Below are 120,481 nucleotides of genomic sequence, written 5' to 3' on the forward strand. Positions count from 1 at the left end.
TGAACGCTCTTTCAAAGCGATCGTGATTTTAAACAGCCCCGAGGTCGGGCTTTGATCGGGGCTGTGGAGAACAAAACGCTCCCCTCCGACCAAACGTTTCAAAATTACGCATTTTAACAGCTCACGGCTGCATTGGTTGCTGCAGACAACTAACGCTGGCAGGCAGCCAAGCCAAAAAAGAAGAAAGAAAAAAAAAAAAAAAAAAAAGAAGCTAACTTCCACAACATGCTAAGCCACACGGTACTTTGTCACAGACAAAATATTCACTGAATAACAATCATGAAAGCAAATTCACGATTTTAAGAACCTCTGAAAATTTCCAGCGTGGCTCACGGGCAAGGTCCCTCTTCGAGGCTTCCGGCTGCGTGGTGCTGAACCGTAAAACCCTGACTGGTAGAGAAGTCAGATCCCTACCTGCGAGGTGCAAAGCGTTCGGTAGCTCCTTCGGTATCTCGTGACAGAGGTGCGGATGCGAGGGTGGGTGCAGTGGGAGGCACATCCCCACCCCGGCAAGCCACGCCACCGAGGTTTCTGGCATTCCCACCTGTGCAAAGCCTCGACAGAGGGAAGGGGCTTCGAGCAAGCCCTTGGCTTGAATACGCCAGTGGTGAGTGAAACCCCAGGAAGCAAAATTTCCACTAGGAAGAAAAAAATTTGGTAAACACACTCCTGGGAGCACAGAGAGGAGACCAGCCACAGGTTGGAGTCAGGAGACAAGCATCAAGAAGCAAAGGCATGTAACAAATGTATTGAAAAAATATTTAGCCAACAAGCCCAGAAAACTGTGGTCCTTTAAGGTGGTAGGGTTTAAGATCTATCTGTCTGGTCTTTCAAGAAAGCCTTAAAAAGAAAAATTTGCCAACTGGAAAATAAATCCTTATGGATATGGATAAATCTGGATATAATACAGACATTTAAAGCATCACCAAAAATCAGGCTGATGAAATGTACAAATTTTAAATCGCTGTAGTTTAAATGGGGCATTTTCTTGAGTTGAGTGCAGAGCCATGAGACAGCCCTTACTAAAAGGAAGGGACAGAAGTTGTGCTGGAGGTTCAATGAAGCACATTGCCCACCTGACGTGGTCTTCAGGTCTAAAGCCCAGTCAGGAAAGTGAGCTGCAGAGAAATGCAAGACCCACACAGGGTTTGCTACCATTTTCTTGGGGTAGGACTCTGAGACCGTCACGTCATTTCTCCATGCAACTGAAGAGTGCCAGAACATCTCCCTTCCCTACCCCCAGTGACCTTCAGCCTTTCTGAGGTTATGCAGTAGTGCCGGTAAGGGAGACAACCCTGCAAAAACCCTTGTAGCCCATGAGAAATAACAACTAATTTATCTTGCAGCCTTGAACAAAATGTTACTTGCATGAACATAGTCCTCCATGGGGAAACTGCAAAGCAAAGCTGAGGATGCACCCGGAGATGTTGCTCTCTACTTATTGTTCAGCTCCCAAAGTGCTTCTTCTCTTTTCCCAGTTTCCCAACTCTTTGTGAAATCTTCTGCTACTTGGAGATCTCAGAATCACAGGATGGCTGAGGCTGGAAGGCACCTCTGGAGGCCATCTGGTCCAAGCCCTGCTCCAGCAGGGCCACCCAGAGCAGGCTGCCCAGGGCCATGTCCAGGCGGCTTTTGAAGATCTCCAAGGAGGCCCCACAGCCTCTCAGGACAACCTGTGCCAGGGCTCCTCACCCGCCCAGCACAGAAGTGCTGCCTGGTGCTCAGAGGGAGCCTCCTGGGTGCCAGTTGGTGCCCAGGGCCTCTTGTCCTGGCACCGGGCACCACCACAAAGAGCCTGGCTCTGTCCTCTCTGCAGCATCCCTTTAGGTGTTAATTATTAAAAATTATTATTGTTAATAATTAATATCAGTTACTATAATTAATAAAAAATCATTAATAAGAAGCCCCCTGAGCCTCTTCTTCTGCAGGCTGAACTGTCTCAGCCTTTCCCCGTGCCCCAGTCCCTTCATCGCCCTCACGGCCGTTTGCCAGACTCCCTCCAGTAGCTCCAGTCCTCTCCAGTACCGGGGAGCCCAGGGCTGGACACAGATGCACGGGAGCATTGTGTGCACGTGCAGGAGCAGCCTCTGGCTTGGAGCAGGGCAGGAGGCTGGGCTGGCAGCTCTCTGTGAAGTTACATCTCCCCAGCACTTTCTGTTACGTGACGTCTTTCAGTTCTTGCCCAGCAGGTACTGTTTGGGTTGGAGCTGTTGTGGAAACACTGCCTCAGGGCGAATGCTGCTGGAAAATTCCACCTAACAACAGATTAGCAATTTCTGACAGTAAAATTCACGAGAAACATTCTGTTTTCGTAGATGAAAACAATAATGCTGTGGGTGCCCTGCAGAGAGGCGCTGGCCCCCGAGGGATCACGCCTTGATGGGGCGGTGGGCGTATGAGGAGGCGGCCACCAGCGTGTCACGGCCTGCTCTGGGAAGAGCCGAGCACGGTGGCCCTGTCTTCAGGGGGCACAGAGAGCAGCAGCACCACGACGAAGCCACGTTAAGGTTGCATTTGGCGTCTTGCAAACGAGGAGAGGGCTGTACCACACGAGTTACAAAACGAGGCGTCCCGTCGGAATAAACTGTAGCGCAAGCTCGCGGTGACCCGGGCTGAATCGAGATGCCTTTTTGGCACCTCTGATGCCTCAAACACTCAGCCCGGGCTGAATCAGATGCACCTCTGATGCACAAACACTCAGCTCAGCACCTCTTGCACACCCGCGGCTCCTGCCCGGGCCGCGGCTGCACGTTACAAGCCTGCGGGCATACGCAGCGTGCGCAGCCCCTCGGTAAGAAAAAACAGATAAAAATAGGACCTCTGTTCTCCAAACCTGCCTTCTGATTGCCTTTTTTTTTTTTTTTTTTAACAAGTGTTTAAACATTGTTTTTAACCACAGAGATCAGATACTCAGACAACTTTCATCTCATTCCTGCAGAATCAAAATGGAGCTTCTCGGCAGCAGCGTGGCGGGGCACCGGTGATGTTCGCACTCAGCAGAGGAAGTTGCCTCGTAACGCGAATTTCCCTGGTATTTCTCCTGCCAGGGTGCCCAGCCCTGCATGGCCAGGCACTGCCCCAGCTCCTGCAGCATCCCCCTGCAGCTGGGTGGCCCGGACCATTGCCACCTGGAAGCCCAGCAGTCCCTGCAGCCCACCGAGATCCATGCTTGCCCCTTGGTCCTGACCATGAGGTCCTCAGAGCTGTGTGGATCTTCGCAGCCAAGGTCAGAGCAAGCCCCTGTCTTCTGAGACATCACCTCCAGACCAAACCAGGGCATTTCACTCAGAAACACAGTTCAACTGTATCATTACTCAGTGTTTTTCCCGATGCAGATTTAGGGCCAGATTAAGTTTCAAGTGCTCCAAAACCCCGGTAATTACTTTCTTGAGATTTTGGTCACCAACTGGCAAGAATCTCAGCACAGGTTTTGCTCTTTCTGCAGTTTCCATCACCTTGAGTTGAAGCCTCCCAGACATCATCCCCCCCTCCCCCCATAGCTGCTGCTATCAATGGGCAAGGCAAGCTGGCACTGAAGCCAGTTGTCCTCCTAATTTTGGTTCTGCTCCCCCACCAGGTGAACATCAGAGGACCGAGCTGTGGAAAATCCCTGCCTGTCGTGTTGAAACCGAAAGCACCTGGATCGGAGATTTTGCGTCTGAACCCGAAGCTTCCTGAAAATGTTTTGCACCTGAAGACAGAAACAGCAGCTGAAGCCAAAGGGGGGAGGAAGCCAGGAGAGGCGATGAGGCAATGGAAAGAAAGCGCAGAAGCTTCCTGCCGCCCCTGGCGCAGAGGGGATGCTGCCTCCTCCGCGTCACGGCGCCCGGCTCCAGATCACCTCTGGACCTGAGGCACCCCACTGGGGCTTGGGCAGCAGCCCAGATTTGGGTCTGGAGACCTTGCTTGGAGCAAGCCTGGTGCCAGCACGTTCAAGGCTCCTGGAGACCCTTCGCAAGCTTTCCCCATCGATCCTGTGGACCGTGGGCCTGGGGGAGCGAGACCCATCGGCCTGCAGGACGGGAGGGAAAGGCGACCATTGCAGAGCCTGTGGCAGCAGGGCACCAGGATGCGGCCTGTCCAGATAATGGTGCCTCTTCGTAGGCCAGCACGGTGGCTCTGGTGTAAGAAGTCACCGACTGACAGAGCCAAATTTGAGGGGAAGGAGCAGACCGGCTCCTAGGGGCTGAAGGACAGTGGCAGGCACGACGCTGGCCTGAAGGACCAGCCCCAGAGGAGCCACGGGTGGGGTCTTCTGCTGGGCAAGGCAAAGCCTGCGAGAAAAGGCCTCCAGAAACCAAAGGGGGCTGCAGAGAGTCCTGGAAATACCTGGGCCAGCTGGTGGCAGGGAGCGACATCCATGGCTTCGCAGGAAAGGGTGGGGAGGGTTTGTAGGTCTTTGTTTTTGGGTGGGGACAGAAATGGGCTGGAAGAGCATGGAGTAAAGAAGAGGGGTGGGGGAGCAGTTTCTCCAAGGTGCTGTGAAAACACAGGCCGCAGCAGAAAGGACGTGACCAGGGCGGAGCAGGAGCACCCTGAGGAGAGGCGGCCTGGTGCCAACATGGGTGCAGCAGCAGAAGACCTGAACCCAGGGAGGGTCCTGGCCCGAAAGGAGCCGTGGCTGCGGCGTGGCGGGGCTGTGCAACGGGTGGAGCTGGGTTGCACGCCCGTAGCGCAGCACCTGCTGCACGCAAGGCAGGAGCGTGTTTTGCACAGAAGAAGAACCCACTTCCTTTCTTCTGCCTTGCAAAAATAAAAATAAAATTAAATCGGGCAGAGAGCGCTTTGCTTCCCTCCCTCCTTATTTCCAAGCTGTTCCCAGGTGCGGCTGACACCCGGACCTGTGGGCTCCTTCGCCTCCCGCTGAGGCTGGCGCTGCCTCATGGGGCTCATCCCTCCTCTGGTCTCCCCGGCCCCACAGAGGCACCTTGGCCTCTACTCAGGGTTGAGACCCCCAGAGCCCCTCTACGTGGCCCTCCCTGGCACTGTGGTGCCTTCCCGTGCCCATGGTGATGGGACGGGACACGAAAGGACCTGGGGGTGAGGCTTTTGGGTTTTCCCTTTGAAACCCTCCTGCCATGAGCGCCAGGGAGGGAGGGAGGAAGGCCAGGAGCCTCTGGGATAAGGCAACCCCTCGCCCACCCTCCGTGCTGAAGTGACCACCACCCGGCTGTGAGCTGTGGGTGCCCGAGCCTTCACCTCATTTTGGCAAAGTGTGAGGTGAAGGACGGTCCTGAACCCACTCTCAGGTGTGTGCTCAGGATCAGGCCTTCCGCAGGGATAACCCCGTGCAATGTCATGTCCTCCGGGCACCATCGTGACGGAGCAGCTCGAGAACATCTGAGCCCTGCACAAGTTTGGGTGGCTTAACTATTGACAGGTGTGCACGTAGAAAATCCCCATCACGAAGGAATATTTTCTGTAATTTACTCAGCAGCTATTGTCCCATCAGCAGACCTCTCCCCTCAGGCAATATAAACCCCTGAGCAATAGAAGTGTCTCCATGAACAGATGATTGTGAGCAAATTTTCATTATTAGTCTTTAAGTTGTAGAAGTTCATGCCAATATCATTCACTGTGTAATTTCTGTACAAATGACTCACTGCACATGAGTACACAGATTAGTGCTGAGTTTAATGCCACTATGCTGAAAACGATTATAAATATTATGCAATTAAAGAATTGGTTGAGCTTTACTAGCATAAAGGGAAATTTAAGTTTAGCTTAACTGTAATCTTAACCTTGACATTTCTTAGCCTCAGTGTTTTCCAGTACTGCCCTAAAGGTCCCCTGCTGGGAATTTCCTAGCTTACTGGGAGTTTTTGGAAGGAGAAAAAAAAAAATAAAATAAAAAAAGAAAACAAGCGAGATCATCACCACCAAAAAGAAAAAAACCCCAACCACCGAGCAGAGTCTGAAATCCTCCTGGGATCTGAAAGCCCCCCGCGGCCTCCAGGAAACAGAGGCCGTGGGGAAGGCCGTCCTGCCAGCTGTGGGGCAGGCCGCGCTTCTGCGAACGTTTTGGGAAGTGCCAAAAGCTCGAGGAAAGTACTCAGCCCTGCCGCGGGGCGGGCTGGCTGCCCCCAGCAGCTCCCGGCAGCCTACACGTGAAGATGGGCTTCCAAGGAGGGCAAACTGTCCGACTCCACGGAGAATGGTCTGCACCTCACGGAGCAGCGCCCACCGGGCTCTCCATCCCTCCTCGGGCGGAGAGTTAATGGCACACGTGGGCTCTGTGTGGGTGTGATAAGCTGCACCAAGTGTTTTCCTGGACTTTTGGGAAAAAAGTGAAGCAACCCCATCAGGCTGCCCTGGCAGGGGGCTGAGCCCCAGGGCGATAGCGTGAAACAGGGTCGGAGCTGTTGTCTTTAATCTAGTGCATTTTGCATTCTCGTAGAAATTTTCAGAGTAAAACCCAAAGTCGGCTGAGATGTCAGGAGCGATTGCTGCGCAGGTACAGTCATTTGTCTTCCCCGGCGCTGCCACTACTGAGAACAACCCCACGGCTGACAAATGCCTCTCACACACCGAGAAAAGAGAAAGAAAAAAAAAAAAAAGCCCAGCGAGAACACACGTTTTTACTAAACCTAAGAGAGAGAAAAAAAAAAAAAAGCCCAAACCTCCCGGTGCTTTTATAACGTGAGCCAATACTGAGAGGCACTCAGACACACAGCCGGGAGCACGGCGCTGGAGGGTCCTACGCTGGGGCGGGAGGAAGAGGAGGAAGAAGAGGAGGAGGAGGAGGAGGAGGAGGAGAAAGGAGAAGAGGAGGAGGAAAAGGAAGGCAACCGCGAGGTGGGTGTGTGTCCGTGCGTCTGTCAGAGCGCCTGTGTCGGTGCGTCCGTGTGCACCTGAGCTGCCGGGGGCTGCGGGACCGCAGAGCGGGGAACAGCAGCGGGACACAAACCCACAGCCAGAGCGTGCGGTGAGGGGCGGCTGGCCAGGATGGATAGGGATGGACAGATAGACAGGATGGGGATGGACAGGACGGGGATGGACAGGATGGGATGGATGGGATGGGGATGGACAGGATGAGGATGAGGATGGGATGGGATGGACGGGATGGGGAGGGATAGGATGGAGGTGGATGGGATGATGGGATGGGTGGAGGGTGCTGGATGGGACAGGGCAGGCACAGAACCCACGTCCCAAAGCACATCGAGGAGCAGAGCACACAGATTTGGTAGTGGGATGCGTCCCACTCCCCTCTTTGAAGGGGCAGGAGGCATCACCAGCACAGGGAAAGCTGGGATTTTTCCTGTCTTTATTTTTTTTTTATTTTTGTTTCTGCCCTCCAGACCCCCTCCTGCCCCAGCCCCGCCTCTGTCTGGGCATTTTTTCATTGAATGTCCCCATTACCCCCGCAGTGATGAATAAATTATACCACTGCCACGAGATGAGTTTGGGACCTTGTTTGTGTGACACGCAATTATATCTCCCCCTCTCCTCCCCCCTCCCTCCACATCCTTTCTGGTATTGCTTGGATGTGCAAAAAAAAAAATAAAATAAAATAAAAATAAGAGGAGCTGGTGACAAGAACCAGAAAGAAGACAATGAGTCACAGCCTTTGTTTCGCCGCTCGCACCGAAATCACCAGAGATGCGTTTTTCCAAATGACTGGGGCTGAGCGCTGCCGGGGGGGCGGCAGGGAGCGGGAGGGGACAGGCCCTTGGCTTCCTGGTAAGAGCCAGCCCTGGGGGTGCCGGTCCCGCTTTCGCAGGCTGCGGGTTTCACCTCTCTTCTCATCCCAGGGGAGAGGAACTGGCTGGAAATGGCTGCTGTGGAGACTGCGTTCCCCCCTGCCAACCTCACCTCCGTCAACCAGAGCGGCTGCAACGTGCACAACCACCACTTCTCGGCCAAAGTCACCTTCTCCCTCTTCTACACCGCCCTGCTGGTGTTTGGCGCCTGCGGGAACATCCTGGCCCTCTGCATCACCTTCCAGCGCAGGAAGAAGAAGCTCAACTCCACCGACCTCTACCTGGTCAACCTGGCCCTGTCCGACGCCCTGTTCACACTGGCGCTGCCGGGCAGGATCGCCTACTACGTCCTGGAGTTTAACTGGCCCTTTGGGGACTGGTTCTGCCGGGCCACCGCCTTCATTTTCTACATGAACACCTACGTGGGCATCTACTTCATGACCTGCGTGAGCGTGGACCGCTACATCGCCGTGGTGCGCACCAGGCACCCCGGCAGGATCCGGAGGATGAGCCGTGCCAGGGCCATCTGCGTCCTCATCTGGTTCTTGGTGTTCCTGCAGACGGCGCCGCTGCTCCTGCGGCCCATGACGCGGAGGATGGGGGAGAAGCTGACGTGCATGGAGTACTTCAACTTCGAGGAGATCCCCAAGCTGCCCTACCTGCTGCTGGTGGCCTGCGTGCTCGGCTTCTTCCTGCCCGTGGGCATCATCTTGGTGTGCTACGTGCGGATCAACCTCAAGCTCTGCCAGACCGCCAAGGAGAACCCGCTGACGGTGAAGAATGGACACCACTGCCGGGCCTTCACCGTCATCCTGGTGGTGCTGCTGGCTGTCCTGCTCTGCTTCAGCCCCTACCATCTCAACATCGTCCAGTTCATGGTCAGGAAGATCCTCTACCAGCCGTCCTGCCGCGAGCAGCAAGCCTTCAAGATGTCCCTGCAAGTCACCGTGGCCTTCATGAACCTCAACTGCTGCATTGACCCCATCATCTACTTCTTCGCCTTCCGGGGCTACAAGCGGAGGCTGCTCCGCATCTTCAGGAACAGCGGCTCCATGGCCACCTCCTCCACTGTCAAGACCCCCTCCGAGAGCAACAGCAACAGCCAGCCCCAGGGCTCCAGCTCCGTCTAGTGGCACGACCCCTCCTTTTCTCTCCGGCCCACAGCGTAGGGACCATGCCCCACAGCAGGACCCGCTCTGGCAGAGCCCCACCGGCCATACTTCTGCTCTGTGGGGCACGGGGCCACCAACACCACCTGGAGACGCTCTCCTGGAGTAGAAGGGCCCGTCCTCACCTCAGCCCCAGAGCATGCAGCGCCCACAAGGGCTGGTGGAGGCCCTGGGGGTTTCCCAGAGCCACCCTCCCACATGTGTCCCGCACCCACTGCGGGGCCGGTGGCTGCGGGTAATGTGCCCGTCCCTGCTTTTCTGCGTCCCTTTGTGGTGGATGTGCTCCAGGAAGAAGCCCTGAGGGGCTCGCTGCTGTCCCCCGGCCCGCACGTTGCATGGGGCAGGCAGCAAGCCAGCAGGGGCCTGCTCCCCTCCATGGCCCCGGGGAGGAGGTGCAGGGTCCCTCGCAGCGCTCTCCAGGAAACCTTCACCCCCGTCCTCCCCGCTACCTGATGTGAGCGGGGGAAAGGGGCCTGGAGGTGGCCTCATGGGGCCTTCTCTTGAACCCAGGGCCTGGGGTGCGAGCCAGCACCCAGGCTTGTCCTAGTGCTGCTGGCGGCTCATGTGTGACCATCTCCAGAGCGAGCGGAGGAGGCCCAGGGAGTCTGGGTCCCGTCGACACCCCTGCGGCGGGGAGAAGTCGTCACGAGCCAGGAGCTCCTCGGATCCTCTCTGAAGTGGCTGGGCTGCGAGGCCTGGCACAGGTGATGCCTGCGTGTGCAGGACATCACGGTGCCTGGGGCGCCTGCCTTGTGCCGGAGGCTGGAAGGGACGGAGATGCGCGCGTAGGCTTGAAAAGGAGGAAAACCGGCTTTATTTTGCTTAACTTTCATGAACTGGCACTTTTGATTAATCTAAATCGTTCCTGAAGGTAATAATGTTTCTTTGTTGCTAGAAGGTCAATGACAGAGTCATGTGCAGCCCTTTACTGTTCAAGTGCACATGAATCAGCTTTCGGATGATGATGGCTTTACCCCCAGTGCGGGTACCTGCAGCACCCCGCAGGCTGGCTGAGAGGGACGCATAAAGTAACTGCGGTTGGAAAGTGTCTCCAGCGGGACCTTCCAGGTTGCCTGGGCCCCACTCAAAGCAGGTGGAACTGCAGTGCTGGCCTGAAGGGAGCCTGTGTCCTGTACGGCATGCCACAATGGACAAGGAAGAGCCGGCATGCAATAGTTTAGGAATATCAATGGTCTGAACACTGTAAAGGAGCCCGGCAAGGGTCACCAGTCCAACAGCCCGCGTGAAGCAGGACCACCACTAGCACGAGGTCAGTGGCCACGGCTTGGTCCAGCTTGGACCAAGATCCTCCAAGGAGGAGGCTCCCGCACCAAGGTGTTGGGTTCTTGTGCCGCACCCCCTCCGGATGGAAACACTCGTGGTGCTTGAACCTCCCCGTCTGCAGCTGGTGGCCGTCACCCCCTAACATCGTCCCCTGTCACCGAGGAGTGGTGCTGTGCGAGCGCAGTGGCCTCGCTCCTCTGGACGGACTTTGGAGGACACCAACCTGGGGACAGCAGGAGGACACACAAGGGACAAGGGAGCAGGCCAGAGCAGCCTGCCAAAAGGAGAGTTGTTTTAGGGATCCCCTGTCGCCTGAATCAGCTCGCCCGCCCGTGCGTGTTCCCCAGCTGCTGGTGTAGGAGTGTGAAAATGGGGCATTTCACTAAAACCATACGTTCATTGAAGAGAAACGGGCGCAACGTACATTCTCTACACTTCATTCATCGCCCGAGCTGAACTACTCGCAAAATGCTCGCTTCAATCATGCAATTGCACGGCAGCTGGCCCCTGGAGCCGTGCATGCTTCCTGCGGCTCGCTCCGCCTTGTGAGCGACCTCGATGAGAACATTTCTCATCCCTCCTCTTATCAGCTCCTATCGGTAACTGCACCGCCGCTGCTGTTGCTCCCTTCCTGACATTCTCCTCGGTGCAAACGCATCTGAAATCACCGCTGCGCTGCTGCCATCAGATGTGGGATTCCTGCAGAGGAACGCGAGCAGACACCCATGCAGGGGCGAGATAACATCTGGGGAGCGGCGACCGCAGCTGGCAGACAAGGAGCTGTTGTCTCTGCAGGGACGGGGACACCGCGGCCGCGCCCCGGCAGCGCATCCTCTGCAACGCTGGGGCTCGCCAAAAGAGGGAGAGCCGAGACCTTATCCGGGGCTGGCAAGATTAATATTTCTGTATTAATATTTTGAAGTCACCTGGAGCTGCCACTGCTCTTCTCAAGCCATGCAAGAGTCTGCTTAATATAATAAATACGGTGGTTGCGAAGGCTGAGGCAGCTGTGCAGCCTTCATCAGCGTCACCGATGGTTTTCCAAGCAAAGAGTTACTTTTGCGCCGTCTCGATCCAGCCTAGGCTGCCGACTTTTGACCTGAAGAGAGATGGGAAAATTGCTGGTTTTATCCCGAGGCAGTGAGCACACTTATTTTTTTTGCGGTCGCACGGCACTAGCGTATCTGCGTACAGCGTGCAGATTACAGACCTACGTGATGCAAAATGAAATTCCCTTCGCAAACCCACGCTGTGACCCTTGCAGTTCAAAACCCCTTGTGAGTCAAAATCCTCTAAGGCAGCACATTTCAGCCTTCTCCCGATTTCTGCAAAAGGGCGATTAGCTCAGGCAATTAAACGGCGTGCAGAAAGCACGTAGGGAAGGCCTGCCTGCAAAGCTGTACCTCCTGATGGGGATTTACCAGGTGGAGAGCCGCCTTTTCCCTTAGTGGTGGTTCCCAGCTCCACGCTTCCAGTCGGCACGAGCTCTCCACCCACCTCTCTCCCTTCTGTTTCGGCAGGAGGGCAGCGTGCTGCAGCCGTGCCCTTCCTGGTGCAGGTCTCCCTGCAGGGCCCTGGCGAGGTGCCACGCACGGACTGGGGCCATCGGGACTGGGGCCATCGGGACTGGGGTCGGCAGGACCAGCCATGCTTTGTAAGCCACCACCATCTGCCTCGTCGCCTGCTGCGGTGACACCAGGGTTTGCTTCACCACCGAGCATCTGGGATCGACTGCAGTTTTCTTTCCTGGTTATCTGCAGCACCTCATGCAAAAGTGAACAAATAAAGTGGAAGGTCTCCCCTATCAGACATCCCTGAAAAGAAATAGGAGTGGGTTTTCGGTGCGGGATTAGCCGCAGTATCGTGTATTTGCATTTTTCATGCAGAATCTCTGTGGATTCTTTCCGAACCGACCTCGGCGTGCTGTGACGTCCCTCCGCCCCTTGTCTCAGCAGGTCTCTTCTTCCTCCCCTGTGCACTCCGTTTTCTGTGCTTCTAAACTCATTGTCAATCTGCTCATGTTATCTGAGCTCTCTCCTTCCTCTCAGCTCCACCTCTTTGCTGATCTTAGATGCCATTTACGGTCTCTACTTATCTCTGTTAAAGAAGGCCAAATCCTGCTTTCAGTTCAGCCACGATCCCCGAATTCTTCACCCACTTTTGAAGCAGATATATTCCTGCTTTCTCCAACGCTGCCATTCAGGCTTGGCTACGGCCTCCTGCAAACATGCGCAAGCCTGGCTAACTTCCAGTTTCCTCTTGGAAAGTCTCCTTTGCGAACGCCAGTGGCTGGACGGCCACCTTGTGGAGACTGCCACCAGCTGCACCCCTTCTCCAGGTCGCCACCGCCTGCTTCGTGTCCTGCACTTGCACTGGAAGCTCTTGGTAGCGCGGAACCTCTTTGAATTTCAGTGAAAAGTTGCGTGTACTTCCTACGGCCAAAGCACCGTTTTGTAGTACGGGAGGAATGTAATCCTCCTGAAAGTTAAACCAAACACAGTATGCTTTGAATAAGCACATTTACATGTATAATAAAATAGGCATCTACGTGTGCATACAAACACATACAGCGTTTGCGTGTTCATGTGACCCTCCTAGTAAAATAGTATTTATACTCATTCATACAAAGTGCTTATTTCTGTGGCTGTCCAGTTAAAGAAAGCTAACCTCATTTAGGTTTTTTCTTCTGGAAGAACACATACGAGAAATTAAACACACTCATGTATCGAAGCAAGAAGTAGTTCCAATGAATACTGTGCATTTATTTACCTTCAAACAGATGCAGCTCCCCTACAACAGCCCAGTTGTGGTCCTGAGTGCTTTCAAATCTGGATGCCCTTGCAACTGCATACATACTCCAAATGTACGTGTTGAACGAGCTGGGAAACCTTGCACACAGACCTTTAATTTTCTTGAACAAACGCTTAGCTCCAGTTAAATTAGTCAAAGTGATAAATAAACGTTCTCTCTCACTCTCTGTATATATACATATACACACATACACCCACCCACGCGTATATATGCATAAACTCATATGCAGAAGAGCCAAAATTTTTGCCGTATGTCCAGTACCCTGCTGTATATTTTGCTTGCTTGGTTTTTAGTTTCAGACAAAAGTAACGAGACCTCTTCAGCACGCGTTCACAAGGGCAAGGGCAGGTGCTATCGATAGGACGGGGAGGTACATGGACCAACCCCGACGGTCCACTCGCTCATGATGTAAGTAGTATGTGACCTTTAACACGCGTTTTGGGACAGGAAAATGTGTTAGTTAGGTGCAGAGCCCAATCATTCTGCATCTCAGCAAAAAGTTAAGGCTTGAGAACCTGGCAGCTTATCAGGCAGATTTCCACAAATACAAAGCTCTCTGTGGGTGTATTTCAAAGTATCACAACCATCTAGGAAAGTCCCCAGTAAATTATTCCGATGTTGTCTCAAAAGATAACATTCCTAGCCTGTCAGAGAAAGCAGAAAAACAGCTGCTGTTACTTCAAAACACCACATCTTGGCTTTAATAAAACCAGTCCGAATTTCCTATGGACTTAAAATTCTCTCCATAGAAAAGTGTTTTGCATTCTCTCGCTGCCTATACATACATTTGCGTCACACATAAAAAAGGAATGAGACGTTTAAAGTTGTGCTGGGCACAGCACTGTGTAAGCTGGAAGGAGCACACTCCTCACGCTCACAGAAATGGTCCACGAAAGTTTCACAATCAAGTGGAAATCGAGTTCATCTCCAGCTCTGATGCACGAAGCTTTTTCTACATTCTTGTATGAAACAGGAACTCTGCTCAACTGCATCAGAGACCCCTCCTTTTACCACTTCTATTTTTTTTTTCTCCTTGGAAATCACAACCCTGGAAGTATTTTGAGCAAAATCTGTTCTCACAGATATTGAGGGGAGTTTTCAACCAACGTCACCGAGACCTGAATTTTACTCCTCATGTTTGACCATGTTTTGTGAATTGCTCAGCAAAAAGGGGCTTTCCACACAACCGTGACATGTGGATACCCTCTGCATAGGTAAGGGTAGGAAAGGCTTTACACTTGGAGAATATCCACCACCATGTCCTGGGTGCCTCTTTACATATTTTAAAGTTCCAAGGAAGAAATGCAATGTCTGAAAGGGCACGTGTCCTGTTTAACTTATCCTGGGGGCTAGATGGACCTGAATTTCCTACAGACAAAATTTCACTTCTGAGGCCTTTATTGCTACTTACAAAAAATACTTGTGGAGGAAGAATCTGTATGTTTCAAAATTAAAACATGTATTCGTTTTAAAATATTTAATGGATTTCCCTATACAAATTATTGTAGGTTTCTTAGAAGGTATTCTTACATTTGACCTTTCTAAGGTATCCACTTTCTAGCTATCTGGGTAGAGAGACGTGCCTACGCTACACACAAAAAGTGCCACTCAGCTTCACAAAAACAAAATCTTTCACTTAAAAAACAAACCCTGCCTAAAAAATGTGATCACAGCAGCAAGCCCAGCCCTGAGGCAGGTTGATTAAAGCCCTGGAAAACACACAGTAACTCCAAAAAACTTCTTAATTCCCCCACTGGAAAATACTGAAACATATGTAAATGACTTTGACATAATTACAGAAGAATGTCATGTATGTAAAGATGAATAAATTTGATGTCATTTCTGTATAAGCACTTGGATGCCTGAAGGACGTTTTTCAGTTTTATCAGTCAATTACAAAAATAAGAAAGGTATCTCCCTCTCTATAAATCTTGTCCTGTAGTTTCCCGTTATATTTTCCAGGCCAAGTAAGACTGCAGAGACCTGTGCTTTGGCGCACACATGTTAATTTGGATTTTCTGAACGCTCTTCTCTGTCCTCTATTCTTTCACCTCATTCCCATTTCAACTGCTATGGCCTTTCGTATGCTTCTGATGACCTATATCTTTTTTCTAAACAAATGCGTGTGTTAAATGTGCCTGTGCATACACAAATAGACATACGTACACACAATATACAAACAAAAGTACATATACTCCGACACATATTAAATGCTTGAGATGCACAGATAGATGGGTTTCACGGAGTTGCAGTTTAGAATCCAGTACCACTCCCGCCTCGTTTTATGAAGGTGTTCACCTCTCTCCAGCCCACCTCCTAAAACTCCTAAGCTGCTCAGACCGAGCACGTCTGAGAGTCTAGTCAAGTACGTTTAATTATGAATTTAAACTTCAAAATCAGTATTGTACTACTTTGGCATAATGTCCTGTCAACTCTCGTGTTGCTCTGAATCACTCTTAAGATTAGTATTCTCATCTGAGATCAACAGTAAGTTGCTCGAGAGAGTGAGGATTCAGCAAATGCAGGGTCGCCCACGTCTTTGAAAGTAGAAAACTAGAACTATATAGAAAAGATAGCTTTTTATATTTTCCCTTTAAGATAGCATGTAGCCAGCTCAAAAAAATGAAGCCGGCACAGAGGAGACTGAGCACACATCCATCGTTACAGAAGTTTGTCTGAATTATAAGTAGAAGTCATTCAAATCATTTCAGTTCTGACCTTATCGTACCATTCAATTCACTTTTATTGCTTCCAGTGAGTGTCCTCATGCCCTGTGTCCGAACAGCAATTTACTCAGTTTGTAAAATTTAAATTTACGGTGGTCACTTACCATAGCTTGCAGTATGCACATGAATGTTCTCATATCCTATCTGTGCATTATGTGCTGAATGACAACTTTTATTCAAAAAGGAATTCAGGAAATAAAATATTACAGGCATTAATAAAACTTTCTGAAGAATGACAAATAGTCCCATAACCCTTTACTGAACTCAAAATGAAGTGATCTTCAAACATCTTATTACTGCAGTCAAAAAACAAGTACTGTAAAATAACATGTAAGCTAGAGAAATTAGACCAGTAAATGAAGAAAATACAATTTTTCTTGACAGGTAGTAAATCTAGTTGTGGTGGTTGCTGGAGCTTCTTTTCCTAGTCATTAAGTCTGACAACATGTCTAACAATGATTTACAAGAAAAAAACACCTACTCCATTTTAAAAATAAATTTAGGTGGTATCCAGTAATAAGTAGAAACTAAAGTTATTTTGAAAAGGATAACCAGAACAGAAACCACCAATTGATTTGAAGGCTTGGGAACAGTTCACATCATTCATTAACACTGCTTTCAACCACCAGTCATGCAGAGCCAGTTTCTCCTTCCTGACACTGCTTGCAGAGACAACCTTCGTGAGTCTGTCCACCAGGTGGCTTTGATCCTCTTTCAGACACGTACAAACCCAACAAGTAGAGTTCCTTCACACAGAAAACCATCAGTGCTGCAGTAGAAAATTAGTGGCTACATTTAAGTCATTATTTGAAGCCCTCAAAGCTTCCAGAGCATCTCCCCTGGAAAATCCCATTTCCATAAGTCGTGCGACCTGTAAAAGAAATAACATAAAACCACTGAAAAAACAGAGTTTTGTTCATACTGCGTGTGCATTAGCTATGTAACAGTGTCAGGGATCACTTTTTTCCACTAATCAGTCTGTTCAAAGGCTTACATTCCTAAAGAATAAGCAAGCACAGATCTGCAACACCACAAAGACACATCTGGGACAGCATGCTTGAAGATATTGTCAGAGAAAGAGACGACTGCTTTATGATAGTTTATTAAAAAACTACCTTTTGCTGAAAATGTATTTTCCTAGCTGGTCTAGTTTTGAGAGAGGAGTGAAATGGAAAGGAAGCTTTGTTGCCTGGCTGGCATTTCTTGTATTTTGCATTTTGGTACCATACATGACAACTGCAATCTGATCTCAGGGCTCACTGCTCTGGAGGTGAACGGGCCCTCGAGAACCCAGCGCTGACCAAAATGTGGAATTTTCCAGCAGATGGGAAAACCTGTCTGTACATACTTTGCTGTACTTTCCTTGAAAAAAAAACTACTTCTCCAAAGGTCATAAAAAACAGCGCATAAAAACCAAGAACACATTCACTCTAGGTGGTTTTTACAATAAACCTGAAAGCTACCCCTAAAGCAGAGGCAATGCAATACTTAAATTGGTTTGGTAAAATTCATGGAAGGATTCTAAATATTTTCAAAACAGTGCACGTCATTGACATCTGATGGAAGTATTACCTGGAAATGGGCATATTAAGAGAGTGATTTGGGTAATCAGTAACCAGTTGATCATCCTTCTCTACAATACCATGAACGGACACCTAACATTTTCTCATAGTGTTGTAACAGATTTTATTATATGTGAATTTTATTATATGTGAATTATTATATGTGAAAAAAATGTGCATATAATCAAATTTAATCTAGGGTTATATTTCAGTTTAAACTGCATTAAAAATCTACAATTCTCCATTAGGTATAACTGAAAGTCACAACGTAACTAATTCACTTTTATATTTAATCACCCACAGAGGGGAAAAAAAGGCCGGGGGTGCAGCGTGCAGAACTAACCACGGCCGCTGGCAGCACGAAGCATTCTCCCTCCTGCCCTGTTATCGCGCTGGCCTGCGAGCAGACACCACAGCTCCCGAAAGTGGAAGCTGCGGGCTGTGAGCTGCTCCTCCGCGGGCGGGCTTGCACGGAGGGAGCGGGAGCGCGGCCGAGGCCCTTCGTGTCTCGGGAGAAGTCTTCCTGGGGCACACCAGCGACGTGCACCCAGCACTTCAAATGCCATTTAGAGGAAAGGTGCAGCTGAAGGTAACCTTCCCTTCCCCTAAGACAACCCCCACAACATTCAGTATTTTTAATCTCTTCTGCTTTGGTGGCTTGTTGAGAAATAGTTGCTAGGAAATGTTTGTAAACTGTTACCTTGGCTGTCAGAATATCAAACATGGTGCCCGTTTTGTACATTTCCCCCTTCTCCCCTTTACCACCCAGCATCAGTTTCTCACCTTCTTGTAGCGAGAGAAACAAGCTGTTACTTTCGACTCCTCTGCAATATCAAACTGGATTTCAGAACCGCTACCTTTCTAACGTGTCCTGTTTCAGATTTTTCGCCTAAGGCAATGGTCTTTATGAGAAAGAGGCCAAGCGATGGAAATAAAAGCTAACCACAGAAATACATTTCAGAAAGAAAAAAGAACTGGTAGTGGCCATGAATTCTAACTTTAACTTTCAATAAGTGGTGGATGGAGTTGCAATGTTCCCATTTACAGAAATATCCAGCGAGCACGACGAGGAATAAATTTTAACAACAAAAAGCTGTTTTTGTCTGAGTATATTTTAATCACAGGAACTGAATCCAGCTCCAGGAAGCTGAGCTGTATACTGGTAACGGTAATTTAAGGTACTAAAAAACCCACAAGACAAGCAGAGATTTTTTGTACCAAAAGTGTTGCTAACGCTTGCAAATTTGAATCTGAGGAACAGACACAAACCTTGCACTTTTGCCACCCAATTTAGAGTGTTATTAGAGCAGTCCCGAGAAATCAAAGGTGCCTAGATTTCTTTTTGCCTTGCAGGGCACAGCATTTCGAATGACAGCAGCCAGGTGATCTCTCTTCACTTTGATGCATTAGAAAATGCAAGTGTATATTGAAGTGCTTTCATAAATCTGAGCCTGGGTCAGTTTTTGGGTCAGAAGCCAGCACAAGTTAGACTAATAACTACATCATGAGTTCAAGCCCAACAATAACATTTTATATATACAGAATTTGTCAATCAAAAAAAAAAAAAATCAGCAGGAAAATTTTTTGGTCCATTTGATTCCTGGCACTGGCTTTCATGCTGGCCAAAACTAAGTTTTGGCTGGTCTCAGAAGGTGTTCTTTGGTGGTTTTTTTTTCTTTCCTTTTTTTTTTTTTTTTGTGTTGGCTGGTTCTTTTTTTTTTTTTTCCCTCCTCTTCTGATGTAGTCACCAATGAAGTTAACTTTGAACATAATCTAACATTGAATCAAAACTAGAATTGGATCATTGTAACAATTTCTCTCTGGAACAATGTCATTCTAAATTAACTAGAAATAACAGCATGGCACTAGCAAGTGTTGATCTCCTTAAAATGGGAAAAAGGGAAAGAAAAACTCACTCTTGAAAACCTATTCTTGTTCAAGAACAGCAGAGATGTTAGACTATAAAAAGGCCAATGTTGTTAACCGCAGACGGGCTAAAAACTGGAGAACTTGATCACACACAATAAATCCTGAACAGAGAAACAAGTCTAATATTCAGTTCTTCAATTTCCTAGTAAATCATCCTCTCTTCTGAGAAAACAAAACCAAGCCAATCCAAACCACACACCAAACCAAACCAAACCTATTGACAAAAGTCTAAATCTACACTAGGCAGAACACACACAGAACAGAGTACGTGAAATCTGTCAACCATATCGTGTACGGAAACATCGAAGTTTTACACCAAGCGTGTGCTGCAGTCCACAGGTGGCATAACCTTTTTTATTTCCAAACAGCTACATGACTGAATTGGAAAATTAAGCTGGAGACCTCAGTGAAGGAAAAGCTGTATGCCTACAGGGAAAATGGCGAAATCTATTTGTCGTCCATTCTTCCTTTTTTTTTGGAACATGTATTTTATCAGATTTAAATAGTCCCCACTAGTGAAACTGTCTAATCTTTAGATATAAAAGATGGAAAGTTGCAGATAAAAGCAGAAATTCCAAAGTTGATTTGCAACTCTAGTTTGAAAGGTGACAAGTCCCTGTATTGCGACTGTTATATTCTAGTTTGTGCTGCTGTAGACAGTGATTAAGAAATTGTGTCAACAGACAATAAAAAATCAGAGGTGATCCCTGACTGCTTTTTAATAAAATAATAATAATACAAAAAATTTACCTGCTCTTCAGAAACCTCGGTAGGTGGAGGTGTGTCTTGATCAGATGGACGATGATCTTGATAATTCGCATTCTGTCTATGACGTAAAGGAGGAAACAGTCTATTCCAGTTAATCATCCCACCCTGAAACCAGACACTGCCGTCAGTCTCTTTGCAAAGAACTAGATACTTTTAAACAAAAAGATCATAACGCCTCATGTAATTCAAAAGGCAAACATTTGCATAAAATGCTTATTTCAAACAACAAGGGCTGCTGTAGTCTTTTGTGAAGTCAACACTGGGCTGGTTACTGCTTTACTAGCTACTGGAAGTAGTCACTGTAAACTCAGGAAGAGTGCTAATAAAAGGAGGAAAGGATTGTCTGATTTCTTGCTAATAATTCATGTTTCACATCCATCGTGAACAATTTGGTTTACTTCAGCAATGGGTTTCTGAGGCCAAAGACCCTTCTCTCTTTGCCAAGAGGGATTTGCCTGGCAAGAGACGCAACAGAGGGTCCTCTGAGTGCTTTGCATGGGGAAAGGAGTGAAAGAAAGAAGTAGGGGGAAAGCAAAAATGCATTTCATCGCATCCACAAAACCACATCAGGAAACTCAGATCACATGCTGCTGATCACAAGCCCAACTTGCAGGCTACCTGTGATCGACTTTCCATGCCAGCGATCACTTCTGTGACATCAATACTACTGTTAGAGACTCTCAGTCTTCCCTAACTTCAGTGTATCAAACACCACTGCAGAATTTGGCCGTATTCCAGCGCCAAAACATTTTGTAACTACACGGTAATAACATAAATGCACAGCAGTAACGTAAATAGGGCATAAATCACAGAACTGAAACTTTCTTTTAGCAGCCAAGCTTAAAGCCCTGTAATGGTCAGATGTTTAGAACACGAAGTACAAGCTTTATCAATGTCCAGGAATATCCCATCTTCATTCTGTGAGCTTAAACAAACATCTTTGAAGGCATTTCCTATCACACCAGAACCTGCGAGTGGGGAAGAGCAGCAAACCCCATCTCTCTCTGTTCTCTACGATGCAGCTGGTGTTGTCCCTTTCCCTCCTCACCGGCTCCCTCTGTTACTATGGAGAAGATCCCCCTCCCTTTCTGTATATATAGGACATGGACTTCCTTCCTCTAGTTGCTCTATTTTAGTTCTGTACTGTCGTTTCTCAGAAGACCTTCCTCTTAAAAGAGTTTTTTTTCTTTTCTTCTCTCAGCGAGGGCTCTTCCTGCCTTTACGTACTCCTAGAGCATTAAATGCTCTCTGCTCGATCAGATCATCATCAGCAGCAGCAGCAAAACCTGATCCCAGACAAAAAAAAAAAAAATCATATTTAGGGTTCCTGCCCTTTCCTTTGCTTTCTTCTGTTCTCTCCCAAGGAGACCCAGCCAGCCCAGACACCACAGGGGGCAGTGCAATAGCACACTTGAAAAAGCATCTGGGGACTCGTTAGATTTGACCCACTCGCTTGTAAAATGTTCCAGTCCCTTATGTTACAGCACATTTTTCCCTGTGAAGATGTGCGATAGCTAGGAGTCATAACCAGCCTTCAATCCATAGTTTCCACTATTAGTGATTTGGAGATTAAAAAAATGATTACCCATCTACATTTCTACTTTGTATAACGTGTAACACATTTGCTTAAAAGTCACGAGGTTTTATCTTGAAGGATTTCACGCCTTGCGTTAGCCGAACAGCCACAGTAAAAAGGAGAATTATTTTGTAGTTTAAACCCAGAGAGGGATCTCAGACCTACTACTGACACTGATGCACTACTTCTCCGTGGTATTGGAAAATCACATGTCCTGTACTTCCCCATCTATAATTTCCCCTAGCTCAGAATTCTGATGAGTTTTAATTCATTAATTTTGAATTTCTGGAAGCCTACTAAGCTCTACAGTTAAGCAAGAACAATGAACTTAGGCTGCTTTGCCTGTGTTTCTTCTTTTGAAAGACCAGAAGGGGAGAAAATAATGCGTCCAAGGGTGATTCGAGCAAAATTGCTGAATTGAAAAATGCCAGCAGGACCATGGCACATTTTTTGTAGCACCAGAATTCACAGAGAATAATGCATATGAAATGTAAAATCTACAGTAAATGTATTAATTTATCAGTATGCCGGTGTATCTGAAGACTGAAATAAATGTGCCTTTCCAGTTGTGCTCTCAGCTTCACCACTGGGCTGCCTGTTCCAGTTGGGTTTTGCGTCCGCCCTGTCCCGAGCTGCTGACATGTAACAAAGAGACCTGTCTGCCTCTTTATCCTAAACTTACATTTTAAATTAGTGTGCACAAAATGCACTACCTGCAGTACAAAACCCAGATTCCCTAATAAGGTAACTACTTAGTTTTGAAGGTTTATAATGGAAAACTTGATAAACTGCAGATATGGACTGACGCATTAAGAACGGTTCCACGCCAAGCCTGCTAACCCTCTCCCGGAGATAACAAACAGACTAGACAGATAGGTCGACATGGCTGTGAAAACATCCTTTCCAGTTGTCCTCGGAATATTTCAAATACCTTTGGAAATTGTGACAAACACCAGCTCTTACCTATATTAATGACCCAAGAATATCCAAAATACAAGTACTGAAGGCTGAAAATCTTAATGCTTTGTGACCACTGATGTTCAGGATTAATTCCAACTTACTCTGGATGGTCTACTTCGCAACTGTGTATTCCCAGAGTGCATCTAAGCCACATGCATTAAGATTCTTGATCCTTAACTGCAGGGAAATTGTTTCCCCTCATAGGCTTACCTCTAAATACATGATGGACTTGTACAACGTAAAAGAGCAGAGATTCAGGGAACTGTAGCAGGAATTGGTACCACGGCCAAGAGTAAAGCTAAGAAAACATTAGGAAGCACTGCTACTGTCTCAGATCCGTAGAAAGTAGAGATCAAGGCTATGGATTTCCAGAGTGCATGGTGATTTTCAGATAACCTTAACTATCACAACAGAAATACAGTAAGATCTGAGTAAGATCTGTGATTTTTAATTTGACCCAAAGCGAGCATCAAAAAAATGTTTTAAATTAACTAGAACTCTCAAATTCCAGTTAAAAATGTGCAGAGATTTCCAGACCAATACTCTACCTTGCCTTACAGAAATTATTCTTCAGACCTCCCCGTCACAATTTTATGATAAATTCTGGAGTTTTTGACCACGCTAAGACACTTATTCTGAGAAACGTCAGGAAGATTTCACATGAAGATAACCAATCTGATGAATTTATTTAAGCAATGCTTCTAAAACACCTGAGAGTCCCTACTGGAGATCAGCAAACATGTATGCACTTTACACTAGACTTGAAAAAAGCCTCTAAAGCTACATCAGCCGTGAATCCTGGCATCAGTACCACACTGCGCAGATGACCTCACACGCACTTCCTCAGCCCCAACAGGCACCCTGTCTCAGGTAAGAGAGCTATCTGGAGCGGTCCCCCACTGAGGCAGGAAGAGGAGCTAATAATTAAGCAGCGAGGGTGATCAAGGACCCAGGATGTAAGCTCCTTTCCTGGGCTCTGTGACAAGTGTCTGTCAGTCTAATCCATTTAATGAAAGCCAGGCAGTTCCGTGATTCTGGTTTGTCTGTTTACTATGAAAAGAATTAAGTTGAATACTAAATAGTTGAGTGTTTAGTATTTAGCCCAGGTGACAACGTGCAAGCAGAGCAGCCAAGCAAGAAGAGCAGAGCAGGCCCAGGGACAGCAGCCACGGTCAGCCAGAAGTCAGGCCCGCCAGGCAAACCTGCAGCGATGAGGCAGGTCTAAAATCCAGCCTAAAAGTCAGATCAGTGGGGTCAGGACCCGGCGGGGAGATGCATGGCTTGGCACAGGTGTATCCACGCAGAAGCTCAGCAAAGACCAAGGGGAAGGACCTGACTTCAAAAGCAACTCCCAGTCGAGGCGGGCGAGGCCCCAACAAGGCTTCTCACAGACGCTTCTAACCACAGCTCTTTCTCACAAGTCTGCTCCAAGGGTAAGAGCTGTACCGTGTCAGAGCTGGCCCTCAGCACAGGCAGATGCAACCCCCTGGGGAGCCTGTCGGTGCACTGGGGGTCAGGATGTGATGATGCACCGGCTCCTTCCCCCATGCAGTGCTCCGGGCGGACAGGAACCACTCAGCACGCTACCCACACAAAGGTAAGGTTTCTTGTTGTCGTCTGCCTTCTTAGCCCGAATCTTCCGATGTCCAATTTTGTCAATGCTGTAGGATTCACTATAGCAGAAGGATATATATATATTTTTTGCATATTTAATTTTTCCTTTGTGTCATTTGTTCTGCAGGATGAGAGGCTCGAGGAGGCCTCTTCTCTTCTCCCGGTATTAAAACAGCACCAAGCTTACTGCCATCAAGAGGCAGAAGGTTCCCATCAGCTTGCATATGCTGCAGTCCCTGCAGTGATGCTATGAAGAATTTCTAGTCTCATTGTCAATCATCAAACTCAGTTTCGCGACATTAATCAGAAACGGCATTTCAGAAGTCCTGACTTCTGCTTCTCTACTAGAGAGAGACAACCACTGAAAAAATCACTCTACGAACCATCATTCATACAAATATTTTGTACAAGTTGGTGACTGGGCCCTTATTTCTGCCTGCAACAAAATCTTCCTTGTGTCATCACGGAAAACTCTTGACAAAAAGACTGCTCCGTTAATGAGCTGAAGAGAAGGTTGTTGGCCACACTTAAGGACAATCCTATAAGCCTTTCCCGCACCCTTCCTCCTAAGGTTGGATTTTTTAACTGAAGAAAACTGCAGCTTCTTTTGATGTTAGCAGTACAAAGAATGAGTGAATTGGTTGATGGCAAATTCTTTGTTACTGTCTGACTGGAGACAAACGTACCAAAGAGACAATTTTATCGATCTCTTGATAAATCCCTACTAGAAGGAGATGAGGAAAACACTGATGATATTGGAACTTCTGTTACAAGAAAATGACAAATCAGTCATTAGCTTCAGATGACCAAAGAATGAGATTTAGGAAAGGATTAGATTAAGGGAATGCAAAAATGGCAGCTCTCCCCCCCAGAAAATATTGTAAGGAAATACCATACTGATGAATTATTCTTGGATGGCTGCCACTGCTTTACGTACTGACGTTATGCCTTGTTAGGTCACATCCTTGATTTTTTTTTTAGTGGTGCCTAGGACAATGCTGTTTACAAGAAAGGAGGATACTCCTTTCCTTGTAAAGGAAGATATATTCATACCAGTCTAAGAACTAGCAAATGTCTTTGATTGTACAGCGTGCTGAAATCCGAGTTGCACCATTTTTTTCATGTGATCTCCTTACTCTCTTAGAAAAGGCAGCTCTCCCTGTTTCCCATATACATACCTGCCATGGCATACTCTGTAAAATACTTCTTAGCCAAAACTTGACAAATAAAAACGTATTATGGACAACTAACAAGCATCCACTGAAGTAGCTACCACATGCGTCTATTCCAATTAGAATTATTTCACCAGAATTGAAAGAAAATGCTTTATAAAAGTCCCCTTGAAAGTGATGCATGTGGTTAAGATATTTTGATAATGTTATCTCATGTATATGGTTAATGCCAACTCGCCATCTGTTTGCACAAACAGGAAACACCTCCTGATATCTGTCCTGTTCACCTTTTCTTAACACAACAACCACAGCGAAAGAAAAAAAAAAAAAAAAAAAAGGAAACTGCTTTGCATTTCATCTTTTAAAGTAACATTTTTAGAGTTTGCTACTCTGCATAGGCGCCATTACTTGGTACTTGGTATAAATGTTGTCTTCTTACATACAAAATTTCATTAAAAAATATATAATGTACTGAAAACAAAAAACTCTCATTTGCTTTTCAGATGTACTTTCTGTTACAATTATTGACTCCAATGTATGCGTACCAATTAAATAAAGAAAGAAAAAGTGTGGTTGTGAATGACACGCTGAGATCTGCTGCCTCAGTATCTGAACGTTGTGTAAGAAAGATTGGTGGCAAAGGTGACATTTCCAGTGGGCTTTGTCTAGCCCATCTCTTTTTCTGAGGTCAACACTCTTCTGGAGGATTATTTCATCTGTAACTTCTTTTTTTTTAAAGCTTTAATAACTTCCCTTTTAGAAAGGCGGTAGAAGTGTAACCATGTTAGTGTTGTGAGCATCACCCATAACGATGGGATGAATTTTTCACCGAGGAAAGTAGTCCAGCAGTTTCTAAACATATTTCACTTTTCTCTGGAAATTTATGCTGCAGACAAGTCTCTTAGGCCAAGAGGCTCTGTCTCCAACTCTTATTTGCTGCATCCTGAACTTTGATGTCTGCATTCTCCCAGAGGAGCTCGTGTGTCACAGAAGTTCACAAATCCACATGTGGGCTTTTCTGAAGCCCGATCAGCTACTTCCTTTGAAATCTAGGAGGAACACCTTAATCTGGCCCCTGAAGCTGCCTGAGAAACAATGGCAGGGACTTCAGCACAGGCATGATGTGCTGAAGTCGTAGTAGCAGAAGCCAGAAACGCCAAGTGGCAGGCACATCCGCACCTTGGGAGGCAAGGTGGGAATGGCTGCTTCTGCTGCTGCGTTCAAGGGAGGTGTAGAGAGTTTTGAACGCTTCCTAGTGTGCTCAAGCACGCACAGGCACTTGGCCTTGTAGACTGCTTGCCCTACACAACAGGAAGGGGTGCCGTGATATGACTCAGACACACAACTGGCTGGCAGTAAGTGAGAAGCTACGGAGGTGCTCCCAAACCCGCCGGTTAGCTCAGAACACTGAAAGGGGCAAGACTGCTCTGCGTTCAGCCCGTTACAGTGAGGTTAAATACCTATTCTGCACCAAACTGTGCATCACCGTAGCATTCACTTTTCAGTACTGCTGTGATGCAGCAGGTCAGCTGCAAAGCGATGGATCACCGTGGCAAGAAGAAAGAAAGATATTTCGTATCCACCACAGACTGAAAGCTGGCGTTTTTGAGAACTGATGTTACTCGTTCATCCAACATCAGGGAAGTGTTGAGCTGGATTCTCAGACTTCGTCTGCAGTAATAAATGGGAGTTTAGATCTTTTATTTTCTAGGCAGGAGAGACAAGGCTTCAGCCACCTTTTCAAAGCACTTCCATTTGCAGACTTTCTGGCTTCACTCTTGCTTGCTCGTGTCAGCTGCTCTTCATACAAACTGGTCACGGCTACACCGTGTCAGTCATAATCACCACCCAAATTTTACAGGGATGGGATGATTTGGAGCTGCTCTTACGTTGAGCATTCAACACTTGCTGAGTGAGATCACCAGGGTGTGGGGGTCCAGTGTGCCAAACAAATGCTGAAGGTAGGTCCACCAGTACGAATACCAAGTCTGGACTTAAGGAAACAACCTGTTACTCCATTTTAGACACTTCAGACAAAGCAGAAACAGTTCTAATCCTTCCTATAAGGCTGTCTGGATGCTAACTGGTGACATGTGAAGCATGATGATTAGATAGATAATCTCTCATACACTTCCTGTGCACAAGCCTTTTCAAACATGAATAAGTAGAGGTCAAAACAAAAGTGAGAAATCAGAGTTTCAAAATTGTTTTGATTTGAGAAGCTGAGCTAACAAACACTGGGCACAAAGAAAACTCAAAACCAAATTCTCCAATATACTTAGCATAAACAAATACTAGAGTACATAATGGGCCAGTCTGTGATTATGCAGGGGAAAAAAAAAAAAAAAAAGATTATCATCCCTTTTTGGGGAGCAAAGACTGAGGTTCTGTCTTAGGCTGCAAATAGGAAGGGCTTCCACTTGTTGACATCCCAACATCAACATTCAAGGTGGCACACTGGCAATACTGCTTGGCAAAACCTACGCACACTGTGCCTCTTAGGCTTCAACAAACAGTCGGTAACACGGGCCTACAGTTTCTACAAGCTGCTATCAGAGTTCCAATCAGAAAACCTGAACACAGATAAGGGTCACGTACTAGCTGAATGACATGCTTCTTGTCTATTACATGATATGAAAAATGACGCTAGGAAGAAGAAATGGTTTCCAAACAAGACTCTCTCAGTGCAGAGGAAGGATAACAGAAAAAGCTTTAGAATCTCAGCCCCAAAACTGGACGCCTTATGGCCCATGTTTGAAGATACAGATGAAAGGACAGTAATGGCTAAGAAGAAACTTGACTTCAGTGAACAGGCATAGATCAGGCAGTGAAGAATTAAATGCTCTTGAAATCCTTGGGGAGATCTGAATGCCAGGAGCTTTTTTAAGGGGGACTGTCTCAAATAAATTGTCAAGAGTACGAGTATAGAACAACACATAGGAGAGGAAACGTAATCTATTCCTCAAAAATTACTTCCTTTGAAATAAGCCATTACTTTTCTTTAGGAAGTTGTCCAACCATTGCTTCTGTAGGGAAATTGATTACAAATATTATAACAAATTTAGCCAGTATCTAAAGGCTACAGCTCAAATGACCAGTCAGAGAGAAAGAGAATTGTACAATTCCAGTCCAAGAAAAAAAATGATAGTTCAGTGTGTGAGCAGGGGTGCTACTGAGGACTAGGAGTCACAGACAGTTAGCCTTGTGACTGTGTCAACTGATTGTTAATGATGCATATTCAGCTTATTCTAGTAGAACTGTAGTTGCTGATTTCCATGAAAAAGATAGAAAAATAAAGTGGGTCTGTAGAAGAAATAGTCATAAACTCGTTACCTGGATAAGCACCCGGGAAATTCAACATTTTTAATGATCTCACATCTAGAATCCACAAATAAGTTACCCATAAATAAAAAAAAGGATATTTAGAAATACCCAAATAGTAGTGGTGTATCAACTGCTGCAACAGTGTTACTAAGTAATGAGTTAAATGCTCAGTTAAATTTAGCCACAATGGTTATTGCTGCAGCATATATGCTTCATTTATGGGCTGGAATAAACCCATAAATCACCTACTAGTTAAGAAAATTATTTAAAACATGATGTCAACTCTGTAGACACATATCTCTGGGATCTGAACTCAAGTAACATTTTTATCCTATGGGTACCCTACCTATAGTTGTCTTTTAAGTTTATGACAACATTGTAAAAGACAGTTTCTATTGAATTATGTCACAAAATCCCAGAGTAGTCATAGGTAACATACATTAGTTGGAATGAAAACCTAATTAGAGAAAAAGACTTTGCATACCACTGGGCTGAAAATCTCACCCATTTATTCAGGTGAACTGGTCTGGCAGATTCTTTCCTGAGAGCGATACATACATCTGTGGGCCAGTATGAGCAAGCTCTTTCCATCCAAAGTTTCGGCTGTGAGAGTGAGAATTTACAGGGACTTACCTGGCAGTGTGCAAAGGTCACAGAATGTCTCAAGAGGTCTCTTGAAACATTTTGGTACTCAAATTTCTGAAGTTATTTGAGGAGACTTCACCAAAATGGTATCTCTCAGCACCAGCGTGAAAACTAAAGAATAGAGTCAGATCTGGTTCTTACATTTCCCTGAGAAGGCAGAAATGGACTGTCTGTGAGCATATTTACTGAGGGATTGTTTTGAACATTCTGAATAAGGACAACATCCTTAGGAGCAATTCTTGTCCTAGGAGTCTTTGCTCCATCAAATTCTGTTTCCAAGGATGGAAGTTTACCACTTAAAATAACCAAAAGGTAAATCAGCAATACAGCCTCACAGTCCTTAGTTCACAAAATAAGAAAGTCGCACGTTTCTCAGGATATGAGACGCCCCGTAACAATAAAGACACTCAATGCATCTCCCCACAGATCATCTCTCCAGCATCCCAGGAGGAAGACATCTAGAGAACGAACAATTAGGGGAAGCCACATTGTTACAGAAGAAGTCTGGTCTTTGCAAGCAGAAGAATCTCACATAGAGATGCCATGTGATATGAATCAAAGGGCTCTCTGGTCTCACTGGAAAGTAGCAGCAGTTGGAACTGAGAAACAAAAAGGAGGAAAAAGAACAAAAAAAGCTTAAAAGTGGAGGAAGGGGCAGAAAAGATTTTCATATATGGCTGTAGGCTTATCACACAGCCTGGAGCACCCTGGGGAAGCTCTTTTTTTGAGCCAAGAAAGTTAAGAGAAACCAAGAAGCAGGCAACACTGTGTGTTTAACATGCTCAGCATGAACGAAGGAACAAACGTCCTATGGATACAGAAAGCATTTTTTCAAGGTGAAGGGACTAGGGTTCATTCCTCCCACCCTCCCCACACACAGAACGGGCACAGAGGTAAGCACTCAAAGAAGTGGCACTTAATTGCCAGCAGAAGGTGCTGAGCACTTTGCATCCCATACACCTGTCTTTAGCACCAACAGTGCTGCCAGTAACACCTAGGCACGGACTCCTCCCTCATCTATTTGCAGCCTGGTTATCTGCCAGCCTCCCTCCGAGTTTCTCAGTGGGAAGTGAAAGTCAAGCTGACTCCCTGCTAGCACACTGGTGCACAGATGCAGCAATTTCTTCCCCTTTCCCACCAGGCCTTTCATCTGGGTTACAGAAAGAAAAACTTCAGAAAAATGCTGGGAAATGAAACAGATTAAGAAATACAAAAGTCGGGAGAATTACAGGATTGTCTGACATTTGCTTAGATCTTGTGAAGCAGTTCTAACATACAAAACTACGTAAACACCTAATACCTGCTGTTTATTACATTATAGTTCAAATGCTTATTACAGCATTGGAAGGATAAAATAGTGCCAAAGACTTTGACTACATCCTGTCCTGAGCGAGGGAAAGGCGAGCGGCATCTACCCCTTCAAGATGCATCGCAAATGATGACCGATGGGCACGACATGATGGGTGAGAACTTCCTCCACAGCAAAGAAGAGTGTTGCAAAGGGGCAAACACAAAGTATGGGAAACGATGGAGATAAAGGGGAAGAGATGAAAATTTGGGAGGAACATGACATAGAGGGAAATGAAAATGTGAAAATGATAGGAAGGAAAGAAAGATATCAGGTTTACAGGAAAAAAAGGAAAACAAGAGGATAAATTATTTAAATGTGAAAAGAGAACTGATAAAAATGAGTGGGAAAGAAAGAATTAAGAAACTAAAGCTTAAAAAGGAGTAACAAAAGAGCAAGCTGGTATTTTTTGAGGTTATCAATACACATGGCACGCATTTTATTTCACTGCCTCAAAAGGTGGATGGAGGTAATGTTCAGTAATTCTCCATTTGTGACACATTCATCATTTCTCAGGATTATCCGTGGAAAGAAAAAAAGAACAGAAAGTTTTCAATATGCTCAAGCCCATCTGGTTAAGGACTGTATCCATAGCAACCAGAAAGCAAGAGAAAAATCAGTCATCGTGTAACCACACTCCCCTGAGAAACTAGCAACGTAAGATAAATTTTCAGTTTCTAACAACACATTCAGACACAGTACCGCTGCACATTTCTGGGCTAAACAAAATGAGGGACATCAAGTAATGAAGCCAGTGGTTTATGTTCAAGTTCTGCAACTCACTCAACCTGCTCCTCAAAGTTAAGAGTGCCTGGCAGCCCAGCAGTCACACACACATCTCTGCTTCAGACTCCTCCAGACCAGTACTTTTCTGCAAGAGAAAGACTAGGGGAGGTAAAGCCCAAAGAATTTGAGCTCTAAGAATTTGTGTTTGTTTTTTTTTTTTTTCCCCTGGTAGAAAACATCCAAAGCAAATTCTGGCTTGGATAAAAGAGCTCAGAGAACACTAGAAGAAAAAGAATTATTTACATTTTAATATCTTAGAGCTACAGTAAAAACAACTTATGAGAAAGTTTTTTTTTCCATTGTTTTCTCTGCCTTTTTTTTTAAGCTTTTCCTCTTTTTGTCTTGACTTGTCAGGCTCACGTTCTTCAGAACTTCTTCTAAAGACTCGAAGAGTAAGCTTAGGACAAAAAGTGTCTAAGAAAGCGCCCTCTTTAAGACCAGAAGAGAGTTTGCCCCATTCTGCAGGTCAACGGAGCACTGCTAAAACCACACATCACGTTCTTGTGTTCTTCCACATGCTACTGATATTCAGGGAAACTGATTTATTTCTTCTCAAACCAATAAATTGAAAAAGGAAAGGAAAGGGAAGAATGTGCAGAGTGCCTTCCCAAATGGCAGGTAGACAAAACAGTTGCATGATGGTGTGCAGTGGAAAGTTTAAGTCCCTTTCTTTTGCCAAACAAAACGGAAAGCAAGAGAGAAAATGTTAATTTAGCTCACCTATGCCATATTACCTCTGGACAGTATATTGAGATGCCAAAATATGCACAACATTGTCCTAAAATATAATCCAAAGCTGCATTTGATAACCTGACCAGTATACGTTACAGCTTTCATTATTTAACTCCCACAGAAACTGATCTGCACTCTTTACCAGCCTCACTCCCATGGGTAAAATTATCCTTTAAATCCCATCTGTACTGTGATCTGTTCAACTCCTCTGCCTTCAAATTATACCTGTCCAAGCCTCTAAAGACAAAAAAATGCACACAAGTACAACTATCTGCAAAATTATTCTCAAGTTTTCAACTGTTTTCGATTTTTTAAATATTATTTTGAGATTGAAGTTAACCCGTTTTTCATTTTTTGCCCCTACATCTCAACAGTTGTGAATGACACTTTTAATGATTTAGTTGATATCCAGTAAATTCTATGAGTCATAAGCCTGGTAAAAGCTTTCTTAACACATTTTTTCTGAAGAAACTTTCTGAAGTGTTCACACATCGAATCCATCGCTTTCTGCTCACTAGTTTCACTGTCTAGCACTATTGGAAAGCTGAACGCTATGCTAAAGTTAAAGGGCAATCATGAAGGTAACTTGAAAGAGTTTCAGCAGATTGTTAAGTTGAAGCAAGTCACTGCTGTTCAAAAAAAATCATTTATTTTATTTAAACCCATCCACCTTTTTAAAAAACTCTGAAGTCAAGTATGAAAAGACATTTTGCTACGTTCGCTGTTCATGACCCAAGGAAAGGAGACGATGAGAAGAAAATGTTATCAACTCAAAAAACATTTACCATTCTGATCTTATCTACTACTTTTTTGCAATTAAATTGTATTACAAAGATTGTCTTTAACAACTGGTAATTTCTTCCTCTTCTTATTTGAAGAAACTTAGCCGCCGTCATCACAGCAGCTTGTGGCCCAACAGACACTTTCAGTGTGTTTTCTAATACAACAGCGATATTCAAGAATTGAATAATTTCTAGCTCAGTTCTTCTGTTAAAACTGATTAATTTTCTAGTGTGAACAGAGAGAAGTAGATTAGAATCTTTCCACCCGAGGAACAATTTGACCAGATTTACGTGTTAAGAAATTATAGAAAACAGAATTCCAGGGACTGGAAACAAAGATTCATACTCCAGTTGTTGGCCAAAGATAAAGCTTTATGCCGTCACGCCTCTATTCCGTCAGTACTAATCATAACATGGCTGTATCTACTGGCACTGCATTACCACAAACATAATGAGGACTTTTGTATCAGTACAGAGCTGCATTTCGGGCAGAGGAAATTCAGTTAAGACCTCAAACTGTTAGGCTGTAACAAAATTAGGAGCAATGTATGCTCACATAGAGCAATGCAAGGCCCATGCTGTCTGCTAGGTTTGCTAAGAGTAGTACTGTAAACTTCTAAGGTATAGGAAAAAGTGAACTGAGCCACTCTCAGCGCTGTTTTGCTGCCCTACAACACAAAGTACGTGAACATCTGCATTTGTTGCCTTGACTAAAACAGAAAATAAAAAGGCTCTGCTATTCTATTAAGTAAGGAAACAAAACAAGAGCATTAACTGCAGCGAAGAGAAAGTCCCTGTGGTTGACCTCTGTAAGATAGTTAGAGAATTGAATTTCTGAACTTTCTTACAGAAGCAGGCTTTATTCCAAGTACACTTGCAGTTAAAGAAGTTATGCAGACAATTTTCAATCCCTCTGAACAGGATGCTAACAATACAAACTCAGAACAGTCAGAAGTGTTATGATTTCCTAACTTTCAACAATGGCTCTTCCTAAAGACCATGGAGAAGCAAGCACTTTACCATTCAGCATCATTTTTCATTTCAGCATCACAGAATGCCAGAGGTACTGATATCCTTACAGGACTGTCTGACATTTGCTAACATCTTGTGAAGCAGTTTTAACATATAAAACTATGTAAACACTTAAATGATCATTAGCAGTACGACAGTGTATGAAAGACCAATTGAGAAGAATATATCAAAAAGGAATCAAAAATATAAGAACATAATATATAAATATATAAATATATAAATATATAAATATATAAAATATAAGAACATTCAAAAATGAATGTTTCCCATTATGTTAACTTAAGATAATCCTTACAGAGTGTATGTATGTCAATACCTGCTGCTGCCTTTGCCGCCTCATTTGGGCAACCTGAGACATCATGATCTGACGATCCAGTAGCTCCATTCTCTGCTGCCTCTGGATGTCAACTGTTGCTCCCATTCCCACTCGAACCTCATTCGTTGGTTCCGCCGATGAGAAGATTGGTTCAAGAGTCCAGGAAAATAGCTTTGCTACCCAGCTGGGTACACAAAGTATTCGATGAACTTTTAATATACTGCTATTGTAGCAAATCCCAGAAATCTAAAAGCAAAAATGAAAAATAAAGCCTTTAAATACAGCAAGTTTACTTTGAATTTAGCTGCAGAGATCGCAGATGGTCTTTCTATTTTTTAAAGAACATTTTATTGTTTTCACCCAGAGCCCTCAGTCAAAAATCAAGAACAGGGGATTTCTTTACCTCCAACTTCCTCACCACTACAGACTATTACCTTTTAAAATCTGTGCACTGCATTGCCTGTGACTCAGAAAGTTGTTTGGGGTTTTTTGTTTGTTTCAGAATTGGAACCATAACTAAGCGACCATTTCTCAACCAGGTTAAGAAATTCAAATAAAATTTTGATTTCTAGTAAAGGCACTGGTCAGGATATGCCGCATGCTGACCTGACTAGATTAAGGTTCCCTTGAGGATGCTGAAGCATTGCAAACGTTCCTCAGCAAAAACCATCCCCCCTGAGGCTTCCACCCTCAAGTCTCACCTTCTAACAAAGACAAAAGCAAAACAGCTGAATTTAAGTTAAATCTAAGAGTATACACAGACATATTCCAACCTAACTGCTAGGAGAAAAAAAAACAAAACAGTTAATTAGAAAATGACATTGAAGAAAGACAGTCTTTGTGGTGCTCTTCTCCTGCCTGTAAGAAAAAAAAACACATTCCCTGTGTTCATACTTATGCACGCCTTGGGACTTGATTTCATTCCAGATTCAGAAGGAGCAAGAGAAATCCATGTGCCCCAGGATGATCTACAGTCATCACTCAAGCACCATTTTTAATCCCATCATGAAGCTCCTGAGCTCAAAGTGGTACAGCATAAAGGCCAAACTTCTTGTGCAAGCTGTCTTTCTGCTTTATGCTACGTTTCACTATTTGTGACTATTTATCAGCTGCTATGCCACAAAAATTATGCTACGACAGCAGAGTGAAATGAACAGGAAGAGACATGAACCCCCCAAAATACATAAATGAGACAGACCCAATTAATGCAGTTACTTGAAAAGCAATGTAGAACCTCTAAATCTGGGTTATTTATTTTTTTTGAGGATATGTACTTTTATCTCACTGATATTTGTATAAACATACAGAAGCATTTCATTGCTGTGTAAACAAATGGAGATGGTTTAGGAAAAGGTAATATTCTCTGATAGGGGGTTATTTTTCAGATTATTTACAAGTTTATTGTTAATTATCCACTGAGATGGTAACTTTTAGAGCAATACATGAGAGTTCTGCTTTGGGAAACACTCACTTTCTTTTTATTCTATCATCTTTTATGACTGGTCTTGGGGTTGTATATAGCATCAAAACCAGGCTACAGTTCTAAAATGAGAAAAAACAAGCATAGGCTATCCTTAACCCCTTAACTTCTTGTGTAGAAGGAGGTAAATGGGATGGGATAAGAGGAAGGCCACCATCTCTGGCATCTAAGTGAAGGTTGCCTTTAACAAAAATATTCTGTATTTGAAGAAATGTCCTGACAGGACTTCAGGAATGACAGGGCACTGGAACATAAGCTTCTTGATGACCTCAGAATTTCTTTGCTCAGCTCTAGTGAAAATGTTCCAGAGGACTGTAAGCCCATGACCAAATCTTGTGCATGTCAACTGGAAACTGAGACAGAAGTATACTCACCAAAGAATAAGTAAGTGGAGCAGTATTTGTATCATTTCTGTGATTTATCTACTCTTGGCATGTAGTACTTTATGTACCTACCCAGCAAGTCGGTGCCTCAGAAGCTAACCACCTCGTCCCAAGAGAGTTAGCACATACAGGCTCCTCACTTGAGAAAACCTAGATTGTACGGCTACCAGGAAAGTCACTTTTTGGGGAGTAAGAATTACTGAACCTGGCTGCAAATATTGTGTATAATTTAATCTCATGATTTCTTAGATGCAAAATGCACAAGCAGCACCACAATCTCCAAATGACCTTCCTTCCTCTAGCTCAGTATCATTAGGCTACAGAGCCAGGCTCCCGCTTTGGTCCCAGCAGTTTTGCATTCCTGGTTGCACATGTATAACCTTCTGGGAAAGGCAGGGGAGAGAAAGAGAGCTGCCACGCAAAGTACTTTGTCCAACATCACACCAGCTTTCTCTCACCTCTGCCAGATGTCCCTCCCAGCTACTGATCTCTGCCCACTCTTATCACTTACAGTCCATTGCTAAGGTCTGATGTTTTCAGGGCACAGTAAATCTTCAAAGAGTTCAGAAAGTCACAAGAACAAAACAAAGCAAGTGCTGATAGGAAAATCTGTATCTCCCTGAACGTATGACAAATCTTGACACGTGTCTGAACACGTTAACCACAAACAGAATTATTCTCGTATCAAACTCAAACAGCAAATAGGATAGCAGCAGCAGTGCCAGTACTTTGGGACTTGTTTGTCTCAGAAGGGGAAATGTACTGCAAACAGCAGCTAGCAGTTGTACCAGTAAAAGCTTTCTTGTATTTCTCTAAGTAGAGACAGATAGTCATTAGTCATTCAAGAGCATTTAATCAGAAGAAAAGGCTTTATAAGGCTAAAGTTTAGGGACACCCCTAAAATGGAGAAAGGTCAAACTGCAGCACTAAGCCTGCAAGCCACACACCCCTCCCTTCCCAGCTTTACTGAGCTCACTGGAGCACTATGGCTGGTCTCCAGCCAATGCACCTGCTGCAGAGGGCTGTCTTCTCTCCCTTTGCTGCTCCCCAGCAGCACGCTAACCTCTTGGCCCCTCCTTGAACTGCCTTAGACAGAAACTCATTGCATAACCCAAACGTGAACTTCTGTGCTCACGGAGTAGAAAGTCAAGAAGTCTGACAATATAATGTTCAGGGTAAAATCTGAGATAAAAAGCACCTGGTGAAGGAACAAGACTAATCTGTTTATCTGTATATCTTCTACAAATAGCTGCCAAGAAACTGACTGTGAGCTAATACTTCTGCAGAGCAATCACGTGAGACTGCAATTCTTCGTAAGTATAAACAGAAGGACGGACTCCGCTGTGAAAAGCACTATGTGCACGCAGTCTCAATCTGCCTTTTTACCTTCAGATTTGCTGTGATTTCAGCGTTGCTCCCTTCCTCTCTCCCTGGATTTACTATTCCAATTGTAAAGATATTAGACAGAAGTATGAGAAACTTTAAACTCTGTGCTCAGTGTTAACAAATTTTCAAGAAGTTTCATCTAGTGAGGAAGAGCTATCTATTTGCATATTTCCAATAAACCTAAAGAGGAGACTTTTATAGTTAAAATAGGTCTTATGATTCAGTCTGGTTTAGTGTCATATACCCATCTTAATGTCAAATATTTCCAAAGAACTTCCTCTTTAGCGGGTTCACATGCAGAACTTGTTGTGTGTCATTTAAGAAAAAAAAGTTTTGACGAAGTACACTTTTTACGCCATTTTTTTGGTCACGGATGTAGTGAATTTCTAGTGTTTAAGGTCTAGATAAGCCAACTTTGTTTATTCAGTGAAGATAAGAAGATCTCATTATATACTAACTCGAAAACTGGAAATGAGGTGAAAGGGCTACTTCCCACAAATAGATGAGATTCGGAGTGTTTTAGGCTCTAAAAATTCACCAAGGAAAGATACTGCAGTTAACTTCACATTGTTAAAATGGATAATTTTTGGCTGGCAACATGAAATGCATCTAAATTGTTTTCTGGTAGTCATACCGTCATAACCTACAATCTCATTCACCATATCGTATCAAGCAAAATCTAAGCAGAGGAAATGGACAAGTTGGAATATGTCTGGTGCATTGCAGAAAAAAAAAAAAGAGTGCTTATATTTTTTCATTTTCTTAACATCATGTCTTACTACTGGTCCTTCACACGAAATTCCCTAACCTCTTCCCACCCCTGTAAGAAAAGCCAACTTCCCCTCCCCTTCCCTCATGTCACTCCAAAGTTGTACACTTTTAAGAAAAAGGAAGTAGCCGTGGTTTCTCTTTTTTTTCAGGTAGACCAGATACAGAAGCTCTCCAATATTTTACATGACAAAGAGACATATGCTCCACTACTAACTGAGATATTTTAAATCTTTTATTTGATTAACACTAAAAAAGAAAATCAAACAAAGAAACCAATGTCAAAAGTTATGCTGAAAATTATTTTGCCTAATAGTGAGAACTTGACAGAATTAAATGTCAGCAAATGCTAAATTACTTTGGTCTGAATAATTTAAATAAATTCATCCTATGTATTCAAGATTTTTTTAAAAAATATTTTTTCAGGTAACAAATAAAAGGCAAATAACAGTATTCTCAAGGTGAAGTGACATTTTTACATCTATTTTATCTGCTTTATCCTTAGGACATTCCTAATTCTATCCAACTAGAATAAAACAAGGAATTAAAGTCCGTGTCAAGATTGTGTATTTACCATTGTCAGAGAAACACATCATTTACCAAACCAAGACAGATCGTGTGAAAACCACCCAACAATAAAACCACTGCACGTGTATTTTCAACTTGCAGTTATAACCTGCAATATAATTGTAATATAGTGGATTATTTTGTTTGAGGTTTCTCTGGGGAAATAGTCATTAAGAGTATAAACAACCCTTTGTGACAGTTAGCTTGACAGAAAAAAACTCTAATAATATACTATTTTTCTTCCATTTCCTTCCCAGTTGACTTGGGGCTTATATATTTCCTGAAGACCTTGACCTTTTTTTTTTCTTCAGTGTCCATCCAGGCTATCTCCATTGACCAAGTGTAATCATGATGAGATCTCAATCATTCTTTGTGTATGTGCAGGCACAGATGTAATGCCATTTCAGTACAGTATATCTATCATGCACTTGCATTTGTGACCTATGGGTAGGCTGCACTGGGTCACTGGTAGAGTTCTACAGACAACAGTCAGCATAGTGTTAACCAAACCTCTTTACCTAAAAGATCATGATTGGATTTATCTGCCTCAATGTAGACATCTACAGTTTAAAAGCCTACATATGAGCTAGTAGTTTAAAGTTGGTTTCATAGTCAACAAAGAGAAATAGGCATTGCTGAGATGTGACTCATTTTATGGCAGAAGTCTTCAAAGTACACACAGCTGAATTACTCTCACAGATTCCCTCTCTAATCAGTGAAGAAGTAGATGCTTCTAGGACACATCTCATCCTAATCTAACTGCAGCATTGTAGTCATAACGATGTAAATGGACACGCTAAGAAAGGGTGGTAGAAGCAATATGACTCTTATTGAACCAGCTGGCAAAATCAGACCAGATTTTGGACACACTAACTCTTCTTCAGATCTGAGAGAGAAATTGAAAACTTCAAAGTGAAATACAAACTAAAAGCTAAAATACATTTTTCTACGGGATCTCAGAAGTCACGGGTATAAAAGACACAGCATCTTATCAGATATCATTACCTTCTCCCCTCCTATTTCACGATTTTCTCCTTTCTTCCAGAACTGGAAATATCTGCATCCCCCTCTTCCACAAATAAATATGACCCCACTTCCACAAGAAGATCCCTTGTATGCCGGATGAATCAATTATTTTTCTTCTCAGATGCTTAAACTGACATAGGAGTAAATGTTTTCAGCTAGGTCTTTAAATGCAGCTGTCCAGATATGAGCAAGGTGTCTAAGCTCCCATGACAAAGGGGGTAAGTCAACACAGTGAACAGAATGTGGAGACATGCATCTCGAGGCCAGCCACCTACAGTCACTCAACTGAACGCTGACTGACCACTGCTCACATGCAGACAACTCAAGATAGTTTTGTGTGGGATTCAGCACATCTCCTAGCTTAGATAAGGATATTTGTACCGGTCTTAAACTTAGGACAGACAAAAAGACAATATTTCTTCCTCATTTCCTAATCTCTGTTACTCTACTGCTTTTCCATTTCTTATTTCAGGTTATGGACTTCACAACCTACGTGCTGAGCTTCCTGAACTGAATTGCCAGCAGGTCAAAGGAAGTGATCCTTCCTCTCTCTTCCGAGCTCTGGTAAGGCTGTATCTGGAATACTGTGCCCAGTTCTGCACTCCTCAGTACAAGAAAGATATGGACTGGCTGGAGGAAGTCCAGTGCAAATCAGGACAATGATTAGGGAACTGGAGCATCATTCACATGTGGAGAGGCTGAGATTGCTGGGCCAGTTTGTCTTGGAGAAGAGAAGACTTGGGATTTTATCAATGTAGACAAAAACTTGAAGATAAAAAACTTATTTTTTAATCAACAAGAAGGTTACAATATACTTATGAAACTATCTATAATTTGGAAAATTGACACAAAAGGGGGTGTCCTTAAAAGTCTCTCTGAAGGACATCCCCCTTTTATGTCAATTTTTCAAAACAGAAATGCGCTATTAAGTAGTCTATTGCCAGGTATTTGGATGAAAACAAACTCGTAATGAAAACAGCAATAGCAATAAAAGTCTTCTTCAAGTACTATTACTGTTACTATGAATATATTATATTTTACACGATATCAATATTCAAAACAGTAATGGATCATTTATCTATTTCTTAACATTGCTTCACATTTCATACTTCCAATACGTTTTGCCCTCACCATAGCCTTTCGTAATTCAAAACTTAGAAGAATGAATTAAAGCTGTGATTTCATTTATTATAAATAGTTAACTTTTATCTACCCTGAACTTAAATTCAAATACTGTTTGAATATAAATCAACAGCACAAAAACAATTAGTGCATGGCTTTCATAATTTTTACAATTATCCAAACTCAATCCTATTAGACTGACTCTTTTGTCTTACCAAAGCACTACTACAAGGCATGTTATTAGAAGTATCACAGAATCATAGAATATACTGAGTTGGAAGGGACCCACACGGATCATGCGGTCCGACTCCTGGCTCCACACAGGATCACCCAAATATCAGACCACGTATCTGAGAGAGTTTTCCAAACGTTTCTTGAACTCTGTCAGGCTTGGTGCCATCAACCTCTTCCCTGGGGAGCCTGTCCCAGTGCCCGACCACCCTCTGGGTGCAGAACCTTTCCCTAACACCCAGCCTGACCCTCCCCTGTCCCAGCTCCATGCTGTTCCCTCGGGTCCTGTCGCTGTCCCCAGAGAGCAGAGCTAGCGCCTGCCCCTCCGCTCCCCTCGTGAGGGAGCTGCAGGCCGCCATGAGGCCTCCCCTCGGCCTGCTCTGCTCGGGGCTGGACAACCCAAGGGACCTCAGCTGCTCCTCATACATCTTGCCCTCTAGACCCTTCACCATCTTTGCTGGCCCTCCTTTGGATGTTCTCTAATAGTTTTATGTCTTTCTTATATTGTGGTGCGCAAAACTGCACACGGTACTTGAAGTGAGGCCACACCAGCGCAGAGCATTGGCAATCACTTCCCTCAACCAGCTAGCAACGCCGTGCTTGATGCACCCCAGGATGTGGTTGGCCTTCATGGCTGCCAGGGCACAGTGCTAGCTCATACTCAACTTGCTCTTGACCAGGACCCCCAGATCCCTTTCCATGGGGCTGCTCTCTGGCCTCTTGTCCTGCAGTCTGTACATATACCCAGGCTTGGCCCATTCCAGATGTGGAATCTGGCACTTGCTCTTGTTAACTCCATTCAGTTGGTGATGCCCAGCTCTCCGATTTCTCAAGACCTCTCTGCAAGACCTCTCTGCCCTTGAGAGACTCAACAGCTCCTCCTAATTTATAGTGTTGTTTGCAAACTTAGTATATAGAATCCTGCATCCTGATCATTAACGAAAACATTAAAGAGAACTGGCCCTAAAATGGAGCCCTACAGAATCCCACTAGTAAGTGGCTGCCACCCTGATGTAACCCCATTTACTCTAATCCTTTGTGTCTGTTTGTTCAGGCTCAAATTTTTCACCAATCACATTATGTATTTGCCTAGCTGTATGCTGGACATTGTCCAGAAGGATACTGTGAGAAACAGTATCAAAAGCTTTGCTGAAATCCAAAAAGACTGTATAAACTGCCTTCCTTGGTCAACAGATGAGTAACCTTGTCATAAAAGGAAATTAAGTTCCTTAAAAAGGACTTGGAACAGGATGCCCAGGGAAGTAGCTGAGTCAATATCCCTGGAGGTATTCAAAAGATGTGTAGATGTGGTGCTTGGAGACATGGTCTAGACATAGACTTGGCAGGGCTAGGTTAAAGGTTGGACTCGACAATCTTAGGGGTCTTTTTCAACCCAAATGACTCTATGATTCTATGACTTTCCCCTCGTGAACCCACGTCAGCTATGACCAATGACTGTGTTGTCTTTCAAGTGTTTTTCACTAACTCCCACAGTAATCTTCTCCATGACTTTACCAGGCACTGCAGTGAGACTGACAGGCCTGTAATTACCAGGGTCTTTTTTCTTACCCTTCTTGAAAACTGGTACAAACGTTTGCCAGCCTGCAGTCAACTGGGACCTCTCCAGATTCCCAAGACTGTTGAAGCAGGTTTATCTTAATCACCATTTATAATCATGTAGTTACAAGGAATTCAAGGAAGACCATACTTTGACATACTTTCACACTGATTATAGATCTATGCAAGACTAAACGGGAAATACTTAACTGGAGGATGAAGAAGGTTATATGGCAAGATGTGAATTTTGGAGGTAACTGCTCACTACATTATCAGACCCTTCAAAGATACTGTTCAAGAAATCTGGCTTATATTTAATACTAATTTTAAGTATGTAGGAAGGATGATGTCTTAAGTGTGAATAATACACTGAGGGGCAATAGAGATCTTTCTGAAATCCCTTCAAAACATTTTTTAAAACAACGAACAGTTCAGTGAGGCTTGTTCAAAATCACTTAAAATGTGGAAGTGGAGGAGGAGAAGGAAGAGGAGGAGGAAGAAGAAAATCAATGATTCTTAGGTCTGATCAGATATTAATTGCATAATATTACTTTTAAGGCAAGGACTAAAAAAATTAAAGTCCAGTTTAAAATTTTGCCCAGTCCAATCACATCTTATCCTATAAAGGCCGATCTATCATTGACAGGAATTCACTATAGAAAAACATCCAAGCTGAACAACTAACAAACAGAAAGGGTGAATAAAGTTCGTAACAACCCGAATTGAAAACGATCCGAAGTGCACTCCTGAGCATTTAACAACGGATATCTGTAGTCTATGTAAAACCAAGTTAGCAAATTCAAAACTAACGACTACAACATCCAATAATGAGAACTAAAGTTAAAACTAAGCGTTCAGCAATATCTGAAATATTGATTCTCTACAGTTTTCCTATATCTAAAGTATGAAAAATCTTTTCATACAACCTGGGAAAAGTAAATGAGAGGGTGGTACAGAAACAATTCAGAAAGCTGTTCTATCTGGCTTAGTAAAATCTGCAAAGATTTTTTTTAGAAACTTCAGAATTTGTAAGGTTAACACTACTTAAATTTCCGAAGCTTTGAGCTGAACTCTAGATAAATTCAAAGCAGCTCCCAGAAGACCTGGGGGTATTCCAAATTTTGAACTTTATGCAGTGCACATCACCTTACAAACAAATAAACAAATGACTGTAGATAAGAAGAAAGAGGCAACAAGACTACAATTACAGAAATGGCCTGAAAGATATTTTTCCGTATGAAATACAGACGTACCAACACAGTTAGCAGAAACCTTGGCACGTGATCTGTACAGTGACAATGTTATATGAGTGGCTGTAGGGAACTACATGTCCCAGTGGTCATATCTCATAAGATGGTATCAGCCTGAATTTCCTTCTTGAAGCAGGTATACTGTAGGCTATAATTCAGTGAGCCTTGACATGTTCCTCAAACTTCACTCCTGAAAGAGTATTCCAATGAGAAGTCTAAGATAAGAACCCAAGAGCTTTTTTTTAAAGGAGAAAAGAGGGAGAAAAGATGGCTTGACGTGTATGTTTCCAACAAAACATTCAAGTGGATACTGTTTGTTAAGGTGTTCTGACTGTTTTAAAGAAAAAAAATTAGTAGGGAAACTGTTTCTGGGCTTTACTAAATTGAGTGATATGCATTACAAGGAAACACTTCTGTAAACAATTATTGAAAATTTCTGGCTTCAAGTCAAATGGAAGTAGGCTCCATCTGACTTTTGTGACACATCTGCACCTCTAATCTGAAGCTTCCTAATTTCATGGCACTGAAAAGATCTATCATAAGAAATAAATCTGGATTGTATGTGTCAAGTATGTTATATTCCAGGTAAAACAAATCACAAAAAAATAAATTAGTCTCATAAACAATAAGAAGACTAACATTACAGATGACTTATTACATCAGATCTGTGAATATTTACAGTATATTTCTAAACCTCTCTCTCCCTCTCCATCTCTCTCTCACAAATAAAGACCATGTATTTATGCAGTATGTTTTATACAACATACCAGCAACTGAAACTACTCGGCCCACAGGTACTCCAGCATCATCTGGAGGGTTAAAAATTGCATTTAAGAGTGTATTCCTATATTGAGTCAAAGTTGGTGACCTACAAAGATAGATCTTATGGCACAGACAGACACACCACAACTTTTGTATTCTGGTAAGAGAACACATGACGTTTAAAATTCCCTATCTCCAGACAGATTACATCAGTGCCTACCCATATAGTCATACATATGTGCAAACACATACGCACACTGAAACATTTTTGTACGTGATGAATCCCTCAAAACCACTGAAAACATGAACTCATGGAGTTCCTTTATACCCTGAGATTCACACAGAAGTCTAAAAGCATGAACAAGGATGAATACAGAAATTCCTCTCCAGTGCCCCGTCCTGTAACTGGAAAGTCAGGTCTCATTTAGTCTAAGAGTGTTCGTTGTGTGTTGAAATATGCAATGTGACAATTTCAATACACCTACAGTGGGAACATCCTGAAGAGAAAGTGGGAAACTGAAAACAATACAGAAATTGTTCAGGCACCGTCCATTTTAATACTCCAGATAAGCAGAAGTGCAGCAAAAGCTAAATTGCAGAACAGCACTGTGTACAGTCATATGAGTGTCTAAGTGATCTCTAGATCTAAAAATACAGTGAAGCATATAATAGGCAGTGAACTAGTGACTACCTATCACAGCTAGCTGACTTGGTAATCATATATTTGCTAAATCTGTTCTACAAAAACATGAAAATTTGATTCAACAAAGATATAGCATGTTAGACAATGAAAACAGCAGTAACAATTAAAAAAGTATGTAGTTTGTCGGAATGACTTAATATTGATTTGACAACCCATGCAATTCTGTAATTGTACACATACATATGTTATCAAGTATCTATACCTGTAGTGTTAAAAGGTTGCCCTACAAATTTTCATGTTTTTCTTCAGACTACTTAATGTACTGTGAAACTTTACTCCTTTATCCCTTTTCTCAAAAGACACCAAATTATCATTTCTAACAGAGGAGAAAATGAGACTTCCTATTCACAGAAGCATGATAGATATGCTGTGCAAAAATGGCTGAAATTCATATTGGACTCGATGATCTTGAACGTCTTTTCCAACCTAAATGATTCTATGATTCTATGAACTATTTTACAAATTGTAGCATGCATTACAAGAATGGCAGAATGTAGATATCTGTTTGTTGCAGAAAAAAAAAGACTGAAAAAAGTCTGATGATGACTTAATTCATCCTGACTGAAGCAATACGAAACATTAAATATCTTTTTTAAGCTTTCCTGTGACACACGGAAAGCTCAGTTTATTCCCATGGACTTATACCTATGTAAAACAGACTGTCAACCTGCAATTAAAAAACTATCATTTATGAAGAAGAAGGAAGCTGCATTATACACCTGAATAAAACTGTACATTAAAAAAAAGGGAATTAAAATAAGAACTGACATGAAAAATAATACTTGAGCATTTTTTTCAAAGTCTGTATAACCAAGTAAACATACAGTTCCTACCACCAGGAAAAAGGGGGGTTAAAATGCCTTTCCTTTCCTTTTCCTTTTATTTCCTTTCCTTTCCTTCCCTCCCTGATGAACACCTGTTCAAAAGGAAGGGCTATTAAAAGAGACAGAAGAGTAACAGGAAGGCTAGAGCGTTTGGAGGAAGTCACAGATCCTTAGTTAGGTTCAGAGGCTTGGGATGGTCTCCAGGAAAGAAATCCTGGTTTGTTAAATACTCTGTTTTCATCTATATTTATGGTAAGACCGAACTGCTGAGCAGGCTTCACTGTTTACTGCTCTGTCACTTGTGTTAGTTTTCCTGCTGGCTCACAGTATATTTGGAACATCCAGTGGAAATGGTAAGAGACCAACGCACTGAATTATAGCAGCAATATGTAATGGATCCACAGGCATTTCACTCCAAGTTTACCTAAATTCAAATTTTCAGATTCTAATAGCAAGGACAGAATTTAAGTTTTTCATGAGATAGCCTCAATATAATGATGAGCTAGTTTGGAAGACGTGGCACTTTCACTGTTTGAAAAGCAGACAGTATTTTCAGCCAATAAATCACTGTTCGAGCTCTTCATTTCTAAGTCTGCAAAATTTTAAAAGAAGTTTATTTGTATCTAACAATCTGGGAGAGGTAGTACAATCTTTTTTAGCACTACATACCCTAGCGCTGAGAACAGCGTCAGCAAGAAAGAAGACAGACCACACCGACTTTATTTAAATGATATGAAGAAAGTGATTTCAAAACTTTACTGCCTCTATCACGGTGTGAAACAGCTATACTACATGTGTCCTAGGAGAACAGCAAAACATGAAATCCTCTCAGCAAAAAGTTAAAAGCTGCTTTCTGGAATAAAAGCTTGAGGCTTGCTAAAACAGGATAAACAACTGGGTAAATAGAGTATGTAATAAAAGCAAACGGTATTGCAATTGGTATTTTTTTTACCATTTCCACAACAGCTTCATTTATAGTTGTAGCTTCAAAGCTATGTCCATGACAGTAAATTTAATTTTAGGGGTCATATAACGTTGGGAACCTGTAAATATTACCCAGCTCTTTTTCTATATGTCAGTTTATCACCAGCCAGTCAGGGCTTTACACCTTCCGAAGTTAAAAGACAAAAACTTTCTACTTACTGTTACAATGAAAAACATTACTCAGTAATTTCAGCTCTTTTTGAGTCCAAAGATACTGCACTGATTGTATATGTAACAAAGTGTTTTAAGCAACACAATTTTTAAAACAGTAAGACTTACCAATCCACTTAAGGCTAAAATCCAGATGTAGGAACCAGAGGTTAAGAGCTGGAAGGTAAGAGTAGCAATGTAAAATTTCAATTTTACATGGCTGTTGTTGTCTGAGCTAATATGTTGCAACATTGTATAGGCTATATACTTATCATGACAGTAGGAAAAGCCACAAATGTACTTCTGTGAAAATTCATTTTAACATTAACAAATATACATTCCAGAAGTAGCAGAAGTGGAAAAAACCACGGGGATCCAACATTTTTGCTTCTTCTACAGAACAATACATTTTATTTTCATATAGCATACTAAGTATAACAGGATGTCAGTTATAGGCTCCACAGAAAAACAAGTCTGAAAGACAGACAGAAGCAAAGGAAATGACTCAGCAGCAGCGGGAGAAGAGTTCCAAGTGGGGCAGTGCAAGTGAAGCTCTTAGACATGTAGCCACAGAGAGACTAAGCGTGAGCATCAAAATGAAAGAAATGAAGTTCTCACCGAGTGGCATATTTGCAGACATGAAATCAAAGAAATCAGTTGGAGTGAATTTAAAAAAAAAATCTAGATACACCAACAGGGTTGCCCATCTTTTCTAATAAACTGTAGGTGACTCATCACCTGGAGAAGGTTATCGTTAGCTGGGAAAACGGGCTAAAAATTAGGCTGATACTGGTTACTAAAATAGCTCTGTGAGATGCAGCCTGAATGATGAAAACACCTTCTCTCTAGGCTCTGACTTTGGAAAGACTGACTTGAGGTAAGGGTAGAGTTTACAAATGAGGGAAAGGCAAATGAGTTACTCTCAGCCTCTGTGTGACGGCAGCGACTGTTCTGTACGCAGGAGGGAAAGACCCCGTGAGATGCAGTGATTATTAACAGCGGTGATCTGTATCTGATCTTGTATGTATGAAAGCAAGAGGCAAGGGGCACAAAGGAAAAGAGCTCAGACAGTATCACTGGTGTCACTAGGACTAGAATAATAATGGTATTGATGATTTGGGGAGAGAGGAAACGGGATTGCTGAAGGATCAGGAAGAAAGGGTGCTGGAGCAGAAATTAAAGGAGTCCAAATGCTGAACAGCAACACGAACGAATGAAATGTTCAAGAGGAGCAGAAGCCACTGTTCTGAAACTGACCATTCATTCTAAAATACTCTGTACCACATCACATAATTAGGGTGCTTTCCACTGCTAGTTTTAGAGCTATATTTGAGTCTCTGGAATATATAAAAATGAGTACAATTTCTCATAAGTTCACACATCTCCTGTCATTTCTAGGCTGTTGTGTTTTTTCTTAAAAAAAGAAAACTCCTCTTTCTGTATCAGTTACCTCTCTTTTTCCATTCACATTTAACATAATACTATTTGAGAGTGCTGTGCTCTACATCACATTATTTTAAATAATCTGTCACATGGATAGAAATTAACAAATTTATATAAAAATGTAATTCAGCCAAATCCTTGGTTATTTACTGACTGTCTTACGATAGAAAAATACTGCATTCTAGCTTTGTTTGAGCTCTAACAGGCAAGTGGAAAATAAACAAAAACAAGAATACAAGCAAATTAGAAAGGTAAAAGATACATGTGTATTTGCAAAAGGTCTTGGCTCATTTTTTTAAGCGCCCCCCCCCCAGATTTACAGCGTTTTTATTTTATATTGTCCTATGCATGACATTCAGGAAAGAAGACAATAGAAGAAAATATAACATGCTCAACTCTTCAGTGTGTAGAAAGGCATACTAGAAACACATTTTTCAATATTTTAGTTCATGGGGAAGTCACTAGCTAAACATAGGTGGAATCATACATGTGGAAGCACCAAAATCATACAAAAACACTAACTGCTACATTATTAAATCACTCAAAGATGATCAAGCAAGTACATACCATACCTGTAAACCTAGTATATAGACCAATGTCTTGTTTGTGATAGAAAAGTGTCCTAGTACTTGTGTCACCTGCACTCTTGGAATGGAGCAATAAAACGGTACAAACAGAGCAAACACGGGACCCAAGCTGCAAAAAGAAAGATACAGATGGTTAGTAAGAATGATACTAGTAATAATGGTATATAACAATAAAAGGTTATTAATCCTGTCTATGTAGTCAAAACATAGTATTGCCTTGCTGGTCTTCCTAGCAAATCAATGATTTGATGACTTCTGGTGTTCAGGATAATAGATTCACTAGCAAATATTCAACTACTCTTCTTTGGCGAATATCCCTGCTAAGAATAAACAGATGACAAAAAGTATCTTATTTCCAAGTGTTTAGGACCGGAGGCAGCAAAGAAGGCAACATATTTACTCTACCAGCCAACTGTTTCTATAAAATACAGCCCACAAAAAGAACTCTTCCACACCAGAACAAAACATCTTTTATCCAGATAGAAAGATTATACGTCTCCCCAGAGGTCATGGAAATAACTTCACTTACGAAGCTAAGCTCCTATTATTCACCCAGGCTTAAGGTGTGACAGGATTAGACTGTAGTATTTAAGATGGGAATATTAACAGTTCTATTTAACTTCCATTTTGACAGTGACTCCCGTGACCATACAAACAAGTAACTTTTTTAGAGTGTTCACCTTAATCACAGCACAAGATGCCTACTAAGTTTCTAAACCCTATTTGGAAGCAGTTTCACCGAATTTGAGACTCAAGCATCTTCTACAATGACCAGATACCTAGACTGAACTTATGGACATAACCCAGTACATTTCATCCATATACCCCCACACAAAGCCTGTGTTCTTTATGATAAAATGCTTACGCTTCCAGGAAGCTAAACCATAGATTGAAAACACCAGGAGAGACCCCACTAGAACCAACTCCAAAGGCATGGCTTCGGAGTGATTCTGGAAGAAAACACTTTCTAGGGTGGAGATGGGGAGAAAAAAAAGGCCACTTCAGACAGACAGCAAAGGAAGATGCTTTGGAAGATGCTTTCAGATTCCAGTGAGGGGACTGCCACATCTGTACGTAAGCCATTAACACCACTGACTTCAGACTATGAAGAGACCCGCTGCCCCACCTCCACAAGAGCTTAGCCCTCTGCTGTCCTTCGACCCCTCTCCAGCCCAAAGCGCTGTTGGCACAGATTTGCTGGTGAACTGCTCTGCCTAGCTACTAAGCCACTCCTGAAGAAAAGGATCACGTCAAGTCGAGTTCCCCCCGCTTCCCTGCCACTTGAGCAACCGTGGCAATGTCAAAATGATAATTTTTGCACCTGGTGCAACTCGCCAGTGTGTGGCAGGGACCACAGCCACAGGTAGCTCCCAGGCATCGAGCTCCGGCCCACGGCTGGGGTGAGGATGTCTGCGAAGCGCACGCCCACCCCAGCTGGCCCCTCACTTCTTCTGACAGAAGTGGGATGTTCCAAAGGACAATTTTACACCACTTACCAGCTTATCGAAAGTTTCAAGAGTTACAGTTTCCACAGGCCTTTAAGAGAAAGGGATCTTATCATTCTCAATGCGATTTCTGCACACAGCATAAACCAGGACCTAAGTAACTTGAAGCGTTCACTTAAAAATACCTTTCCCTTCTAAAGGAGCTACTGGTAGGAGTAATGCTATGTGAAATGGTGGTCTGAATATTAAAATTCTCATTTCCTGAATAACTGCCAAATACAACACCCACAGCTATGAAGAAAACCTGATGATTAAGTACACAGTTCACATATTTTTACTCTTAATGAACAGTGGCTTAAGAACGCTTCATTATCATGTTGACTGTTATATTTGAAGTTCAGCTTGTTGAAAACCTCCCTCTCTGAGGGCTTAAATGTTGCTTAGTTGAAGGACATAAAAACATTTTAGTATCATCTGCTTCAGACAGGGTCAGGTGTACATAAATGTAGAGAGAACAACTCAGGAACTACTGAAAAATGTTCAATTTCACATACGATCTCCCCTACATAAACAGAAAACACCTGTATAACACACAGCACATTCTTAAAATAAACTGAAATTATTTAAGTTGTAGGAGTAGATAGGCACAGCTAAGCGACTGCCACACACAAAAATAATTCTTCGTCAGACTTGCTTCCACTGTAAACCATATTCACTGAAGCAAACCAAGGTTTATAAGCGAAGAGAGAAGGAAAACAAAGAAAAAAGACTGATCTTTTCCCCCTCTTGGAAAAGTTATTATAAATGATTTCTGTCTACAGAATGTGATTCTTTCTATCCTTACCAAGTGACTTGAGGGAGTACCAAAACTGCGGCACGCTTTTCAGGTTTTATTCCTCCTGTGATAAATAGTGACTCAGACACAGAGATTTTGCATGCAAGAGTGCACTCAATCATAGGTTGGGAAATTACAAAAAGGAACTTCCCATGACCATACGTGTGTTTTACAAAGAGGTTACAGAATGTTAAAAGGTGCCCTCAGTGTTAATATTCACCATTAACGTCAACAGAAAACACAGAAGGCACCATCCCAGATCGGGGTAGGGATCTGATTCCAAGTCCAGTGTCTGGCACTGCTCAGAACCTGAAAATCTAGAGGAGCTTGAGGAAATGTAGTAGTAGATTTTGTTCCTAAAACTGTAAGTCAGTAGACATCACAGACAAAGACGTAACATTTTATCTTTTTAGAAAGAGTTCATATCTACTATAAACAGGTATTAGACAAATACCCATTCAGGTATCCCACAGGGTACAGAGAGAGATGTCCAATGTTGCTGTTAGGTTGTTCTCATTATCATTGAAACGATACGGTGGTCAGGGTGGGTTCCTGATAACTAGAAAAATGCAAATGCCCCCGCCCTCTTCAAGGAGGGCAAGAAGATAATTCAGGCAGCTATGAGCCTCACCTCAGTCCCTTGGAAAGTTAAAGAACAAATCTCTTAGAAGCCAACTCCAGGCATATGAAGGGCAAGGTGACTGCTAAGCCAGTATTGATTTACCAAGGGCAATCCATGTCTGATCAATCTGATTGCTTTCTGTTGTGAGGTTGACAGGTTGGAGAAACAGGCTGACAGGAACCTTATGGAGTTCAAGAGAAACAACTGTGAAGTCTTCCACCAGGGTTGGAATAACCCTCTGCAACAGTATAAAATGGCTAGAAAACAGATTTGCAGAAAAGAAGCTGGAGAATCCTTATTAGTCAGCGGTTCCCCCCTTGCAGGGATGGCCTCGGGCTGTATTAGCAAGCATGTAGTCACCAGGCCAAGATAATAAGTTCAGTACTTCTGAGCCTGAACCTGAATCACTGTGTCCACTTTTGGGCTCCTCACTACAAGAAAGGCATTGATATACTGGAGTAAGTCCAGCTGAGGAAAATGATTGTCCAGTACTGTACCAGGTTGCCCAGAGCTAGAATCTCCAACCACAGAGATATTCAAGACTCAACTGGACACAGCCCTTTGTAACCTGTTCTAGTTAGACATGCTTTGAACATGGAGTTGAACTAAATGGCTCCCACAGGTCCAGTCAAGCCTAAACAACCCCATTATTCTGTGAATAACCAAAGCCTTGTTCCTGAAACTCTTGAACACTAGACAGATTTCTATTCCTGCATTTGACTGGACAGACACAAACATCCATTCATGATATATTTGGTTTACATGGCAAGATTTTGGTAGCATAGGGGCTGCAGCGATGGCTTTTGTGAAAAGAGATCAAGAGTTGCCCCCATGACGAAAAGCGCCAGTTCTAGTCAGCTCCACAACAGATCTTTTGCTGGAAAGCCGAGCCAATGAGTGACAATGGTTGCACCCCTGTGATAATACAATTTTAAAAGGCTAAAAAACACCTTGCAGCAGCTGTGAGTCAGAGGAATGAAGAAATGTGAGGGAAACAGCCCTGCAGCTCCCAAGGTGAGTGCAGAAGGAGAGCAGGGGGTGCTCCAGGCAGGCAGCAGCAGTTCCCCTGCGGCCTGAGGAGAGGCCCCTGGTGGAGCAGGCTGTCCCCCTGCAGCCCACGGGTCCCACACGGAGCAGATCTCCACGCTGCAGCCCGTGGAGGAGCCCCCGGTGGAGCAGGTGGATGTGGCCTGGAGGAGGCTGCGGCCCATGGAGAGCCCCCGCAGGAGCAGGCCCCGGGCCGGAGCTGCAGCCCGTGGAGAGGAGCCCACGCAGGAGCAGGGGGTCTGGGGGGAGCTGCCGCCCGCCCGTGGGGGACCCGTGCTGGAGCAGTTTGCTCCTGGGGGATGGACCCCGTGGTACGGAGCCGTGTGGGAGCAGTTCTTGAAGAGCTGCTGCCTGTGGGCAGCCCCCGCAGGCTCAGTTCGGGCAGGACGGCATCCCGTGGGGGGGACCCCACGTGGAGCAGGGGCAGGGAGGGACCGTGAAGGAGCAGCGGAGACGAAGTGTTAGGGACTGATGGCAGCCCCCATTCCCTGTTCCCCTGCGCTGCTTAGGGCAAGGAGGTAGGAGAGTCAGGAATGATGTTGAGACTGGGAAGAAAGCGATTGAGAGGAAGGTACTTTTAGTTTTGCTTTTATTTCTCACTATCCTAGAATAATTTTAATTGGTAATAATTTAATCTTTCCCAAGCTGATTCTGTTTCACCTGTGATGGTAAATGGTGAGCAATCTCTCTCTGTCCTCATCTCAATCCGCAACGTTTTCCATTTTATTTTCCCCACTGTCCTGCTGAGGAACTGGGGAGAGAGAGAGAGCAGCACGGTGGGCACCTGGTGACCAGCCATGGTTGACCCACCTCACATGCGCTGTAAATCAAAGGACTGGTACTTAGCTCTTTTCATTAAGTTAATTGTTTGGTAAGACACGGTCAGATTCGGCATCTAGTTTTATTGAAGGACTACTTCACTTCTCTCTTTCTCTTCACTTCTCCCTTTTCCTCCTCTCTTTGCCTTTCTCCTCATGCCTCAGCCCTTTGTTCCTCACACTGACAGGAACATCAGGAACAACATGGTAAATATCCTGCCAAGTGCCATGACTGGCTTCTGCTAGAAACTTGAGACGTTCACGTGCAAAGAAGGGACACAGACACATATGCTGACTAAACTCAGTTTATGCCTGCCTCATGTTTAGGAAGTTAATTTTAGTCATGTTGGTTAGAAAATAACATTTTCGAACAAAACAAAGAACTCTGAAACCCAAAAGATTAAATTCTGGAGTTTGAATGCTTTATATAGACACCATGTCCATCTCAAAGGCCTACTGTAATAGCAGGCCCTAGGACGATTATGTTCTCATTTTGAATAGCGTGTTAGATTTCAACATTCGAGGTGAAAAAATCACAGCAAAACAGAAGAGAACACTACATCCTATGAAGCAATGAGACTGGTTTTGCATGGAGGAAAAAAAAATTGAAGAAACAGTACCACTGAGAGAAAAAACAACTGTATAAGCCTCTGTAGAAACTACTGGCATAGAACAAAGAATCGAGGGCTAGCATTTCTCATGAGAGAAACAGGCTTTTCAGAGTTTAAAGGGGTGATTATTAAACGCAGATTAATATAAAACATTTCACGTTAGTAAATGTTTTGTGTGCACAAAGTATAGGAAACAATGGTTCTGAAACACACGAAAAGACGGGTAGCTAACTTAAATGTTACTTCTGCAAAAATATCTGCTGCTGTCAATGGAAGTTCTGTGGGATTAAAATTTGCAGAAATAACCTGTTATTTTATTCAGAATGACTCACTACATTTACTAACTGCGGTACTGTCTTTTTCTTTGCTTCACATCATTTAAGCTCTTTGTAAAAACATCAGCCCGACAAATTCACAACCACATATTTTTGTGGGACTGAAAATATCAGTTATAAAAGCAGCCGCACATAATACAAAGTGTGCTTTATCAGTAACTCAAGTTACCAAGTTTATTCAGCACCCTGCATTTCTACAGGCTGTCCAGATACTGCCAAATTATGCGTAAGGTGGCAGCCTTTATTCTGAAAATGTTAAGCAGTCTCAAAAAATATTCCTTAAAAGCAGGTAACTCCCTGAAATATGACAGCCCTTGACAGCTGCGATCCTCTAACTGATGGAGCCCAGGACTACAAGCAACCATCTACTGCACCCAACCTTTCTGCTAGACATGAGCAGGACACCCCAGTGCCTGAAGCTTCTTCACACCAGCAGAAACAGTAGGGTACGTTACCCAATATTCCTGTATTTAATTGCCAATATTTCACAGAAATACAGAAAAAAAAAAAAAGATGAAAAAAAAAAAAATAACAAGACAACCAAGTCACAACCCTTAGTGAAGCTGTGCATCTTGAGGAGAAAAGAAAGTTTCCTCCTCTCCATGGGCATCTCAGCAGAATCACTGCAACTTTGGGTTCACTAAAATATACGACCAACAGATCACTTTGCAGTCCCTTTGTGAAGATAAAAGTCAGACGTCTACTGCTCCTACAAAAAGCTTTAGTTTTTAATGCCAAGACTATCTAATGATTTATTCCATAAACTGCTCAGTTCCATTTTAAACCAGTGTCACTTTCTTTTCCCTCCCTTCCCATCAGCAAGATAATCCAGAACTTTCCTTTTCTGCAGGCTAGAATCTTTCTTCCAATTTTGCTTGCAATTTGTTTACCACTAACAAGATGCTAACATTGTTCTTTAGCTCCTTCTACAAAGATCAGTTAATCATATCGCCTCTCAACCTTTGTTTTGCAAAGCTTAAGATATCTGTTATTCTTTCACAAAACTGTTCTCTGTTGCCCTGTTCAGCTATCTGCTGGCTGACCTAGAGTACGTGATCACTTCTATACTACCAGCCTGCTACAATACAAAACTTAAAACTTCTTCAGTAAGGTATTCTCAATAGACAGCCCTTGTGCAAAGCAATTTTTGCAGACTACCAAAGACTTATACAGGCTACAGCACTATAAGGATAAAGAAAAAAAAATTGTCATGATCCTCGTCCTTTCTTTAATACACGGTTAGCACGCTGCCATTCCTGTGAAGGCCCAAACCAACCATTTTGGGGGGATACTGCTGATAGGTATAGGCATGGCTCACCAAACCCTGTACCCTAATCAAGAATAACATCACAGCAACAACTATTGTCCTTAATAATGTCAACTAGGTGTTACAGAGCTCGGTACCTGTGCTTACCCACTGACAACTGCTGCTCTGCATCCGCTGTCTGCAGAGGTGGTTCAAGTGATTGATGGTGACAGCTTACCAGGTAGCTCTGCTTTTTTTGACTGACAGCATTACCTACAGCCTGAGCTCAGCAAGAAAGAGGAGCCTGCACCTTTCTAAAAGGCGGGGTCTGCCAGTGAATCTCACATTGGACTAAGTCTGGGACAGAACTTGGAGGGAGGCAGAAGGCATGTGGAGGCATAAGAATACATTGAAGGGGTTCAGATGGGTATTTTGCTGAAGAAGAACAGTTGAACATATATTGAAAATTTTAGTGTCACAAGTTCATCTGGCTTGGGTGCTTAACTACATCTCATTTCTCCAGTTTAACCTAACACATTTTATTTGGCCTCTGGAGAGCAGACAGTAAGACCATGACTCACTGAGGAGTCATCACTTACTGTTCCTCAAACTCAAGTCACTTGAAAAATAACATTTGTCCACAAAAGGGCTGGGTTCAGCTACTCATTAGTTCAAGATACCTGAGTTCTGTCCCAGAGAAAAAAAACAAAAACAAAAAAAAGTTTTGGAAGGAAGCGCAGTTTTGCACAGAAGATAAGAAACTGAACTGGCTGAATTCATTTTCTGGTTGATCCATAAAAACCCTGCATAATTTCAGAAGTCACTTCTTACCTGGCGTAGTAGCTCTGTACATACAGAACTGTAAAGCTAAATTCAGTTGCTTTTACGAACTGCTCAAATAGAGTAGGGACTAAGCAAGCAGACAGAAAAATAAATTATCATTGGCATCATAACACAGTAGTCAAAATATTAACTGCACTGCTTTGATGTAACCATCTCTGAAAGTAACATATTAGTTTACTAATTTACATGTTACGCTCCTTGCATGCCAAAAGCAAAACATTAGAATTCTGCATCCCAAAGGTAAACACAAACAAATCACACTTTTTGACACATGCCACCTTTTTTGGGTTCGAATCTTCAAATTCTGGGGCAGGCAGATGTTGGAGAAACAGCAGCAGTGTAAGACAAAAACCAAATAGCTAGAAAGATAAACGGTGGAGAGGAATGCAATCTGTATCATTCAGATCAAGCAATTAACATCCTGTGAGGCTGGGCTGGATTGGTGGCTAATGTACAAGCGTAGCTCCAAGGGTACAATCCAGTAATGTATATTAATCAAAGAAAAGTAATATTTTATCAGATCAGAGCAGGAAATGCATTTTGGTATTATTTTCATAATGCTACAGCTATTTTGAAATGATCATTTCCTTTAATATGAAGTTGTGGTATTAATGTCAGCCCCCGAGCAAAGACTACTACCTGCCTTTGTATCTAGAAATTTCTCATTTCAACCACATATTTTTGCTGCTGGACAGGGAACCACACTGCAGTATGACTCTGTGTACATATGAAGCAAGTTCCCTCTGTAATTTCCGTTTAAAAAGTAGTTAAGTCTCATTACTTCATTTAAAGAGATTTTATTCTCTGATGAAGCTAAATAATTTTAAAATAATTTGACAACTACAGAGAAAAAAATCTACAATAAGTCCAGTAAGTTCTCTCAAATACCTTCTTAATATGGTGTTGGAGGATAAATGCACATAAAAAATGAAGAGCAGGAAATTCTACATCAGGCACTTCAGCTCCTTGCCATCTGAGGAGAACCACGCCGTGCCTGCAGTGGGAGCTTAGCACTGAAAATCGTGGTGTGGTGCCACCTAAAAGCTCCAAGTAAGCACAGAAGTAACTAGCAGGGCTCTGTTTCATTCTGCTACAGCAAGGACATTTCCTGTGAGACGAGATACGTTTAGTGAAGTTGAACTGTGTCACAAAATCTGCATTTACTTCAGGCTTCCTGACGAGGCAGACACGTCAGGCAAGGTCCTGTCCCTGCACACATCCTGCGTGGCAGTGTCACCAGAAGCTCGCCCTGTGAACACCGCCCGAGCTCTCCCAAGAAGCATCCCACCTCCGCACGCGTTGGACCCGCCAAGACCGGCATCGTCGTGCCTACTTGCTCATTTTTGAGAATCGGGCCACTTAAATGAGGCCACTTGAAAGATAAACTGCCTTTCGCAGTCATGAACGATCAGTATGAATTTGTGGGGAAAATCCCACGTAACACTCAGCCACCGCCTCTAACAGCAAATGGCAGGGTTTTCCATCTATCTCTGATCTCCATAACCTTTTCAGCAAACACACGGTTTCGCTGTCAGATCAAGGGTCCTTACCCAGAAACAAGGTTATTCCAGGTGCCTACAGGTTCCCTCGCAGCTTGACATCCCATTCCTTTCCTATTCCCACCTATACTTACCGACATCATTTTAGCACAATCCAACGTGTGTTCTAAAAGCTATTTACTTTAATGTGTATACCTTGTGTGTGTATTACTACAGTTTGTATCCTTGCTCAAAATGCAATAAGCTTACCAAGTTACACATCCTCACTAATCTCTAGAACCAGCCAGGCTCCTCAACTCCCTCACGATTTTTCAAAGGGCATTTCTGTAAAGCCTCATCATTACGATTCTAAAACACTGCTGGGAATGTACGCGGGCTGTTGAGACGCCTGTTTTTACACAGCGTATCAGCATGCCCCAAGCCTGAGGTTTTCTTGTGCTGTGTCAGATCTGATCAGTAAGAAGCGATTTTAAAGCATGTACCGATCATACTGCTCTTAGCTCCAAACTAAATTTTGGTGTTGTGGGTTACTGATTTTCCTTTTTTTTTTTTTTTTTTAATGCAGATGTAATATAAGCCACGTTTTTCACTCAGGATTTTTCGGTTGGTCAACAATTCGTCAAGAAAACCTCTGGGTAAAGTCCCTTCTATGAAAGTCGGTAACGCGTAGCTTGTGGTGGGGGAGGCATTTCGAATTACTCTCTTTGAACAGACTAATTGCAAAAGAATTAAAAATAGATGCTTTCACATCCCATAAAACTGTAGGCAGCAAATCAAGACCAGCATACAAACAAGGTTTTTTTTAAGCACATGAAAAAAAATCTACCCCTCCCACAAAAGAGACTCACGTAATCAGTCTTGAAAACAATGTGCAAGGGTAAACTTTCACAGTCAAGCCATCCTGCTAATGCCCTTAGCTGCTCAGAGGATCTAAGAAGCTACGGATATGTAAGTACAGACAAGAATAACTTTTTTTTTTCTTCACTGAACAGCAAACAATTCCAGAAAGATAATTTCTTTATTGCATTATTATGAATATGTTCATGTAGTAGGAGAGACAAGGCTTGTAGAATAAATTCTGTAACATTTTACATTGCCATATTAATATGCTACTTGTTATTTCTTATTTCTTATTAAAATGCCAGATGATCCACAACATCAACAAGTTATTTCAAATGTGTTCTTATATCACTGATTTCTTAAAATAACATTTCTAATAATTTTGATAATCAGAAATAAATGTTTGATATTGCATTATCTTAGCTTTTTCAGTAAAAGTAGTTTAAATGATACTAATGCAAAGTAACTACTGTTCAAGTATTAAGCGAAACACTGCAGTTCTTAAGTCATTCACTGAACCTTGCAAAATACTTTAATACTAGGAGAAAGCCTTAAAACAAATCTGTACTATGGCAGTGAATGCACAGCTTGCTCATTCATACGCGCTACTTGTCTTTATTCTCTGCTCAAGAGCTCCTCAGTCACTCTTCTCATGTCTGAATAGTGAAGCAGAATATTTTAGAAATCCTAAATTTTATGAGCTGATTCCTCTCTCACCTGACACGTTTCTTTCAAAGTTTTTAGAAAGCATTCTTTTCCTGAATTGCAATCACCAACTATATATCTCCCTATTACTGATCTTCATGCCACAAAGCTAAAGAAGTATTACAAGTGATACAATTTTTATACACCTTCCTATTAAACAGGATATATTTTTTATGTAATACTGGCAAAACAAGACAGACTGTTCAACAGGCAGCAACTCAACTATCATTTACAATAAAACAAAGAGGTGGCATGCATGCCCTTAGGCACAGAATATAAGAGGTCTGCCTAACATTTCCATGGCTCCTCCTGAATAGAGACAAGGGGACTGAAAGCTTACCAGGCAATTAGTCTTTAACAGCTCAAATCTTATCTCTGTGTTCAGAGATTGAGGAGTATGTACACGAATAACAAATTTAAACTAAAGTCATGAAGTTTTAATCTCTAAAATTAATTAAAGACCGTACCTGCACAGGTTCCATATGATCTGGCCAGAAAAAAAAATACAAGGTGTGCACTTTTTCTAGTTACTATGATACAAATTCCTTATTTGTATCTTTTTTGACCTTTCTTTCCGTCTACTTGCAGGAATGTAGCTGTGGCTAAGGTTTTTCTTTTGCTTATTTGCTATTTTTTAGGCTCTCTCTTTTTTACATTAAATAGACTTAAGCAAGTAAACTGAAGGGAGGTTAATCTTCTCATCATGAGCATGGCTCTTCACATTAGCATGCATCTTTGGAAAACATGATTTAGGTTGGATAATTCTCACACTTCCATAGCAGGGATCACATTGGGAAAGACAGATCCAACAGATAAGAGCTAGACACATACACGTCTTCCACTTTTCCTTTAACTAATTATGCAGCATTTCAACTCAACTTTACTTCCATTTCACTTACTTTACCGTAACTTTTATTATTTTAGGACACAAAATGCAATTGTCATGCAACTTTGTAAAAGAGTAGTAGATGAAAGCTGAACCATAAAGATCCCATACAGTCTGCATCTGCAAATTCTGTTAGAAACGTTTAAAGAATATTTTAATTCTTCATAGCCATCATTAAGAGAATTTAATTCGTGCGATGCACGATTTGGATTCTCAAATTTGGGTTTATACTACGGAAGAGTAAAAGCACTAGACTGGAAACTATCTCACCAAAATTAGCCATGGGTAGTGACCTGTGGATTCAGTCATCAGGCTTACTCGTTGCAATTTTGGACACAAAACTCAACAGCTCTGAAAACTGTAAATTAACATAATGAACTAAAAGAACGTGAGGGTTACAGCATTAGAAAGAAACAGGAAGCTTTAGGACACGCCTGTCTCTTGCCTCAGCTTTTATTAACCACGTGTAGTTCCCAAGCTGGTAATACATGTCTAGATATGTGCAGCTTTCTTAGGTATATGAACCTTTACATAATAACAAAGCACTCTAATATGCAACTTAGCAGGCACACTTAATGAACATAACTTAGTTGAAACAAACGCTTTTTCTCAAATACATAAAACTTACACTGCAGTCAAGACCACGTGTATGTTAAATTAGAATTTCAGCCAGTAAATATTACTGGTCAAAAGAAAATTAATTTTAGAGATTAAGGAAAACATTAAACCTATACTACCACAGCATTGCATAGTTCCCATCTTCCACTGTTTATAAATTCTCTAAGACTTAACAGCTTAGACCTATAGAGGACTACTCTCATTTGTACTCTTTATGCATACCTAAACAGTGTTATTCCCCGTTGCACTTTGTTAAAGCAACAATGTTCATCCATCTCGAAGTGACTAAATCCTACTATGTACCGAGCCAGGACAGAGCTTTCTAACGACTTGCCATGCCTTCCCGAGAATTTAATTGGTATCCCTCTTAAATTAGCTGCTGGACAGATGAACCAGGGACTCATCACAAAAAAAGAGAAAAAATTACAAAGAGAGAGACAGACGAATCACACATTAGATTACAATATGCAGTTGAAGTATTTTATATATTCTCTCTCCTGCTAAAAACAAACAAAAACAAACAAAAAACAGATGGTGTTCCTATACCGAAAGTAGGAGATGATAACAGGAGGAAAACTCATTTAGTTTACAGAGAGACAGCTTTGTATCACTGCTTGCACATAATTTCACAGAATCACAGAAGTGCAAAAGGCCGAGGTTGGCAGGGACCTCTGAAGATCATCTAGTCTGCCCCCCCTGCCGAGCAGGATCACCTAGAGCACATTGCACAGGATGGCATCGAGGAAGGTTTTGAATATCTCCAGAGAAGGAGACTCCACAACCTCTCTGGGCAACCTGTGCCAGTGCTCTGTCACCCTCACAGTAAAGAAGCGCCCTCTCATAACCAGAATGAACTTCCTGTGCTTCAGTTTGTGCCCGTTGCCTCTCGTCCTGTCGCTGGGCACCACTGAAAAGAGACCGGCTCCATCCTCTAGACACCCTCCCCTCAGATACTCATACACAAATTTACAATTTAAATTTATTATTTAAACCACATAATCTAAGTTTGTAACGCTACAATTGCTGGCTCATAGCTTAGGTTTATGCACTTTAATAGTTGAATACATGCAACACCGGTATCCTACGTGTAAAGGCCATCATACAGACACAGCTCAGAGAACCCGGGCTTTGGATTACATACTTCCAAACTGGAGCCACCATTTCCATTCATCCAATACCCTTCACAGTGGGAAGTCTACCCTGAGCTGGGCTCTTGTGTACTGTGCTACAGATGTAAAACAAGTAACTAATGCCAGTCAAACGTTTTCACAGAAAACCAAATTCCTAAAAGAACTTAATTTCCTTCTTTGATGAGATTACAAAACTGGCTGACAAAGGCACCTGCACAGATTTAACACATTTTAGATTTTATAAGCAGCTTGACCTGGTACTGTGATTTTTTTCTGAGTAGATACTATGGCTGTAAAACATCAGGCAACCACAGAGAACAGATTAAAAGCCAGCTAGCTAACAAATCTCATCAAGTAATTGGTTAAAGAAAAAAAAACACATTACTGAGTGAGTGTATGTCAACGTATTTCATCAACGATCAGAAAGCAAATACAGTGCTAAAACTTGAAAATGGCAAGAGACAGAACAATAAGGCACAAGCCACACTGGTTGTAAGCTGGGCATAATATTAACTTTAGACTCTCCCAGGCGTAAGGTCCTCCCAGGAAGAAGCAGAGAACCATGGCCACGCCCACAGACTGGAGATACCCTAGGACACAGTGATTTGGGGAAGCACTCCGGGATCACAGTGAGCTAACATCACAAGCTCCCAGTGCAATGCTATCCACCTCCGTCTGATTCCTAACCCACAGAGCAGAAAAAACAGGGACACGGTGGTGAGGACACCTTCAAGCATGCCAGCACCTGGAATCCCATCTCCCGTAGCGGACTGAACTGGAGTTAGAGCAGAAGTCACAGATTATTTTGCCTTACGGTGAGACATCTGAGACGCTCACCTTGAATTGCCAAAACAACAAGACCGTATAAACACCTCTGTGGGCAGACGGACTATTTGCTAAAGCAGTCTTTATTCTAAGAAGAAAGGCTCAACAAAAACAGCATCTGCAAATTGATTTTGGAGAAAAATAACAGACACCCACATTTTTGACAGGGAGGTTGACTAAACAATACTCCAATACAAAGGGCTAATTCTCCCTCTCAAGTTCTCCAAGTCAAGACCAAATACCCTTGTGGAAAATATGCTGTGAATCAAGACAGTGGAATCCATACACAAACAACTAAAATACTAACGTAACCTTGATTACATGGGAGGCCTCATTAAATGAGTAAGTGGTCTCTCTGCACTAGAACTTTATCAGTGTCATCGAGGACTTCATGTCTGCAAACTCAGAAAAAAGTAAAAACCTAAATAACCTTCTTTACAATACTCAAGACAGGAATTTTAAAAACTTCATGCCTTAAAATTTCTTACATACCTCTGCCAGAAAACTGTGGCAATGTTTTCTAAAATTACTAAATCGGTAAAGTAAATTAACAATTTATTTTTTTCCCTCCAAACATATACTTCAAAATAATATCATTAATAAACCCCATAGGCCACTGGAGAGGGGTATTTAATCCGTCAACAGAGAAGAGCAAACGCTCTGGTAGTGACTCCCAAGGTTAGTTTCAGCGGTGTGTCTGCATTCGTGACGGTGCACAGCCATGTCCTCATAAGGTTCTAGGGCACACAAATTAGGGCTGCTGTTGTTTTTTCAGATACGTTCTGCGGAGTATGGCATATGCTGTGTATGTATAGTAGACCGATCACTAAGGCTTGCTGCCAAGAAATAAATAGCAACCTGACACAAGGAATAGGGCTCGAAAACTATCTTGTTTTACTCAATAGTCTAGATGCCCTTTCAGGAAGAAATTACTATTTTAAAAGCAGCCTGGTTCAAGATTGACAAGAAAAGCTGAAATGCCTGCTGAGGTGAAACGGAGTTCATCCAACAACAACAGGAGCTCAGAAGTACAAAGAAGTTACCATAGCTCAGCTGATGTACATTAAATTGTGATATGGCAGCAACTTTATCATCTGTTTGAGCCCCAAGACAGATAGAGCATCTCAACTGTTTTTTTAAAAATACGAAATATATTCAGGAAACGTAGCAGCTAGACATCACAGTGACTGCTTGAAAATGCCCACACATAGCTATATACAAACTGAATACTAATACTAATCTAGAGTATTGTAAAACGTGTGCCCTACTTTAGCAGGCAAAATATTTTGGGGATAGCAGAGGATCAAAGGGAATCCCTGCCCGGGGCTGACTCCCACGGCAAGCCGAAGAGCCTGGTGATATCCTCTTCCAAGGAGCAACAACGTGCACGCTGACCTGGAAGTGCACGAGCTGCGGTTCTCTGGCTTTCTTCTCATCTGTTTGTGGCCAGTTTGTTCCACCGTGCAACTAGAGAACTTCTTTAGGAACCAGGAACGCACCTGTGCTTGCCTTGTGATAGAGTGGGGAAGGATGGGAAAAGGGAAAGAGCTGCTCAAGTTAGCCACTCCCGACGTGTGTCCATGCCAGCACCATGGATAGACACACGCTCTCTCCTGGCTGGACTCCTTTTTCAATATAGCTATGTTTTTACACAAGGGTGAACACCCTATTTTGAGTAACAACAATTTCTAGATGACTGTATTACGATGAAGTAGAAGATTCTATTTTACAGCACGAAGTAGATGACATTTTATGAAATTCTACTGATGTCAGAAAAAAAGTCAGTGAAATTATAGATATTTTCCTAAGTCATACGTAAATGTGTTCAAATAGTAGATATTCTACATTTTATGAACATTGATAGACAAATGAATGTATGTGACAACCTTACATATTATTTATGAACAAAAACTATCACATTACAGTGAACAGAAAATAAAATTATGCCATGAATATACTGTAGGTAGTCACTGCTATGGAACTGTTTATCATAAATCTTAGATAATTTTTCTTTGCATATGTTTAAGAAATGATTTTACCTAAATTTCAAGGAAGACATGGGTAGAAGATAGATGTCATGCTGCGAGTCTGAAGTCAGAAACATACAAATAAGAGAGACAGAACAAACCAAAATACCTCACCAACTCTTATCCAGATGCCTACAAAACCCCACATTTTCTGCAAAAAGCAGCCTGTTACACTTAAGTAAAATGAACCACGCTGCGTGCTTCTATATGGAAGACACATTCTTAGACATTCCAGACATTCTTAAATCTGTGCAACAGCTACAGAGCTGATTTTTACCAATTCAATTCCTGTATTCAAGCCACAGTGCTCCCAGATCAGATTTAACTTCCAACCCCGAATGCAGTCTTCACATCTTGACACATGCTACGTGCTTCCCTGGTATCTTTAAGAATCACAACACTGTACATTTATCAGTCGGAAATCACTCACCTGTCTTTCCTACAGCCTGTACAAGACTTGATATTGACTTGATAGCTAGTGTATAGACTTGATATAGTATTCGGATGCTAAATTTCTTCCTTAATCACATGTAATATAACTTACTCATGTATCTTCATATATGGAGTCTACAGTTAGGTAAAAATCAGGAATTTGAGATCCATTATCTGCAGGTTTAGTGTTTACAAGGAACCTTACATACCCCTGCTAACCTAGGCAGAAGTCTGATCAAACTGGATTATAATACATGTTGCAGGTAAATTAATTGTGAACAACCTGAAATAAATAGGACAACCTCATCAAAACATGAAAGAAGATACTAACCTTTCAATGCCTCCACAAGTTAACTAAAAGATAATTAATACTTTATAAAAGGTATAGTTTAAAACATGTAAAATGGAAAGTATTTTCTATAAAGACTTCTTTAAGGTACAGCAGGTTGCAGTTGTTTGCAAATATTGTGCATTGAAAGGCAGATCCTCGGAAATAACCTAGATGCTTTAATTAAAGATATCAGATGGATGTAAAAATCAGTTTACAACAGCTTTTATCTCCAGATATTCTGCATTAAAGCAGAAGCAATCTTGTTTTGACTACTACTTTAATCCATATAAGTGCAGATACACAGGCTGACAGTTTGTATGAGTCATCCAGATGGCAAAGATGTCTGATATCAAAACTAGCACTAATATTTAATATCTGCAGAAATATAGACACATCACAGTCATAAAGACACAAGCGGCCTGAAGATTTTGAAAAGGACCAATTAGAGTGATTGCTGAGAGCATCCCAGACTGTACATAAGAATAATTTCTTCTGTTTTGTTTTTTTTTTTTTTAAATATATGTAACTGCATAAATAGAGCACTGTATAATTACGAAGTGATGGTGCTTGCAGCAGTGATGTTGAAAGACTTTCACAAGAATATTCTCCTGGTGATCACCTTCTTACAAGAGTGTATGAACACATACACAGTGTGTGACTGCAATGTGCCTGGTTGGCTATTGGAAATTTTCCTACAGGTTTTCTGGAGAGCACAGGGAATAAAATCATCTCACTTCTTTTCACATGCAGTCTCTCCAGCAAGAACTGAAAGATACAACCGCTCTTCACAGTCAAAAGAGTGGGAAACACGTGGTGGTTTTACTCAGCTGGGCAGCTGAGCTCTATCTACCACAACCGCTCTCCAACTCCCCCTCCTCAAAGGGAAAGGAGGAGAAAAGATGATGAACAGGGCTCAACGGGAGAGATAAGAACAGAGAGATCACTCAACAATTATCGTCATGGACAAAACACACTCAGCATAGGGAGATTAATGTAATTTATGACCTATTACTAACAAGCCAGACAGGTGAGAAACAACAAAGCAAAACTACAAACACCTTCCTCACCATCCACCCTCTCCTTCCTCCTCCCCCCGAGTGGCGCAGGGGAACAGGGCATGGGGGCTGCGGTCAGTTCCTAATGCTTTATCCCCACCACTCCCTCACGGTCCCTCCCTGCCCCTGCTCCACGCGGGGTCCCCCCCACGGGATGCCGTCCTTCCCGAACTGAGCCTGCGGGGGCTGCCCACAGGCAGCAGCTCTTCAAGAACTGCTCCCACACGGCTCCGTACCACGGGGTCCATCCCCCAGGAGCAAACTGCTCCAGCACGGGTCCCCCACGGGCGGCAGCTCCCCCCAGACCCCTGCTCCTGCGTGGGCTCCTCTCCACGGGCTGCAGCTCCGGCCCGGGGCCTGCTCCTGCGGGGGCTCTCCATGGGCCGCAGCCTCCTCCAGGCCACCTCCACCTGCTCCACCGGGGGCTCCTCCACGGGCTGCAGCGTGGAGATCTGCTCCGTGTGGGACCCGTGGGCTGCAGGGGGACAGCCTGCTCCACCAGGGGCCTCTCCACAGGCCGCAGGGGAACTGCTGCTGCCTGCCTGGAGCACCTCCTGCCCTCCTGCTGCACTGACCTGGGGGGCTGCAGGGCTGTTCCTCACTCCTCGCTCTCCCAGCTGCTGTTGTGCAGCACTTTTTTTTTTTTTTTTCCTTTCTTAAATCTGCTCTCACAGAGGTGCAAACAACATCGCTTATTGGCTCAGCTCTGGGCAGTGCCGGGTCCCTTTGGAGCTGGCTGAAACTGGTCTGATCTGACAAGGGGCAGCTTCTGAATTCTTCTCACACAGGCCACTCCTGCAGCCCCCTGCTACCAAAACCTTGCCGTGTAAACCCAATGCAAAATGCCTTTTCTTTACGGACTCGCGGTGATCATATACTTAAGGAACAGTTTCAATGAGGAACAGCTAAGAAGGAAAACCATAAAAATGACAGATACTTTAAGGATGGTACTAATCTATAACAGAGAGTTCTCTCTGTGATTTGTTAGCTAAATTCTTCAGACTTTAGGGACTATTTTGCAGAACAGCTGCTTAAGGAGTACCATTAGATGCCCCATCCTTTCTGCCATTTATGCCTAGGGTGTGAAACTGTTAGGTGTAACAACACAACTGAAAATATTCTGCACTGGAAGCAACATCAGCAGGACAGGGTCCTTTCCATTTCTAAAATTCTGCTAACTCATTTTTTTATTTTAAGTCCCCCAAACCACTGCCACTTTGCATTTCTTCCATGTCATTTTTGACCATTCAGGTTAAACAATTTCCAAAATGCACTAAATCATAACACGTGAAATACTTTTGCTGCGATTTCTCTCTTTTGCAGCATGATTAATAAGAGACTGAAGTAGTAGTCTTATCAATTTATATATATAAACAATATTTGAATTAGACTGCAAAAGCCAATTCTTTGCAATAGCATTAAACAGGCTGAATTATTATGTCAGTATGGTAAGCAGGAATGCTGAAAAAAAAATATTTTCTCCAAACAAGTTAAACCATCACAAAGTGAATCCTTAGAAATAAAAACTACCTAAAAATTATCAGCAATACATTTCAAAGATTTTGTCTGCTTGACTGACCCTTGGGGACTTCATATGCTCATTTATCATGTGGTATCTTCAGACTCCCTTTTCCTCTCGGATTGCTATGAACAGCCGCCCACCTCCTGCCCATCTGCCTGTAAGCTTCACTTTCTAAGTATATGGCATCCCTGGTTTATTACTTTGCCCGTTGTCTCATTTTTTTCAGGAGAGAAGGCATTGAGATGGAAATAGAAAAGCCAGATAGAGCCATCTGTTTGTTTGTTTGTTTTTTTTGGAAAGAGGCTTGAAAGTCTTTCACCACAATGAAGTTTCATTTCAGTTTTTTACAATCTTGCTTTTTGCAATGTAGGTTGACCGTTGTTTTGCAGAAGAAGTTTATCTACACATATTACAAAATGTCCCCTTTTGTTTTTTCATGTTAGGTCTACTGAGCTTCCTGCAGAAACAGCGGTTGCAGAAATGGACACTTCCACAACTTCTCAGACAAACGGTTCTACCTGTGACTTATATGAACATAAAGATACAGCAAGGATACTCCTGTCGGTCTTCTACAGCCTCATCTTAATTTTCGGAGTGCTTGGAAACACAATCGCCCTCACAGTCATTTTCAAGAACAGAAAGAAGATCAATTCTACCACTCTCTATTCAACAAATCTCGTCTTCTCAGACCTATTGTTTTGTATCGCCTTGCCTACAAGGATAGCCTACTACGCCCTGGGTTTCCACTGGCCTTTTGGAGAAGCATTATGTCGAATAACTGCTCTCTTGTTTTACATCAACACTTACGCAGGTGTAAACTTCATGACGTTTCTGAGCATTGACAGGTTTTTTGCTGTCGTCCATCCCTTCCGATACAAGATCAGAAGGATTAAATACGCCAAGGGTATTTGTGTGTTTATCTGGTTTCTTGTATTCAGTCAGACTTTCCCGTTACTTATACAACCCATGACACATGAAGAAAATGAAAGGACTACATGTATGGAATACCCAAACTTTGAAAAAATAGCCCATCTACCATTTATACTTCTTGCTGCCTGTTTAGTAGGATACCTTATTCCCCTTGGAATTATACTATTTTGTTACTCTCAAATTAGCTGCAAGCTTTTTCAAACAGCCAAGGAAAATCCACTGACTGAAAAATCAGGGATAAACAAAAAAGCCATCAACACCATCATATTTGTAATTATAGTGTTCGTCATCTGCTTTACCCCTTATCATGTTGCAATCATACAACACATGATTAAGAAGCTTCAGAACCCACCCTTGTGCAGCGAAGAGCAAATTTTCCAGAAGTCACTCCATTATACTGTGTTTCTGATGAATTTTAATTGCTGCCTAGACCCTTTCATCTATTTCTTTGCATGCAAAGGATACAAAAGAACTGTATTGAAAATACTCAGACGACAAGTGAGCGTATCAATTTCAAGCGCTGTCAGGTCACACCATGAAGAAAGCTCACGGGATGTGGGAGAAACACAAATGATGGTACTTGCAAAATCCGCCAATGGGAAGTTACCTGAAAAATAAAGTCTGTAGTACACTGCAGTGAAGCAGGCTTAAAAATCCTGGGTTCACATAAAAATCTCTGTGTTCCCTGTACAGCAGCTTAAGGAATACTCCGTTTCTCAGACTGTCAGGAAATCAAGGAATGGTGTTAGACTGAAAAAGAATGATCACAGGACAGCAGGAAAACTCAAAGCTACAATTTCCTAGCTACGTCCTCTTGACTGATCTCATTACTTTTTCCAGGAAACGCACACCATTGTGAATGTCCAAATTCCATACTGCACATACGTACTCCTGGATGTTATTAAATCAAGCAAAGACTTGAGTCAGTTTAACTGTATGTCTGAGAAAGGATCAAACCAAAAATAGCTTACAATTTAGAGTGACTACAACTAGCACATCTGGAAATTGCAAGACTCCTAGCTGAGCTCCAATTAGAGCAATGGTTTTGTTATCTCAGTCACACAAGCAAAGGAATCAAACTTGTAGATAAAACGGACAACTTCTGTACAGTTTGACTATCTCTAGTGCTTAGTTCATAGTCCTTTGGAGGTAAAACTGTATTTTGTAGTACCTGGAGCATGTATGCCTTAATGGAAAATTCACAGAGATACTATTGTCAAATATAATAGATGAAAAGTTAATGAACTCTTTGGTTCTTCCCAATATTAGATATCTCCCATATGTTAAATCACTCATCTTTTCAAGGTGCATTATCTCTCAAACCCTTTTCCTGAAGGAAAACTTTCCTTTCCGGTGTGTATTACAGAGTTTCAAAGTTGTATATTAATTATTTATAAACACACAAGAAAGAAGTTGATGCTAGAGACTAAAATATGAAAACTACAGTGTTTCGGTTAAAAGAACATTGATACACGGTTCTTCAAAACTTCTGCTGAAGACAGACATGGACACAAGACAAACTGTTAACCTGAGATCAATAAATGGTAACAGCAGGAATGGCTGGGAAAGGATGAGCTTTCCCACCATGCCTTCACAGAGCACGTCCGGAATCCATTTGGGCACACTGAAATGGTGCCAGAGAAAAGACCAAATGAGTTAAACACGTCCTACTGGAATTGGCTGACTACCAATATACATCCAGGATGCAGGTTTTGGGTTCCTGCTGTCATGCCCTTCCGTAATGTGACAGTTTCCTTCCCTGCTTTATTCCTGGCCCACACGTCTTTTCTTTTGTCTTCTGTCTTATTAATATACCAACACAACTTGGTAATTGCACCATGTGATGAAAAAGGAAAAATAAAAAATGCCCGATAATTACTGGTAAAAGCTATGCCAGATGTCAGAATAAATGATATTTATTGCAGCTGTATCTCTCCAGCATTGAGATTGTACTGGAAAGTCATCAAAGTATATTACATTTGTCATCTCTGAAATTCCTTCCTTCCTTAGGTGTTGACCTCCACCTACCTGCAAACATGGAAGGGTCGAATCTGAACAGCAGTATGGAAATGTTATTAATAATTACTTTATAATGGGAGAGAAAGTGCAAAAGACCCTGTATTTCATACCACTTACATTGTCAAAATTGAGTTTCTAGTTACCAAAGACACTATGCAGCCACAGGAAAGCGGAGTAAGAAAATTTGTTTTCAACAGAAGTTCTGCTTAATTCTGTATGCTATAGCAGTTCTGTTCTTGTTGGCTTTTTTAATAAACTATTTGAAAATATTATTTAAGAATTTGTTGCTATAGGAGTAAATAAATGATAACCTGATAAAACCACAGGAAGACCACTCATGATTGCCTAGAAGTTGTAGAAATAAAATGTATATATTATTAACACCACACCATTACAAGCTCTTTTTAGTTTATTAATGTTTTGTTTTGTTGTGTTTTTGTTTTTGTTTTACTTTTGGTCTACATTTCATCTGTGATTATAAAACTTTAAAGGCAAGAAGTTATTTTTTTAATTTTTGTATGTAAAATATAACTGAAATACATATATCACACCACCCCATAATGCAAGTATTTATTCACTTTTAGGTGGAAATGCAGTGAAGGTCTATGCTGAAAATCTTAACTTGAGTTTCCCTGTCCCTGTTTTCTTATGTTAGTCATTCTGTTATTTTCACGTCTAGACTTTGAGAACGTTGATGTGATTTTGAAAACAAACAGTTAACTTCAAATCAAACTACTGCTTTTGCTGAAGTGTTTTGGTCCAGTTAGCTCCCAGTTTGAAAAAAAAAGCTTTTTTCTCCTTATTCTATTATTTCTCAGATACTGAACAAAACAATAAAATAAAGATCTTTAAAAGCTATGATAAGCTCAGCTTCCTGACCAGAGTCCTAAAGACAAAGACAGTGACGATTTATAGCTGTGGCAGCTGATGCCACTGCTTCCCCTCGCTGCTTGCCAGCGCTCGCAGCTCGTGCAAACTCCTATCAGTGAGGAGACTCTTTTATGCGTGCTTATCTGAAACTGCCAAAAGTAGTGGTGGTGGTTTCAGCTGGCCTGGGACACTGCTTAAAAATAGCTTAGAAAGCGTCTGTCTTAGCTCTTCTCCCAGTTGTGCTGTGGGGCTGGTAGCCATCACCAGAGAGGTGGTAACAACCTGCTGCATGGGAACAGGGGAGGCCAGTAATACTGGAAACCTAGAGCTCTTCCCAAACCAGTTTTGTTCAAGATACCTTTTTCCATTCATTCTGCAGGCATTCTTCCCCCAGCACTGTTTGTTTTGAATATTTTTACGACAGGAGTTACCCACGGTGGCACACCTCAGGTCCCTCTCTTACTGCATGCCACACACGCAAGAATAAAGGGGGTAAAGACGTATCTGGTATCTCTTCTCCTCTCTAACACTGAGTATATAACATATGCTGAGGAAGCAGTAGGCAAAACACATAAACAGAATCTGTTAAAATAAGGATTAAGTTTCCTGGCTTTCTCCTTTGAAAGAATATTAGTCATTAACACTGAAGACATTCACACCGGTAAATTCCTGGAGCAGGACCCTCAGAAATTTAATGAGGATTGCCAGGCAGCTCTTCCAAAGGTAACATCTTTTTGGTAAGCATACAACATTCAGTAAGTGTGACCACGTAGATACCCAAGAAATACTGTCTGCCGCTGCTCCTCTCTGAGTAGGTACTTCAAGCTACTTCTAAGTCCCTTGTTTGAGGTCTCATGGAACAACGTCTTACAGTAAATTAAAGTTCTTTATTAATGAGTCAGATATCTAAGTGCAAGACATTGTTAAAAGACTGAGCATCCCTTGGATCTTTGTACTTCCCATGAAGAGGGTGGAAAGACCTGATTCTGTAGGTCTGACAAGACAAGGGCATGCCATGCCATGCAACACGTGGCTGAAGCAGCATGAGCTTTGCAAGGGAAAATCAGAATCCATCATTGGTAAAAACTTTTGATGACCTTTTCCGTGTGACAGGCTGGGCCGTACAGATCTGGATCTCGCTCACCCTTTTCACAGATAAAGCAAGCAGCTGACAAGTAGGTTCATGTGGCTTACTCATTATGAGGACCTGACTGAAGTCATACAGGGTCTGTATTTGGAGGGTGAAGTCCAGTCAGGATCTTAAAAACTGTTCATGATAGAACGTGATAGAACAATGATAGAATACCTTTCAATTCAAGACTGAGGAGTGTATGGCTAGGGCTGCTGCTAAGAAGACTCTGATGAGACTATGTGAAAGGCCACATTTCTTTATTTCCAGTAGATAACCAAGGGTAAATAGAAGAGTTCATGATGGGGAAAACAACTTCAAAGAAATCACCATTTTACAAGCCTCTTCACTAAGTTAGACCAGGTAGAGTCCTCTTTGCTGTTTCTTACTGGAAAGATATGATTTCCTGGGACATCTGAAATCCAGGCAGTGAAGGGAAAACATTTTAGATTCAGGTGAAGATCAGCAGTCCTAACAGAAAGCAGAGGAGCATTCTGGGTTTCCAAACACAGAGATTCATCAGGTCGTGAAACCAAACCCACCAAAGCCAAGCCAAGCCTTTCTGTTGGTGTATTCAAAGCTCCTGGAAAGCTGACAGAAGAGACATAGTTATCTTCAAAGGGGTACTGCTTCCTTGTAGGACTGGGACGATCTCACATTATGCAGTTTGTTGATACACAACACAGTAATAGTATGGTCTGCAAAAATCTACGTGTAGTGATTAAACTGAAAAAGCAGGGGAAGGAAGGGGTAGGGTGTCCATTGCTCAGAGGTGTCCATTGCTCAGAGACTGGCTGGATATCAGTCTGCTTGGAGGAGGTGGTGAGCAACTGCTTTTGCATTGCACTTTTTTTTTCTCACCCATTAAACTGTCTTCATCTCCACCCATGAGTTTTCTCGCTTTTACTCTTCCTAGTCTCTTCACCATCCAGCTGGGGAGGAAGGAGTGAGCAAGCGGAAGCGTGGGTGTTGAGCTGCTGGCTAGTATCAGTCTATCGCATAGGTCTACCTGGAAGTTCTGCTCCAAGACATTAATACATAATCCATACTCGGTGTCCAGAGGCTAGTTCACGTGCTCACTAACCAAGAAGGGACACAGCTGAAATTATCCTGCATGTTCACACTCCTTCTGAACACCACTTCCACCAACTCATGGATTTGGTTATGAATCTGGGGAAAAACTGCCTCAAGCAAAAAGAGTCATGAACTGAGATAGAGTTTAATAGATGGGGGGGGGGGGAGTCAAAAAGCAATTCAAAACTAGTCACTCACTATCACCTGCCCAGAATTAACATCTGGTTTGTGAATAAAATGGAGCTAAACCTGCAAAACCCTCACCCTGAGTCTGGCAGAAGAGGTGCACGCTGCCATCTGCACAGTGCAGAGCAGGAGACTTTTCACCGGTAGACAATGACCAACTTACACAGATGCAATAAGGTTAATGGGAGCATGGAAGTGGTCCTGAGAGAAAAGACCCCTGGCTGCTGTAGAGCCTGTGTAAGTTTCAGGCACTGAGTGGGGACCATTTATGTACATACTTACCTTAAAGCCTGAAGAAATCAGGACTCTACAAGCTATCAGATCTATCTATGAAAAAAAAAAAAAGAAAAAAAAGGTATTTCTAAGAGCCCACTGCCAAATTAGAGGTGCTCTACTGTCAAGCCTAAGGCCTCTGCAAACATTACTAACGCTAAGAATTAATAGGCAAAACCTTAAACTTTTAATAGTCGTTACCCACATTGAACAAAAGGTATTCATGACTGTGAAGTGGAAGTAAGAAACGTGGTTTAGTTTTGTTTTATAGATTACTCAACTTTTTAATTCTAAAGGAAAAGTCTCAAGACCCATTTTAAAGTTAAATGCAGTAGCTGTGAAGTCTTTCTCCCTTCAGGTGCTCGGGACTGGCCTCCAAATCTAGCAGATCTCTGAGCCAAAAGCAGATTCTCAGGAGGTGGGTCCAGAACAACAGAAGGGTTTCAAGGGCTGGGAGGTAGCACTCTCAGCACTGGATTGTTTAACTACAGGCAAGTGACAGAAGTCATGGACTGTCGTGGATGAGAGAGATTTGACAGTCTCCCCAGCAAGATGACAAACTGAGGAAGTGCAGTAGATTACTACAGGAAGTCATACAGTAAAACTCTTGGCAATCTTTTGAAAATATTGCCCGGCTCCCTCAGACTACGGCACCCAAGTGGGAAGGCATGCACGCTTAGCTCAATGCCTACTGTCATGAAGGGTTTTTGTTGTTTGGAGTGGGAAGGACTTACAGGAGTGTAGCTGAGCCTGTACCAAACTGCAGAGGGTCCAAGTGTTTCTCCTACCGTAAGAGAAGTCTGGGACACAGGTAATAAAAAGTGGCCCTGAATTTTTGAAAAGGGTTGAAAATTTCATCTGTATGGGTGCCACCAACATCCTGCCCTTAAGGGGAGATAGCTGGGAGGCAGGCCTGAGGTATCTCCACTGCTGAAACCTCTCTCACATTTTATTTGGTAGAGAATGTGACAGACACAGAAATAAAAACGACGAATGATGGTGGGGGTCGAAGGGTACATCTTAACTGCCTCTGTCTAAGCCTGAAAAAGAAAGCTGTCCAGACATCTCCTGTTGCACACTGAAGAAGCATACATGACCAAGTGAAGGTTCATCACATGAAAAATCATGAAGCAGACATGCACTTTCAGCACAAGAACATTAAGTTTGTTAAATTACCTTTTCTTTAGCTAAGAAGGCAAAGCTACTACTTCTGCAAATACTCAGGTTCTCCCAGCCACCTTGGGCTAGAGGATATAGAAGCCTAACTGAAAGTCTGGAGATAAAGAACACAATCTCCTGTGGCTTGCAGTCCCAGAAGAAGAGAACAGGTATTGCTCCAGGCACCGCTGCCTCTCTCGTCAACCTCCATGCATGTGGTACAGAGCAGAAGAACTCAAGACAAAGCTCAACAGTTTGTGTCTTAGCAGTCTATTTCTATGCTGTTTCGATACACACGAGGTGAATGGACGCCAAATCACCTGATTCTTGGTATCATCTTGGTGAAGCAGTAGCCTGCAGGCTAAGGCTGTGCTGCAAAATGAACATAGTCAAGACGCAACCGTTCTCTAAAGAAAAACCAAGGAATTGCTGTTTGTGTAGTAAATGCTCACAGTTCCTCTTTCTCCTCCCCGCACCCAAACCCTTACCCCCCCAACACCCCAAATACTGTCTTGGCTTCCTGCAAGGTCTGACTTTGGACTTCCTGAAGTAGATGCCTTATCTTTGCATGCAACAATCCACAATCCAGTTTTCTTCCCTCAGTCTGTCTGGTCCTGTTTTCAACTCAAATAAAACATTAATGTCTGCAGCACCTTGCAGCAAGAAGCTCCACAATTTAACTCTACATGGTGTCTAGAGCCATTTCCTTTCGTTTGCGACACCTGCTAGTTTCATTTGAAGTCCCCTGCTTGCTGTGCTGGAAATAATTGAACACATTGCCTCCTGATTTACCCTGCCCACATCGCACATGATTTCACAGACGTGCATCAAATCCCCTTCCTTCAAGTCATCTAATCTCTTCTCCTATGAACTGGCAGCCCAAAGCTGTTGGTCATGTCATCCAAATTACAGAGAGAAGGAAAGTAGGCAAGCACACAGGAAGAAGGCAAATTCAGCTGTGTCAGAGCTGGGTGGCAGAAGAGAACAGGGTATCTCTACACACGGGGAGATCGACAGCGCGCTGACCTACTTTACTTAACACAGTAGCACGCAGGTGAGTTTCAGTACTCGGATCCTACCTCATGACTGCCAAATTTGGATCACTTCGCTCAAATGCATTAAATAAAGAAAAATAAGACCTCGAGTGGCCATAAAAATAGGCTCAAAGCAATCTCATGTAGATCAGCAAAGTCAAATGCATAGTCCTGCATCTGAGAGGGACTAACACCAGGCTACAGTGCAGGCTGGGCACTGACCGGATAGAGAGCAGCTTGGCAGAAAAGGTCTGGGGTCTTAGCGGACACTAAGTTCAAGAGCAGCCAGTAGAGTGACCTGCTGGCCAAACATGTACTGGATTGTGTTAGAAAGAATGTCAAGGGAAGTGACCCTTCCCCTCTATGCAGTACTCATGAGACCATACCTGGAGTCCAGCGTCCAATTTTAGGCTCCTCTGTAGAAGGACACTGACATGCTGGAACAAGTCCAGCAGAGGGCCACCAAAAACAATTGGGGGCTGCAGCGTGTGATACTTGAGAAGAGGATGAGAGAGCCAAGTTTGGTCAGTGTGGAGAGGGAAGACTGAGAGCAGATGCCCAGTGGGCATCTTCAGCTGCCTAATGAGGGTACAGCAAAGATGGAGACACACATCAATGGGCACAAGTTGCAGCAAGGAACCGTTAAACAGTAAGAAGCATTTTTTCACCATGATGTTGGTCATGAAAGGTTGCACAGAAAGGCTGTGCAATTTCTGTCTTTAACAGATATTCAACACCTGACTGGACGCAGTCCTGACTTAAATTTCTACTCCCAAGGTTGGACAAGACTATCTCCTGAAACTCCAATTTGCATCCTTCTATGACTGTAGTAAATTTGGTCAAAACTTTGATTAAGTCATGGAAGAAAGCAGCATGAAACTCACTGCCTTTGTGGTAAAATTAACAAACAATATAACCTAAAAATTTGTCTAGTATTGTACTCTACGCTTTTATGCTGTTTCTGGCTTTCTTCTGTAATACAGAAAGGTCAAGACATGGCCTAGATTTCTTTCCCAAAAGCTACATTCATTTTTTTCTCAGTGCAAAAATAAGAGTTTCTCCTCTTCCTCTTTTCTTTTCCTCAGTTGTGACAGATGTTGTGGAAAGGGCTAAACTAAAAAAGCAAGCTTTGCACCTGTTCTGAAGGCAACAACATTTGTGGTTATCCTATCCTCTCCAGAAAAATATACATACTCTTATAGCATGCACAGGGAGAATTATGTTCCTCACTCTAATAAGCTAGACGTAGCAGTTTCATCCTTCCTGTGGCATGTAACTTTCGAGGGAAGTTGTGGTTAGTAAGCAGAAGGCACTCTGATGCAGCCTACTTTAAATATAGAGATGCTGAAAATTGATTGTTCTTAACTTGCCAGCCTACAAATCAGCCAGATAATGTTTTAGCAGCAGCTGCTGCTACTAAGCAGTTAAGAACCTGATGAAACCTCCATACTGCAATTTCTAACTATGGAAAGCTACAGTAATTCTGTCTAGATGTAACAATAACATAGATCACAGTGTCCAGTCGGACAGGAAGAGAGGAGGCAGACTTGCCAACTGCACGCATGAGGCATTTTTAACAGAAAGACATTGAAATGAAAACTCCTGACAATTCATCAGACTGCAGAGGCAACTGTAGGACAAGTTCTGTTGGTTCTTTTTTGTCCTGAAAAAAAAAAAAAAGTACAGTGGAAGCTATTTGAAATAACCAAAATGCTCATCAAAATCTTATTCCTTCACTCAGCTGAGCACAAACCAACTAGTTTAAATGTGTCCGGGCTAGCTAATAAGAGAAATACACAGTAGTGTTAGTTATGCTAAAAGAGGGATACAGGGCAAAGTTTCAGGTTCATAATAATCTAGATAATCTACAGGATGTTGCCATTTTTTTATTATTTTTTTCCTGCTGTATTAAGAAACTATCACTTTAACTTCACAAGAGCTCTAAGTTGTAAATCCATTTAAAGCCTGAAGTGACACCATTTGTTTTAGCAGTGTTTTCTGGTAAAACAAACAGAAAGCTTGCTTTCTGCCTTTCCATCTACAATCATGTTTATAAGCCTCTGCTCTTTGTTCTTATAAATATATATGCTTTTTTGAAGTACTTCTCTGTTGTTATGTTTACACACTAAGGAGATGGTGCTTAGGGACACGGTTAAGTGGTGGCCTTGGTAGTTAGGTGGATGGTGGACTTGAAGATATTAAGGGTCTTTCCCAACCTAAATGACTATGTTTCTGTATCTCTGATACCTGACATCTCATTATCTCTCCTCTTGGCTTTGTTCTAGAGAACAAACAACGTGAATTATCAGACAGGATATCTAGCAAGAGATCCGTAAGAACACAATACATTGTATGTCACTAACAAAAACACGGCCTAGAAGAAAGTATCTCAGTTCTATGGAGAAAAAAAAACAAACAACATGCCATCTGAGTTTCTGGCATAATTGATGATGTTAGCATTAATTTCATTAAATGAAGGATCTTTCATCTTTAACTCCTCCTTAACCCACAAGCTAGAGCGGAAGCTTCGATACTGCCACTGGCAAGCTGAACTTGTGACCACAAACGCCAGGAATGGCTGCAAAATGGGCAGCTTTCAATTCTGGGCACAGCCAGGCCATCTCTTCACCCTCCTGCCTTGCTTTTCTGCTGCACCGTTGCAGCCATTCAGCTAGTACCCTCACCATGCCCTTGGCCATGAGCAGTCTCTGCTACAAAGGAGCGCCAGGAGGGCTGCCCACAGCTAGGCAAACCTCCGCTGCTAGACAGACCACCACACAGACAACCACAGACGGAAAGCCTAAGGTCAGGGAAATGTCTCCTGGTGTCCAGACTGATTTTACTGCCTCGATAAAAGGCCTCTATATGCTGCCTCCGGTCTTCTGCTGCATGTGTAAGCTGAATTTGGAGAAACTGATTCCCCTGGCTACAGCCCTGCATTCCTAGTAAAGCGGTTGCTGATGAGGAGGCACTTACCGTGCAGCTCAGCATCTCTACTGAGGCAGCCAAGCACCACCACCATCATATACTCCTTTGCAGTGCTTCTTGTGCTGCTGCTTGGAAATTGCTACTGAAGTTAAATGACTAATGATTCGAGTATTTTTGGAACAGGTATCAATAAAGAGTTAGTACCATCATGTATTTTGCACTGGCACAGGCTGCCCAGAGAAGCTGTGGATGCCCCATCCCTGGAGGTGCTCAAGGCCAGGCTGGATGGGGCTTTGGGCAACCTGGTCTGGTGGGAGGTGTCCCTGCCCATGGCAGGGGGTTGGGACTGGATAGTCTTTAAGGTCTCTTCTGACCCAAATTGTTTTGATTTTAAATACACATGAAGCCTCTTCACCATATAGCCTAAGACAAGGGCTTCGCAACTTGAAAAGAAAAAAAAAAAAAAAAAAAGAAAAAAAAGAAAAAGAAGAAAAAAAAAAAGAAAAAGGAGAGGAGAGGAATTCATATTTAAAATTTTAATCAGTCTTCCAAGACAGAGCAACTTTTACTAGCTAATTTATATCCTCTGTCAAAATAGGTATGATTAGCAGGGCAAAATGATGGACTCGAACTCTAAAATTACTTCTCAGAAATCTGTTTGTAATGCTCTTTCACAAGGTGTCACTTTCTAGTTACAAACAAAAACAGGAAACAAGTGTGCCTCAATGGCCACAGACACGCTTGGTGGAAGAAGTTTTTGCTACTCTCTCTTCACAGTTTTATCCAACTTTGTCAGTATCTAAAAAAAAAAAAAGGTCTACGTAAATAAGAACTATGATTTATGCTCCATCTAATCCAACTACTCAGAACAGGACTATCCCACGCAGAGGATGATGACAGCAGTTGCAAGGAGGGGGTGAGGAGAAATACCGGGATGTATCAGCCAGATGCACCAAAAATTGCAGAGCACCCAAAAAGTAAAAGTTAAGGTCTTAAGTGACCTTTGCTTAGAACAGCAACGCTTCTCTGATCTGTAAGGTACCAGAAAATGAGCAGCATCTTGAATCAAACTGCAGAAGTATCCTTACCAATAATGACTTGTTTATCTATTGCAGTATCCAGCAGTGGACGACTGTTTTTATAAAGAATTAGTGAACCACACAACCACCAATCCAGTGTCTGCCTCACACAGAGGCTACTTAATCTAGGTGTATCTGATCAATAGTGTAATTAATCAATGTATGTGTACTGAATGCATATTTAGTCAATGTATGTGTAGTCGATGCATATTTAATCGTAAGTGCATAATATTTATAATCATAAGTGTATAGTAACACATGAAATACCATACACAATTTGTTCTAAGACCGTAGCTTTATCAATGAGACAAGAATAACTGAGCATTTTGTCCTAGGGAATGTGACAAGCGAAGTCCTCGCTCAAGGCTTCACTGCTGTCAGTGACAGCTGAATCTGTGCCGTGAGAAAGACCCTGTGGAAATACCTGTGAGCTCAGAGCTGGTGAACCTCACCACAGACAGGATCTGCGCCACGTGCTGTGCCCTGACCAGAGGTCAGCCTCAGGCTCTATCAGCTCAAGGTTCCCAGCATCAGAAGAGACAAAAGGTTTCACAACTCGCTAACAGCTTTTCTGGGCTAGGAGTAAATCGTTACCTGCCTTGTAAGTGTTTGTGCCTTTCTTATAAGGACCCAGAAAGAACCAGCCTCTCCTCAGTGCAAAAACACCCTGTATTGCATTTATTGTTTTTCTAACCGCAACACCAGCAGGACAAGAGCTGAGTTGCAAATCCTTCTCTCTAAACAGAAAAGGTATTCTTTCAAATCAGAGAGACCAAAGGGACAAGGTTAAAAATTTAAATGAGTAAATTTTTGTTGTGAGTAGAATCAAAGTGGACAAGGGAGGTTCAGGCTGGAAATGAGGAGACATTTCTTCTCAGAAAGAGCAGTCAGGCACTGGGACGGGTTGCCCAGGGAGGTGGTGGCGTCACCGTCCCTGGGGGTGTTTAAGGAAAGGTTGGACGTGGTGCTTGGGGACATGGTTCGGTGGGTGACATTGGTGGTAGGCGGATGGTTGGACCAGATGAGCTTGGAGGGCTTTTCCAACCCTAATGGTTCTGTGATTCTGAGCTACACAAAAATTTGTAACAGAGATTCAAGCAGTGCTACCTCTGAGAGAAACTCGAAGGAAGCAGTGCTTGTAAGAAAACAAAAAAATAAAATAAAATATGAATTTAAAAAAAATACTCCCGTTTTTTAGGGTGATAAGGATGGTCAACATACACAAAAATATAGCAACCACTTAACACTACACGAACTTGGGAAAAATGGCTAAACGTTTTTAGTGACTCCTGTGCTCAATACATAAAAGCTTAAATACCAGTGTTAACAAAGCCAAAGATGCCTCAGAAGCTAATAAATTTATCTGTCGAAAACAAACTGGTGTAATAAAAATATCCCTTAATATAAAAATATAGATCTTACTTTTTGAATATTCTCATCTGTGCTTCCCCACAACACCTGGCCTTTGGTAACAGTACTGAGTAAATGAAATACTGTGGGCAACATCAACATTTGCTCTCCCCAGTTGGCTTCAATTTTAACTTTTTAAATATTTTGCAACAGGCATGAGTGAGGATTATCAACTGAGTGCTTAAAATCCTATTGAAAAGAACAAGTTTTCCACTCTTGATATCTACCTCCCTTCTAGAGAAACTGGCTACATGGAAAAACAATTTCTGACGGAATTTTTAAATTAATTTAGTGTTTAAAAAGTATATAATCGCAGACTGAAATATTGTCTGTTTTTACTTCACAAAGTTTTATATAACAGATAATAATCATCAATTTATCTTTCCTCTTCTCTCAATCTCACTTTAAAAAGTTCGAAGTGTTGGTACGAAGAAACCCTCTGCAGCAGCAGCCTTCCCACACAAAGCAAAAAAAAGGATCACAAATCAAACTGTATTACCATTTCTGTTTCCTCACACATCATAAGAATAAAGGGAATTGCCACACCAAAACACATTCCTCTCTAATCTGCCACCCCGACTGTGACAGACGAGTATTAAATCTTTCAGAGATGCAAGCAGTCTCTCAGCAACATGCCTGGTGCACAGGTCCTTTGTCACAGATATCGGCTCCTCTTTGAAACCACCCAGTACACAAATCCAATTACAACTCGTTTATCTTTAGAAAGGGTTAAGAGAGCAGGCAATGCTTAAGCCAGCTGGCCAAGCCCCACGTAACGTTTACTCCATATGCTGCTTACAGAAAACTGACTGCGGAGATTAATCCTGCGGCGGGGCAGGCCAGTTTCTCTTCCCTTAAAAACAACGCATTTCCAATCTGAACGATTACACTTATGTCACAGAGCTCTAACAACGGCATGGTTGGCACTTTCCACTGAGAAAAGTAACACGAAAATAAGCGTGGAAGTGGTGACATTCACTTCTGTGTCAGCTTGCAGTTACAAACGCCACTCTTGCATCTGCCTGCATCAGGGAAAGCGTTGCCAGCATCAGAAACAGGGTGGCCAGCAGGACTAGGGAAGTGATCGTCCCCTTGTAAGCAGCACTGGTGAGGCCAGACCTCGAGCGCTGTGTTCAGGTTTGGGCCCCTCACTACAGGAAGGCAGCGAGCTGCTCAAGCATGAGCAGAGAAGAGAGACGAGCTGGTGAGGGGACTAGAGAACAGGGCTTGTGGTAAGTGACCGAGAGAACTGGGGCTGCTTAGCCTGGAGAAGAGGAGGCCGAGGGGAGACCTCACGGCTCTCTACAACTACCTGAAAGGAGGCTGCACTGAGAAGACTGTCGGTCACCTTTCTTAGGTGAGAAGTGATAGGACACGAGGAACCAGCCTCAAGTTGTGCCAGGGAAGGGTTAGATTGGATATTTGGAAGAACTTCTTCTCAAAAAGGCCGGTTAGGCATTGGAAAAGGCTGCCCAGGGAAGGGGTGGAGTCCCCATCCCTGGAGGTATTTAAGAGACGCATGGACGTGGCACTGAGGGACATGGTTTAGTGGTGGGACTCTGTAGGTCAGGTTGACGGTAGGACCTGATGATGATAGAATGGCTCGGGTTGGAAGGGACCTTAAAGATCATCTAACTCCAACCCCCCTGCCATAGGTAGGGATGATCTTGAAGGTCTTTTCTGACCTAGATGATTCTATGAATTTGAAGGGGCAGCTCATCTCAGGGAAGCCCTTTCAGAAGTGTTACCACCTCAATACCAGATGCATTCAACAATTTGCAATACTTTTTGTCAAACTACCTCATATGGCTTCCTTTCTCTTAAGTGATGTTATAGAACTGTGTATTTTGTGTGCATCCACATGCATCAATCTGAGAAGAGCATATCAGACAGGACCTCACATTCCCAGCTGCAGCAATGAGATAGGTCTAACATCTCAGATGGCACAGCTTTGTATAGGGCAGAGATTTTGGCTGATAATGGCTTTTTGGTCTCTTCTCACACTTATTAAATACAGGGCTTGTAGTGACATAGGAGAAGCCTGTTGCATAGGTTATAGTGTTCTGCCACCCTCCTCTGGCAGAGGTTACTGCCTCTACAGGAACCCATGCTTTAACCACAAGCATCCTAGCAGTCACCCTTGAACCTTGTGGTACAGAGTCATGGAGGGAGAAGTCCCTCTTCTGCTTTCCAGCTACATGTTCCCATTGCTTTCCATGCCCTGGTGCTGGCATTCATCCACCCAGAAAGGGAAAGGCTCAGAAACTTCAGCCTGTGCAAAACGATCCCTACAAAAATTTAGAAATACACGTTTTTCTTTTAACATTATTTTATCTCCCTATAACCACTGCCTGTAGGAAGTCAGATGACTTGTGCTGCAAGTGGTAGATAGGAAAGTATAGGCTGAGGCTAAGGGCTTGCTCCGTAAGCAGCGGCGTACACGTGAAGCAGCTCACCCGTGCATTAAAACTGCACCTTCAGCAGGTGAAGCAAAGCCACAAGTGTTTTCTTGCCCATTCCTTTAGAAGGCTCTGGTAGAGGGGTGGAGAATACAGATAGGGAAATGGTATTTGCGTTTTGAACTAACACAGCTTTTTCCGTTAGCCGAACGCAAGTCATAGCCCTCAGTTCAGAGTCTGGGTGGCTCAAGTTCCCTTACACTGATAACGTATCACTTTGCATTTATAACTATATTTTTTTAAACCATTACTCTGTCCCTTCTGCCCCATGTATTAAGGTCTTCACAGTTCTCACAAGACTGTAAATATGCTAGGTCTCATTTTCTGATCCTGTCCCCTGACTCCAATTTCTTTTCACTATTACTACTGTACTGACCAGAAATCACTTTGATGGAGTTTGTTGGTACAGATTGCAGACCCAAGATTTTGGGGGGGATGTGATAAATCATTCATAGTCTGGAAGCACATAACTTAAGGACAAAGATTTTTAGCTTAAGAATACCAGCAAAGTGGATTCCTTTTTAAGCTAAAAAGCTTAAAAAAGCAAGGTGACTGTCTTTTCCTGTTGCTGGTTGAACATAGCGTGGAAGGAGTGAGGCACATCTTGTCTTTCCCATTTACCCATCTCACACTTCCAGCACAAACAAGGGGTTGTGAAACAGATGAGAAGATGGATGGAAGTACGCACAGAGACATTAGCAAGTAGTCCTTCCTTTCCTTTGAATGAATATTTGCATGAACATTCACTGGGATTAGTGCACTCACTCACCTCTCTTAGCTGCAGCCCAAAGAAGTTACTTGCAGAAGGAACATGGACTTCCCAGCACAAGAGAGCACAGCACCTATTGCCTCAGGCCTGCAGCTACTGTCTCAGGACTTTTATGTACACTAAGGTGCAAATAAAACTCCAGTTTTTATTTCCGGTGTGGAAACATTCCTTAATGATTCCACAGAGGACACTGAGACTCGTGTCTGGTGTTTACTCCTAGACACCTTGTCTTCTCATGGTCTGCTGTTCACTAGGACCGTCTGTCCAGCTCTGGGCACCCCAGTACAAGAGAGACCTGGACATACTGGGAAGAGTCCAACCAAACTGATCAAGAGACTGGGAGCAGCTCTCCTATGAAGAGAGGCTGAGAGAGCTGGGACTGCTCAGCCTGGAGAAGAGGAGGCTCAAGGGGGATCTCGTCAATGTCTGTAAATACCTGAAGAGAGGGTGAGATGAGGATGGAGCCAGGCTCTTTTTAGGGGTGCCCAGTGACAGGACCAGAGGCACTGGGCACAAACTGGCACCCAGGAGGCTCCCTCTGAGCACCAGGCAGCACTTCTGTGCTGGGCGGGTGTCAGAGCACTGGCACAGGTTGTCCTGAGAGGCTGTGGGGTCTCCTCCTTGGAGGCCTTCAAAAGCCACCTGGACATGGTCCTGGGCAGCCTGCTCTGTTGGCCATGCTGGAGCATGGCTTGGGCCTGGTGGCCTCCAGAGGGCCCTTCCAACCTCAGTCATCCTGTGGTGCTGTGAAATACAGTAGTTTAGATGAAATATCAAACTGAGGAAATATACAAGAAACATCAAGATTTTCTGACAATTGATACAGGAATTTGGGATACGTTCTGTGTAGAATGAAAATGAATTATGAATCTAAAGAACAGAGCCCAGTCTAGAAGTTGATGAAGACCTTGATGTTTATTTTGGTAAGATGACCTTCATGAGCCACTCTACTGAACCAAGAAGAGTGGACAACTTTTCTTCGTTTACGATAGACAGCTACTTCAAGAGGCCCTTGAGAAGCATATAACCTTAGAAGTGCAACCTTACACTGGGAACAGTCCAACTTATAATGGGGATTGGCTTTTATCTCTGTATCTAATGTATACATTTATGACATACTTTTGGACCATATGTTGTTTTGGACATTTGGTTTTATTTTAGTTGGTCCCACGTTGAGGCAGGAGTTGCACTCGATGATCCTTGTGGGTTCCTTCCAACTCAGGATATTCAGTGATTCTATGATTTCATCCTGCAGACTTTTGTCTTAGAGGAAATGCATTTTAATCAATAGTAATCCAGAACCCTATATTAAGTACCTGAATTCAAAGAGTAATGACTTCTCTTAGTTTCATCTGCAGTGTTTTCTTCGCTTTTCTTTTTTTAAAAGTATGCAAGTCCTACTTGTACAAAGCTCCCTTCTTTTTCTGCTGTAAAGGAACAGCAGAGAGAGGCCTAGGGGTTGCATCAGCCTCCCAAAACTACTTGCAGGGATAAGCTTGACAGCTGGGTGAGCTTGGGAGGGAAAGGTAAGGCACCAGAGGCAAATGAGAGCTTCGGCCTTCCCTACCAGCTCCTGATACCTGATCCCATACACCCAGCACATCACATAACTTACTACATTATATTCAGTACATTGTAATGGACATCGTAACACCTTCAAAGGCTAAGGACTAGCAAAAAGAGTTTTTAATGTTTATCTTATTCACAAAGTTTGGCTTGCTTCACAATACTTGAAAATACTTGTTTCCCACACTTTATTTGGTGGAGGAGGATAGGACATCTTTCACACCTTGTTTTGATCCCTGGCTTTAGCTCATCTTTTCTTTTTTTCCCCAACAACAACTCTATAGATATTCCAAGGCCCAAGGCAGGAAACTGTTTAGCTTGTTCATGACAAAACAGAAACAAAATAGAAAAGCTGCAGCAAAGAAGTGATTTCTTTGCAAAAATACTTCCCCATTAAGACCACCAAACAACCTTTTTTTTTTCCAACTACAGACCAAGGTGACTGAAGCAAAGTGATGACTAAACAAAATGGGTATATTCAGTAAGCATAAAACAAAAGCAAAGAGGAAATTTTAAAACGAAGTCACACCAAAAACTGTTATTTATACATAGTCTGCAAAGTCCTTTAACTCTGAAAAAAAAAACACATTCTAATTTCTTAATACTTTAGTGAAGCAAACACAGTAGTTTTCTAACTATATCTATGTACATTGTCTTGTCTCATGCCTATTGGTTTTTAAAGACTCAATCGTGTAATTGTGCCTTCTCAGAAAATCACTGAACTTAGTGAATCAACTTTTGTCCATTTCTTTAGCAAACCATTAAGATTTTCTTTAAACTATCTGTAACTGCAAGGCCTCCTTTGTGAAGTTACTCAATCACCCTGTCTGTCCTAAGACAAAAATGATATACTCTATTTTACAAAAACACCCAACAGACACAGTATCTCCTCATATGAATAACAACTCCAACTACATTTGTGTATTTGTCCGTCCTTCTTCCTTCCTTTTTTCCCCCTACCCCAATCAAAAAACGATTACCCTACAGATCTGAGGAGAGGGAAGATTCATAGACCCTCATTAGAAAGATGGCAGTTCATTCCGTGACAGTGAGGGATATTCTACCTGCTTTATTATAGGATACCAGATCCCTAAAAAAAAAGTTTCAGCAATCAATCCATGCTCATAGCAGAACTTCTATGAATATCATACAACTGATATTTTTAGGATGTAATGACTACTTCAAGACTCTGTTTTCCTTCAGATCAAGTAACATGGGGCACTACCATTAGTAAGTCATGTCACAAACAATAGCCAAAATCATCATTTGTTCAGAATTGTTTGGCACAGACATCTACAATTAGCTGCAGGATTTCCTTCTGAATTCCAAGGGGACTTCCACTTTCCTGTCTTCCTTTTCTGGGGTTGAACATGAGGAACAAACAAGGTGCTGCTACTTCCTGGAAGAGGAAGGGGTAAAATAAATAAATAAATAAATAAAAATAAAAAGAAGACCCACCCCCCTAAAACCAAACCAACAAAAAAAAAAAAAAAAAAAAAAAAACAAACAAACAAAAAAAATCCATTCCAGTAAGGACAGAGAGAAGAGATGATTTTCTTAGAGCTGACCATCCCCAGGCACTCTATAAATAACCTTCAAGGGTCTCTATTAAGCTAAAAAGGAGGCCTTCTACTCCCACCAGCAAGAAAGAAGGTATCATTCATTTTCACAAAATAATTTAAACTTTTAGAACAAAAACACCCACTCTTCCAGAAAAACAAAAGTGCTGCAGTAAGAAAGTTGTTGCTATTGCATCCAATTTTGATAGAGACATACCAGACAAACAAAATAAAATAAACCCAGGGAGCTGCTGGCTTTAAAAGCACAAGGTTGTTTCATTTTTAAATATTTATCCTTATGTTATACAGTAGCTCCAGAAGAATGACAGATATGTTTCAATTTCTTCTTCCTCCACTAGGTGTCTTCTGATTCTCCACTTTCCCACGATAAATTCAGACAATGCCCAGTAAGGACATATTCACCAATTCATTCTCAGAATTGTATTTTATTGTCCAAAAAAAAGAAATGCACGGAGACCTGTTGCAGGATGCAAAATGTAACTCTTTGAACAATACCAGAATTTGCAGTTCCACAGCTACAGGAATGATCTAAGCTTATATACCACAAAGTAACTCCCTTCCATGGGAGGGTCAAAATGGTTTTCAATCTTCATAACTGGTTTTCCTGTACAATTGGCTAAGTACTGGAGGTGTATAAAGGAATTATAAAGGAATTACTTAGTTATACCTGTTTTCTACTGTTCTAAAGATCTGTTGCTACACTAGCTGAAGATCCATAGATGGCAGCATTGATGCAGTAATTAAACTTCACCATATCGGTCAAAATGCCTTTCACATAACTATTTCTTACAGGAGGCTAAACCCCATTGCCAAATGCCAGAGATCTCAGCACCAGGCAATATAAGAATCAGGTCATGAACTCCCTGGCAGTAAAGAAAAGTCAGATTTGACATCACTACCAGAAGGTACTGTGCCAAGTGCTCATACAGTAATCATGATGCTTTAAACCCTTTCATCTTGGAAATGAACTACATCATCTAGACAGTAATGAGCACTGTGAGCTATGGGCAGCTGCTATATTTCTTATGGTTACCTACACACGCTGTCAAAGTAGAAAGAAGGCATACAGAGTTGTCCCCCACCCCTCTGCCTTTAATGCCCTTCCTTCCTCCAGTGCACCTCGTCCAAAAGAACCTTGCACTCCTGTTCCTGCTGCAGTGCAACACCACACACAGTACAGAGCTTAATTACAGGCAAATGAAAACAAACCTAGAATCTAAGAATAGTTGAGGCTGGAAGGCACCTCTGGAGGCCATCTGGTCCAACCCTGCTCCAGCAGGGCCACCCAGCGCAGGCTGCCCAGTCCCATGTCCACGCAGCTTTTGAAGATCTCCAAGGAGGAGACCCCACAGCCTCTCAGGACAACCTGTGCCAGTGCTCTGACACCCGCCCAGCACAGAAGTGCTGCCTGGTGCTCAGAGGGAGCCTCCTGGGTGCCAGTTGGTGCCCAGTGCCTCTGGTCCTGGCACTGGGCACCCCTGAAAAGAGCCTGGCTCCATCCTCATTTCACCCTCCCTTCAGGTATTTACAGACATTGACGAGATCCCCCCTGAGCCTCCTCTTCTCCAGGCTGAGCAGTCCCAGCTCTCTCAGCCTCTCCTCATAGGAAGATGCTCCAGTCCCTTCATCCCCTTGGTAGCCCTCCGTTGGACTCTTCCCAGTACGTCTAGGTCTCTCTCGTACTCAGAACTGGACACAACTCAGGATCTCCTACTTAACAATTTACCAGATGTTCTAGGACAAAAATAAAATGCATCACACCCAGTATGATTTGGACATATAGGATGGAAGGATTCAGAAAATAACAGCTACACAAGTCCAGGCTTAGCTTTACTGGCTCTTCCTGTCTTAATGTCATCTTTAACAATTAACTGAATGCTTACATTATTGAATTTCAAACCCATGTCCAGCCTTATTCTGCTAGGCTTCTTGTTGGGATAAATCTCAGGAGTTCCAGCACCTTCCTGTGAGAGAGATTTGCAGTTGAACGGTAGTTAGTAAGAAATTACAGAGTCCTCTGACAGGACCTGGCTCTGTACATACTTGGGATATGACAGATGTTATCCAAGCCTAAAGCATAAATGCATTTAAAAGAGCAGAAAAGAATGGCACGCTGGTAATCAGCCTTCACCGTGTATTTGTGTAGCACACCTCCACTGGTATTTTTCACACAGTATTAACACACGAACAAAATGATATGACGGAACAGCAGGTCTGCAAGTCAGGTGCAAAGTCAGTGACTTCTTGGAAATCATCTGCTAGCAGCCAGCTCTGCTGTCTTCCTTTGCCAGCTCCCAGCATCAGTTGGATCTGTCCCAGTGTCCAAGTCCTGTTCTGAGCATGTTCACACTCACCTTTTCCTCCATTTCCCTCTAAGAACAACGTTGCACAAACCTGCTTCGTGGAGCCCCACTGCTATGTGGCAGGAATTGAGCTGTTTTGCCCTGTCTGGACTATCAGCACCAGCCCCTTCACCCTCTTGAACACCTCCTCTCACGTCAGCTCCAACCCACCCACAGCAGCACACCAAGCTCCAAAACCTCAACGCGTTACCGTGCTCATTAATCTGTGCCAGAGACAGGTGGCACTGACAGAGGAAGACAGAAGTGACAGCAGACTGTCACTTCATGAAAGCAAGCTACCTGCCAGGGCTGGGCACCGTGGACGGGAATGCCTTACGGAGCAAGGTGCCCTTGAATTTAAAGGACAGTGCTCACCCTAATTCAGTAACTCGTGCAGCTCACTCTGACTTCTGGTACCCTGGATTAAATGCTTCACTGACATGCTAAACCATATGTAGCACTTTTAAATTATTTAATTTACAATTATACATACTCAGGGTAGTAACTGAGCAGAGGCTGTCTGAGCTCCTGAACTCCGGAGGAGTCAAAACGATTTTCCCTACTTCTGCACCAGCCTCCATAAAAAGTCTGAGCACAAGCAGCTCTCCACAAAGAAATTTCTCTTGAAGCATTAACTCTATGCCTGGGAGGCATATCAAGTTTCAACACAGTATTTCTACGCACCTGAGACTTTTAAGGGCAGTTTAAGAGTAAAAATATCACACCCCATATACTTAATCCAGAAAGAATATTTGAAAATGGTCTTATAGACAGTTCTGAACAGGAAGAACTAACTTACTGCAGAGCTCCTGACAATACATACAGATTTTCTGAAAAGCTGAATATTCGGGCAGATTTTAAATAACTACAAAATATTTGTCATGAGAAATCTGTAAAATTTGGAAAGAAAAAAAAAGCTGCTTACCATTGGAACAGAACATTAGTGGAAAGCAGAACACAAGACAACATTTTAAGAAATTTGCCAACAGCAATATGAATTCATCAACAAGCTTGGAGCTGCTTTGGTATTTGCCATGATGTAATATGTGACTACATACCTGGTGAGATTGCTGCTGTGTAACAAACTGCTAGTCTACTACTAGTCTGGTCTACTACTCTACCATCAGACATCTAAGAGACGCAAACTTTCATTTCAATACATTTTGGAAGCACTGCTTCTTTCAGAGGTTGACACTGCTGAATGGAGGAACTGCGGGTCTGATGCACTGTGTACTTTTAGGGTATTTAGAGACAGGGGATATGTCCTGGCTCTATGAAAAAAGAAAAAAAAAAAAAATCAAAAACCTTAGGAGAAATATGGAGAGACAATTTATAGATTTTTTAAAGGAAAAAATCAGGAACTCCAACTAAATACAGATGAAAAAGCAATATGCAACAGTAACCAGATTATGTCAGGTAGAGCTAACCAGGCTGCAGCCCTGTTCAGCTGCTCTGTTTCAGCTGCCCATCCCCATCGGCAATGCTGCACACAGCATTTATACTCACTCACAAGTTGCTGAATGAATGAGGAGGGATAGCTACGCCACGAACCAGCCTCAAAGTCACATGCATATGGCAAATCTGAAACACTTCCAACAAATATATGCATTTAGAGCCACTACAACTTTTAACCAGTAGCCTATTCCTTTGGTACAACCATGGTACAACACAATACAGGAATTAAAAGCGAGGCACAACTTCATCAAGGTAGAGAACAGTAACCCAAAATTGCATTTGTGAGCTCACCCACAACATCAAGCTGGTAAATGAACAAACTGGCACATGGGAGAGAGCTCCTTCCTGTACCACTGGCTGTGCAAGAAGCTTCAGTTCTTTCTTTTCAATGGGTCCAAAGGGTGCACAGTTCAGAAGGAAAAGGTGAACGGAAGCTTAAGCCTGCTCTTTACACCAGGCTGAAAAAGAGAGGATTTTTTCTGCCCCTTCAGGTACAGAACTTTTCTGTATCAGACAGATAAAGCTTACATTACGTGGTAAATGGACAGGCAACACACACTCTGCTATACCACGAGTAAAGCACCAAGAAAGAAAAACAAGCACTACATCACTCTTGTAAAAGCAACAGCATAAAGACAATGCCTTCAGCATTGCACTTTCACATCATTGCAAGTGATGAAGCCGATTTCTTTTACAGCTTACTACCTGTTAGTGAAGTCAGGGTAGCAGACCACATGTGCACCCTGCCTCATCCTCAGACATGAAATACGTTGGCTTGGCTTTTCTCCCTGAACTTCAGAACAAAACAAAACAAAACAACAACAACAAAAAAAAAAAAAAAACCAAACCCAACAACCCTGGATGGAACTGAGCATTTACTTCAGTAAAAACCGGAGCAGTGGAAGTACTTACCCTGCTGAGGGAAACCGGTGCAAGACACTCATCTCTAGCTGACAAAACAGAACAGAATGAGCAGAAAACAAAAACAGCAGCAGGTGCTTCCTACAACAGACACCAAGGCACCAGGGGAACGTAATGCAGCAGAGGGGCCAGCTACCTCCCTCAAACCACAGTCAGTGCAACTTTTCAGTCATGTGTTCCTGTCCCAGTGTTTACCCCCCTGCAGCTGCAGCCATCCGGAGCACCTAGGCGAGGACCAGCACGCACTTGCTGGTGCCGCGAGCAAACCGTGCCCAGCAGAGCTGCCCTTCCCTGCCCAGCGGAAGGACCTCAAGGCTGTCAGTACTCAGGCTGTGAAAAACCTGAGTGAAAGCTCAGGCTGTAGTTCACACGCTATGGCCTATCATCCGGGTGGCTGAAGTGCTAGTAAACTCAGCGTGGCTATTGGTAGTCACCTGTGGAAACTGCCATGTTACATCCAGGTGCCTTCACAAGGCACTGCCTCCACTGCAGGGAGCTAAGAAGTCAGAAGTCAGGCAACGCTCTTCAGATGAAATTAGACACAGCTGTAAAATGTCCTCCTTTCAACTCTCCCCCAAGAAAAGAGCAAGCCAAAAGGGACTTTACTACATACAGTTTTTCCAATCCCAGCCTCAACATCTGGCTAGTCTGATCCAAACCCGGAATTAACTTGGTACTCCCTCTTTAGCTCTGGGGGCTGCTGTCTCTCCATTTGCTTGTTCAGGTACATTCCTGGTGCAGCTCAGGTTGAAGGGACATCAGGAGTTCTGCAGATTAGTTATCAAAAAATAAAATGCTCTTGTCTGCAAGAGTTTAAAAGCCTAGTTATTTTCTTTCAGAAGCTACACACTCTTTTTTAAACCTTTTAAAAATATCTGTGTCACTGAATTTCAATGAACTTTCACTAAACTTGAAAACAGTATGAGTGACTCATCCTTCTGGAGCATGCTCCACAGTCGTTATGCTAATGATAAAGCCACTTAACAGTTTTCAACACTGTTTAGACCTTCAGATGTTCTCTGTCAAATATAGCTTTTTAAGATACTCCTTAATCCTAAAATATCAAGCAATACTGAATTATTTATATTTCTATAGGATGGACTGGGCAGGATTGCCCAGCCAGATGCTCGTTGAGAGGTCTTTGAAATGAACACAACAATAAAGTTTGGTATAGAATCATAAAATCGTAAGGGTTGGAAAAGACCTCCAAGATCATCTGGTCCAACCATCCCCCTACCACCAATGTCACCCACCAAATGATGTCCCTAAGCGCCACGTCCAACCTTTCCTTGAACACCCCCAGGGACGGTGACGCCACCACCTCCCTGGGCAACCCGTCCCAATGCCTGACTGCTCTTTCTGAGAAAAATGTCTCCTCATTTCCAACCTGAACCTCCCCTGGCGCAACTTGAGGCCATTCCCTCTAGTCCTATCACTGGTTACCTGTGAGAAGAGGCCGACCCCCAGCTCCCCACACCTTCCTTTCAGGTAGCTGCAGAGAGCAATGAGGTCTCCCCCGAGCCTCCTCTTCTCCAGACCAAACAACCCCAGTTCCCTCAGCCGCTCCTCACAGGACTTGTGCTCCAGGCCCTTCACCAGCTTTGTAGCCCTTCTCTGGACATGCTCCAGGGCCTCGATGTCCTTCTTGTAGTGAGGGGCCCAAAACTGAGCACAGCACTCGAGGTGCGGCCTCACCAGAGTTCATGTGAAAAGTAAAGTATCAGTTCACCTGAAAAGCAAAGTCCAATGTTTAAAGATATCACTAATCTACACAGTGAAAACTATACCAAATCCCACCCTGTGGCTAGTTCAGCTGTCACAATGATCTGTGCAAATATCAGTGCACTACCACAAGCCCATCCAACAGAGATAAGTTACATGACTCCAAGACAGAAGGTATTTTTCACAAAAGTTACTTTTAGCACTAGGTGAGGATCATCTGCCTACATCACTTTACAGTCAGTGAAGAGGATGCCCCCATAAACAAGCCTGATTCTGGCTACATCTGAGCTGCTGGACTTGGTTACTTCTGGCACCACGTGCACATCCTAGAAAATTCTTGACTGCATGTCAGGGGGAAACTGAAACATTACTGCCCCCTTTCTCAACACACATCTCTTTTCACTTCATCTGTGGGGGAAAATGGAGGCAACCAGAGGTAACAAGCTCAGTATAGCGTGCTTCAATGTCCTAAAGACTAACAGAGACTTGCTGCTACTGAGCACTCTACAAAAAGCCTGGAATATCTCCTTCTCTGAATGGTTGTTTAAAAGGTTGGGTCTTTTTTTTGAGTGGACAGAGAGAAAACATAGGAAATCAGTCCTCCTTAGCTATTCGCCATTGTGAATATTCCCATCCCATCACAAATGTCTATTGCAGTGACATAGTTTATTGATCTTATTCTATTTTAATAACAACTAAAAAACCTCTTAATACGGCATTTTTATGCAAAGCTGTTAAATAGGCATGTTCTTATTTCAGAGAGCAAATAAAATACAGAAACACTGCTGTTATGTTGGTAAAACACGGTCAATACAGATATAAACCAAGCTATGTATTCAAGTGAATCAAACTTCTCATTTCAGAAGTAGGGAGTTACTGTCACTTTCAGGCTGACTGCTGTTCAAGGCAATATAAATAAAATGGGGATTTCCACAAAGCGGACTGCAGCCTGCAGAGAATACTTTAACGTTGTGCATATTAGAAATTTTTACATTACCAAGATTCTATATATTATATTTATTATATTCTGATGCAGTTGCCTTTGTGTATAAGCATCAACCCAAAAATGCTTTTATTAACCACAAATAATTAAAAAATATTTTAAAAGGGTATGTAGTACAAATGTCTAATCTGACTACACTGGAAATACTATAAAAGGTACCAGAACTATTAGTTCACAAATACTGCAAGTTCATATGTATGTATATGAAATATTCACAAGCAACATTAATGTATGACCAATAAAAAAGCTCACAACTGGCTAGACTGCGTCACTGCTTCCTGCCTGCGAAGAGCTATTTTAGCATAGTGAAGCTGAGCACAGAAGAGGAAGTCTAAACCTTCTACAGATTCGGGGCTATGAAACGAGCATCTCTGAAGAAACTTTGTAGCGCACAAAAGGTAAGTAACAAACCATTATATTATACCAGTAAAGTAACTCGGATGTTTCTGTATGGTGCTAACATAGACTTCTTTCTTCAGAGGCTGAACACAGGCATAAATTCTAGGACTAATGAATAGAAATGTAAGTTGTTAATGCACTTAACACCTTTGAATTATCAGCAGCATTCTATAAATAACATTTAAAGCAAAATGAATGCATTTGCAGAAACAGTCCCATAAACACTGTTGTTCAGGATTTTTACAATAGATTAAAAATATTTAATAACTAAAAGCATTAATAAGTATATTATCAGTAAATAAAAATATTTGTTTTCATTAAACTAAAAATAATCATTTATTAAACTATGATCTTGTTGCTTGGTCTCTCTGTGATTCACTGAAGGCCACGTCCTCCTCATGGAAATGCGAGAAAGTGTAAGGGATAGACAGAGAAAATAAAAGGGGTTGGGAGGTTTGGACAAAGAGGTACACAGACGATCCTTTAAACAGAATCACTGTTCCCTAACTCGTAGTAAAAATCTAGAGGAAAAGAATTAATTCTGATTTTGTCCTGAAAGTTTGTGTTCTTGTACATAGCACCCATACGGGCTTTACAATTCGTGTTAGTCATTAAGGACCTCAGCCATAATTAAAAAATTAGAACAGGTTGACAAACCGTACAGACAGATGTCAGGTCAATCATTCAAAACTACCACAGACAGACACCTGGAAACCAGCGATTCCAGGGACTTCAGCAAGTGCTTTTATCAATAGAAGTAAGTGTTCCCATTATGAAATACAACATCTAGAGCAGAACTTTCCAACCAGAGGCACCTGAAGATCTACTTGGGCTGATCTGTGAGAGACATCAACCTGCAATCCATGCAAACAAGTACTAAAGGAGGAAAAAAACGAAACCCAAACCCAACTAGTTGCATTTGTATATAAATGCAGATAGCTAAGTATACACCTTTTTTTTTTCAAACGTCATTGTTTCTTACCTACATGTTTATTTTTATATTCTTAAAAAGTAAATTTTGCATAAAAACATATTGACAATGTTGATATGCACTTAAACCCACAATGTTTGGAAACACTAACTTCAAGAATTGAATAAAATTTAAAAATCTTGCTGTTACAATATGTCCATTCTTTGATATATCTCAAAACTGGCACAACCTTGAAATAACCTGCAAATAAGCCACAGGTTTTCCTGTTACAAGCTTGAGTCAGATTCAGCTTCCCCTCTTCCCATCAACATCAACCTGCAGGTTATTTCAGGAACAGGACCTGACTAGAAATGACTACAGTCACTGCAAGTCCAAAAGGGAGAAGAGCAAAACCAAAACCAAAACCCAAACCCATGTTACTTATTAACATTCATCTATAAAGAGTAAATTCTTCTGCCTATCCTGTACATCAGTACTTAGTTTACCTCCTAAGTCAGTCAGGATCTTGATATAGGTAGTAATGCACAATGTCATAAGCAACTATTAGCAAGAGAAATCACAAGGAGAAAAAGAGGATTCTGAGGATTTGCTGTTGTTGTTGTTTTTAAGTTTATGATTACTTTAACTATGCATATTTAAGATTTTTTTTTCACATTAAACATTACCAAAAGTATACTACATGCCATCACAAAGCCTTGCTGAAATAGTTGGGGCCATGCTGTTTTGAAATAAGATTTCTCAAGCATTTCCAACGATGCCAAACTCTTAAAATGCGTGGGATTTTTCCTAGCAATATGTGGACAATTTTATGTAACAGCAATAAAAGTGGGATGGTATGACAGATAATATTTCAACAGTGCTACAAGCATGTGCTACAAAAATTTTCTTTCAAGCATATGCAACCTACCCCAAGCAGGCTCTGGTTCAAACCACTGTAGAAGTTCCTATACCACTGTATAAAGCACCTGGTAGGCATTACAGTGAAAGCGTAGAATACTGGAGCTGTAAAAATGAGCTTCTGTTTTAATGAATTCTCCACTCTGGGGGGTAAAGCACACAGGAACCATGCATCATTCTTCTCTTGATGAAGTTTTGGTGCCTACGTGCTGCTGTAGGAGTTACGTAGCTGTTTGTCACAGGTAGGAAGATCGGACAAACAACAAACTCACTCTTTCCTTCTCCTCTCCAAAAAGTCACCACAGGGTTGGTTAAAGGGTCAAACAGGACAAACCCTCCCATGCAAATTCACAGAATGGTGATAAAACCGAGAGACAGGAAAATGGAGGAAGGGTGGGTTAACAACAGCACCCATGCAACCACCAAGTACATTCTGGCATCCTCAAATAGCTCGAGAGTAAACCAGGGAACAATCTCCTTCTGCCCTCAGAAGTTGAGCTTGCATAATGAAATTTCAGATTTCAAACTCCTAGCTGAAGGAAGCAACGCTGCTGTGCTCTGGGGCAGCTGGCTAATAGCTAGGTCAGCAAACAACTTTTCCCCAAAAGTGCTGTTCGCACAGGCTCTAGTTGGAGTCTGTGCTGCTTCCCATCTTTTTATTTTGTTTTAAATAGGAAGACTATAAACCTATTCATCTCTTTCATATGTCAGATGATTCACTCTGAAGCCCTGGGATTAAATACTTTATTCGAACCTACAGAGCTATTGAGATAGCTTTTTAATGGCTTTTATGAGCAACAGCATGCACCTATTCTTTTGGGATCTAAGTAGTTCCTACACAAATAAAATGCAAAGTAAAAATTTCATTTTGCATATCCAAATGTCACTACATGCCATGATCACTTACTTCTTCTCATAACTAGTCATTACTTTTTCAACAGTGACAACTTGAAAAAATATTCTCTTTAGAAAATAGCTCTCTTACTTCAATTACAGCTGTTTCTATCTAATTATCAGCTACTGAAGCACATTCAAAATAGTTGGGCAATCCTGACTTTCTCATTCCTCTGAAGTAATTCAACATATTTAATTAAAACTAGCTTATCCATACTATTCCTCACAAACCTGACAGTACACAAACTTTCTTCATGGCATGGTATGGATCTGTACTCATTATTAAACCCCATCCTACGAAAATCCTCATTTGTTTTTAAAGACAGTTTTTACTTGTCTGAGAATAATTTTTCCTACTTCATCTATTTTCAGGGTTCTTATGGGGTGCAACAACTATTCCTAAATTCAATTACAACATGATGCCTGGAAATCACCACCCTGAAGAATACAGGATTGCATCACTGGTCTTCTACAGCTTTATATTCGCAGTGGGATTGTTAGTGAATGCCACTGCACTATGGGTTTTCAGCTGCACTACCAAGAAGAGAACAACTATAACTGTATATATGATCAACGTGGCACTGCTTGACATAATTTTTATATTTTCCTTGCCTTTTCGGATAGTCTACCATGGGAAAGAAACATGGCCTTTTGGAGATGCATTCTGTCGGTTCATCAGCGCTTTGACTGTATTTTATCCAGCCATTGCTCTGTGGTTGCTTGCTTTTATAAGCGTAGACAGATTTATGGCTATTGTCCAGCCCAAGCACGTCAAGGAACTGAAAAATACAAAAAAAGCTCTGCTGGCTTGCACTGGAATCTGGATAATGACCCTTGCAACAACTTCCCCACTGCTGTTTCTACATTCTGATCCAGACAAAGCCTCGAATTCTACCACCTGCCTGAAAATGCTTGATATCATCCATTTAAGGGAAATAAATATGTTGAACTTTTCTCGATTGATATTTTTCTTTTTGATTCCCTTGGTTATCATGATGGGGTGCTACCTCGTCATTATTTACAATTTTATCCGTGGCAAGACTTCCAAACTGAAGCCTAAGGCCAAGGAGAGATCCATACGAATCATAGTTACTCTGATTGCTCAAGTACTCATCTGCTTTGTACCCTTCCACGTTTGCTTCGCCTTCATGATGTTGCAGAATGAAGATACAACTTACAATCCCTGGGCAGCCTTCACCACCTTCCTCATGAATCTCAGTACATGCTTGGACGTTATACTGTACTATATTGTTTCTAAACAGTTCCAGGCTAGAGTCATCAGTGTAATCCTTTATCGCAATTACCTTCGAAGCGTGCGCAGGAAGAGTTTTCGAACTGCAAGTGTAAGGTCACTCAGTAATGTGAACAGCGAAATGATATAAGAAGAGAAAAACTGGGGGAATTTTGTAATGTATACAAGTGATTCTTTTTCCAAATTCTAGCATTTTGGCTACACTGAAAAATGTTCTACAGCCAGAAATAACAGATGTTTGTGGCACTGTAACTATGAGAGAAGCAGAATTATAATGGCACCTCTTCATATTTGCTCAACAGCTTCTGTAAATCTGAAATGAATTAAAACCTAGTAGCTGTGTGAAACTGTCCACCACTTTTGTCATCCCAAAAAATTGTGAATATTGCCAGACAACAGAAAGTGACTATTAATGTAATGAAACACAGACAACACTGAAAAACTGTGATACAATGTATCCCAAATTAATTGTTATATTTGCACAGCCTAAAAATGACAGAACTATTGCATATCCCACACTCCTAAAATCAGCTTTATTCTGTCAAGATCAGTACGTCAGTATGATTAAAAGAGAATGAACACGTAGGAAACATTTATATTTCTTTCACCTAAAATTTTCTTTGACACAGATTTCTGGTAACCGACAGCAGCTCTGGCAGTCACAGGTAAAAGCACCATCAAAAAGTACGGTAGTTGAACTGTTCATTAGTTCCCTGCGGGTGTGATGTGCACATTTATTACACTCTGCTCTTGCACAAAGTATCTTTTTACACAGATGAAAATATTGAATTTGTCTAGACATACTAGCAGCTTACATCCCAGCTAAAAACCATCGAAGTAGCAAATACAGTGAATAACTGCAGTACTACTCAAGCTTTAGACTCCTTCTGAATACTCACATACTACAAGAAATGTATTTTTCTAATACCAAACATATGTTTTTTCTTCCTCATTAAATCAGCCTTTAGCTACTGTCAAGAGTCACACTGAAAAAGTAAAGATCAGAAAATCTAGTATAGTGTTTGGTATTAAAAATCTTGTCCCATGAGCTTTTATTACTACCTCAGAGTTTGCAACACATGGGAACTCAAGTCTTACGAGGCAGGCTCATCTTGCCTGTCAGAAACTTAACCACAAAGGCTCTGCAAGCTCTACAGTTCTACCATAGCACATACAGCTCCTATTATTAACTGCAGAAATGTCAAATATAGGTTACACAAAACTCAACTGCTAAATACCTTAAAGCTTTAAGAACTTCAGATGCAAACAGTAAATGAAATCATGTGCTCTAGCACTCAAGTTTTTGAAAGACACATATGAAATGCATATAATTGTATATGCAGTTAAAACTTAACATAAAGATACGAATTAGAGTTATTTTTTTTTTATTTAAGAAAGAAATCAGCACCAAACTGACTTCAGTTTTCAGGTTTCCCGAACAAAACAAAAATAACTGTGGCAATAATTTGTGCATTGTAAGCCACTTTCCAATCATGCTGACTGTAGATCTGGGCCTAACAGAATGGATACATCATCAGGTATTTTGAACAAGTTAACCCCAGATCACAACTACAAAACGAATGCTGGAAAATGTAGTAGTTATACCACAAACATTTAAACTGTAGTTGAAAAGAGGACTACATTTAGGTTACACGAAGAAAGTGTTTTAATTAAAATGTGCATCAAATATTCCCTTAAAACCATGCCTAAAATTACCAGCTCATTAGGAGTTACTTACAAACCAGAAGGCAAGCTGCTGATGGTGATGCCAAATACATACTGAGTAATTTCTACCAGGAGAAGATCAAACAAAGCTGAGAGCATCCAAGCACCCAGTAAAAAGGACTGGAAAGAAAAAGTTTGAATTTAATTAATTCAACAATTTAAAAATAAGAATTTAATATATCTCTTAATAAATAAGAAAAGCACTATACTAGTTCTATCAATACAAACATAATCTTTAGCAAAGCATATTTCCAGATCTATATGTTTAGGCACTGAAGAATAAAAAAGTTTGGTTCCAAAATCAAATTCTATGGGTCTGGTAACTTTCAACTGATACAGATGCAAACTTTACTTAGAATGAACCACTGATCTTAACATGTTACAAATATAAATTTTGACTTAAGGAAACCCAATTCACTTTAAAACCTTTTTGCATATATTTCCATATGGAATATTACTAATAAAAATTGCAATATTAATCCAATACAACAAGATTCTGAACAGTGCAGAAAACAATTTCTGTTAAAAAACAAAACAAAACTGGAACTTACTGAAAATTTTCTGCTGCCGTATCTTCTTTCAAAAATTCTAAAGTTGTAAATGAGCAGACTGCTGCAGAATGTGTCTTTCAGATCAAGACATATTGCTCTCCCACATACAAGTCTCCAAATCTAGAAGGTTAAAGATTGTCATGTTAAGTCTCTCTTTCCTCACAAAATTCTTTAAAAAGTTTGTGCTCAGAGTGAATATAATATTGAAGTCAAATAACAGAAATGTGGTACAGCATTTAAGGAGGAAAATAAGGGACTAGAATGTTACAGAGTTCAGAAAGTCTGTTTAAAAATAGAATGTTTTCAAGGAAGACGTCTACCTGCTAAAACAAATATACAATTTAAATCAACTCAAATTGTCCCTAGTTCACATGTACAAATAAAACAACCCTAGTAAATTGTAGAATTATAGAAAAAAATTTTGAAGTGACCTCCAAAGACCATCTAATCCAGTGTACTGCTCTCTCAGTAGGTCTAATTAGATCAGCTTGCTTGAGGCCACATCCAGTCAAGTCCTGAACATCTTCAAAGACTGAGGTTCCACAACCTCTCTTGGCAACCTGTTGAAGTACTTGTAAGATAGCAATAAGGTGTCTCCTCTTTGCCGCCTTCTCTCAAGGCTGGGCACACCCCGTTCTCTCAGTCTCTCCTTCTATGTCACATACTCCAACACTCTGTCTAGGTGGACACGCTCCAGTGCGTTCATGTTTCTTATACTGAGGATCCCAGAACTGGGCACTCGTGAGACCACACCTGGAGTACTCTGTCAGCTAGCAGGGAACGGTCACTTCCCTGCAATCCTGTGAAGGATTCACTCCCCACCACTGGGGTCACCCACTAACTTGCTGAGAGTGCTCTCCATCCCATTAGCCAGGTGGTATATGAAGACACTAAACAGTACCGATTCCAGTAGTGAACCTTGAGGGGCCCTCCCCTAATCCCTACCTGCTGGGTGACTTTGAACCGATGACCACAATACCATCTAGAGTTCCAGTCAGTTTTTCACCCACCTGGTCATCTAGTTATTCAGTACGTACCTCAGCAACGTGGATTTAAAGACAAAATGGAAGACAGGGTTAAAAGTCTTACTAAAGTCTAGGTATGGAAAATCCATCAACTTCTCCCTGTTCACAGCACCAGTTACCTCATGGAAAAAAGCAGTAATTTGGTCAGGCATTATTTCATAGAAACATGGAACAGCAGAGGTGGGAAATGACCTCCCTGTAAGTCAAGTGCTGTAGCCCCCGACTGTATTATTGGCCTTCCACTAGACTCTTCCCAGTACAATACCCAGTTCTACCTCGTACTCACAAGCCCAAAACAAAGGACAGCACTCCAGATATGGTCTCACCAGGGCTGAGCAGAAGGGAAGGACGGCTCCACTTGACCTCCTTGTGATGGCTTTCCTAACGCAGCCCATGATGCTGGCAGCCCTTCTAGCCACAGTGCTGCATTTGCTGTCTCATGTTCATCTTGGTCTCCGCTGAGACTCTCAGGGACTTTTCTGTAAAACTGCTTTCCAGCTGGTCAGCCTGCAGCTTGTGCAGGTGCACGTGGTTATTCCTCTCCAGGGGCAGGACTTTGCATTTGCCTTTGCTGAACTTCATGTGGATCCACTGACCCTTTCCTCCAGCCTGCGGAGGATCCTCTGAAAGGCAGCAGAACCACCTAGTACACCAACCACTCATCCAGGTTTTGCATCATCCCACAGGCTGTGAACGAAGACACTAAACGGTAGTGTCTCCAATATTGACACCTGGTGTACGCTACTAGTGACTGACCTCCGGCTGGACTTCAGGCCACTGATCACAATCCTGTGAGCCCAGCAGTTCAGTCAGGTTTCAGCCCACTTCACTGCTCTCTTACTTAATCTGTACTACATGAGTTTGTCTGAGGATGTTATGGTAGACTGTCAAAAGCCTTACAAAAGTCAAGACAAACAGCATCCTCTCATTCACCAAGAGAGCCATCAGATGAGTTTTCCACTTCGTAAATCTGTGCTGACTACCCCCAGTCACTTTCTTGTTCTTTATGTGCCTGAAAATGATTTCTAAGAGGATTTGCTTCATTACCTTCCCAGGGAACTTGGTGAGGATGACTGGTCTGTAGTTTCCCAAATTTCTTTTCTTGCCTTTCCTGAAGACAGGCATTAACACCTGCTTTCTTTCAGCCTTCAGGAACCTTCCCTGATCACAATGACCTTTCAGAGATAATCCAGAGTAGCCTTACAATGACACGAGCCAACTCCTCCAAAACTTGTGGATGTACTACACCACCAGGTCCCATGGACTTGCATATGTGCAATTAGTTTAAATGTTCCCTAGCCTGATCCTCCTCCACTGAGTTTTAGTCTTTTTTGCTCTAGACTTTCACACTGGTCTCAGAGGCTTGGAATTGGTCAGGTGAATCCCACCTCTTCCAAGTAATCCATGATCCTCAGAGACAGTGCCATGGGCACAAAACCCAAACCCCTTTTGCTGACACCAGCTGTACAATCAATTGTTGACTCACAGCATCTGTTCTCTCCACCTCGAGATCTTCCTCCTCATCAGCTGGATCAAGGAAAACAGCACACTGACCTCCACGTCCTTGACCATCATCCTCAGAGCCATATAGTCATGCTGAGTGTCATTGATGCCCATGTAGAAGAGCAGCAGAGGATAGTAGTCTGAAAGCCTGACAAGCCTCAACAGTCTTTTCACAATGTCCCACATCTGAGCCCCTGGCAAGCAGCACGCCTCCCTCCACAACTAAGGAGAGCAGATGGGGGCCTCTGTTCCTGGCAACAATCTTCTGATACTTTCACTTGCCACTTCCTCCTGGTGCTGTTGCATGATGAGGCTCTGGCAGCTTGTGTGCTTCACCAGATGGACCTCTCAGCCCTTCACTTCCTACAGGGGCACTGACTCTCATCTCTAGTTGTAAACCCGCAGGTGGAGCAAATTAGGAGCAGCCATCCTCCTGGTATGAGACATTACAAGCTTTCAGTTTTTGTCATTGTGGGTGTCTCCATTCCCCAACCAGATCAGACCCAGTTAATCAGATAAGCACAGGTTATCTGATCCTCCTTTGGAACAGGCGGGTGTTCTGGCTCTTCAAGCTACAGGTCTAGGAAAAGATCTGGTCAACCTCTTTCTCATCTCCTCCGATACACTGCAGTCTTTGGTAAATACATGCTGGTTGCTCCCAGTCAGTTTTGTGTCCTGCATGCGTACAGAAATGGCTTCTAAAAAGATTTGCTCCTCAACCTTCCCAGGGACCAAGGTAAGGCCAAATGGCCTGACGTTACCCGGACACTCCTTCCTGAAGACGGGTGTTTGTTTGCCTTTCTCCCGTCATCAGGTACCTCCACCAATTGCCATGAACTTTCCCAGATGCTAGAAAAAGGTCTTGCAATTACAGTTCCAGCTCCTCTGGCACCCTCAGAGACATCCCATCTGGTCCCATTAACTTGTAAGTACACAGGTTGGGTAAGTGACCCCTAACTCTCTTTTTCTCTATGATGGATACCACTTCACTCCCACAGACTCTGCTAGGAGACTTAGAGGCCTTGGAGGCCTGAGGGCAAAACATACAGGTAGAAACTATTAAATACTTCAGCTTGAGTATCTCTTTGAGTACCTCAACCTTGTGCCATAATGAGGACTGGGCCAAAAGTCTCCTCAGGCCTTCCTTTTGCTGCAGATGTGTGTACTGAAACCATCTTTGTTAAGCTTCATCTTTCTTGCTGGTTTCCAGCTCAGGTTAGGCTCTCCTAACGGGAGTTAGGAGAGCCTAAAGTCACAGCCTGCTAGGCACTCTCCACTCAAGGTCTTTAAGCCTCAACCAATAAATACTTCTGTTTCTAATCTCCCTGGTATATCAAAGGACTGAACAAGAAAAAAGAGGTGGGACCTCACAGTTCTAGTTGTCCCATGTCAAGATGGCCAGCATTAAAACCTAGCCAGTAGTCTGAGTAGCAGCTCTCCTAAACACCAAACTGGCAGGGCTGTATCCCTCCAGCTCAGCATTTCATGATACACTAACTGAACTGCCCTCTCGTAGACCATAAGGCTTCTAAGTCTAATTGCTCTTTACTTCAGCTAGCCTAAAAAATACATCGCTCTAACGTAACTCCATTTTACACACAGCTTCTTCGCTGCTCTGGAGGGTCTCCGTTATGGAGATAAAGATCTTCTAGTTTTCAACAGTACATGCTTTGCCTTCCAAATCAAAAGCGCTCTCAAACTGCACGCTTTACTTCCTATGCTCTGCACCAGCTTTAACAAGTGTTAATATGTGATACACTGAATGCCTGTCTGGCCACTGCAAAAATCCCATTCCATTAAACTCATACCTGTGGATGGATGTATTCGAAACTAAACTTTCTTACTTGAATATTAGCGTCAGGTAAGAGTTTAGTAGTATTTTCTCCCTGATCTCGGAGATACACATATTAGACACAACTACACATTACACAATTACATATTAAATAGCTTACCATGACAATAAATGTAATAGTTATTTCAGGAAAGAAAAAACAACACAGTATAAATTCCCCAAAGCATCACAATAAAAATATTATAGCTTCTATAGATACTCACAAAAGTTTACCCTTTAAGACACAATAAAGATGGTTTCTTTGAATAAGACACAGCTACTAACGTTTTTCAGCAGCTCAGACAAATGGAAAGACTCTTCTAAAGACAAACTTCAAAAAACAAATAAACTCCAAACCACAAAATTTCCTTTTAAAATGTGAATAGTTTCTCAGCCTTTCTCCTCCCTCTCCCCAAATATTTGGCTGTAACAGTTTTAAAAGGCAGACATTAATTTACAGTGTTGTCGTCTACATCATTACAATACAGCTCTTGTTACTGACAAGAATGATGACAGAGTGCAATAACTTGGAGAATCACTAGATAAATCTTATATTTTCTTAAGGCTTATAGGCTACAGTCAACATTCTCAAAGACATTAAGTACATTTTTTTATCTGATTGTAAAACATTTGGGAAAAGATAACTACAGAAGCTGACTTCCCTGTTGAGCAATAGCATGCCATATACAAAATAGAAAAAAAAGAAAACTTTATCTAGTCACTTCTATATGCATTATTTTGAAAACTACAACTGACATAATAGCAATTGAGGATTCCAATTAAGGTATCAAGGATTCCTTAATTAAGCTCAGAACAAAGTCTTGCAAGGTGTAATACCTAAAAGATAAGGTTTCCCAGTTTGAACTGGGAATAAGCTACAAACATCTAATAAGACAGTTAACCAAATCAGCAGGTTGCTTTGGAGCGTGACAGATTCTCTGACTTGGGATTCCCAAATGAGAAGCAGCAGTTCCCTTCCTTCAACAGGAAAATTTTAGTTTCCCATACCTTACTATAGCAGAAGTTACAGTGTGAAAGTTATGGCCTCTGATGTTAACATACACGGTATATTATCCGGAGTAGCTAAATACAATAGCCTTAAAAACTAAGCACAAGAAGATATTGACATTCATACCAAAATCCTTATATTATTACAGAGGCTAAGTCACACTTCATTCACAGCAAGCTTCCCAACTGGCAGTGGCTGGCAAGGAGAGATGACAGAAAAACAAGCATTTCCCAGACAAAAGAGAGAAGTGAAAGGCCATGTTGATAGTTTCAGATCAGCTTTTCTCACTTCAACCAAAAGTAGGTAATGGCCTGTTAGATGCAGTGGCCTACTGGGGTGACGTAATAAAAGCTAAGAGCGAGCTGGTCTACAACAGTAAACAAAGGTAAAGAACCAGAGGAGAAACAGACTGGGAAAAATGGCACGGAAGAGCGTATTTTGCAGTCTCTTTCCACACAAAATTAACTGACCCTTACCTGAAAATCCTCTTTTATAGCTTGTAGGTTGTATGCAAAGAACTTCTGATAATGTTGGAAGAGCAGAGTCAACAGAATCGAGATGGCACTTGGGACTAATAACAGGCTCTTTGACAAGGGTGCTTTATCTTAAAGACAGAAAACAAACAAAAAGGAGCCATTTTAGAGAAAAATCTCTTACATTTAAAAAGTGACATGTTCAGACAAGTGATTGGAAAACAGTAGTGCATCGCTTCATTGTTTATCTGATCAATTTCCGTTGTAAATAAATAGGAAAAACGTGAACCCAAGGAAGTCTTCAGAGACATTAATGACAGTTAAATATTGATCGGGCATTTTGTCTTCAACATTCTCTTATGAAATTCATTGTCTGGCTACAATTAAACTAAATCTCTCTGTACCTATGGAGTTGATGTCCTCCTATGCAGCCCTCCTAGAGCTTAATAATGTTTCAGGAAATAAAACAATCTCCTTTTTTGCTAGCAAAACGCGCATGTAAAACTAGTTTAAACAAATACCTTTGTTTCCTTGGTATCAGGGATTCACTTTTACACTAGAGCCTATGAATAAGGAACAACCTGAATAGATGTCCTGAGTAAATTTACTTTCTATTGGATCCACCATTCAACAAAACATTTTTAAGTTAATTTACGTGACATTCATCTTCCTTCCATTCAATCACTATAATTATTAGTAAAGAAATTAATAAAATCGGGACATTTGTGAAATCGATTTCTTTCCCTTTAACAGCATGACTTTGAACACTCAGAAGAACGCATGCAGACAACACGACACCTGCAATGCTCGTTTCCTAAAATCTGTCAAGTGGAATATCCACCACAAGTACACCCAGCAGTTCATCCTCAGCTGTTGGTGTAGCTGCTGCAACAGAACAGTCTTCCCCGGTAATTCAAGCCAATCCAAAAACTCCGAAATACTATTTCTTCTATGACTTTTGCCTTTTTCATACGTGCAACTTGAATCACATTTCCTTCCTTCCCCAACATCCCAGCTACAGCACAGAACCTACTGATTTTTGGGCAGCTGCTTTTTTGCAGGGTATGATCACAAAACACGTAGCTCTGCTGTCATTACCCTTAGATAACAAAAGGAATAATATGATTACTTACAAGCAGGAGCTCAGGAAGAACAAAACTGCATTAAAAGTGTAAGACAGCAAACACTTAGCATGTATCCAGATAAACTATCATAAATGATTCAGATCTGTTGCATGTCGGAAGAGTGAACTGCTAGCAAGGAAGATCCTAACAGGCACCAAAGCCAAGATTTTAATCATGGCACAATCCTGCTGCCATCAAAAATAGGGTTGTTACTATGTAATTTAAGCGTGATCCTCATCCAAGTACTAACTGATGACCTCAGGAACTGCCACAGGTGCCGTTAGCAGCTCACACCACCTCGAAGTCTTCAGTCTTCTGATACTCACCACGTGAAGAAAACATCTCTTCCTATGTGTGCCGTAGAATCTACCTGTATTTATAACCACTCTTTCAGACCCAGCCATACACCTGGGCTTATTATTTACAGACTCACCTTCCTTACTCCATTTAAACAATTAATGTATTTGACTTACTGTCCTTTTATAGCGATTGGGCAGAGACTTGGAACAACTCGGGCTGATGTTACTCTGCTAACCATAGGCTCTACTTTCAGGATTAGATATTCTCTGAAAGTCATATCGGGGGGGCAGCAAGCCTGGATGATTTTTTGTTATGCAAGAAAATTATCCATCCTTCAATTTAGTCTCTTTCTTTGCTTTTGCTTGCTCTCAAAAATAAGGTCTATAGTCTTTAGATGTCTTTTTTTTTTTTCCAATTATTCATTCACCTGATTTAGTTTAATGCTTAAAAAAAAGTGTGAAGCCATCAGAGTACTGCAGAGCACTTGTGGGGAAACAAGCTGGAGCTACCTCCAGCTGTGAAAGTTACTGTACACACAACACATTCGCTTGAAAACCAATGCTCTGTTAATTAATTTAACTTAGTTAATACTTCTTAATGTGAAAAGGTCAGCTTTTTAACCTGGATACAACAGGTATTTGAAAGCAACCCCTAAAGAGAACAGTAAGAGTAGTTACAGTGGCAGACATTTCTGAACCAAAGTTCGATAAAACTTGATGTTTTACTATTAAATATATTTACATTATTTCATGAGTTTAAATTTTTTATAAGAACTCATTAATCCTATCAAAATTTTCACCTAATGATCAAGTTACCAAAAAATAAACCAGACATGAAGCAAATCACAAGATTTCCCTCCACTTTATATTTCTATACAATGCTTATGTTTTTATTTATATTTCATTGTAATTTCTGTATCATTAGATCATTGTTACATTACAGTTAACACACACTTACAATACTTTAGCGTATCAAATTCATTTCCAATTTGAATGTGTTCAAACACCACCAACAGAACCCAACCCAAAAGCGCAAACACCTGTTTTTGATACAATCCTCCTTTTAGCTTCCAGCTCAGACACTTTAAACCTTGTTATAGAGGAGAGGTATTTATTTTTTAAGCACGTCACCGAGTGAAAAGCCACAAAAGCAACCGAGCCATTAATGTGACAGTCACCCACAGGGAACATCACATGAGTAACGGAAACTTCTACTCTCAAGCTTCTCAAAATGTCATCGTGGTTGACAAGTTTATTCTTGTCCATTAAAATGAAGAACAGTAAACACTCTCGGATAAATAATGCAACTCCTGAAATGTTTTGTTTCCAGGTGTTTCAGGGTATAAGGCAGTGGTTTGCTTTACCACTCCATAGCACACAGATCCTTATTAAGGGCTATGTGAGGTCACCAGTGAGGGGGCAACACTCCGACAGTCAGGTATTTCGACATCCAAGTCCAGTGCCTTACCTAGAATGTAAAGGTAACGTTTAGAAAGCAAAATTCGGGTCTGATGGATCTGCAACACCATGCAGGATGAAGACGTGCACTGCCACCCACCTGGGTACCAGTGCCTACAGGCGGCACTAACACAAATGCGCACAAGGAGAAAAAAAAACACAGTGCCTCCATGCCATGGGAAGGACGTACAACGAAAGGATAAACTCATTTTGACCCCAAAGAGTTAAAATGCATCAAGTGTTATCTTCAAAGACCTTGGAATACGTTTGCAGTCCTAAAGCACCTCTTAAGCGATGATTTGCCCAAGCAACAGGCAATCATAGCGGTGTTGCTGCAACATACATCCTGAGATCTCGTCTAAGGGAAGGACCTAGAAACCCCCCCCTGCAGCTCCACCTTCCACCCCTGCACTTACTACATTGCCCCCAAATTCTCTCCTTCCACAGCCTACAACCTTCTTGACTGCCAGCTCCACTTTCAAAGGACAGAGTTAAGGAATCGATGTGTCCGTCCGACACACGCAGAGGGGGGTGGCTGATGGCACAACTGCAAACGTTGTTGCAGCTTCAGAAGCCACCATTGCATCAACGAGAAGAATATGCAAGCTGTGGTAGGAGCAACAGCTACAGGTTTTGACATGACTTCCTGCTCCCTGCCTGCTCAGCACTCACAGGTGATGAGAAGCAGCAGAGGAGAATACCAAATGGGGCAGCAGCGCTAGGCTACTGCTTCACAAGGGCTTTTCGGGGAACAACCTCGCCCCTTGGATTGCTATTCTGGGCCTGAGACTCAGGTGTTGACTTGTGAGAGGACCTTGCTGCCAACACCAGCTGATGAGCAGTGGCTGCAGAAGCTCAAATTAGCTCAGGACATTTTCCTGGGGATCCCTAGCGAGCATACCTCAGGGCTGCAGAAGAAACATGCCATGTAGCAGCAGCCACACCGCTTTCACACAGACAAATAAACTACTAGGGGCTAAAATAATGGCATGAAATGTGCACGAACTATCTTTCAATGCTGATACATGAGATCTGACAGTCTTTAATCAATAACTGATGAACATCTGAATGCACAATACTCCCCAAATCAAATGAACTGAGAGAATTTGGGCACTGGCACAGGCTGCCCAGAGAAGCTGTGGATGCCCCATCCCTGGAGGTGTTCAAGGCCAGGCTGGATGGGGCTTTGGGCAACCTGGTCTGGTGGGAGGTGTCCCTGCCCATGGCAGGGGGGTGGAACTGAATGGTCTTTAAGGTCCCTTCCAACCCAAGCCATTCTGTGTTTCTATGGTTCTGTATTCTGTTGTTTTTCCTTCATTCAGCTGTCGTGCAGATATTCACCTATATTCCAAGATCTGGCCAAGAAGCTGCAGGGGGTTCACTTGCCTGAAGAGACACTTCAAAATGGTTGGACTTTTCAAGGACTCTTGCCTGTTTTTTTTTTCCCTTCAGATGCAAGTTTGCTAGCACATCAAAACAGAAATACCATTAGCAGCATAAACACTTCCTTTTGAATGCATGGAAACCTTGCTTACCTTTATTGTAATGGTTGATGAAACCCACCATCAACTACTCATATCTGAAAATAAGCTTTCTCAGTCCTTTCTAGACACCATGTGCTTTCGTGAGAGTGGAGCAATCTTACCAGATCAGAGGAGTAAAGCCTGTCTTCACTGTAACCACACACCGAGTCCTGAACAGTAGCTGAGGGCAAATCAGAGCACGCTATGGAGGGAGGACAAGAAGAGACACTAACGCATGTAATACTGTTTGAGGAATGTGGGAGATGCCATAAGGCTGCACACCGGCTGTAAGGATGGAACTTCACCACGTGATGGTTTCTCAGAGTTTGGTTGATCCAGTTTAAGTATTTTTCCAGTACCTCATCCTTTGGGAAAAAAGAATGCAATACCAGAGGACCCTGCAAAAATACTGAAGTTACTGCTGCCTGGAAGTATTACATGACGGAATGAAACGCTTTTCTGGGTCAGGACAGCAACTCTTGCACCTGGTCTAGACGCAGAGCACAGACACAGGAAGGGGATGCTGTGTTCAGGCTGCCACTTCACAGCGTACTCTGGTGGCCAATCTTCCTGATGCCTGCAAGTGAACACAGCAGTAAGAGTGTCACTGCAGGGATGACTTCTCATCCAAAGCTTATAAACTTAATGCAGAGGTTGTGGGGCGAGTCCCGTTAGTACATACACTTAACAGAACAAGAGAAATCTACCCTACACTCCTGGCCAAGGCTTAAAGGTCCCCAAAACCAAAAGATTTCAGTCTTGCAGAGGAAACATACTAGGCAGGAAGAAAGTCAGTAAAGAAACCAACTGTGATCATGTTGAAATCTATTATGACAAATCTGTTATGACAAGATGCAGGTAAGACTGTAATCAAACCAGTTACCTACACATCTGCTGCTTAAGTAGCTGCTGGCTGTATCCTAGGTCACAAACTACAACAGCTAAGAAAAGAAAAAAAAAAGAAGAAAAAAAGAAAACCGTGGTTTTTAAAAGGAACGTTTGAAAAAAATAGAAAGTGAAACAGGTTGAAGTTAACCAAAACATTCATCTAGTTGAGCAGCCTCCTCTTCCTCCCACCCACAGAGCATATTACCATACTACTATTAGTATACGTTGTCGGAAATGTCAGGTATGGCTACACCACAACACTGCAGAGATCCCCAAGCGAGCTTGACACGAGCTAGCTGTGCACCAGAAGTAGAACAGCCACATTTTTGCGGCGTGCAGCGACTGGCTCATTGAACTCGTGTGGCTGCACCGTTCCCAGGACTCGAGCTAGCGTTTCGAACCACGTCGCGCTGTAGCAGGCTGATGTACAAGCTCATCTGCTTTCCCAGACAGTATTGTACCGCCTAATACTGTTATGCATGCAAGCCTGATACATTCAATACATAGGCTGCCCAGGGAAGTGGCTGAGTCACCATCCCTGGAGGTCTTTAAAAGACGTTTAGATGTAGAGCTTAGTGATACAGTTTAGTGGAGGACTTGTTAGTGTTAGGTCAGAGGTTGGACTGGGTGACCTGGGAGGTCTCTTCCGACCTAGGTGATTCTGTGATTCTGCGATACATTCTTCCTTCAGCCATACCACAGAGCACCAACTGATGTCCCTGCATTATTTCCCTAATGCCTGCACACAACACACTTCAATCCCGCAGGTTACGCAAGCAGAGGAGCATGACACTGCGTTCATGCCTTGGGGATACTCAGCAAACTGTCAGCATTGCACCACGAGGTTCACAGGGAGGTAAAAGCATACGTTGCGTTATTTGTCTTCCCAGGGCGTGCCGGTTCCTTCAATATTTCAGATAGCAAGAACAGTTTCCCCTAATGAGGGCAAACAGTCCTTGTCCCTTTAAGTGGTGCTCTCCGTTGTTTCCCAATTTCCATCCCTCGTAGCTGTAGCACGCACCAGTTATGTCTATTTTTACAACTCCTCAACCAAAATCGTGTGTGTAGGTGTTATCGGCTCCCAGCGCAGTCATCTGCTGTACCCGATACTGCCTGTTAGGAATTCGGCAAATCAGCCCCAGCAAAGGACCTACTTGTCTGAACTGGCTCACCTGCGTCCAGGGCTGGACCAGCTGCTTGCTGGAAGGTCTCTTTTGTGCCGTTTTTCAAGAACCCCTCTATCTACACACGTGACTTTAAAGGGCACTGAACTAGGATATAAAATACTAGAGAGACACTTTAAAAAGAACTCAACCACACTGCTCAAAATCACGAGACATTTTCTTAAAAAGCACACGGACGGGGTCAAGGACTTCATTACACAGCTCCAGTTGCTGAAGCGTTATTACGAGAAAGCCTAATTTCATCACAAGTGGTCAAGCTTGAAACTGAATCCGAATCTGTGATGAAGTACTTACAAGTTCTGAATGTTCTTTGGATGCTGACAACATCGTTCACCTCCCTGAACTCTGGAGCCAGGATGTGAAAGGAACTTTTCTGCACTGCCACTGACCATAGCGTAGCATCTGCCAGCACCCGTAGTACAGACACCATCCTCAGTTACCTCAAGGCAAGTCATACAGAAATAGTCTGCAAAATATTGCTTATTCAGCACAGCAGCGGTACTTCAGCAGAAATAAAATTTGGCCACCAACCATGAGAAGATCCATGTAACTGAAAGAACTATTTTCTCTATCCATGGCTAGATCTAGATATGTTTTTTAGGACAGCTTTAACAACAGACTCTAAATAATGCAACAACTGCCTTACCCTGAATGAGGAACAAAATAACCAGGACATCTATAGCATGTACGTGGACTTCAGAAAAGCTTAGGTGAACTAAATGTGCTCTGTTAAGTCAACAGTGGTCTGTCCAGGCCACCTTATGATAAAAAATCAAAATGCATTCAGATTAAACGAGCCTGGCAGTATTGGTCTAGAAATTTGGAAATGCAGCTGCTCAGTAGTCTGCACATGCAGATACAAAACTGAATTCCTTTTACTGATGAAATCAAAATACTCGAGTTTTTTTATTTACTCACTAGCACTCAAGGTCTTGTCCATGCATGCAGCCAAAGATTTTCCTCCAGAAATGTTAAACTGTGATAAAAGGAAGCTACGCTGTCTTCCTCATGTTTCCTACAATCCGTACACCAGTGCACTGCTCAGTAGCATCAGTCTACCAAAGTTCAGTCATCTCTTCTGCCACATTTTGTCATATTACTTTTGGAATATTAAACAATAAATTCATTCTAACAAGCATATAAACTTTTTATTTGATTTATAAGCTACCTTCTCTTAAGCACCCAAGTTACCATGCCTGGGACGTAACAAAAGACAGAATGAACTGTAAGAAGAACCCAAGGTCCACTGATTTCTACAGCAAGAGGAATAATGGATGGTAAAAAATGCCTCCTCACCCAAAACTTGATGCTCTAATCAAATCATTCTACACAACGAGAGCGAAAACTAAGGCCAGTTTAAACTCTTTCTTAGCAAGCAGCTTCAAAATACCTTAATCACATCAGACTCTCCCTATTGTTGAAAAGAAAAGTTTTGTTTTCATCCAAACATCAAGAGATGAGACAGGCAGCCTAGAAACACCAGAAGACAGGGTGCAAGAAAGAGAAAAGGGGCTAATGGAGCATCAGCCAAAAGGAGAAAAGCTTCAAGGGACACTGATCATGAATTTGATCTATGCAGCGCACTGAATACAATGTCAGGATTCTTGAGTTATTTCTCTCATTTAGACCTCTAATGACAACACAGACTATTAAATTAACCTTTGCACTGTTTCCACAACCTGCTGTAGTCACCCTTCGTTTTGGTTTATTCTAAAATTAGCAAAAGAAATAATAAACAAAGAATTCAAAGAGCATGGATAACAACATCCTAGTCCAAGATTTTATTAACCTTCCTCAGATCATTATTACCAGATGGAGTAAAAGGTTTAAAACGAGCTGCAATTGCTGTCGCTAAGACTTACTGGTTACTCTCCTATCTCTTTCAGGAGAGGATTAAATGCAATTTCAAGAATTAATTAACCACAAAAATGTAAAAGAACCAAGAGACTTCAAATGAGTTAAATAAGTAGTTGCATTCCAATAAGAAGTTTTAAAATCAGTGATATTTTTTATAAAGGTGATTGGGCCAAACCACTACAGACTTGCTTCTAGAAAACTGTTTCTGGCACCCTTGTTAGAACACTTTGCAAAAGAAGCTCATTAGGAATTGCATTTCCAAAACCTAGTAGAGCTCTGGGGTCATTTGTTGTTTGTTTTGGTACTGCTAAAGATGGGAACTCTGCAGGAAGGAGTGAAAACAAGACAATGGTGACAAAAAGAATAGTCACCTCTGGTATTTTTACCTCCGCATATATGTCAGAGGATGCTAAAACCCCTACTCTGCCAGAAATACAATCAACAAGTAGGTCACTTTTGAAAATGACCTAAGATATACATGGCTATAAAAAAAGCTTTGTATTACTAAGTTTTACTACACTGCATTATTATATGGCTTGAACCGAGCTTTATAGGTGTTAAAAAGCCTGTCAGAGGTGGCACAGTGGGCTGCGGGAGCCTTCAGTCTGACCCGGCACCATTATTCTTATCGCTATCAATTCAGGCGTCTGGTTATTTTATCCAGGGTCTCTGACACAGGCTCGTTCACCTACTCACTGCCCCAGCAAACGTTCGTCAGTGCCCTTCTGCACGAGGTCACTGCTCTCGAGACCCAGCTGGCAGAAGAGGACGCACGCACGTGTGCTCCCCTGGTGCCACGTTAGGCAGCGGGGCTTGCACCCACCTTCATCACCCATCCCGACACAGCTCCCAGCCACACACTTGCGCTGGAAAGGCGGAAACAAAAATCCGAGGGCACAGGGAGGTCTTGAACCGTCACCGCTGTGCACCAGGTGAGCATATGTCACTGTTACCTAAATCCACGCCTCTACCGGAGTTTGTCGGTATAGCTATACCAGCAAGTTATTGTCAAAATTACTTTAAGTCAGTCAATAGGCGAGCTGACTGGCTTAAAGTTCATTAAGAGCGTACGCTGTACCGGTTTCCCCGTAGGGAAAAAAGAAGAGGGTGAACCATTTACTTTGTACGAGCAGCATGGCACCTCCTCCGGGCTTTTCTCCTAGCACAGATGTTTTCTTACGACCGCAATTTTCCACTCATCCTTCCGATGTTCCTATCTTGGAAAAATCTTTAAATACTGACTGCGACTTTCCACGCATCCAGCCAGCCAGGGATACTTTTCCCCGCACACTCTTTCTCGCAGAACGACACACGGCCTCATGCCACCAAAAGGCTGTACCCACGGTACCTGCCACCGGGGAGAAAAATAAATCGGAATAAATCAGAAGCTGAGAACCAGCCGGGGCGTTACCGGACCCATGTGCAAAACCCGGCGCCCTCCGAGCCCCTTCCCCGGTGCCACCGGGGGGCGCCGGGGTCCCGCCCGGCAGCACGGCCCCAGCCCGGCCCCGTCCCTCCGCGGGGAGCCAGCGCCAGCGCCGCCGCCGCCGCCCCCCCCGTGCCGGTACTCACAGAGCCCGTTGGAGCCGGTGCTGGAGAACATGGCGGCGGCCCGGCCCGGCCCGGCCCGGCCCCGGCGGCACCCCGCAGGCCGGGCAGAGCCCGCGGAGCCGCGGCCGGCCCCGGGACGCGCGGCTAAGGCGGCCGCGAGGGGACAAACGCCGCCGACAGCGAGCGGCCGGCGCCCCCTGTCGGGACCGCCGGGAGGGAGAGGAGGAGGAGGCGGGGTGGGGGGGGAAGGCGTCCCCTGGTGAGGGGGGGAGCTGTCGTGTGTGGGCATCTGGGGTGTTTGCACGGCCGGGAGGCGGGCACTGAGATGGCTTGGGTGTGCCCCTCATGGCCACAGGAATCTGGGACGGCGATTGATCTAGTTTGTTACACGGGCATGGTGTGCAGAACGGTCTGGGGTGGAGGAGACATTAAGGACCACCCAGGTCCACCCCCCTGCCATGGGCAGGGACACCTCCCACCAGACCAGGTTTCCCAAAGCCCCATCCAGCCTGGCCTTGAGCACCTCCAGGGATGGGGCATCCACAGCTTCTCTGGGCAGCCTGTGCCAGTGCCTCACTACCCTCGGAGTAGAATCACGGAACCATTAAGGTTGGAAGAGACCTTCAAGATCACCTGGTCCAACCATCCCCCTACCACCAGTGTCACCCACTAAGCCATGTCCCCAAGCACCACATCCAACCTTTCCTTGAACACCCCCAGGGACGGTGACTCTACCACCTCCCTGGGCAACCCGTCCCAATGTCTGACTGCTCTTTCTGAGAAGAAATGTCTCAAAATTTCCAACCTGAACCTCCCCTGGCGCAACTTGAGGCCATTCCCTCTAGTCCTATCACTAGTTATCTGTGAGAAGAGGCCGACCCCCAGCTCCCCACACCTTCCTTTCAGGTAGTTGCAGAGAGCAATGAGGTCTCCCCTGAGCCTTCTCTTCTCCAGACCAAACAACCCCAGTTCCCTCAGCCGCTCCTCACAGGACTTGTGCTCCAGGCCCTTCACCAGCTTTGTAGCCCTTCTCTGGACAGGCTCCAGTGCCTCAGTGTCCTTCTTGGGC

General features: G+C 42.7%; 4 protein-coding genes and 1 long non-coding RNA gene across 12 annotated transcripts; 3 read left to right on the top strand and 2 right to left on the bottom strand.

Moving 5' to 3' along the window:
- The first annotated feature begins 5,746 nt into the window (after positions 1–5,746).
- On the top strand, positions 5,747–9,117 carry LOC106031807 (G-protein coupled receptor 183-like). Of its 2 annotated transcripts, none has more exons than XM_013174434.3 (2): positions 5,747–6,795; positions 7,752–9,117. In XM_013174434.3, the coding sequence occupies exon 2, from the start codon at positions 7,772–7,774 to the stop codon at positions 8,828–8,830; it is 1,059 nt and encodes a 352-aa protein (XP_013029888.3). In that variant the 5' UTR covers positions 5,747–6,795; positions 7,752–7,771; the 3' UTR covers positions 8,831–9,117. The 2 variants fall into 2 exon arrangements, with proteins under 2 accessions (XP_013029888.3, XP_013029890.3); XM_013174436.3 differs by lacking the exon at positions 5,747–6,795 and adding an exon at positions 6,802–6,925.
- A 3,773-nt stretch (positions 9,118–12,890) lies between these two features.
- On the bottom strand, positions 12,891–119,591 carry UBAC2 (UBA domain containing 2). 7 transcript variants are annotated; one of them, XM_048072657.2, is made up of 10 exons: positions 119,434–119,591; positions 109,532–109,659; positions 103,688–103,807; positions 103,150–103,256; positions 102,020–102,124; positions 49,445–49,568; positions 47,559–47,606; positions 34,237–34,482; positions 19,932–20,054; positions 12,891–16,561 (listed from the first exon to the last, which is right to left on the bottom strand). In XM_048072657.2, exons 1-10 carry the CDS (start codon positions 119,462–119,464, stop codon positions 16,454–16,456), a joined length of 1,140 nt encoding a protein of 379 aa, XP_047928614.1. In that variant the 5' UTR covers positions 119,465–119,591; the 3' UTR covers positions 12,891–16,453. The 7 variants fall into 7 exon arrangements, with proteins under 7 accessions (XP_047928614.1, XP_047928615.1, XP_066842523.1 ...); XM_048072658.2 differs by lacking the exon at positions 119,434–119,591 and adding an exon at positions 118,982–119,141; XM_066986422.1 differs by lacking the exon at positions 119,434–119,591 and adding an exon at positions 114,055–114,072.
- LOC106031806 (G-protein coupled receptor 183) lies at positions 59,596–72,352 on the top strand. Its single transcript, XM_013174433.3, has 2 exons — positions 59,596–59,708; positions 69,575–72,352. Coding segments are annotated over exons 1-2 (1,107 nt in total). The 5' UTR covers positions 59,596–59,706; the 3' UTR covers positions 70,680–72,352.
- Positions 87,346–94,298, bottom strand: LOC125183821 (uncharacterized). The gene is made up of 2 exons (XR_007166467.2): positions 91,479–94,298; positions 87,346–89,414 (listed from the first exon to the last, which is right to left on the bottom strand). It is a non-coding gene; the product is annotated as an uncharacterized lncRNA (long non-coding RNA).
- On the top strand, positions 97,343–101,758 carry GPR18 (G protein-coupled receptor 18). Its single transcript, XM_013174437.3, has 2 exons — positions 97,343–97,436; positions 100,532–101,758. The coding sequence occupies exon 2, from the start codon at positions 100,576–100,578 to the stop codon at positions 101,539–101,541; it is 966 nt and encodes a 321-aa protein (XP_013029891.1). The 5' UTR covers positions 97,343–97,436; positions 100,532–100,575; the 3' UTR covers positions 101,542–101,758.
- Positions 119,592–120,481: the final 890 nt, after the last annotated feature.

Source organism: Anser cygnoides, chromosome 1 (genome assembly GCF_040182565.1).
Source record: "Anser cygnoides isolate HZ-2024a breed goose chromosome 1, Taihu_goose_T2T_genome, whole genome shotgun sequence".
Taxonomy (NCBI): Eukaryota; Metazoa; Chordata; class Aves; order Anseriformes; family Anatidae; genus Anser; species Anser cygnoides.

Coding starts and splice junctions, on each gene's coding strand:
- LOC106031807 (XM_013174434.3), top strand. CDS start 7,772: ATGGCTGCTGTGGAGACTGCGTTCCCCCCTGCCAACCTCACCTCCGTC.
- GPR18 (XM_013174437.3), top strand. CDS start 100,576: ATGATGCCTGGAAATCACCACCCTGAAGAATACAGGATTGCATCACTG.
- UBAC2 (XM_048072657.2), bottom strand. CDS start 119,464: ATGTTCTCCAGCACCGGCTCCAACGGGCTCT. Junction 103,808..109,531: donor CTATAAAAGAGGATTTTCAG/GTAAGGGTCAGT, acceptor TTAACCTTCTAG/ATTTGGAGACTTGTATGTGG. Junction 16,562..19,931: donor CCGAGGTTTCTGAAGAGCAG/GTAAATTTTTTG, acceptor TTTCTTTTACAG/GTCGCACGACTTATGGAAAT.